At 43.4% G+C, this 119851-nt stretch overlaps 5 protein-coding genes and 1 non-coding gene across 17 annotated transcripts in view; 3 read left to right on the top strand and 3 right to left on the bottom strand.

The window, feature by feature from the left end:
• CSNK1G1 (casein kinase 1 gamma 1) overlaps positions 1 to 16155 on the top strand; it is a 188168-nt gene extending 172013 nt beyond the window's left edge. For 7 of the 9 annotated variants that reach the window (XM_039219050.1, XM_039219025.1, XM_039219067.1 and 4 more), the window contains 2 exons: positions 7899 to 8005; positions 15351 to 16155. In XM_039219050.1, coding sequence (XP_039074981.1) covers positions 7899 to 8005; positions 15351 to 15405 — 162 coding nt within the window. In that variant the 3' untranslated portion in view covers positions 15406 to 16155. Of the gene's footprint in view, positions 1 to 7086; positions 7319 to 7898; positions 8006 to 15350 lie in introns of those variants that run through there. The other 2 variants (XR_005525838.1, XR_005525841.1) reach the window with 1 other exon arrangement.
• Positions 16156 to 24009: 7854 nt separating this feature from the next.
• PPIB (peptidylprolyl isomerase B) lies at positions 24010 to 30162 on the top strand. Its single transcript, XM_039219227.1, has 5 exons — positions 24010 to 24192; positions 25332 to 25445; positions 26359 to 26452; positions 29071 to 29255; positions 29816 to 30162. Exons 1-5 carry the CDS (start codon positions 24058 to 24060, stop codon positions 29936 to 29938), a joined length of 651 nt encoding a protein of 216 aa, XP_039075158.1. The 5' UTR covers positions 24010 to 24057; the 3' UTR covers positions 29939 to 30162.
• A 254-nt stretch (positions 30163 to 30416) lies between these two features.
• SNX22 (sorting nexin 22) lies at positions 30417 to 33855 on the bottom strand. 3 transcript variants are annotated; one of them, XM_039219199.1, is made up of 7 exons: positions 33700 to 33854; positions 33238 to 33321; positions 32749 to 32853; positions 31889 to 31983; positions 31513 to 31573; positions 31191 to 31258; positions 30417 to 30730 (listed from the first exon to the last, which is right to left on the bottom strand). In XM_039219199.1, exons 1-7 carry the CDS (start codon positions 33772 to 33774, stop codon positions 30451 to 30453), a joined length of 768 nt encoding a protein of 255 aa, XP_039075130.1. In that variant the 5' UTR covers positions 33775 to 33854; the 3' UTR covers positions 30417 to 30450. The 3 variants fall into 3 exon arrangements, with proteins under 3 accessions (XP_039075130.1, XP_039075137.1, XP_039075146.1); XM_039219215.1 differs by having other exon boundaries at positions 30523 to 30730; positions 31513 to 31545; XM_039219206.1 differs by lacking the exon at positions 33238 to 33321 and having other exon boundaries at positions 33700 to 33855.
• Positions 33856 to 42022: 8167 nt separating this feature from the next.
• Positions 42023 to 42185, bottom strand: LOC120222564. The gene has a single exon (XR_005526078.1). It is a non-coding gene; the product is annotated as a U1 spliceosomal RNA (small nuclear RNA).
• A 3375-nt stretch (positions 42186 to 45560) lies between these two features.
• SNX1 (sorting nexin 1) lies at positions 45561 to 84476 on the bottom strand. 2 transcript variants are annotated; one of them, XM_039218731.1, is made up of 15 exons: positions 84410 to 84476; positions 70100 to 70208; positions 63922 to 64046; positions 63306 to 63372; positions 58673 to 58716; positions 56807 to 56948; positions 56087 to 56165; positions 55587 to 55662; positions 52376 to 52489; positions 52098 to 52191; positions 50669 to 50874; positions 47753 to 47896; positions 47134 to 47214; positions 46588 to 46659; positions 45561 to 45998 (listed from the first exon to the last, which is right to left on the bottom strand). In XM_039218731.1, exons 1-15 carry the CDS (start codon positions 84422 to 84424, stop codon positions 45948 to 45950), a joined length of 1419 nt encoding a protein of 472 aa, XP_039074662.1. In that variant the 5' UTR covers positions 84425 to 84476; the 3' UTR covers positions 45561 to 45947. The 2 variants fall into 2 exon arrangements, with proteins under 2 accessions (XP_039074662.1, XP_039074654.1); XM_039218723.1 differs by lacking the exon at positions 84410 to 84476 and adding an exon at positions 82688 to 83158.
• A 218-nt stretch (positions 84477 to 84694) lies between these two features.
• On the top strand, positions 84695 to 100891 carry CIAO2A (cytosolic iron-sulfur assembly component 2A). Its single transcript, XM_039218738.1, has 5 exons — positions 84695 to 84953; positions 90938 to 91102; positions 97015 to 97064; positions 98963 to 99008; positions 100207 to 100891. The coding sequence occupies exons 1-5, from the start codon at positions 84830 to 84832 to the stop codon at positions 100302 to 100304; spliced, it is 483 nt and encodes a 160-aa protein (XP_039074669.1). The 5' UTR covers positions 84695 to 84829; the 3' UTR covers positions 100305 to 100891.
• The last annotated feature ends 18960 nt before the right edge of the window (positions 100892 to 119851 follow it).

Genomic DNA, 119851 nt, shown 5'->3' on the forward strand with positions numbered 1-119851 from the left:
CTGAAACAGGCTCCAGGCTCCAAGCTGGCAGTCAGCACAGAGCCCGACGTGGGGCTCGAACCCACGAACCACGAGATCATGACCTAAGCGAAAGTCGGAAGCTTAACCGACTAAGCCACCCAGGCGCCCCATATAAACCACATCTTCTTGATCCATTCGTCCGTTGATGGACACTTAGGCTCTTTCCATGTTTTAGCTATTGTGGAGAGTGCTGCTATGAACATTGGGGTACATGTGCTCCTATGCATCAGCATTTCTGTATCCCTTGGGTAAATTCCTAGCAGTGCTATTGCAGGGTCATAGGGGAGTTCTATTGTTAGTTTCCTGAGGAACCTCTACACTGTTTTCCAGAGGGGCTGTACCAGTTCACATTCCCACCAACAGTGTAGGAGGGTGCCCGTTTCTCCACATCCTTGCCAGCATCTAGAGTTCTCTGATTTGAAGAGCATGCAATTCTTGATCTCAGGGTCATGAGTTCAAGTCCCACATTGGGCATAGAGATTACTTTAAATAAATAAAAATTGTAAAAAACTATAATGGAACTAGAAGGATGGAAAAGGTGAATACATGCCTAAAAATGAAGAATCGAGATGCATATGATTCAGAGATAAGAAGCTTATAAATAAAAGAATCACTTGTAAAGGAGGTGAAATAGTGGATTAGGGGAAAGAGACTGCTCTGTTTCCTAATGATCCTTGTAGACATATGTGCTTCTTTATGCGACATGTTTATAGAAGTCTGATTTAGACAAAACCTAACAATTTAAAATATATATACAGATATCTCTATATATGCATATATATATATACATATCAGTTTTCATCTATCACATTTGTAGAAAATTATAAATTTAAGAGCCTATCCATCTACTATTGTTGAAATGTGAATTACAACAATTTTAGAGAATTCATTGGCACTGTCTTGTTAAATCTTAAATGCCTACACTTTCTGATTCAGTGAATCCAGTTTCAGATAAATATTCCTCAGAAATGCACAGATACTGAAGATACATGTTCTAGAACAATACTGCTGAAGGAAATCCGTCATTTGTGATTTCAGATTTTCTAGTAATCACATTAAAAAGGTAAACATAATCAAGTGAAATTAATTTTAATAATATTTTAACCCAATTTGAAATAATTCAACATATAGACAGTATTAAAAATATTTATGAGGGGATGCCTGGCTGGCTCAGTCGGTAGAACATGCGACTCTTGATCTCAGGGTTCTAAGTTCCAGCCCCAAGTTGGTTGTAGTGATTCCTTAAAAATAAAATCTTAAGAGTCACCTGGATGGTTCAGTCAGTTAAGCATCAGACTTTGGCTGGGTGATGATTTTGGGGTTCGTGAGTTTCAGACCCACATCAGGCTTGTTGCTGTTAACCTGTCAGCATGGAGCCTACTTCAGATCCTCTGTCCCCCTCTCTCTGCCTGTATCCCACTTATCTCCCAAAAATAAATATTTTTAAAAATAATAAAGAAATAAAATCTTACGAAAATTATGAGATATTTTACTTTTTTTATGGAGTGTTAAAAATCTAGAGTGGGGGCATCTGGGTGGCTCGGTCGGTTAAATGTCACGTCTGACTTCAGCTCAGGTCATGATTTCACGGTCCTTGAGTTCAAGCCTCATGTTGGGCTCTGTGCTGACAGCTCAGAGCCTGGACCCTGCTTCAGATTCTGTATCTCCCTCTCTCTTTGCTCCTACCCCACTCATGCTCTGTCTCTCAAAAATAAATAAAGGTTTAAAAATTTTTTAAAAATCTAGTGTGTGTTTTATTCTTACAGAACATCTCAGTTTGGACTAGCTACATTTTTAGTGCTCAGTAGCCACATGTGGCCAGTAGCTACTGTGTTAGATGCTGCTGTTCTAGAATGTTTCCACTTGTTTCTTTTTTTTAAACATTTTTTTAATGCTTGTTTATTTTTGAAAGATTGAGTGTGAGTAGGGGAGGGGCAGAGAGGGAAGGAGACAAAGAATCTCAAGCAAACTCCAGTCTCAAAGCTGTCAGTACAGAGCCGGATGTGGGGCTCAAACCTATAAACTGTGAGATCATGACCTAAGCTGAAGTCTGATGCTTAACCAATTGGGCTACCCAGGCACTCCATGTTGCCACTTGTTTCTAATACCAGAAAATCTGAGGCAACTAAATGTTCATCAATTCAGCATTAACTAACAAACATAATACTTCCATACAGTGGATAGAGATCTCTGGTATTATGAGAAATGTCCAAGATGTGTTGTGGAAAAAGCAGGTTGTAAAATAGTCTATGAAATTTGGCCCCATTTTTACTTATTTTCACATACATATGCAAATGTATATGTATATAAAAGAGGAATTACATACATATATGTTGTTAGTGTATGCAGAAGAGAAAAAATGTAGAATAGGGGAGGGCAAACAACCAGTGGGCCAAATCCCACTCTCTGCCTATTTTTAAAGTTTTAGAACACAGGCACACTCATTTGTTTATATGTTGTATATGACTGCTTTTATGTCCAATGACAGAGTTGAGTAGTTTCCAAACAGACTGTATAGTCCAAAAAACCTAAAATATTTACTGTGTGTCTTTTTATGTAATGCTTTGCATACCCTTGTTCTCAGGGAAGATATACTGAATTTCCTACTAGCCATGTCCATGTGATTTCATCACTGAAAACCACTTTCTTGTGTAGTCTTTTTTTTTTTTAATGTTTTATTTATTTCTAGGAGAGAGAGAGAGAGACAGTATGAGCAGGGGAGGGTCAGAGAGAGAGGGAGTCACAGACTGTGAAACAGGCTCCAGGCTCTGAGCTGGCAGTCAGCACAGAGCCTGAAGCGGGGCTCGAACCCACGAACCACAAGATCATGACCTAAGCGAAAGTCGGACGCTTAACCGACTAAGCCACCCAGGCACCCCTTGTGTAGTCTTTTTTAATATTCTTTTTTCTTTCTTTTTTTTTTTTTTTTTACAATAATCATATGCTTACTTTGTAATTAGGGGGAAATGCAAAGACTGAATAACTTTTTTTTAACGTTTTATCTCTGAGAGAAAGAGAGACAGCATGAGCAGGGGAGGGTCAGAGAGAGAGGGAGACACAGAATCCGAAACAGGCTCCAGGCTCTGAGCTGTCAGCACAGAGCCCGACACGGGGCTCAAACCCACAAACCATGAAATCATGAACTGAGCCGAAGTCGGCCGTCCAACCCACTAAGCCACCCAGGTACCCCTAAATAACTTTTAAAAGGGAAATATCTCATAATCAGGCATATCTGAACAGTTTAGTTAACTAGATTTATGTTCCCAGAACACAGAGGTGCCCATTTGGACAGTGTTTCCTACTGTCCTCTATAAGGAAATAACTTTAGAATTGAGTCACTTAGAGTCTCTGACAGCAGTTTTGGAAAATGCAGCCTGTCTCTGCTCCCTATGAACTAAGTTCTGCCAGCTTCGTGAAACTTTGGATAGGGGACAGGCAAGTGTGCCATTTCCCTAATATTACATTAAGCTCTGCTGCTCCTCACTACATCTGCCTCTTTAATTGTAGCCCCAGTTTTTGTAAACTCATAAAGGCTGTGCTTTTTGCAAACCAAATCAGCCCTACTTTTTTCTAAAACAGCAGATGCCCACATATTTTCAAGTCGTCTCACTTCCCAAAGGCAATGTGTTCAAACCATGCCGAGCCTACCTGGTTGACCTGCAGACACCACAAACCTGGTAGGCAGTACATAGCACCAAGATGAGAAGAGTTTGCTCTGTAAGACACATGGACACTCCTTTTCTAGTCCATTTAATATGCAGACCCCGCCCCCCCACCATGATTCCCATCCTTTCACTGTTTTCACAGTTCTTCCACATGTGGAAGATCTAAATTCAAGAAGGCAGTATATTTTTCTCTTTCAAAAAGACGATTCCAGAGTTGTTTAAATGAAAATGTATATGAAATATCTAGAAATCTCCAGGACCAAGCAAGGGCGTAAGACTTAAGAATGACATTTAACTTTCAACTAATAATTACTTTGCTCAAATCTTTACAATTTTTAATTATTTACGGTTCTTGTTGAGGCCAGTATTATTCCCATCTAATAGATAAGGGAAGCTGAAGTACAGAATTACCAAATATGTTAGTTGTAAGAAGTAGGATTGAAATATTGACTCTCGGCTAATTTGGTATATAGCTCTCACTTTTCTTCACAGTGATGTTTTGAAAGATGGGACTTATTAACTCAAGTTTTTAACTTAAAATATTAAATTACCTATTAAAAGAGATGTTACTGATATTAAGGACTAAAGTTCAAAATAGCACTTCACCTTAGTTTCTTCCATGGGTAGTTCTTTATGATATTAATTACTTTGGTCTTACCTGATATAGCCAGAAAAATATGGGATTCATTTTGATAGTGATTACAACAAAATAACTTTCAGTATTCCAGGTAAACAAATAAGCTTATTTTTTAATGAAGTTACACTAAAAAATTGAGTAGGAAAGGTATAAGAATGCTGCTGCTTAAAATACCAATAATTCATTACATTCTTTTTTTTTTTTTCATTGCATTCTTAAGGGTGTTTTGATTTAGGGTTTTGTGGGAGGTTTTTTTTTTTTTTTTTTTTAGTTTTTTACAATTTTTCAAATTCCTGGGGTGCCTGGGTGGCTCAGTCAGTTGAGCGTCCGGCTTCGGCTCAGGTCATGATCTCACAGTTCGTGGGTTCGAGTCCTGTGTCAGGCTCTGTGTTGACAGCTCAGAGCCTGGAGCCTGTCTTCGGGTCCTGTGTCTCCCTCTCTCTCTGACCCTCCCCTGCTCACGCTCGCGCTCTCTCTCTCTCTCTCAAAAATAAATAAAAAACATTACCAAAAAAAATTTTTTTTAAATTGCTTTCCTCCATATCATTATTTTTAACTGCCATGGTAATCATGAGATAGGTGGGACCAAGGTTGTTGGCCTGGTCTTACAGAATTAGAAATCAGAGGAGGCTGATGGTGGAGTGAGGCCTGGATTCCAGCTCTTTGGTCACCTGCACTAGTGTTTGTTCCATTGAACATCTAGGCAGCAGTTCAGTGGTTTGACAAACTACCTCCGGCCTGAAGTGGATGCTCTAAAGACCTAAGTAAATAGCCACTAATTCCCAAGCATGTTTTATAGTTAAAAGTTAGACACCTGGTGGTTAGGTTCCCATTTGAGACCAGGTACTTGGCGATACAGATACAGATAAGACATCTAGTCTGTAAAATGGAGATCACCTCTTCTTCCTTAGATTGCCCAAGGATATTGCTGATAGGCTAAGTGGCAATCTTAGCAAGAAGTTAGCAGGAGATAGCTGAAATACTGCGGACTGGCACCACCACCCAAAGAAACCAAGTAATCGGCAGTGGTGATGCTTGCTGACTCCTACTTTATTTGTATCCATAGAGGCCAAGACATTTTCTTTAACTTCTTACCTAGTTCTGGAATTGTTCTTTAAGAAACTTATGATGCTTTCTTCTCTAGCCCTTGTGCGTGCAGAATGTATTTACCAGCATGACCTCTAGTGTGCAGCCAGACTGTGCCCCAAGAAATAAATGCAGGCTGAAGAAGTTAACAGGACAGCACTAGCCTGAGGAGCTGTGTTTCTCTAATCTGTAAACCTTCACTCCTCAAATTTTGTTTTTCCTGGTCTTTTTCCTTCTCATGTTGAAATTTTCAAATTTATGGAGAAGTTAGTGGTAGTGGTGGTGGTCCAATGAACCCATATATATCCCTAACCTAAATTAATGATTATTAAGATTTTGCCATATTTTCTTTAATTCTGTGGTAGTAGCATGGGGAGAGTGTGTGCTAAAGTATTTGAAAGTAAATTGTAAATGTCACTGTATTTCATCTCAAAATGCTTTAGTTGGCATGTCCTAAGAACAAAGACATTCTCTCATGTAACCAACACCATTGTCATATCTATAAAATAGAATAATCTTTCTGTAATATCTAATACACAATCCATACTGCATTTCCAGTTGTATACAACTGGAATTTTTATAGGATCTGGGATCTAATCAAGGTTTGCATTTAGTTGTTATGCCCCTTTAGTCTCTGTCAGTCTCTTAGTTGCTTAATCTTTTAATCTGTAACAGTTACCCCTGTGTTAAGAGGGGAAAAAAAAGTTTTTTAAGAGTCCAGGCTTGCTTTCCTATAGAATGTCCTGCATTTTGGGTTTGTCAGTGTTTTTCTATCATACCAAAAGTTCAGATAAAACTTGTTTTTGACAAGAATATTACTTAATGTTATATATGTTATATAGTATTTATTATATCATATCAGGAGATAAATAAGGTTGAGTGGTTCCATTAATCAAAGGTACTAAATTTGATCACTAGCAGATCCATTGGGTAAGTCCAAATTTAATGTTGCAGGTTTCTTATGACTAACCATACAACAGTGTTTCAATTTTTTTAAGCATGTATTAACAATAAGAATAGTACATATTTCTGGTTTAGAAATAATGGTAAGTAGAGACTGTTGTAAGTAGTGTTTACCTTATGTGCTCTTTTTTCTTTGAGTAAATACCCCAAGGATGCCTTATACTAAACATATCCTCCTGCCTTCCTCTTTATGACTGCACAGGAAATTTTTTTTCCAAATTAGCTGCTGGTGAGGACCCCAGATCTAGAGAGGGATAAAAATAAACATTACTGGAGGGAGAATAACAGTAGTAAGAACCCTTGCTGAGCCATTACCATGTACCATGGCACTGGGCTAATAAGCACTTTCTGTGGATTGTCTGCACAGTAACCCTATTAGGTAAGCAGCACTGTTTCCCCATTTTACAGATTAGGAAGCTCAGGCACAGAAAGATTGAGGGTCTTGCCCAAGGACCCACAGCAAGTAAGCGGTAGAGCTAGGGTTCAAACCCAGGGCTGACTAAATCTGGATTCCATTCCTTATTTGCTGTGTATGCTGTGCTACCTCCACTATAGTGTGCCAGGTATTGTACCAGACACTGTCTCCTCCATTTGTTTGTATAATTTTCACATCCACCTGTAAGAAACAGTCTCAAATAGCTGAAGTTACTTATCCAAGGGCATATGCTATCCGAACCATTAAATCCTATTTTGTGGTTCTTTCCCATGTTTCAGCCAAGGTCTTTAACAGCAGAGTGGTTTGTCCAGCGGGGTCCCTTTTCCCACTCCCCAGCACCCACATAAACAGGAATCATGTGCTGGAAATGAAGCCAGGTGCCAGAAGCAGCTGCACAAGCAAGAGAAGCCTGATCGGGTCCACATTAACCAGATGACAGGAGTGAGAGCCTTCAGTTACAGTTCGGGGACCGTCAGTGAAAAGTGGGATGACACTAAACCTGAAATAAAGGTTGTTGAAATAAGACTGGTCTTCCAAGGGAAAGCATTTCCTTACCGTCTGCCGCCTCGCCAGAGAGGGTGTGGCAGTCTTGCTGTTTGAGTAACTTCAAACCAGTGATGAAAGCCATGAAGAAATTTCTGAAGGAAAGTGTGATTGCTTATAGTCTCTGTTGCCCATTCATGATTTTCTTTTTAGAATTTTTTCAGCATCATTACTGAGTGTATTTATAATTATAGCATAAGAAACTGAGAGAAGTAGAATTAAAGAGAGTGACATGACCTATTTCATAGGCTTTTTGTGAAGATTAAATTTACGCACGGTGTAGCAGAGCGCTGACACAGAGTAGACATTCAGTATGGAAGTTCTTATGGGATTACATCATTGCATTTTGTGTTCTCACATGGTGTGGCGCTGGGAACCTTACCTAAATTAGGACATTTGGGTCCTCAGCCCAGGAAAACCAGTATTCCAGACACTGCCTGGTCAATATCTCAGCTAAAGACTAGAACTCGGTTAGAGACCCTCTCTGGTGCTGGCATGGAGGCTTCTGTTGCCATGGTGTCTGTCACATTCCGTCTTTCTGTTCCAGGTGGTTAGCTCAACCAATGGAGAGCTGAATGTTGATGACCCCACAGGAGCCCACTCCAATGCACCAATCACAGCTCACGCCGAGGTGGAGGTAGTCGAGGAAGCTAAGTACGTTCATCTTTCAAGGGGCCTCTTGAGTCCTAAGTTGAAAAGTCTTCTCTGTCTCTTCTTCTCCATGTGCTGCTCATCTTAGACTGGATTCCTCATGCTTGTGTCCTCAGCTTTCTTCCTTTGACCATTTTATTTTTTGCATGATACCTTAAGGCTGCTTCTGCCCTTCTTTAGCTGTGATTTCTGGGAAGACCATCACATTTTTCTAGTCCACATCAGCCAAAAGGCCTAGTGAACTAAAAGAATCATGATATAAGAGCTAGAACAGATAGTAGTCATGAGCCTCTTGGGTCCCTGGAGCTTCTTGCTCCCTCCTGGATACAGAAAAAGTCTGCTTATCTAGACCATGGGCCACACTGAAGAGCATTTGATTTCTGGTTCTTGGCTAACAACTCTATGTGTACAGCCCTAGACTTAGGGCTTCAGGGCCATTTTGTTCTCACTTAAAATGATTCTGGATTCTGAGAGACTCCGATAAGTCAGGCAAGATAGTCTCTACACCTATGAGTAAAAGAGTCTTGGGAGGAGAGGAAATCACACTGTTCCCAAGATGGGGCAGTGACTCCACTCCCTTTTCTGCCTCTCTTGCCTATGAACGTGTTGCCTTGCCCATACCAGCAGCCTCCTGGTGCTTTCTGCATGGCGTGTGGTTAAACTTTTAGCATATGGGGTAGAAGGGGAAATAACTGCCTATGCTGCCACAGAAGTAGCATTTCTATCACTCCTTCCCCTTTTTGCCCCATCCCAAATTCCAATCCGGATTTAAACTCCCAAGAAGGCATGAGATATGAGACAGGGAGAGAGAAGTCCTTTACAAATCAGTGACTGCTGCCAAGCTGATACAGATGACCTTTCTTGTAAACCCTTTGAGAACATTCAGGCTATCCTGGTATCTTGTTCCCAGAAGCAGATGACATATTAAGAGTGATACGTGTGTCCTCAGTGCTCTCTTGAGCCCCCAGATGGCCTCAGTACAAGCTAGAACGCACTTACAACCCAGGGGGTAAGGTGGTGGGAGGCCAGTCAAGACCTGCATTCTTCCCTCCAGTTACACTTTTCATGGTTGTCCCCCACCTCCACCCGCTCCGCTGCTGTCCTGCCCATCTGTGTGATGAGCTCACTTTGCTCCCAAGAGGTCCTTTCCTTGGAAAGGAAAGGAATCCTTTAAGGATTCCTACCCCAGAAGATAAAAAGCAATCAAGGATGACTTGAACAATCTCTTGTCAAATCCCTGCTGACTGTAGGCAGCTTCAGATGCTCCTCTCCTGGTTTATATAGGGCCCTGAGAAGTAAGAAAGGCAGGGAGAGTTTGTAATCCTGGGAGGAAGCCATTTTTAGTAAGGAACCATGCACCCTGTTCTCAGGGACTTTGGAGATTTTAATGGTACTCACAGTGTTTCAGCTTCCCTGACAGAGCTTCATCCTCTCAACTAAACAGTATGGTACTCCTTATCCATTGGGGTCTCAACCTTGGCTGCACTTTGGAATTACCTGAGGTGTGTTAGAAAATAGAAATGCCTGAATCCTGTCCCCAGAGATTCTGATTTATCTGGGATTATGGCTCAAGCATCAGGAAATTTTAAAGGTCAGGTGATTTGAATGTGTGGCCAAAGTTGGGAAACACAGCACTAGGCACATTCTGATTCACACACTGTCTCGGCTTGAAGGATGGCTGTACCCATTCCCACCCTGTCTCACTCCCAATTCATTTTGTGGCTATTACTTTGAAGGCTAGAATTTTAGTTCTGAATTTAATAGTGTATTGTGAATACCTAGATTGAAAGAGCTTTAGTCTTATCGTCTGCCCTATACAGGTTTATCTTTTGAACCCATTTCTCTCATTTCACTTTGGTAAATGTGTACACTGATTGTGTATGTAAGTGTGGTGTTTGTGTCTGTGCGCAAAATAGGGGGCCATTCACATGAAGAGATTTCAGTGTGATGACTTCTATTCTGGTATGATCTAAACTCTAGGTTGTAAAGAGAGTTCAGAGTCTCCCCATTTAGTAAGAAGGACTGTTGTGACTGCTACCAGTTCTAGGTTTGGGCCTTCTGAAATGTATGGACCACAGGGGAGCAATTATATTTGACCAGATGTCCTCCAGAAGCTCAAAGCTTAGGGTATTGTGTGTGCTGATTCCCCTAGTGATTTCATGAGCTACCAATCCATCTTGCCCAGGGAACTGTCTGGCACGGCCATGTGTTTTTCTTCTTGGCCTTCTATGTGTTTTGGAGGGAAGGAGGGGGTAGCCATGAATCCACCTGCTCATGTTCATGGGAAGAAGTCACAGCTAGAGAAGCACGAGACGTCCCAAACAACCCCTCATTGCACGCAGCTGTGATGCCATTTGTCCATGCAGCCTGCTTTCGGGAAAAAGAGAGCTGTTGCCTATATTAAGATTCAACCAGAGACTGGGGAGATAAGTGAAACCTTCACTTACAAGCATTTGATTCACCCAGCTTGTTTTATATAAAGGAGGAAAGAAATAACAGGGTCTTGGTTTTTGTTCTGTATACAAAATGAACATCTAACTGCCCTTTTCTTCTGACTATAAGACACATGTCCTAGTTTCAATATAACTGGTAAGGCTAGGCAGCTTTTTGGCTATCCACTGACTTTAGCTATAGCTTAGAAAATGTGGACCTCGTTTCTCCTGAAAATTAACAAGAATGGGATTTTGGCTCTTCTCTGGCAGTGACGCCTTAGTCCAGAGCAGTGCACCCTCCTTGCTCTGATTTATCTACTAAAATAAAGTGTTGCTGAAGCCTTTTCCCTCCGTTAGAGGAAGAGCTAACTGCCAGCCAGCCGATTTGGTCAGGCATGTTGGACTTCTAGAAAGGCTAGGGACTTCTCTTTCCCTCAGAATAGTTGGAAGGTCAACTTAACATTGCCCAGTAAGACTTTGTGTGGGAACCAAAATGGCTCACTTGGTGCTTGATTGAATTCTTACAGGCAGGATCATGTCCTCTTTCTCCTGCTACCTTCCCGGAAATTGCCCAGGAAAACCCACTGTGGGGCTCCCACCAACTCTTTCTGTTCTACCTTACCCTTCACTGAGATCCAGTTCCCTCCTCAATGCTTCTACCAGGCACCTGCCCCTTCCATCTTAGTGTGGGGGCTGCGGGGCCTGGGCCTACTCCCCCTGCCTCGACAGAGGAAGAAACGAAACACCAACACATACTGCATGTTTGCATGGCTCACAGCGAGTCGCTTCCATCTCACCTCTGTGGACTAATATCTCTCTCTTTCTCTCTCTTCCTTTCTGTGTTTTTCTCTTTACACACTCTGTAGCTGCCTGAAAATGCTCAACCTGTGGTGAGTCCCTCTCTCCAGTCCACATGCTAGGGGAGCGGACCAGACTAGGCTGGGATTGGCAAAGCCAAACAAAATGCCTTAGGAACACTGAATGGCTTCCATACGCCGCCTTGTGCCATAACCACCCAGACTGGGGAACTAGATCCACAAGGTGGGGATGGGGCAGGCCTACACCCAGGAATTAATCCATTCCTTCTTTCCTTTCAAACCCATCTCATTGCTGTCTCCTCCTTTCAAAACAATATCCCACAGTATCCAAAATTATCTTTCTATATTTAGCTGAGTGAATTGTCTCCCAGATTAATAGACCAGATATTATCAGGCAGAGAGGGACAGAGGCAGGAGGACAAAGTTACTCTATCAGTTGTTTAGATTATTCTTCACAATCCCAAGGGCAGTTATCACCAGATAATCTCCATTCTGTGGCTTGGTCTCTAACCTGGCTGCTTTCGAAAAATCTGTGACTTTTCCCTTGATTCCACTGGTTCTTCCTTCTGTAGAATGAGTCTCTCAAAAAGAGCTCCTTCTTGGGGAGAGAAATGGACATTTTGTTGTTGTTTTGGGAGTTTCTGTTTGTTTTTCGTTTATTGTCTTTCTTTTCCCTGTAAGAGTACATTTAGCGGGACAAGGGCTAACCTGGCTAATGAGATACTGGAGCCCCTCTTTTCCACTCCTGAAAAATGTTCCTTGAGTGGAAGAGGAAGCCCTAAAGAATCTACGTTCAGTACATTCTCGCTACAAGAAAGAGCCCTCTCCCTAGCTTTCTTCTTAGACGTTGCCTGTGACCTTCCAGGTTCTCCTAAACGGGTTGGTCTGTTGCAATCTGGAATTATAACTCCCTACAATGTCTGCATGCATGGGGTCATATTCTATGTGGTGATAACAGCCTACTGGACTCTGTGTTTACCTTGTTTCTATTTGTCTTCAGTGATTGGGTTGGGCACCAATTTCTGAGCCACATGGGTCTAAGCCAAGTTGCCTGTGGGGCTTCCTTAGGGTTAGGGATATATGGAAGATAACAGTCAGGTTTTATGGAAATAGAATTTGTAGTCTTTTGTTACTGAGGAGTACCTTTGACCTGTTTATCTAGCAAACATGTCTGTGTAAATCTGACATTGTCATAGTCTATTTTTTCCCTGTGAGATGTCAGTCACATAATCCTGACTGCAAATACAGGGTCTACTATGTGCTCTTCCAGCTGTGCTTGGGACTCTAAGGGGTTCCCCGAGGGCGTAGGTTACCCAAGAGCTTAGGTGCCATCTAGTTTGGGTATTCCATAAAGCTAGGTGCTGTCTAGCTATAGAAATAAGACATATATACTAGAAAGGACAAGTTCTCCAGGAGACTTGTTATTGTCCCTCAAGAGGCCACTGTGGACAGGAAAGGTCAAGAAAGACCTCATGATACTGTGGGGCTTGAGCCAGGTATTAGAGTAAGGGAAGAATGTAAAAGTATACGAAAGAAGAGAAGCCTGGCAAAGGAATAGCAAAAGAAGAGAGCCAGGACTTAGCAAGAGAGCAGTATGGGAGAGGTAGTGGCTCAGAGGGGAAGAGCACTTGGTGGCTTATGGGTAGGGAGACTAGATTGATTCTGACTCCAGCATGCTAAGAACTTCTGGTCATCCAATCAAAGAATCAACTAGAAGAATACCTACAACACAAGAAAGGTTCATCACTGACGTTCCTTCTCTTTGGAGAGTAAGACTTCTATGTGGAATTAGTAGGTGGGCTTGGTCTGGGGTCTGACCCAGCTCAATAGGTCCTGTTGCTGCTAGTCACCACAGAAACCAAAGAGTTGAAAAGCAGATTGTGGGGCTATTTTCTCACAGGTAGAACTATGAAAAGCTTCTGCTACTGCTGAAGCTTTAACTACAGTAACTAGCAAAAATTAATTTGGGGCTCTAAACTGTGGTGCGCATTGCCCTCCAGTCAGGGAAGTTCAGCATGGCACATCAGGTTATGATGTGCTTGTAAGCAGATACTAACTCTTAGGACTTGCCTCAAAGGAGGTAAAAGAGAAATAGTGTAGTTTGAAAGGGACCAAAATAGTATTTCTGACTTCTTTGTGATTGCTGTTACTTACTAAAAACACAAAATCCTCATTTTAGCATCCTCAAAAAAAATAAGAATAGAAATTGACATAAATATTAATGATGTCTCTGAAAATCATGGTTAACAGGGAACAGATAACTCTGGTGTAATACTGCTGCTCCCATGAGGTTTAATTGGCCTTGTTTAATATTAAATATCAGGACTCTCAACTTGGAAAATGCTCATTTTCTAAAGCATATGTAATAGAAAAAGATCATTTTTTTCTTGAAGTTTTCTCGGGGAGAGGACTATCTTAAACAGAAGCATTGGTCATTTTTCTTTGAAAGAATTTATTTCGTCTCCAGATACACATGCCACTTTAGTCACTTTAGTGACTATGTTCATGACCATTTAGTATTTTACAGGACTCCCAGCTGGCTTAGTCAGAAGAGCGTGCAGCTCTTGATCTCGGGGTCCTGAGTACAAGCCCTGTGTTGGGGGTAGAAATTACATAAATAAATAAACTTAAAAAAAATAGTGTTTCACAAATGTCATTGATACCTTCAGAAAGTCTTTTTTAAGACTCTCTTAAGAAGGTCCTATTTTTTTTATGTTTGATTCATTCACATATAGTTAAAGGCTATCATTACATGTATAAATGTCTATTTCTGCATTCTAAGAAATGTCCTACAAAATTTAATGTCCATTTAGTGGGGGAAATACCAAAGAGCCTGACTGAAAAAGGAGAGAATCTTAGCGACACTGAAGAACTTAGGAGAATGGGAAATAAGCACCACTTCTCGATGTTCATATGAACAGCCCTGGCATTAAACCCAGGGGGATTTAGGCAAGAGAACCAGAAAGAGTTTTCTCCGAAAAGCTTACCTTTCAAGGGTCCAACAAGTTTGCAGCTTGACTCCCCCCACCATCTGGCATCTTTGACTCATCCACACCTCCTGGCTCTCACATCCTCATTTCCCATGTGTCAGCTTCCTGGAAAGGACATGTCTTATGCACCAGCTCTGCCACAGCCCTCATCACCCCTTTCTGGACTTAGTCATGCCTCAGCAAGAGCTGCTTCCTATTCCAGAGACAGGAGTAAGGAGGGGATACTTGGGCCTAGGGCTGTGCTGGAGCTGTGGCTGTTGTCCAGGGGCACACTTGGTGGGCAGATGAAGGGGGCAGACCCCAACCTCCACCCTACACGGGGCCAGTCCTCTCACTTTGTCTGGCACAGCAGCAGTGGCCTCAGTAGCTAAGCCAAGGACCCTGCAGCCATATGCTTGCTGATGGTCAGCCCCTGGGCTGTGGCACTGGTCCTCTCTGAATGAAATGTGGGCTGTGCTGATTTCAGTCAGGGGATCTAGGCTCACAGTTCTTATTAGAGTTGGGACTCCTTCTGCCTGCTCTGGGTAGCTGGGTGGGGATGGGGGGGCATGGGATGGAGAGAATCCTTAATCCTTCATTGGCAGCATCATGAGATCCTGCTAAATTGCAATCATATTTTGTGGAGGGTTTGTTTGCCTCAGTTTAGCTCCATACCCGCTGGACATTGAAGCTGCATTAAATTATTGTGCCCTCTGTATCAAGGGGCAGACAATGCAGGCTAGTCTTAGGCAACCCTGAGGACCCCCCAGCCTTGGTTCTAGATAAAGATAAAATATGTGGGTTCAGTAATAGACTGGGAAATAAGCCTTCTTCATCCTTCCAAAAAATGCCTGTTTGGACCCTGCCTAGCCTGCAACATTTTGATGATTAAGTTTGGTAACTGAAGATTGAAATTAAGCAGCTATTTCCTTTGGCTTTCCTGACAGGCACTGCCCACTGCTTCCAGCGTGTGCACTATAGGCGGTGTGTGTGGGTGGCCCTGTGGGTGGGTACCAGGGGGTACCTACCCCCCCTCCCCCTGCCCACCAGGCAGTAAGCAGAAGCAGGCAGAAGTCTGTCTGAAGCTGTAGGCCTCCTGCACTGACTTGGAATGTTCCTTGTACTCCAGGTGCTGCTGTTTCTTTAAGAGGAAAAGGAAGAAGACTGCCCAGCGCCACAAGTGACCAGTGCCTACCAGGAGTCCTCAGGCCCTGGGGACTCTAACTCGATTGCACCCGCAGCTCCTGCCATTTTTCATTGGAAGGGACTCCTGTATGGGGGAGGGTGGAGATCCAAACCAAAAAAAGAAAACAGATGCCCCCAGAAGGAGCCAGTGCGGGCAGCCAGGGCCCAGTGGGTCAGTGGCCATCCCCGCTTGCCTACAGCTCTGAGCAGGTCCCAGAGCTGCTGCTCCTCCACTGCTTGCCCTTCGGGGCTGCCTGGTTGACTCTCCTTCCTATTGTTTACAGTGAAGGTGTCATTCACAAAAACTCAAGGACTACTGTTTTCTTCCCTAGTAGTTTACTCCCGGTTCTTGCCCCACCCTCAACCTTCTCCAGCATAAAAGCTAGTGAGTTAAAGGCTTTGTCTGCTGAAGGATCTCAAGAGGCTGGGGGTTTGGCCAAGAAGGCAGGGGGAAGATGGCAGGCCTGGTGGGAGAAGAACCTTCTCCAGCTACCAGGTGTGCCTGGCAGATGGCTCCCTACTCTGTGCCTGTGCAGCCTCCATCCCCAGCTGGCCACAGGGTGCAGGGTCCTCCCGCCCTCCCTCCTGTCAAGTTACACTGTCGGACACAAGCTGTGAGAAATCTGCAGTCTACTGTCCCTGCGCGTTGGCATTCTTCGCTCTCTTGACAAGCGAACTCTGTTCTCCAGATGGTAGTAGGACAATGCAAATTGTTCTGAGCAACGGAAAAAAAAACTGACTTTATTGCACTTTTAGTTTTGGGGGTTTTTTTGTTGTTGTTTTTTACAAAAAACATGGCAGATGCATATTGTGTCTGGTTATATTGGGAGTTTTACTTTTTTCTGTTTTGAGGGGGATGGGGCCAGCCAAGCCATTCAGAGAGAACATGGGTCCAGAGGACATTCTCAATGGAAAAAGTTGGGTCTGCAGCACCCAGAAGAGAAGAAGCCAAACTCTATGTCATTCTGAGTAAACACTCAGGTTGGCAGAGAAACATACTTGAATTTTCATTCATCTTCTCAGCTGCTGAAGAATGTCCCTACCAGAGCCTCTTGACCTCATCAGCCTACAGTTTGGACAGCCTAGCTCTCCAGCACACGGGATGAGCCAGCCAAGCCAGACTATGACCCGGAGAAGGAGATGCTTGACAAAAAAATCGGAAATGTTGGTTTCCTCCACTGCCAGGGACTTCCCACTAGATAGCCATGTGACTTTCTTAGTGACTTGGGGGACAGCATTAGTGATGAAATGGCCACCGCCGTATTGCCACTAGTGGACAAGAAGAGGAGGACTAAGTGAGCCTGCCTTCCGGCTGCCAGAAGAACCTCAGGATTTGCCATCATAGGGCCAGGAAGTAAAAGCCCGAGTAGCTGAGTGATGCATTTGGGCAGGCCTGCCTTACCAGAATCCAGGCACCTGCAGATCTCCCAGCAGGTCCACGGCAGCAGGCTTAGGACTGAGCACGTGGGACTGTATGAACAGGAAGATAAGATTGGCTGGTGCTGGAAAATTCCAGGGGAAAGGATACTGAAATGAAAGGTCTGAAATTATCTTCTCAAGTGGATATAGACTCCTTCCAAATCAGATGGCCATGTACCTAGAGCATGTTTTCCCCAGTCCACTGTCTGCCTCCCACTGTGGGTTAGTCACCTGATCTGCTACCATGAGGGGTCTTGGTTCTTCATTCACTGCTTGGAAAGTAATGTGTGGAGTTAATCTTACTGTGCTCAATTTTCATTTGAGTTAAGTGGCTCATGCAAACAGTGACCTCTTTCCAGATATGACAGAGGAGAAAGAATCACAGCAGGGAACAAGGCCTTGTATCTGGGAGTAGGGTGAGCTAACCAAGGAGGACAGTGGCTGGTGACTTAGTTTGGTGGTTTTGGAAACTCTGAAATCATTGCCTCTGGCTTGAGGCAGAGGGCCGTCTTTTGGACTGGAGGATGTGGGGATACTTTCTGGTAGTTGGCATTTCCTGCCGAGTCCCTTCATGTATCTTACATGGAGCAGAGATAGCAACAGTGGCATGGATCAGAGTTACTGGGCTTCACCTGTTCCATCGGGCCTTGGCTAGGAAATACCATTTTACCGGCTTCAAACCTGCTCAGCTCATATAAAGATTGTAATCTTTCATTTTCTTCAAAGAAATTTTCCTGTATACAAAACAGAGTGGCTGGGAGACACAGCATCACATCCCTTTTCCACAAGGATTTTGAATATTGAGGTTTGCTTCCTTGATACTACCTAGTGGTTAAGGCGCCGTCACAGAAATGTACAGTTTCTCAATTGGCATTTGGGCAACTCTGACTTCCTGTATAGAAATTTTAACTTCCTTATCCCTGTGTAGAAAAAAACCTTGCCTCTCAAGGGAGGGCAAGGGGAAGTAGTGACAAAGCCTCTAGCATCCTGGCACTCCACACCCTACTAAGTGCCTCCCCACCTCTGCTTCCACAAAAAAGCAAAGGCGCAGTGACCAGCTTGGCTCAGGGCAAGGCCCCCCTGCAGCTGAGTTTGTGACTTTTTTTTTGGTCTTAAATGTTTTTATAGGTTAGCTCTTGAAGGGTTAAACCTAAGCAGTTATGGGGGGTCCTTCCTAATGCACTGTTCTCATTCTCTGCGCCCCCCCCCCCCCCCCCCCCCCCCCCCCCCCCCCCGCCACACACACACACACACGCTCACAAATCTCTTACTAGGTATTTGCTTTTCATAAAAAAGGCAAAGAGCCCCAGGTCCCTCTGGCATGTAGGGTAATGGTGATTCTTCCAAGGCCATTAGCACTCCCAAGGTGGTCCCAGGCCCCTGAGAGATTCTGTTGTGATCTTCCTGAAAATTAAAAAGTAAATAAAAAGACTACCTAAGGAATAATTTGGCCATCAATTTCATCCCCACCAGCACATCAGGGCTCCTTTCTCAACCCTGTTGCTATAGTTGCTGAGTTCTGTGCCTCAGCCTGGTCTCTGAGGCTGGGCACTCCCTCCACCCACCACCCACCCAAATCCACTCTGTAGTTTTCACACTTTCTCCATTTCACAGCATGGTGCCTAGGGATCTTTTTCTCTGGGAGTGATGCAATTGCTTCTGAGTACTAGCAGCATTCACTAAAAATACCCTTAATATGCCATTAGGATTCTCCCAAGCCCCACAGTCCTTCAGGCATTGCATCCTGAGCAGATTGAGGTGAGCAGGCCAGGAATCCATCAAGGTATAAACGGTCCTTCTCTTATGACCAGAGGATGACCTGTGTCTGTTTAATCAAGCAGGTAAAGGTTGATCACTTGCACACACCTTGGCCTTTTGCGGTGATCTCACTCTGGACTCTGCAAGGATGGGCAGTGTGCCAGCAGCCAGTGTACTTTGCTGACTGCCTTAGTGAACATTCTGCTATATTGGGTCTGTCTAGGAGTAAACCAAGTCTAAGAAGGTACAAGTCAAGGGACTAGGCTATCCTCCAGTTACAGCTCCATTTCACTCTGGAACGTAGGAGTGACAGGACCGCAAAATCCTGGACTTTCCAGTAGAAATGTTGATTTGCCTGTTTATCTGCGTGAACTCCAAGTACAAAGAAACAGCCTCTGCCATTAACCAGAAGAGGGTCCATCATGTCTGTATCCCAGCTTAGTTCACTGGAAATGTACACTGACAGTGCATATTCATAGTTGATTCTCCATATTAGTAACCTCCTTTAATGTCAGAAATATGCAGTGATGGTAAATGTATGACGGATTGGTTACTAAAGATCATAGCCTTAACTTTTTTGTATGCAAAAGATAGAATTCATTCCCCCCTTCAGTGAGCAAACATGGCTGATGTTTCTCAAAAATAAGTCCTTCCATGGCCGCATAGAAACCATCTCAAAAGAACTTAATCTTCTGATGCATCTCTCCCAATTTCACATGCCTCCTGTATGTCCCAGTCACCTCTTCCAAATTTCATGCTTAAACCAGTTTTCCACTCCCAGTGAATTGCCCTGACAGTGTCATCTCCAGCATCAACCACGTTAGGGCTAGAGTTACTCAGATTGGGAACTTACAGCGCCATACAGCCAACATTGCCTTTGACAGTGCACTGCCGCCGTCCCCACCATTGCCCAAAGATGGGCAGATGAACTCCAGCAACCCTTAGGGAGCCAGGATAAAGAGGCACCCCATCTGGATTGGCTGTATCTGAGCACAGGCACTTGTCTTTGGGGTTCTTGCTTTTGCCACCTCTGGGCCTTCAGGAAAGCACTGTCTAGATAATAATGGCCAGGGACTCCCAGTCTTCCCTATGAAGGGTTGGCAGGAATCAAAATGGGACTCCTGTGGTTTTGTTGTTTCATTGGGAGGGGGCAGGAGAGGGGTGGCTATGCTTCTGAATAAGGAAGAGAGGAAACTATGGCCCTTCTGAGGGTTTGCAGAGTTTGAGCAGTGTTTTAGCCACAAATAAATCTTGGAAGTCTTTGATCAATTAAGCAGTTTCAAAAACATGTTTCTCATAACTCCTTTTGCAAGTGACTGAGTGCAAGAGAATAGGTTTCTCCATTGTATTAAAAAATAGTAAGTAGGTTCCCTGGATGTAGACTAGTAGTTGACAAATTTCCTCAAAAAGCAACCAGGAAATCCACTCCAGTATTTGTAGATCAGCTTACAAAGGAAAAAGTGAACATGTACTCCATATATTTCTAGTTTTGTTACCAAACTTGATGTTATAAAGAAACCTCAGTTCTGTGGACAGAATTTCTTTCGTTGCTTTTCTTTTACTCCTCGCAATCATATTTCCGGTGCCATCACCACCTTCAGAGTCTCAGAGCAGAGGGTTATCCTTGGTAATAAAAGGCGGTGCAGTGCAGTCATCCCAACAACACATGCAAGACGACAGCTGTCCTGACTGCCTCTGCCCTGCAGACCCCTTCTTTCAGGGCAGGTGAGACATTTCAGTGTTCCTCTTCATGAGCTCCACACCAAATCCCAGGCCAGCCCTCGCACTGAAAGCTTTTGTAGGAGGCTTATCAATCTGTTAGGAATGTCTCAGGAGAGTTGAGCCATTTCTTTGCGGGGAGATCTATTTACAGATAGGTGTGTGGTTGCACTTGTATACCTGTGTGTGTGTACGTGCGTACGTGCGCGTGGTTTCATCTGTGCATTTCACTTCCATAAAGACTCACAGGCCAGGCTGCTGGGACCATGTGTTTATAAATATCCTTGGAAGTAAACAAGTTAACTAGTGAGCTTCTCAAACTAGTTTCACAGCAAGCTGGCTCTGGGAATGAGCCCCATTTTTCAAGCAGAAGAGTAAAGAGCAGAAAAGATAGAGATGAAACCAAAAATATTATAACCCCCCAATGGAAAATAATGTTGATTCATCAATTCCCATTGGATATATTACATGCTCTAATTTATTATATTATTATTTTGTCTGTTTCTTTAATCTTTGCCCATTGTACTTTTAAAAAGATGTTGGGATGTTGATTGCAATTTTTTAAGACTAGATAATGTATAAGTCAGCTGTGGAAATCAGTTTTAAATGCTGTGTGGATGTGTCTGATTTATTGTTAAATGCCTTTTTTTTTTCTTTTTATGTTTTGTTTTATTTTAGATATGTATTGTTGTTTCATAAACCCTGGCACTGGTCGCAAAGCTCAGCTGTGAAAATGAAATTTGTAGTATTTTTGAACATGAATGTCAATTTCAAGTGTATTTGAAATGGTTCCTCTGGGAGAGAGATTTGTACACCATTAGGAAAAACTCCTCTGCAGAGGAAGTAAGCCACCTTTGGAGAAAATGGGAAATGGGTCTTGATATTGTTATCTCAGAGTAGCCCATTTCCTAGGGCACCATGGAAAACACAAATGTGATCTTTAAGTATACCTCTTCCCTAATTTGGGGAGGAAAGGACTCAGTTTGCACCCTTTTTGTATGTAAAATAAAATGTCTTACCTTTCTTGACTAATTTTGTTTGGTTAGTTGGTTGGTTTGTCTGGTTTTAATTTCCCTTGGCTCGTTTGTGACTAAGAATCCAGCTAGGATTAACTTTGATATGATTCAGGGCTCCAGTGAATGAAGATAATGCTTGATACTTTGGCATTCTTGCTTCATTCCTTTGGGTTGAACATTGCTCTCTCTTGCTGGTCACTTTATTTTTAAGTTTATTTGTTCATTTTGAGACTCAGAGCACGAGCAGGGGAAGGACAAAGAGAGAATCAAGCAGGCTCTGCACCATCAGTGTGGAGCCAGATGGGGGGCTCAAACCCAACAAACTTCAAGATCATGACCTGAGCTGAAACGCAAGAGTCTGATGCTTAACCAACTGGGCTACTCAGGTGCCCTCATTTTTTTTTAATTTTAGAGAAAGAGTATGAGCTGGAGAGAGGGGCAGAGGGGGAAAGAGAATCTTGTTTTAATGCTTATTTATTTTTTAGAGAGACAGAGCACGAGCAAGGGAAGGACAGAGAGACAGGGACGCAGAACCTGAAGCAGGCTCCAGGCTCCAATGCCCAGGCTTGAATTCACAAGCCGCAAGATCATGACCTGAGTGGAAGTTAGATGCTCAACCAAATGAGCCACCAAGGCACCCCAGGCAGAGAGAGAGAATCTTAAGCAGGCTCCTCTACCCCATGACCCTGGGATCATGACCTGAGACAAATGAGCCACCAGGTGCTCCCGGTTGGTCACTTTAAATATTCCTGGCAGAACTTGTACATTTATCACTCATATACTGCTTCCTGTGTCCTTGTGGTTTTTAGGTGGTAGAACATCAGGAAGTTAGGATCTACTCTCTGGAACAGCTTTGGAATAGCTTTATAATTGTGCTCTACTAATGAACACTACACAGAGAATAAAACTATGATATGTAATAAAATCACAAGTGTGTGTATATATGGCCACAAAATAACTGTCAATCGGGATGATCGTTTCCAATTACTAGATTTATTTTTTAACTGGGTAGGCAGATAAGCAGAAGACATGGTTAAGATCATCCTGAGAGGAAAAACTTCACATTGAGAGCATTTTATCCATCAATAAACATCCCCAACATCTTTCAAGAGTGGTGGGGGAGGTGTGGAGGAGGCAGGTTTTGTGCATTTTAGCATTAGCTCTTCAGGTGGAGAAGGCTACTTTGCAAACGTAGTTTGGTAAACATGCTTCTCATTGGCTATGGAGGGAAGGAGACCAGTGAGGGGGAGAGAGGCCTGACCAAAAAACTGGTGGGGGATGGGAAGATCAGCTTTGTCAGTGCAACAGTTTTACTTAGGAGAACTTTACTGGATTGAGATGGTCTAGATTGAGGTGTGAGGATTAGAAACAGCAAATGTTACCTGTGTTTATATGAGAGAACTGTGGAAGCTTCTCAGCTTGGCTGCGGTGACCTCATTGTAAGCAAGGACAAGTTAATGCCAGTGGCCATGCATAACCTCCAATTTAGGTCTGCACCTCATGAAGACACCAAATTGCAGGGTTCAACACTTGGAACGGGGCTGTACCTACCTACAGTTTGGGCTGTGAAGACCAAGACTTTATATATTAATATTTAAAAAGTGATTTTAGGAACACCTGGGTGGCTCAGTCCATTAAGTGGCCAGCTTCAGCTCAAGTCATGATCTTGGGGGTTCAGGGTTCGTGAGTTGGCGGGGGCAGGCTTTGCGTCCTGACAGCCTGCTTCGGATCCTGTCTTCTCCTCTCTGCCCCTCCCCCACGCTCTATCAAAAATAAACATTAAAAAAAAAAGTAAATGCACCTCAACCAGGCCGTTTCATAGGTATTATTTCCCACCTCAATACTAATATGACGCTACTGCAACCAATATTTGTTGGAACACTTAGCCCTGCAGCAGTGTTGGCAAAGTTGTATACAAAATAAGTACAACACAATCCGTTGCTCACACACACAAAAAAATGGTTACCTGGAAAAATAGGTAAAAAAAGTTAAGAACCAGAGTATATACAATATTAAAGCGTGCATTGACTCATACATACAACAGTAAGCACGGTAAGGCCAGAGAACAGGTAGTATAGTGACATGGACGAAGTCAAAAAGGAAGGGTTTTGAAGCAAGTTTTACAAGACAAGTAGAAGGAGCAGTATAAGATCACGCTCTGGGTAGGCAAAAACATGCCCTGAGTTTTGGGAAGCTACCACATTTAAGCCCAAATGATGCTTGACTGGCCCAATTCGGAAAGCAACAAGTGCCTTCTCCCCTCGCCATCCACCGACTTTCTAACACAAACCGACCCTCCAAAAGACTTCTACTTCCACAAAGGCAGAGCCGGCCAAGGGATCGCAGCTCTGCATGCTGGGACTTGTAGTCTCCTCAGAGACCCAATCCGCGCGCTCTTCGGGGCGGGGCGGGGCGGCGGTGCCGCCTTCCAGGATTCTCTTCCCGTGGGTGGGCGTTGGCTTGCTGGGGAACCAATGAGGCCACAGTAACGTGGCAGCCACCCACGAGCCCGCGTCTCAGCCAGCAGCGTCGGCGAGTCGGGCTCCGCCCCCCGCGGGGACCTACTACCCGGCGCCAATTTAGAGGGGGAACCTAGGGCTCGCCACAAGCCAGGAGGCCGGCAGGAGCCCAGGTTCCCCCCTATGGCCGCGCTCGGTGGAGGCGCCGGAGCCCACGCTGACGCGTCCCCACCCTCTTCCGGCCCTCGGCTACCCGGGCCGCGCTCGCTTCGCTCGGTGGATGCTGCGCTTCTCCGAGCGGAACATGAAGGTGCTCTTCGCCGCCGCCCTCATCGTGGGCTCCGTCTTCTTCCTGCTGTTGCCAGGTCCCTCCACGGCCGACGAGAAGAAGAAGGGGCCCAAAGTCACCGTCAAGGTCCGTCCTCTCCTCTCCAAACCTGCCTGGCAGGGCCCGCCCTCCGTCCCCGGGGTTCCGGCTTCGGCGCCGCTGGTTAACGGTGTCCGAGGCATTTCGGCCCCCGGAGCTCAGGCCCAGGCGTCCTCAGCTTTGGCTCAGCCTCTCCCTGGGTTCCCGGCTGTGGCCTCGTGGCGTCCGTGCGGTCCTGCTCATTGAGACCGGAGAATGCTCGGCTCCTCTCCAACACCCCAGCCCCTGCTGTGATCCAGGAGCTGACGCCCGGCGTGTCCCGCTGGGGCTGGCACTGTCAGCCTCAGAGCAGTGTTTTTGCAAATACCGTCTAACCCCGGGAAAATGGTGAAAGATCACGTCTGCCAAACAATCCTTTTTTTTTTTTCTTTTTTAACTTGGACCAGATTTTACGCACTTCCAATTATAAAGCAGAGCAATCTAGTATAAACGTGCGTGGTGAGCTTAGGCTCGCCTCTCTGTGGTTTTTTGATGTTCATTTCTAGAAACTGTGCTCATTATTTAGATTAAAGGTGGTTTGTTACGCTGTAGTCTAAAGGGAGTGCAGACAAACATTTTCTAGGAAAAGGGTCTGGAGCCTTCATTAGATTCTCATGGTATAGTTTTTGTCACTACCAAAATCAGGTTCAGAATCACTGTTTTCAAAATACCGCTCTCTTGGGGCGCCTGGGTGGCTTAGTCGGTTAAGCGTCCGACTGTCGCTTAGGTCACGATCTCCCGGTTCGTGGGTTCGAGCCCCGCGCCGGGCTCTGTGCTGACTGCCAGCTCAGAGCCTGGAGCCTGTTTCAGTCTGTGACTCCCTCTCTCTCTGACCCNGGGGCGCCTGGGTGGCTTAGTCGGTTAAGCGTCCGACTTTCGCTTAGGTCATGATCTCGCGGTTCGTGGGTTCGAGCCCTGCGTCAGGCTCTGCCAGCTCAGAGCCTGGAGCCTGTTTCAGTCTGTGACTCCCTCTCTCTCTGACCCTCCCCTGCTCACGCTGTCTCTCTCTCTCTCCTAGAAATAAATAAAACATTAAAAAAAAAAAAATACCGCTCTCTTTCCCACCTTCATGGTATAGCTTCTTGGGCCCTCCCTTCCCTAGCAAGGCCCCTTTAAAAGGCTAACTTTGAAATGGTGTTCTTCCTCAGGTGTATTTCGACCTCCGAATTGGAGATGAAGATATAGGCCGGGTGGTCATAGGTCTCTTTGGAAAGACCGTTCCAAAAACAGTGGACAATTTTGTGGCCTTAGCCACGGGAGAGGTAAGTGGCCAGAGCAGAGGTAGTCCAACTTAAATGAAGTGAAGTTGGCAAGTAGAGCTGACAGAAAACTGAAGTCCAGAGCATGGCCCGTCTGTAGCCGGAGCCCTCACTGAGTACCGCTGCCCTGTAGTACTAGGAACCAGTCACATCTTCTGGGTTTTATAAACTGAATCCGGAAATACAGCCTGGTTTGTTTGTTTGTTGTTTTGAGAAAATTTTTATTTTTAAAACATTTCATTAGTCATGGAAACATATTTGTAGCCTTTGCACCAGAACTTTCTCATAAAGGTAAAGAGCCCAGAGTTTCCCAAGTTTTAAAGAAACAGTGCCCCATTTAAGAAAGTTTATATTCCTCTTAACTCTAGAGAACAAATTGGTGGTTACCAGAGGGGCCAGGGGTCGGGGATGGGTGACATAGGCAAAAGGGACTAAGAGTACACTTAGGATGCGTGCTGAATACTATATAGAATGTTGAATCACTGTATTGTACATCTGAAAATAATATAACATTGTGTGTTTTTATACTGGAATTAAATTATCAAAGGAAAAAGTTCTTATTCTAACTTTCCACCGAGTCAGCAGGTAACTTTTTGATGTGTTTTGGTCAGTTTTCTTGGATCTGTTCTTATGATTAGAAAAACATAACAGGGGAAAGGTGGAAGCTTATGTGAAGTAGAACTGTGTAAAGTGAGAATTATATAAAGGCAGAGGAGGGTGCAGTCTTGGCCTCTCCCGGATCTGTGTGCTGCATGCCTGGCCTGCACGAGCTGCTCACTCAGGGCACATCCAGTGATGAATCTAGTCATCAGTGGTGTCTCTTTTCTGAGGAGTTGTGGGCTGCGCTCTTGGGGGGCCTACCTAATACCTGCCTGGTGCCTCGTGCCACTTCTCACCTTTTCATTCCCTTTTCTAGAAAGGATTTGGCTACAAAGACAGCAAATTCCATCGCGTGATCAAGGACTTCATGATCCAGGGTGGAGACTTTACCCGGGGAGATGGCACTGGAGGTAACCTCACATCGTCTGGGGTCTGTTAGTGCAGCCTCCAGCATGCGGGGGCCGGGCAGTGTTGGGTAGACCTCCTTCTAGCCCAGCTCAAGTCAGGACTGACGCCTGCATTGAGACCAGCTGCATAGCCTTTGTGCAGGGAACCCAGTACAAGAGAAGTGAGGGGGTCATGTGGATATTACCCAGCCAATCAAGGCCTGCAGCCTTGATGACTTTCCTTAAAATATCCCCTGGCGGGGGGGCGGGGGGCAGCAAAGTGTACCACATGGGGAGGTGATTCTGGGTCACGCATGCAAAGCCTGAGTGGGCAACTTTGGAAGCCCCAACGAGGTTGGGAGCAATCTCCCCCCAGAGACCACTTAGCAAGAGCCGACCAAATGTCTTTGCATCACTTGTGCATGTAGGACAGATAGCCTGGACTTCCCTAACCCATGGGTCTCACCATACTTGGGTGCCCAGCATGCTCTTCCCTCAAGACTGCGGCTGCCCCTTACCGCATCAACAGATAGTTATAGTTATTGGGACAGGCTTTGTGGTAGGTGCTGGGTGCAAAAATCAGTGGGACAGCAACTAGCTTTCACTACTAACACCTGGAAATGCACAAGTGGGCTGTAATACTCAGGCTCTGTCCTGCGGTTGTTCACCATCTAGGTGGGAGGTACCAGGTGAAAACAATATGGAAGCTATGTAACAGCACAGACTGAAGTGATAGCCATTGGCAGCAGTGCTGTCAGAGGTCAGAGTAGACATGATGCAAAGCACTGATCGCACGGGGTCAGACACATTTGGGTGACATCAGGCAAGTGAGTCCTCTGAGCTTCAGTTTGTTAATGTAAAGTAAGAGTGGTAAGAGTTGGGGGTGCTACGTGCTAGGTGCCCGGCATATGGTAAATAGGCCATTGTCAAGATGCCACCAATAGAGGAATCTCTTCCGGGCCAAGCTGATCAGAAAGTAGCCTTGTGAATGTGAGGGAAGATTTGAGCTGGGGTCCTGGCTGGAGAGAATTTGGGCAAAGAGGCAGGGCCAAGGTGAACCTAGCTCACTGGGGTCCCAGAGTGGCGGGTCAGGGCCAGACCTAGGAACCTGGGCTTTGTCCTGCATGGAATGCAGTTCCATTGAACGGAGGACCCAGGCGCAGAGTAGCTTTAGGGAGGATGATGTGGCAGTTTTTAATAGGTTTAAGATGCTCGCGAGGGTTCTCTGGCATACGCCAGTACTGCTCTGAGCATTAGCGGTACCTGCAGCGGGGATAGCAGGAGTGCAGAGGAAGGACGCACAACTAATGGGGGTGAGAACCATATGGACAACATGCAAAGGAAAAGTCGCGAGGATAACAAGTCTGGAGGGAAAGATGACAAAGGTTGAACTTTAATTCAAGAGCTCTTCATCTGAGTTTGGGATTCCATGTGTGTTGGGAAAGTGATTAAAGAGTAGATGTGGGAAAATCCTGCAGTCGGTTGAGATTTACAAAGAGGACTCTGAGAGGCCAGGAGTCACTGCAGAGGGCCGGGTCCCCTAGCCTCGGTGTGAGATGTCCCTGTCAGCATCTAGGGACTCTCGAGTTCAGCCTTCCCCACCTGCTAGAGTCAGAAATACCCCCCTGGAGAGCAGCTGTCCAGGACAGCTCCCCAAGCGGGGTCCAATCTGTGGAACCACAGGATGAAAGTAAGGTGTTCTGACGAGGGAAAAGCTTTGTATGCAAGTGAGTTTGCAAGGTATTGGGTAGGGGCACCTGGGCAGCTCAGTTCAGCATTCAACTCCCGATTTTGGTTCAGGTCATGATCTCACGGTTTGTGAGATCCATATTAACAGCACGGAGCCTGCTTGGGATTCTCTTTCCCTCTCTCTCTTCCTCTCCCTCTCTCAAAAATAGAAAAAAAAAAGGTGTTAGGTAAAACAAAATGAAACTTTGTTACTGGGTTTCCTGGGGCCTATAGTCACTAATGCACAGCGTGAGTCTCTGAGACAGGACAGGAAAAAAGAAGGGGACAGGATTTCTCCTGGAAGCAGCTCTGAAAAGTTCAGTGAGGATGTCTGAAATGTTGTAGGGGTCTGCCCCACTCCCTCTGGCGTGTACCTTGGCCTCAGACCCGTTGCAGACAAACACCACACACATCAACAGGCAGCTTTTATTTTGTATTCATTAATAAGAGGTTCTTGATTTTCTGGAACCCAAATGGCAGCCCCTCCCCCCCTCGTCTCAGTGTCTTTTGTGCTTTTAGGAACAAAAGCTGTCCTCTTCCAGAGAGCTCTTAACCTCTCATGTACCCTGCATAGCACCTCTCTCCACCAAAGTCCCTCAGAGTTCCTGTGGCAGACCTCTCAGACCATAGCTAAGGGTAGCTGTTGATCTATGCCTTATTTAAAATCAACAAAACTCTTTTCTCACAGTAATCCATTGATCGGGTGAGCTCTTCACTATATCAGTCTGGCATCGTGCCCCACTTGGTCTGTCGTCATGATTTGGCTCCAAGACCACAGGGTAGGAAGGTGATAGCTTTTATGTCCTTAGAATCCATTTGAGCCTGGTCTGGCACCAAGGTCAGGTCGAGTCCCTGGAATCCTCACCCCAAAGATCTGGGCCTACTCAGCTTCCTGACCTACTCTCTCATCCCAGGTAAAAGCATCTATGGTGAACGCTTCCCTGATGAGAACTTCAAGCTAAAACACTACGGGCCTGGCTGGGTGAGCATGGCCAATGCAGGCAAAGACACCAACGGCTCCCAGTTCTTCATCACAACCGTTAAGACAGCCTGGCTAGATGGCAAGCATGTCGTGTTCGGCAAAGTTCTGGAAGGCATGGTGAGTTTCAGGGGCTAAACCCAGGCAGCTCTCATCAGGAAAGCACTGTATATTTTTATCCTTTTCCCAAAAGGGAACCCAAATTCACAGCAGCATTCAGGTCTACCAGCCTGGGGTGAATCAAGAACTACCCTACGGCTCTGTGTCCGCAAGTTCTCCATTCTTCCAGCCCCAGGCACAGGCTGGCAAGAAGGCCTGTTGAGGCTGCCCGGGTGCCTCCATTTCACCCAGTGATGTGCAGGCACCCCCCTGAATTGTACTGGACACAGCTGAACACGATGTCCCTGAGAAGCCACTTGGTACCACTCCCCAAGGCACCCTTTTCTTTCTTCTCGCCCTTAGCTCAGCCTGGCTCCTGCTTCCAAGGATCAGAACTGTTGCATCCTCTGGGTTCTCCCTGCCCTGGCTTCAATTCTGTTGGGATTTTGGTGCCTGGGGCTTACATGCTGTTTTGTCATATGGGCATCTCCGCCCTCCCCGGCCATATTGTGGGGCCTCTCTGCCTTGCGGGGTGGACCTCTTGACCCACTCTGCTTTACTGCTTCTGCCTTGCTTTCTAGGAGGTAGTGCGGAAGGTGGAGAGCACCAAGACAGACAGTCGGGACAAGCCCCTGAAGGATGTGACCATCGCAGACTGCGGCAAGATCGAGGTGGAGAAGCCTTTTGCAATCGCCAAGGAGTAGGGCCCAGGGACTTCTTCCCTTTGAGCCACCATCTGTGTGGCCCTGTTGCCCTCCGGGCGGTAAAGACAGCCCGCCACAGGGCTCGGTGCCGCACTGGCCCTAGTGCTGGCATCAGATGGAGCGGACCCCTCCTCTCACATTCCACAGGCCTCCAGGCCCGGTTTTGTAACAAACTCCAATCCGTGCTGACCAATAAAACAAAAGGTGGGGTTTTTTTTTTTTTTAAACCGGTGTGTGGGCTGGGTTCTTGGGCCTCCAACACCTACTCAAGTCTGTCCTAGCATGGCTGGGCCTCCTGTGGCAAGGGGGTGCCTGTCCCCTTCTGAGGCTCTGGTCTGAACCCTTTCCCAGATGCTGCCCACAAAATTCCAAGCAGAAGCTTTTACTTCCTGCTTCTAACCTTCGCCACTACCGTGCCTCAACCGTTGCTTGTCCTCTGCCCCTTTCTGGGGTAGGTGAAGAAATACACCTCTCTCTCTTCAAAGCCTACCTCTAAATTCTCCCTTTATTCCTTATCCCCTGTTGTCCCTGCCCTGGCATCTGGGGTTGGTAAGTCCTGGGTCGGGACCACCTGGGTCCAGGCCAAGAGGGACCCAGCCTCCTGAAAAGGGGGCTCCTACGCTGAGGCACATGCCTGTCCTGGCAGGTGGCCCATAGGCCTTTGGGCTGGTCAGGGCACCAGTGGCAAAGGAGCAAGGTGACACGGAGCCTCTGGCTGGCCTGTAGCTGAGCTGGTGCCGAAGCCATAGAGGCCCTGGAGCACGCCATTCACCACCATGTTGGACAGAGGCTCTGGGGGACAAAGAAAAAGGAAGGAAGGGGTGGCGGACTGCAGGGGAATTGAAATGGGGCAGGCCGAGCCTCCGGCCTGCAGCTCCGAGAGCTCCGCTGCCCATCGGCTCAGCCCCCTCCTCAGGAGCAGGAGTCCCCACCGAGGCCAGAGGTAACAAAAGTTGGCGGCCCCAAACGGGGGCATTCCTGGCTCACATCCTGTTCACGTGAACTTGGTAAAGCCAAGCAGGTCGAGAACGGAGCCCAGGAGAGCCAAGTTGGTTTCACCATGTCTGCCTCATCAAGGAGAACACAAAGCAGCCTAGAGCAGCAGCAGGACAGGTGAGGCCCCAAAGGAGGGCATTAGGAGGCAGACGCTGCCTGGGGGTCCGGAGCTGGAAAATGGCAAGTTCACCCCTGACTCCCACCCTGCTCCCAGAGGCCCTAAATACGGATTATAGGTCAGAGCCCCCTGCCTCACCTGGGGATGGAATGCAAACGTAGGGATCCATGTGGAAGCTGATGACAGGCCGGTGGTGCAGTTGGGAGCTGGGGGAGGGAGAGGGTGTCTAACAGTGGAAGGGGAGGGGAGGCTGGGGCAGAGTCTCCTGTCGGGTGGAGGATTAATATCACCAAGCACCCAAAAAGGAACTGGGAAGTGGTCGCGGGGAGGCACGGACGGACAGAGAAACCTTGACCAGTGAGATGGGTCAGACGGCAGCAGGCCTAAGGCCACTAGGGGGCAGCCTGAGTTGGGCGGGGACAGGGGTGAGGGAGTGGGAGGAGCTGGGGCTTCCACTTGCCTGCTGTTCTTTGGCAGGAGCTCCGCCAAGGCGCTGAAAAACGGAGACCCGCTGTGAGCGGCTAACGGTGTAAGAGTTGGGGGGAGGCACGCTCGCGTGAGGAAGGGGTGGAGATACGGCAGCCCAGCACAACACCTCCCAGGGGACCACTGCTTCTATTTGTAACAAGCTCAGTTCCGGAGGTAGCTGGGGTAACCAAGATGGTCTAGAAAAGTCCCTCCGCCCGGGGCAAGAAAGCTAATGAGGGAGGTCATGTCTCAGTCTAAAACCTTTCCTCACCTGCTTGCTGCAAAGATCCCCTGTCCCCCCCACACTGGGGTCCCCCCCAACACTGGGGCCCCTCTCTTGCCCAGCCATGGCCCTTCGAGGTGCTCACCCCCAGCTGCTGGCCTTAGGGTCGGTGGAGAAGTGCCGAAGACTCAGGAATTCCAGTAAATCCTTGGGCACATCCTGGTTCAGGTATAGGACACCCTGGGGAGAACAGAGGAAACCTACAATCAGACCCAGCTATATACATACAGAGCCCAGTGCAAAATGGAAATGCTGAGGAGCCTTCCAAAATGACTAAGCCAGGGGCCCCTGGGTGCCTCAGTCGGTTAAGCAGCCAACTTCAGCTCAGGTCATGATCTCATGGTTCATGGGTTCAAGCCCACGTCGGGCTCTGGGCTGATAACTCAGTACCTGGGGGCTGCATCGGATTCTGTGTCTCCCTCTCTGCCCCTCCCCTGCTTGTTTGTACTCTGTCTCTCTCAAAAATAAACAGTTTTTTAAAAGTTTAAAAAACATCAACAACAACAACAACAAAAAAATGACTAAGCCACAGCAGAGCATTAAACCAAGCTTGGGCCCTTCTCAGCACTGGGCCCTGAGTGACTATATAAGGTGGATGCCCAGGAAGCCAACGTGGCCTATAATCTGGCATCACTGTGAGGAAGAGGCGGGGGAAGGGTTCCCACCCAAATCCTCATGTTGAGGGTAGCACAGGCTCTCACCCTGGAAGGAAGAGAGAACTAGCTTTCACTGAACTCAAACCAACTGCCTTGGGTTACCTCGTTCCATTCTATCAATACTGAGAGGGCTGTTTGGACCCACTACTGTTCAGAAAATTGAGGCTTGGGGTAGGAAATAACACGCTCAAGATGTGGGTCTCCTTCACTCCTTGCCAGCACCTCTCCATCTGGGTCACACCTCTGGCCCAGCAGGCTGGGGGGGCAGCAGAGTGAACCCCATGCATACCTGGATATAGGCCTCCAAGCCCTGCCGCCGCTGCTCCAGTCCTCTGGTCCTCCAGTTGGGCAGGCGTTTTGAGGGGAAGTCGGGCACTTTGTACAATTTCTTGATCTGCCAGGAGGTTACCCCGGTGCCATCAAAGCATTCTGAGTGAGCCCTCAAGCTCACTGGGGCCTAGCCAAGAGTCTCCACAGCCCCGCCCGCCTCCCACCTCCAAGACCCTAATGAGCGATGGTTGGGACAGGATGGAGAGAGGCCCCAGCACCCTCCTCCCCCAAACGCCCGAGGTCTGGCCGGCCACGCATTGGCACCCACGGCTGCACCCTGCCCCTCTGCAGCCCAGTGCAGGGACTGCAGCCCGCAGGGAGGTCTGTGCCCAGGACAGGAGCCCTCCAGGGACTGGGGCGGCAACGGGGGTGGCAGAGGCCGCAGTTCGTCTCCCAGGAGGTGGGCAGGAACCAGGCCGAGGTCGGTCAGTCGGCGGCTGAGCCTCACCCTCTTGTGCAGCGCGTGGAACTCGCTGTAGCGCCTCTGCACGGTGTGCCTGCGCCCGCGGCACAGCACTTCCACTCGGAACACCTGGCGGGCGCGGGCAAGCGGCCAGGTGCGCGTGAGGCCCCGCGGGAGGGCTCAGCGGGACCCGCGCCCGCCACACGCCCACGCACAAAGCAGCCTAGGAGCCCAGCCGCTCTCCGGAGACCCTCCCACGCTCCCCACACGCTTAGGAGTGAGGGAGGACAGAGCCGCCCCCCAAGTCCCTGCAGTCCCTTAGGAACCTGGACCGTCGTCCACGGAGCTGGCAAACCCAAGCAGCCCGAGACCCTAGGCAGGCCGTCTCCCGACGGCCTGACCTGCGGCACTCAGACGCCCCGGCCGGCCGCGGGGTCCCCACTGTGCTCCGCGCGGGGGAATCTAACGGGTCCCCGCGTCCCCTCCCATCCATTGCTCCCCGCTCACCATGTGGCCTTTCTCTGGGCTTTTCCTGGGATCCTCGGCCTCAGGTCCCACAGACGGAATGTGAACTTCCAGCATCAGCCCCAAGGCTCGAACCCCTCCGAGTGCAAGGCTCGGCGCGCACTCTCCCGGCGTAGATCACCTACCCCTGTGGGCCCGGCGTGCCGGGACCCGCCCCTCGGGCTCGCAGGCCCCGCCCCAAGCTGGCCTCGCCCCGGGCGTTCCCTCCCGCCGCGGAGCCCTGCGAGGGGCTGATTAGCTGGCGCGCGGGTAGGCGGGACCGGACAGCGCCCCCTGAGCCCAGTGGGGCGCAGGTGGGGACGCTTCGGCAGAGAGCCATCCGTTTGTCAACATTTTCTGAGTGCCCGCTGACAGGAACGTAGATGAGCCAAAATTTCACCTACTCTTTATTGAGCGCCTAGAAAGGACCAGGGCCTGTGGGCGCTGGGCAGAAAGGGAGGCGGGGCCCAGACCTAGGCGCCTATCTTGGGGGCCAACCAAGGATGTTCTTTGCGTTCCTCACATCCTTTCCCTAGACCAGGCTGCCCTCCCCTCTCCATCTCCTTTCCTCCACCTTTCACCTGGACCCTTAAAGTGCATCCACGCCTGGGTAGGGCTTGGACCAATTTGGCTTTGATGTCCACCTCTCCCAGCATCCACAGTCCCCTTCATTCATTCATTCATTCATTCATTCATTCCATTTATTTATCTTTCAGTCCCAACCTTCTTCAGATCCAGTTTGTCGGAAAGAAGCAGTTTAGGGACCTGAGCTCTGCTTTGAGAATCAGATAGCTTGGATTTCCTGAACTGTGTAGACCTGTTCTCATCTGCAAAATTGGATGATATGCCTAAGGAGGGTGTATGAAAATGGAGAGGATCCCTGTTAAGCCCTCAGCATAGCAGGTGCTGAGAAAATGGCAGCTTGATGGCTTGTCCTGGAGGCAGAGGTGGGTGGTGTGCGTACAGGGCAATAGATGGGAAAGAGGGACAGTGGAAGATGGCACTAGGCTGCTACTGCCCACTCCTCTGGGCAGGGCCTTCCTGGGTATGAGGCAGGATTTAATCCAGAACTCTCACCTCTTGAGCTAGAAAGGGCCTCTGCTCCCCTACTAAGCCCCCCTACACTCTGCTCCCATAAGGGAGCTGTCCCATTCAGCAGAGTCCTCAACACCCCTGACTTCCCCCAACTAAGGCCTGGGCAGGCAGTGGAGGGAAGGAGGACTAGAGGCCTCATGGTGGGAAGGAAGAAACAGAGCACCTGTCTTAGGGTTAGAGGCTGACAGTGGGGGAGTCACGGACTCCCTCCCTCCCCTGCTAGTGCAGAGGTGCTTCTGAGCTGGAGCAGAATCTCTCCCCATCCCCACCCAGTTCTGCCCCTAGAGACAAGCTGAGAGGATGACCCCTAAGGGGGAAAGCAGGTTTCACCAATATTATGCCCCACACTTTCTTCCCTCAAGTTCCATCTCACAAAAGCCCCAGAATCAGGATGGTGAAACTTGTCGGAAGGGAAATGACCCAGCATGAACAGAAGTGCTGGGATTTCATTTCCTCCCTTGCACTTTGGAGCCTCCTCACTCAAAGAGCGTGTTCTCGTTGTCTACTGACCAGGGAGTCCTCTCGCAGGACCCTCGGACCTCTAAGCTTCTCAGTCACCTATCCTAAGGACTGCCTACCACGCAGAAACGGCTACATCTCCTAATGGATCTCCCTGTTTTTCCTCGCCTCCCTCTCTCATACAAGGTCCATTCTCTACCTAGAGGCACAGACCACCATTAAAGCACCTGCTTGAAACCTTACGAAGGCTTCGTGTTGTACTTTGGACAGTCCGCTCCCTACCACAGTCTCCAGAGCTCTAAGTGACCTAGCCCAGCCTCCACCTCACGTCTCATTTCCTGTCCTTCCCTTTGTGTACCAGGCCCCAGCCACAGTGACCTTCCAGTTCTTCAAACCCAACAAGCTCTTTCCTGCCTTAGGGCCTTTGTGCTTGCTGTGACTCCTCACCTAGTGCGCTTAGCCTAAAAATTTCAGTTCTTGGCCTAAAACTCACCTCCTCAAAGAGACCTTCCTTCCTGACCACTTAGACTATCATATCACCCTGTCTCTGCCCTTATTCCAATACATAGTTACTGATTGTTTATTGTGTGTCTCCCTGGATTTCCCGATCTGCCCCCGGCTCTGAGTGCCATCAAGCCAGTGTCTTATCAGTGGTTGCTGCCCTGGTGCCAAGAATCTAGGAGACACTCAAAAACCATTTGTTGGCTGAAAGCCTTTCTGACTGAATGGCGGGAGGGGACGTTGGGAAAAGGCTGGGGAGAGGAGGGAAGGCTTGGGAGGGAGGCAGAAGGGGGAGGAGTTAGAGGGGTAATAACAGGAATCCTCTGCCCACCTTCAGAGCTGGAAATCTCTCTCCCTCTCTCTCTGCAGATTGTTGCTCACACCTTGTTTATGTGCTTAATTTTCAGGTGTTCCCGAGAAACCTCAAATCAGTGGATTTCCATCACCAGTTTTACAGGGAGATTTGATGCACCTGACTTGTAAAACATCGGGTAGTAAATCTGCAGCTCCTGATTCTGCAGTGTTCCGCAGCCATGAGTGAAGATCGAGTTGAAGAAAAGCAAGATCCGTGGCCTGGAGACATTTTAAGATGTCTTTGGGAGATAAAACAAGCTATGGAGAATATTTTCCTGTAAAGAGGAATACGTGACACAGTGTAAACTCCAAAGCACTTATTATAATCAAAGGAAAAGCTTGTTTTCTGTATGCTTTAAGCACTGGCCAGCTCAGTCCCACACACTATGGAACAGGTGTGTAGACCCTCAAAGTGACTTCTATTTTTAGAAGGAGTTTTACCTTGCAAGCATCTGTCTTTTCTCCATCACCCTCTAACACATGACTTTCATTTCCAAGTTCTTAAGTGAAAGGGGCTTAAAAGTACTGGCTGGTCACACAGTCTTGGCCAAAGTATTTCCAGATTAGATTAAAGACCAGTGGTTCTCCAACCTCCGCAGGCATCATCATCACCTACAAGGCCTGTTAAATCTCAAATAGGGCTCTGAGCCCAGTTTCCCTAGCAGCTGGGCCTGGCGTGGAGCCGCACGGTGTGCCGGTTTTCACAACTTCCTGGGTGCCTCTGCTGCTCCGGGTTGGGGACCACATTGTAGAGACCAGTCTCTCAACTCCCATACCAGCTCCTGAAGATGAAGCTCATGGCCAAGCAGAGGGCAGCAAGGGCTGGGGGCAAAGGTGTTCCCCTCCTGGGCTCTTTCTGGTGAGCTGCCCTGGGTGGGGGCGGGGCAGGTGGGATGGACCGCTGCTCCCCCCGGTGGCTGGGCCCTGCACCACACCCCCGCCAAGCCCTCCCGCACTGGCACTGGCACACAAAGCCGCTTTCACTGGGCCAGTTTGACCCAGCTCAGGAGGTGGTTAACTCCTTTAAGAAAACACACAGCTCTAGGGCTTGTGGGTGCAGCTGGGGCACTGAGAGGCTGGATTCTTCCCCACAGGGACACCACTGGGCAGCGGCCGGACGCTTCACCCAGGGAGGGGCAGGGGAAGAGTTCTGTTCACCTGGGCAAGCTCAGACTGTTCCCTGAGCTCAGGGTCCTATCTGCACAGCAGAGTGCTGTGTGTGGATTAAAAGACATCATGCTTCCAAAGTGTTTAGCTTGGGCCTGGCACACAGTAAATAAACATTAGCTATTATTATTTACTGAATTATATGAATTCGCCCTAGGTCAAAACGGTGGGTCCATCGTTACATATGGTCCATCCTAATACACTGTTGCTGATTCAACTTTAAAACAAACTTTACTATTCCTCTTTCAGTTTTTCATATTTTCCTGTAAAGAGGAATACGTGACATAATGTAAACTCCAGAGATTGCAGGGTTAGCTTAAAAAATGAACTATTTTAACTACTAATTCTGGGATCAGAATTTTCCTAATCTTGTCAATATTGTGCAATCAAAAAAAGGAACAATCAATGGGAAGCAGAGTTTGGTGTAAATCAACAACCATCCTGTTCATCCTAACAGCCTCTGACTTCTTACTGATTGCCTTTCTAATGAGTCCATCTTATCAATTTTAAATAGTAAAATAAAACAATACTGGGGCGCCTGGGTGGTTCAGTCAGTTAAGCGTCCCCCTCTTGATTTTGGATCAGGTCATGATCTCATGGTTCATGAGTTCGAGCCCCATGTGGTCGGGCTCTGCACTGGCCTTGCTTGGAATTCTCTCTCCCTCTCCGCCCCTCCCCCACTTGTGCTCACTCTCTGAAAACAAATAAATGTAAAAAACAACAACACAATGCCTTTATGCTGAATACTGGGCTTCGGTGTAGATGTCTGAAAAAATAGTTCTGCTAAAACATCTTAAATTATTGAGAAGTCTAAACTCTTCATTTTATAGATGAGGAAACTGAGGTGTGAGGAAGGAGAAGTGAGCCCCCGGGGGAGGGTTGAGTTAGGAAGGTACCTTTGATAAGCATGTCCTGCCAGAGCCCCAAAAGCAAAGTTTGGCTCAGGGTAGGCTGGTGACCTGCTTCTCAGGGGACACACAGGCTCTAGCCCTGGGGCTCCAGCCAGCGGTGTCCCCCTGTCCAGGTGACAAGGACAGCTCAGTTGCTTCAGACATGACCCAGGGCGGAGCAGAGGGAGCTGGCAGAGGCCACCCCAGCCACCTGCCATCCAAGGCTGCACAGCTTCCCAGGGAGGGTTTTTCTGGTGCTACAGCAACTCCCAACACCCCTAGAGAGACTGTGCCAGGGAACCATCCACTAGGCCCCTAGTGTGCCCAGCACGGAGGTTCAAGGAAGAAAGATGTGCTCAGGAACCCTCAGGTCACAGGCGTTTACTGTGAACAGTTGTGGGATGGAGAACTGAGGCCAAGAGGAAAGCCGGGCCAGTGGCTGGGAGGGGCCACAGCCCCAGGCCCCTGAGGTCTGGAACTGAGATGCCACCACCTCCCACTTTCTGTCTGTGGTTTCTCAGCAAGTGCAGGTTTAAGTCTCTGCCACAAACGTCCTCAGGTACTCACCCAAGCCGCTCCTCCGTCTTCCAAGAACTTTTGCTCTTGCTCCCCAACTGGGCCACACACTGTGCACGTCTGGGGAGAGAGTATCTCGCAGAGGTCAGAGAAGCTCACATGCCTATAAGGCCGGGGGTGACATGTCCTGAACAGGTCTACTGTGTGGATTTGTTCAAGTCTTTAAGAAAACAATTTAGTGGGTTAATATCTAGGTTCCTCTTGTCCATCCCTGTCTCGGATGTGTGGGACGTGGTGTGGCAGATGAGCTGAGTCAAGCAGATTGGGTTCAAGTCTTAACCTCTGAGTGCTGGGGTGTGTGTGACCTTGGGCAAATTGCTTAATGTCTCAAAGCCTCAGTCTTCTAATAAAGATAATGATGCCTACCTGGGAGTTCTCTGGTGCTAGATGTCAAAGCCCAGAGGTACCGAGTAGGTGTTTAACACATGACAGGCCTTATCCTTAGGCCCCTCAGTGGGAAGGGATTACTCTGTTCCCATACTTGTTCCTACCTGCCAGGTGCCTTATCGTTATTTCTTGTGAGGCTGTGTGTCATCACTGCTGTCACTCAAAATGGAAGAGGAAGCTGAGAGCTCTGAAGCTAGGAGGAGGGCACTCATTTGGAAACAATGGTCACACCCCTTTAGGGAAAGGTCCTAACTCAGATTGGACAGTTTTTCTGTGACTTTTCTGGACCCAAAGTGCAGCTGCTCCTGGGAGCAGCCCTGGGGGTGAGTGGTGTGTTCTGCCCCAGAGGTTTGGTCATCACAGCCAGAGGGGTATTTCCATAACTGACAAGGGCAGAGTGGAGGAATCCTGGCTGAGGCAAGCCATGGTGGCTGTCGCGTCTAGGCCTGCAGGCCTCCCCTGGAAGATGGAGACCATTCCTGCCAACCACAGCAAGGCCTACCAGACCCCAGATCAGGCCTGATTTCTGAATCCCATCCAAAAGCACAAGATCTGGGCCCACAGGCTCCTAAAACAACAATCACCAGAGCTGAATGGTGGCCACTGTCCCCTTAGGCTGCCTTTGTGGGTGGAAGAGAGCAAGGAGATGGGTAGGAACAGCACAGTCCATGATCTTAAGGAGTTCAGAGCCCCAGAGGCTAAGGAGATCATCTCAGAGATAACAATGCACACTGGGTGAGAAAGACCAGAGGTTTAAGAGGATGACAAAACATGACAGAGGAGGAGGTGTTCCCATTCCAGTCTGGGGGTAGAATGAAAAGTGTATCAAGAAAACTTCCTAGAGAATATACATACAGAGTAGGCCTCAAAGGACGCACTGGATTGTTTTCTCAAAATGAAAACACTTTATTTAATTTTTATGATTATAAAAATACATAGAAATTCCAAGCAACATAAAATGCTATAAAAATTTCAAATAATGCAAAATTCCGTCCCGCTAGGGAAATCGTCGTTAACAATTCAATCAACATCTTTCCCATATATATAAACTTATATATATATAAACTTACACCATACTGTACATGCAATTCTATAGCCTACTTTTTTCACTTAAAAATGGTTTCCTTATTAATGAATATAGCTATGTATCATCTTCAATGACTGGAAATCCAATTGTATTATGTACCATAATTCACTTAATCCCTTCCTGCTGTACATTTAGATTGATTTCAATTTTTACAACTGTAAACAATGCTAAGATGGGCCCCTCTGCAATCTTCTTCATTGACTTGGTTTCTAGACGTGTCTATGAGAATCCCCAGTGAATGTTCTGACATGTTCACCAGTGCTTTCCACCTGCATCTACTTCCATTCCCATTCAAGACGGGTGTAATTCTGAGACTGAACAGAGGGATGGGTGCTGAGACAAAGCCCACCATTAATAAAAGGCTCCTTAGGCCTGGGCTGCACAGAAGTGAGGAAGGAAAGAGCACATCTGGGGGCAGTTTCTGTGAGGTGTCGGCATTGCTGTGACGCACTAGGACATAAACAGGAAAGGGGAGCGGGAATCCTCCCACAGAACACTGAGCGTGCCAGGTAGCAGAACCTCCAGTTGAAGATGGTTCAATGTTACTCTATTTGGCATCTATTTTGACCCCAATCTTTGCCGAGGACCATCGAGTTACAAAGACGTACCGTACTACTTCAGAGAGCTGACTGTTTGGCAGAAAGCGCCAACATTAACCACACATCTGGTGTCACAAGACATTGGCAGACGACGTACACACCCTCCTCACGGCCAGCAGACAGGGATGAGTGGCTCTCACCCATTTCTAACTCTCAACTCAGGCCCAACTCTCCCCAGGTGCAGAGCAGAAAATCTTAGCCAGTGTTTCTGAAGACAGAGTGTTCGGTTCCGGAGCGTGACAGTTGCAGCAAAGGTCTGTCCTTCTTTGCTCCAGGAGGGATCACTATCGTCTTCCCCTTTCCTCCTGCTCCCCTAGGCTGCCATGGGGAAAATTCCACCACTTTAGGGCCTGATGCCCCTCAAAACCCATGGTTTACACTCCCATTTGAGCCATAACCATGCTCAGCAATGGACACTCCTCCATCACCACGCTCTCTCTTCAAGAATCACTTCCCAGTTCCACCCTTAGCAGATTTCATTATCATCTCTCGGTTTTTAAATTTTGAGCCGCAAAGGCATTCTTTATTTTCTTTAGAGTTCCCAGCTACAGGTGCATTCAGAATGAAAGTCTTCTGGAAGAGGTTCAAAGTTACAAATACCTATGTGTGACACTTTGTCATACCCACTTCTCATTTAATCTGTCACTAAGTACTCATATTGAATGCTGGGGTCTGTCCAGCTCAAAGTCCTCATGCTCAAGACTCTGGGGCCCAGAGATTCTTGAGGGAAATAACACATGGGGAAGTGGGGAAGTACAGACTTGTCTCCACACCTCTTCTCTAAACCACTTGACTCAAAATAGGAAAACCAGATATCCCTATTTGAGAACACTTTAATTATTAAGCAGGAGACCTATATTCTGTGCCCCACCACCCATCTTCCTTCCCCACGCCTCCTCGCTTGGCAGTGAGGCTCCCTGCTCTGTGCATTTGTCCCCAGCCACAGCTCTGATGGCAATTCCCTTTCTCTCCTCTGAATTTTACTGACATGCTAAGTCTGACCCCTACCCTTTAAATAAAACAAAGCCTCCTTTTTCTGGGTTTCTCTCTCACCTCCCAAGATGGGCCTCCCTTCCCATTCAGAGGAGCACTTACACCACATGACAGTCAGCACTTAACTGCTTCTGCTCCCATCTGCTCCAAGCCTACTTTGCTTCCTGTGTTCCCTGTGTCATGAAGGGCTCCCTTCAACTGTCTATCCTTTCTCCCCCTAGGGGAAAGCACAATCGCAGCCCCCACTACCACAAATTATTCAGCCGAGTTTCCCACATTTGGGGAAATTGAGGGGGTCAGCACATCTAGAGTATAATGGACAAGGCTTGTCCTGGGAAAACCACCTTTGTCATCATGGTATCTCTCCTGCCAGGTAAGTGTCGTTCACGGTATTACCCTAAAATCCCAGCCAGAAACCTGCAGGTCAAGCCACCTCATCCCTCAGGCCTCTCATCAGACCAGTGACCAGGTGCCTGTGGTTCCGGGCACCATCCACCTTCTCAGCCTCCCCCAGAGCCCATTCCTTCTGTCCTCCTCAGCAACCTGCCTGGCTCGGATGAACATGCCTGCTCTCCTTGCCTCCAGCCTCACACCTGATGGGTCTAAATCACAAATGTGACCACATTATTCCCTGCTTAAGTCCCTTCAGGAGGTCCCCACCCTTTTGGCTAATGTGCCCAGTGCTTCACAAGTCGTATCAAGCAGAATGATCTGGCTCCTGCTCCTCACTCTCCGCAGGCTACTCACTGACTTGACCCAGGCCACACCAAGCCACCTGCATTTCCCTAGGTGTGCTCACCTCCCACCGTCAGGAGACAGGGAGGCAGAATGCGCACAGCAGAAGGGGCAAACACCTCTTCACCTTTAAGCCACAGTTCAAGCATCCTCTTCTCTACAAAGATCTTCTTCCTGAGTCTCCAGGTAGAATGACTCTTTCTTTTGTACCACTGTGCAGGCCCTGGACTCAGTGTTTGCTTTCTCAGCTTCCACGTCTGCAAGCTCTGTACAGAAATGAACAGGCCTGTCAGCCTCCAGTGCCAGATGCTGAGGACAAAGTTCTGAAACCAGAGAGTCCATCCCAAGGAAATAATAGACTTGCATCACGATGATCACAGGATGGAATATAACAAAGGATAAAGTTTTAGAATTAAGTTTCTTTGGAGAAGAGAGTTGTAAGTATGGAAAAGGGAGAAGACTTAGATAAAGTGGGGCTAGACTCTAAGGATCTGTGTGAATTCATGCTAATATCTAATTCTTTTTATGTCGTCTCTCTCTCTTGCTATTGCTATCTATCTTCATCCTTACTTACTTTCTTGTTCTGCCAAGAGCCTAGAAGCAATGACACTGCAGGAGCAATGAACCCTCCCAGCACCCAGATCTTGGTTTCTAAATATATTTAATTCTCCATTAAAAGAAAATGAGACTCTGCAGAGAAATGGCTGATTCCAGAGCTGGGGCAAGGAAGATACAAGAGAAGCCTGAAATGTTTTATTATGCCAGAAAGTAAGAAAAGTATCTTAAAAAAAAAAAGAATGGGACAGGTTAAAATATCATCTGAGATGATCTGAAAATTAAAGTAAATCAAAGTAAAGGCTTGCAATGCCCTTTGAGTCAGGTTGGAATCCATTCATGCATACTGATAAACAAGTAGATTATTAAGTAGAGAGAAAGGAGCTTTTTCTTTAGTAGAATGCCAACCAGTAAATGCAGATTATGGAGTCAGAAAAGCACACTGGAGGAGGAACAAAGTATTTACATGATTCCAAAGTATCTCCCCACAAATTCCTTGTTAATTACAAAGGGGAAAACAGCAACCGAGCGGTCAGAGTTACCTTCAGCATTAACGGTATCAACTGACACCATGTACCAACTTAAAATGCACTGAGGAAGCATCACTTCTGTGATGTTCCCGCCTAATGGCAGAACTCTAATACAGTCACATGGAACCATGAGGCCAATCCAAATCAAGGGACATTCCACAGAATACCTGGCCTGTATTCTTCAAAAATGCCAAGGTAATGAAAGGCAAAGAAAGGCTGAGAAGCTCTTCTGGATTAAGAGAGACCCCCGTGATCACATGTTACAACTAAGCACCAGGAAAAAGGGAATAGCTACTAGGATAGCTGACAAAATTTAACTATGGACCATGGGTTATGTAACAATATTGTTTCAGTGTCAAACTTCCTGATTTTGATAACTATACTTATGGTTGTGAATCATGAGAGATGTCCTTGCTCTTAAGGAAATGCATACCAAAGATTGGGGGGTAAAGGGGCACAATGTCTGCAACTTACTCTCAAATGCTTCAGAAAATACAAGATGTAAATACAGAAAATAAATCATAAAGCAAATAAGGTAAAATGTAAACATTTGGTAAATCTGGGTAAAGGCTATAAGGGAGTTCTTAGCGATATCCTGTAACTTTTCTAGACGAGTGAAATTATATTAAAATTTACCCAACAACCAAGAATCCAACAACAAGGGATGAGTCAGAATTATGGTACAATCACTCTGTGGAAGCCTTAAAATTACACAGCCTTACAAATAAAATTTGTGAAGATATGTAACAATATTGAAGAAATGCTTATAAAACATACACTGCTGAATGATAAAAGGATACAGAATATTCTGTGCGTGTATTATTACAATTTGCAAAAGCATACACAAGACTGGAAGGAAAAAAATCAAGGGTGATAATACGGATATTTGGGGATAGGGAGAGACTGAGTGACTCTTTCTAAAAAACAAAACAAGACCAAAAAACAACTGTTGAAAAAAAAACTTGCCAGCACCGCACCCCCCCACCCTGTATCCCTGCCCCCACCAGGCTGGTGCACTGGAAATCAGTGTTGTTTACCTCATTCCCTTGCCTCAGGCTGCCCCTCCCCAAACCTTAACCAGCCACCAAAGAGAACTAACAGAGCAGGTCTGGAATGGCCACAGAAAAGGGCATCTCTGGGGTTGGAGGTGGCGGACAGGAGTGGTGAGGTTCCACAGCAGGCAGTCTGCCAACCCTGTCCCACAGAGCAGCTTCACAGTCCTCTCTGACCAGCCAGCTCAAGCAGCTGTGGCCACAGCTGAGGGGAAGCCCGGCAACAGCACATCTGAGACTCAAGCCTCCCATGCCAGGCCAGGACAGAGACCCCTTTGAGCACCCTTGGCCTATGCTGACAACACTCGGGCCCTGTTGCTGGCATGCTACCTCCTGGGCACAGAGAGGAAAGCTTCTTGGAACCTCAAAAAGTTTAGGAACTCTTGGATGACCTTATCTAGAGGCAGAGTGCTGGCTCTGTTGTCAACGGAGATAAAGTGTTAAGTCCTTATCAGCCCTTTACACTTTTAACAGGAATCAGGCTACTGAGGACTTGGCAGAAAGAAATTCAGAACAGAGGTCTGCTATCACAGGGTAAGACTCAGAGAGCCCTTGGCAGCTAAGGGAAACAGGGTGGGAATAAGAATGAGTCTGCCTCCTTTGCAGGAGAATCCATTGTCCCTCTTACTATAAGAGATGTCTTTATAACTCCTCCCTAAAAAAGTAGGAATAAGAATTAAACAGATTAAGAGACCCTCAGAGTAAGTAGCTGAGGTAGATAGAAAAAAAGAAATCCTGATTCCATAAGGAAGCAGTAGCAAAAAGCTTAAACTCCTGTGGAGAGAAACTTACTATACCTGGGCAACTTCTTTGTTCAGAGTATTCTGGACCTATTTCCCAACTGCTCCCCAGCCTAAAGCAAAAAGCACCACCATTCTGAGTCATGTGACCTGATTTTAAAATATTTTATTACATAATCTTTTCATGGCACCATCAGGAGTAACAAAAAACGTTATTCCCAGTTCCTAACCACATCCTGAAAAATATACATTTGTATTTATATATTTATATCAATACTCCACCCCTATCCCCTAACTCCACCACCTAGTGTAGGTCTTTTGCTTAAAGCAAGAAACTACTCTCTCAGGTAAGAAAATATATATGGAAGCTAAATGAAGTAACGGTTAGAATGGGGACAGGTTGGTCGTGGGGGCAGGGAGGAAGGGGTACAGTCCAGGCTAGGCAGGATGCATCACTGGAGTCCAGCAGAGGTGGAGGACAGTGTATAAAAAGGCAGCGTCAGGCAGGTGGGCTCTGGTGTCCTTGGTCCATTAGGAGATGGCCTTTGCCTCAGGAAGGAAGGCTTCCCAGTACTTTGCCAGCTGCAAAGAAGTGGGGACAATAAGCAAGTGCCTCCACCTAGTGGCAGAACCGGAGCCTGGGAGGGGAGCAAGCACAGTGCCACAGCACTTCCTCAGGAGCCTCAGATACCCAAAGGGAGGGCCGGAGCTGAGGCCAAGCTGAGGAAATGGCTAGGCTGAGAGTGGACCCTGGACACAATGGCCAGGCAGCCAATCTTACCTCTCTCTAGACTTAGAAGAAACATCAAGTGCAAAGGAAATCTCTAAACACAGTCCTGCTTCTGCCCTGGAGGAAGTATCCCTGCGGGGGCTACAGCTTTGCCCAGCTCAGTTAGTGCCTCACAATGGGGTCCATTGTTCAATACACTGGGCCTCAGCCTTAAGAGAGTTAGGTGTGGTACCATGGGGGTTACAGAGATAGTTGAGGTTTGTTCTTAAAAACTAACTTATTGTAGGATTAGGCCTAATCACCTACTTAGCTTAGCGAAACACCTACTAGATGCTCCATGTGAGAGCAAAAGGGCCATCCCATCCCATCCCCAAAGCCCCAACTAGGCAGCTGGCCTCTAGAGCAGGCAGAGAGAATGAAAGTCATGTGTAACTTACATACCTGCTGCTGTGAATACAGGAGTGTCTCAAGGTACTTGATCACGTGGTTTTTGAAGTCCTTGGATTTTTCTTTCTATAGGAGACAGGATTCTACACTGATCATCCAGACAGTTGCTCTGATCTCTCTTGATGGGATGGTGTTTATTGCTGACCAAGGCCAAACACAGCCACAGAAACTACAGCTAGCAGCTGGAATAGCTAGAATTTCCAGCCAAATAGCTCCTGCCAAAGCCTCGCAAGGCTATCTTGCATGGTTGGCAGGGGGTGGGAGGTGGAGGGAGAGAGGAGAAAGGAAATGGGACCAGAGGACACAAGACAGTTGCAAGCTTTGTGTTTTAACTTCTCTGGTCCAGCAGCAAGTGTAGGACAGCCACTTTGCCTCAGAACATAAATGTGAACACACACAGATGGCCATGTCTGTTCACAACAACTACCAAGTCACTGCCACTTCAACCGGTCTTCCCACTCAACAGACGTGAACAAAACCAACACTACCACTAAACAAGGTATTGTGCACTTGTGAGAAGTAGGATATTTTCTACCTCACCTCAAACCGTATCACTTCTTTTCGGACCACAGTTGAAATCCTTTCAAAGTCCCTTTCATACTGAGTCACTCGAGACTCCCACTGGGAAGAAAGGGAAAAGAAAGGATCACTTAATATTATGGTATCATTACTGGGTCGTAACCTTTGGAAAGCAATTCTACGTGTGAGACCTCAATTGGTCATTATGCCTGTTTGTCCCTCTGGGTAAGATTAGAAACCATATGGAGATTCAGTGTGTTAAGTCTGAGTCTAGGTAAAGGCCATTTGGCTGGAAAAGGGCCAGGCCTGATCTCGAAGATAGTTCTGGCACTCCAAAGCAAGGCTGGGAGTTCCAGAGAACTGAATTAGGGCTGTCGCCATACTGAATCGCCTTGGAGTTTTTCAGAGACCCACCCCAGTACCCCTCCTGCAGAGATTCTGATTTGTCAAGTCTGGGTGGAATAGGAAGAGAGGAAAAGGGTTAGGCCTCAAAGCAAGCCTGGACTCATTCTCAGAGGCTTCCCCAGCAGCCAGTCCTTTAGACTCAATCAGCTCTCTCACCTACTGTGGGGTTTCAAGCATCTGTCGGGGGATGGGACCCAGGCTCATTCAGGAGCTGGTCTACCCTGGGGGGCCTCACCTCTAAGATCTCATCCTTGGCCTGCTGCAATTTGTCAGGCTTGTTGGCCCAAAGCAGCCGAGCCTCAGCCTCCCGCTTCTTTTGCAGCGTCGCTTGAGCATCCTGCCAGCGCTGCCACGTCTTCATACGCTGGTCGAAGGCAGCCTGTGGGGGTGGGGGGTTGGGGAAGAGCACAACCAGCCCTTCAGGAGCTCCACTGGCTCTGCCTGGGGTAGGGGTGGGGGAGGGCGGGCTCTCTCCCAGCAGCTGTGCTAGAGGACTGAGCAAGGGCAGGTTCTGCAGCCGCGTTAGTGCCCAGCTGGAAGCTTCACATCAAAAAGCACAAGCTTGGGTAAGACTCCTCTCCAAGGCTCCAGTGGGCCGGTGCCATGCTGCTTCATGCTACTCCCAAGGCTGGACAGTTGGGAGCACAGCAGGTGGCCTGATGCCAGCGCCCAGTACTGTGGCTTCTGAACTGCCTCCCTCCAATTAGTCCCTGGGGCTACATACTTTTCCTGAGGTCCTGCCTGCCATGTACCAGGAACTAAGAATACAGTGGAGAATGAAACATGTGGTTCTACTTTTAATGGAGCTTATAATATAATAGGAAAGGCTGACATATATTAATAATTGCAAATATATAATTATAAATATGCAGACTACAAAGTAAAAAAGCAGATCTATTATCAAAATAACAAACCTGGGAGATATACCAGGGAAGCCAACCTAAGGAAGCAATCTTTAAATTAACACCCAAATAGTATACAGGATTAGCTTAACAAGTCTTTAAATAAATACTTGAAGATACCATGGGGGACACGGCTTCCATCCCATCTATACATTCAACTGATACATATATATAAAAGCCCCCAAGAAGCTCCCCAAGGTCCACTTACTGGTTTTCCCAGTTTCCTGTTCTTTTTTTTTTTTTTTTAACATTTTTGTTTTTAATTTTTATTGATTTTACTTTTATTATTCCATTATTATTTTCAAATAAGTTCCACATCCAGCATGGATCCAGTATAGGGCTTGAACTCATGACCCTGAGGATAAAGACCTGAGCTGAGATCAGAAGTTAGATGCTTAACTGACTGAATCACCCAGGTGCCCCTAAATATTTTGAGTAATCTCTACACCCAACGTGGGGGTCAAACCCACAACCCTGAAAACAAGAGCTGCAGACTCTACTGACTGAGCCAGCCAGGCACTCCATCCCCTGTTTCTAGTCCCTTGATCACATTTCCAGAGGACAGCTGTTGGCCTAACCAAACCATCCACCCTCACCACTGGCTTATTAGTAGCTTCAAGAGGCAGCCTGGATGAGAGATCTATACCTGGGGTCAGCCTCCCAGCCCTGTTCCAATTTGCTTTCTGCAGAAGTTTTCTGGATGTTTTCTAGGTCTCCTTACGGCAAGCATTCACCAAAGTTTGAACCTTAAGGAATGAAATACCATCATATTTACCTTCCTCAGTGTTGACTGTCACTGCTGCTCACTTGCAATTTCTTAGCAGCTCTCAATGTCAAAGTATAGGTAAAGGATAACCTCATATCCATGTAAGACCCAAGACTAACCCTCTGGGCTAAGGGCGGTACAGCTCCAGGTTCAGGGGAGAGCAGAAAAGAAGCATCTGCTCATCTCCCCAACCTACCACCCACTCATAATTATGAAGAGGGCTGGTGAAGGGTCTCTAAGAAAAGCCTAGCTTGCAGTTCTGCACTCAGGCATGCTGCCCCAGTCCCTGCCTGGAGCTCTAGGCTGGGCCTCTCTCACGTTGTACACGCTGTACACGTGAGCTCACCCAGCCTCGGGGTCACATCTAAGAGCTACACTCTCCTGAGACTCCAAACAATGCCCTCCTTAAAACCTTCCCAGGGAGGGCCCATCCCTAAAGTAGTGCCCCAGCCTTTGTAGTCTGACCAGTTCTACGAATTCTAAAGCAGGTTATTTTTCCAGCCTCTTATCACTCTGGAGTTAGCAGCAAACCAAACAGCTGAGGAAGACAATGAGCGATCTCACAGGCTATAACGAGCAACTCTACTATGGAGGAAGTGAGAGCCCCGGGAACAGCTTGGTTCTTGACAACACAGGGGCTCCCAGGTCAGGGAGATGCTGGGGATGGGGAGTGAGGGTGGCTCTGTTCCAACTCAAGAGGCTCATCCTGGTCCCAAGCTGGAGCAGGGGCGGACTCAGGCCCTTATAAGGCAGGCGCCAGGCTCCCTCTTGGCTCTTTCCTCTGTCTCAGGGAGGCCATGCGAGAGGTAATATCACTGCCCACTGAAGCTTCTTTGGCTTTCTGAAAGGTCCTGGGAAACCAGACTGCCCCGGTTACCAGGAGAAGAGGTGAGGTGCTTGACCTGAGCGGCAGGCTGCAGTGTTGTTACCAGTGTGGTCAGCACAGCACACAAAGGACTCTGGTGACAAGCTCTCTCAGCCCCCTGGCCACACTCCTCCATGCAATGCCAAGCCGGTTCCGTGTAGTTACCTGACATTAGAGAGACAAGTGGAAGCCAGCAAGAGCTCTTACCAGGGCAAAGCCGCCGTTTACTGTTAAGGAGGCAAAGACCAAAGGACTGAGGAAGTGACTGCTCCAGGGGGCCGAGACAGCAGGTCTATGATAAGCCTCACTTGAAGAAAGGAGCACAGAGGACAGTGTGCAGCTTTAGCAATAAGAAGGGCCTACTTGGAAATTTAAGAGCAGTCATATCTCCAAATACATTTTAAAAACTGGCTATGAGGCCTCAAAAATGACACAGTGATAACTAGCTAACAGTTAAAATGGATTTTTTGGTTCACAAGATACCTTCTCTCTTGAGAGTAGAAAAAAGTTACACCTACTTTCAACTATAATGGATGAAAATTTCTTGGGAAGGGGAAAAGCAAAACAAAGGCAAATTAAATAAAGGGGAGGAGAAAGAAGAAGGGAACAGAAGCTTACGCGGACTATGGCCAGGAGACGAATGTAGTCACTCAGGAGCTCAGCAAGGAGGAAGAAGTCATTATTGGCCTGTTCCTGGTGGAGCTGCTCAATTTTTTCTTCTACCTCAGCCAGCTGGGAGAGCGCCCGTGACAGTGCTGTGTTGTCCTCAGAGCTCCCAAGCATGGCTAGACTCTTTGCAAACTGGGCTGTGTTCAGTGCGAGCTCTGGAAGGAGGAAGACAGCGAGGCTTCTTATCTCAAGAGGAAAAGGGGCAAGTCAGTTGGCACTGCATGGCATGCCTTAGCAATTCTGCCTTCTGCGCATCTAACAACTGTGGGCTCTGAAACCCAGTCACTTACACCAAGGCCAAGTGTACTTAGAAAAGTGAAGGGAGTGCAGTGTGGTCACACGAGCAGGCGAACATCCGCTGTTCACCAGGTTAAGGCCTAGCCTACCTGAAAGCAGCAGCTCCAATATTCCTGGAGAACTAGGGGCCAGTTAATACAAATAGGCCAAAGGAGTAATTCTAGTTTTTATGTTAAAGCTCATTGCTAGTAGTCTGTTGGCAGGAGAGAGAGTGAATGTACATGCACAGTGCCATAGTCTCACGTGTCCTAGAGTAGGACAAACTTTTTCTAGGAAGGGCCAGATGATTTAAGCCTGTGGATCACAGAACAGCCTTACTTTCTCTTTTTTCACTTATCCCTTTTAAAATGTAAAAACAATTCCTAGCTCCCAGAGCCAGGTGTGACCCATGGGCTGGGTCAAATTTTACCAACCCTCACATTGGCTTCATTTAAATGGTTTTCTGCCTGTTTCGATTTCTGTTTATTATTGTATTTGTTTGTTTACTTAAGTAAGATTCACGCCCAGCATGGAGCCCAATGCTGGGCTTGAACTTATGATCCTGAGATCAAGACCTGAGCTGAAATCAAGAGTCGGATGTTTAACTGACTGAGCCACCCGGGTGCTCCTGGTTATTGCCATGTTTAAGGCAGAGAAGGAAAGCATTCAAACTTGGCAAATTTTACTAGCTCTTTAGGCAAATCTCACCAAAGAAAGCTGAACAAAGGTTAGGAGACATGTATGGTTTCTCTGAATTTACATATTGCCCATTTGACCATGTAGCTGAAGTATGTGACATCACTTTGGATATAAGCCACTGATTTAAATCATACCAACTGAAGTCCATGTCCCAGGTGAAGCTGTAGGTGGGGTGGCTCCCCTGCACCCCTCCCGGCTAGAAGGCACAATTGTTCACAGTGGCTGAATCGTGTTTCCTGTCAGGAGGTGCAGGGCATATCTTTTTTATGAGAACATCAAGGACCAGGTGGGCTGAGAATTTCAACTTGAATGGCTGATAGGCTTGGGAACAGCATGCCTCCCACCCACAGCTCACTGGAGAATCAATTTCCCCCAGCTCCAAGTGCATTTCTGAGGTTGTTACCTTTCCTATGGTTGACTAGAGTTTCTACAACAGCATGCAGTTTCCGTAAGCGCTGCTCTTCGCACTCTACTTCCTGGAGCTTCTCCTCAAACCACTGAAACACACAAGTCCAGATCTTTAATGGAGGTGATTCCTACAGGCTACAGCACAGAGTTTCCTTAAGGGCCTGAATTACCTTAAAAGAAAGTCTCTATTCTGAGAAATGTCAGGATTCCTCAGGGCTTCTGAACTGTAAGACTGAGGGGGCAGGGGAAGCTGAGAGGCACAGGGCTACTCACAATGTCTGATTCATTCATCTTGATGGTCATTTTGCTGACTGCGTCCGTGGCTTTGTTGAACATCTTGAGGAGACCAGCACCACTCAATGTCTGGGTACCCACGGCGCGTGGCAGCTACAAGACCAAGAAGGCGGGGATGGCAAGTTATCTGCTGCCCCTATTTTAGGTTCAGAAGAATTAGTATCCATCAGATGGCATGCCCCAAACTTGCCAAACAAATTATTTGAAATGTAGATTGTTTTCAAAGGTAGTTAGAAACATCTGTGACTAGCACATATAGAAAGAAAAAAAAAATCAAAGGACTATGTTAAACATAATAACAAAATTTTCATTTTGATATAGTGTGCAGAAAGAAGATAGAGTAAGATTGTTGTTTAGCCAGGAGACTTGTTGAGATGGTCTGTTATCCCAGGCACAAACTGCTTAAAAACCAAACATGCTTTTGTCAAAAGTTAAAAGATCCTCTGGATTAGCATACTCTGCACACAGCAGAGCCTAAGGTCTTGAGAGGCTCTGAAGCTGTGCTGTGAGTCTATCTGAGCAAAGGTCTAAGGACAGGAGCATTATTTACTCAGACTGGGGTTACTCTGAGGGATGATCTTGTTAAGCCAAGCATGCCAAACATTTAGAAACCATTTGATTGGTTCAGTCTTACGATTACTTTCTTAAGGTATGGAAGGAATGCTAAACAATCTACAGTAAACATACCATGCTGAAAAATTCAATTTAGTATTCAGGGCGATTAGGCAAACAGTTCTCAACTTGGGGCCATGTTGACACTTGGGGACATTTGGCCGTGTCTGGAGATAATTCTGGTTGTTAAGAATGGGGTGGGGATGCTAATGGCATCTAGATAGAGGCCAGAGATGCTGCTAAACCTACTACACACAAGACAGCTGTTTACAACAAAGAATGACGCAACCCAAAGCGTCAATAGTGCTGTTGTCAACAAAGCCTGTTTTAGGGGTATGAAGTGGGGATGAGGGGGTTAAAGGGAAAAATGGATACAGGAATCCCAGAGGAGGAATGAAAAGATTTATGCACTAAGTAAAAAAATTTTAATTAAAAATTTTCATTTTAGGGGAGAAAAAACCCCCACATATAGCTAGTACCATTTTCTTCATTAACATACTATATACCGTATGCAATTTCAGTAAAAATTTACAAGTAAAAACACTGCGTAGCTCAGCAAGTTAAGCATCTGACTCTTGGTTTTGGATCAGGTCATGACCTCACAGTTCCTGAGTTCAAGCCCCGATAGGGCTTAACACTGACGGCCCAGAGCCTTCTTGGAATTCTCTCGCCCCCTCCCCCTGCCCCTCGGTCTCTCAAAATAAATAAATAAAACTTTAAAAAAAAGTTAAGGGGCGCCTGGGTGGCTTAGTCGGTTAAGCGTCCGACTTTCGCTTGGGTCATGATCTCGCGGTTTGTGGGTTCGAGCCCCGCATCGGGCTCTGTGCTGACTACCAGCTCAGAGCCTGGAGCCTGTTTCAGTCTGTGACTCCCTCTCTCTCTGACCCTCCCCTGCTCACGCTGTCTCTCTCTCTCTCTCTCCTAGAAATAAATTAAAAAAAAAAAAATTAAATAAAAAAAATAGTTAAAAAATAAATAAAAGTAAAAGCAAAATGAAAAAATAAATACAAAATGATAGTCCTGCCCTGTCACTTATTTCCTTCTAGTTTTTTTCATATGGGATACAACATTGTTTGATTCCAGTGTTGCTTTTGACCTTTAATGACTAACATGTTCCTATAGCTCTCTCTATATACTTGCTGTTTCAAGTTTCACGTTTTATTTTTTTAAGTTTATTTATTTTCAGAGAGAGAGAGGGAAGGGAAGAGAGACAGGAAGAAAAGAATCCCAAGCAGGCTCCATGATGTCAGTGTGGAGCCCCACGTGAGGCTTGATCCCACCAACCATGAGATAGTGAGCTAAGCCAAAATCAAGACTTGAATGCTTAACCAACTGAGCCACCTAGGGGCCTGAAGTTTCATTTTTTATAATTATTATTTTTTTTTAAGTAAGCTTTACACCTGAGATGGGGCTCAAACTCATGAACCTCAGATCAAGGGATGCATGATCCACCAACTGAGCCAGCCAGGCGACCCTATATACTTCTTATAATAATAAGATTTCTAATGAATATACTGCTATATATAACAATAATATAGATTGCCAATGAATATATATGAACGCTTCTGTATACCTTTTGTTTATGACAAGAATAGTGTATTTGTTGTATTGATAAATCTCACTTAATTCTTCAATTATTAGCAATTAGGCCATCTTCAGTTTTTCACAGTCCTGAACAGGCTACGCATAGCCTGTAAAAAAGACCATCTACTTGAGTCAACACTTTCGCTACATGGCAGTTCTGTGGTCTGTTTTTTTTTTTTTTTTTTTTTAAATTTTTTTTAATTTATTTCTAGGAGAGAGAGAGAGACAGCGTGAGCAGGGGAGGGTCAGAGAGAGAGGGAGTCACAGACTGAAACAGGCTCCAGGCTCTGAGCCGGCAGTCAGCACAGAGCCCGACGCAGGGCTCGAACCCACGAACCGCGAGATCATGACCTAAGCGAAAGTCGGATGCTTAACCGACTAAGCCACCCAGGCGCCCCAGTTCTGTGGTCTGTTTTAACTGGTTTTGATCTAATGCCCCTGAGCTCCTCGCACAAAATAAGCATTCAATTTGAGCCAAGTCGTAACCTATGAAAGACGTTCAAAGGACTTGCCCAACAGATCATTCTGTTGTTCCAGGAAGACAACAGGGTACAGTCTGACTTCTGAAACCAGTTGCTTTTAGGGGGTCTAGGTGGCTCAGTTAGTTAAGCAACCAACTTCGACTCAGGTCATGAACTCACGGTTCGTGAGTTTGAGCCCCACGCAGAGCTCCGTGCTGTCAGCTCAGAGCCTGGAGCTTACTTCAGATTCTGTATTTCCCTCTTTCTGCCCTTCCCCTACTTGCACTCTGTCTCTGTCTCTCTCTCTCAAAAATAAATAAACACTAAAAAAAAAAAATTAAAAATAAAATAAAACCCGTTGCTTTTCACTAGAGGCATAACTTTTATTTCAAAGGCTGAAAAATACCTGTCATTCTTGAGGGCTTACAAATTAAGATACAGTCTTGTACTAGGCTAAATGCATACTGAATGAACTAGTTTCATTTCACTGCAGGCAGATATAAATTATGAAATTCAGTTTATATAATACTAACCTCTTCTTTTTCTAAGAACTCCCTGACATCAGGATCCTGTAACATGGTAGGATGACTCACAATCCTCTGAAGGTACCTACAGGATATAAGCAGTTATTTGGTTAGTCAAACTGGCCTCACAAGGTTTTGGGTGTCAAGGGTATGTCTTTCATTACTTTAAAATGTCCTCAGATAAGGCATTTAAGTATGACTCTGCTTATAAGCACATTCTAATTCATGTTCTTCACATTTCCAAAAAAAGAAGAAAAGTAACTGCTCAGTAGGAGACTTCAGAGCCAATCATATTTGCCTATGAAAGAGAATCTCACTGTCTGCTCACTCAGGATGAGGAAAGAAGATGTTCTGTTACTAAGGTGGGAAGGTCAGAGACAGAGGTATGAATCTTTTATCCAGTCAAGTCTCATCTCCACTAACCCCAGTGAATGTTTCATAATTAAGTCTCAGATTCAGCTTTTCACTTCTTCATATGTTTTTCAGGAAAATGGATGTATGGCATTTACCTTTCTAGAGCAGCCCTTCGTTTTTCAAGAAATTCTGCAGAAGAAGAATCTTCCTTCCCAACTTTTACTTTTGTCATTCCTGGAATGGAATTTGAAAAGTAAAAATAACTATAGATCATCATGAATTAAAAACAAAAACAAACAAACCTGTGAGGAAGGCAATAAGAAGAGTATTACAAAAACCAGCCAAAGGCCACTTGTACACTCTATGTCACAAGGAGACATGAACAAAAGATTCTTTACATGAGAGTCATTTTTTGAACTAGTCTAAAAGTGCTGAAGGTTCTCAACTCTGGGATTGCAGAACACTGTATGTTTTCTAAAAGGGCCAAAGGACTCTGAGTCTAGATGAACAAACATCAACTGATGGCAATGGGAAGGTTCCTCAGCTCCCCCAAACCCCCACCCAATTTAGTACATTTCAATCTGAAGGAAATAATAATCATTTAAGACTGCTGATACCAACCACCCCCCCCCCACACACACACACAGTGAAAGCTCAAAGCATAGCCTCCTACTGCACCCAAGGAAGGAATACATGTCAAAACACGCTATTTCTCTAGGCCTCATGTAACTCACAGGAAACACTGGAAATATTTCTTTCCTAACCATAAGATTTCACACTGTTAAGAGAAGTATTCTCATATACTAAGTAGAAAGTATACTGCAGAAAGAATGCAAAGGAAAAACTCCAAGCAGAACTAAAGACCACATGCTTACCTATTAGGCTTTTCTCTGGTGGAGGAGGGACAATAAAGCCATTCTGAGAATGTTTCTCTGAAAGCTTCTCATAAAGACCCAGAAAGTCACTAAATCTTCTTTTCACTGCAAACTGTTTACTCCTGAACATTGGTAAGCTCGTCTTAGGGACAGAAAAAACACAAGGCGATATCATTTCAAATAGAAGACAAATATCTTAGAAGTCATCTGGCTGATGTGAAAGGAATTTACTTCCTAGATCCCTGTCCTTTAGCCACCTGGCAAATAACTTTATCCAAGGCTGAGATTCTTACACTTTTTGAACTACAGTCCCCTCTGGCTGTCTGGGAGTCTACAGAGTCCTTCTCAGAATAAGAATTTTAAATGCATAAAATAAAATGTATAGCATTACACAAGCAACTAATTAAATTCAAATCCAGTTCTACTTCCAGGTTAAGAACACTTGGTCTAAAAAGAAACAGATGTTGAAGTCTAGTTTAAAGTGGAAATCTATGGTCACCTACAACCTGTTCATCTTGCACTGTCTTATCAAGGATATTTGCCACTGGAATTAAAGCAGCAAAACTGAAGACAGACCAGAGGAGGGAGGATCAGGTGAAATGTCTACACTATAGCTACTTTAACCTCTGAAGTGTCACAGAATCTAGAACTCACAGGTGGCAGGCCAACAAGTAGCAATGAGACAATATAAAGGAGACTATCAGTAAGAAAGATAGGGCCTACATCATAATGACAGATCATTTAATACTCACCAGGTAGGCAAGATCTAAGGAGGCTGTCCTTGCCAATTGTTAGCAAGGAAGTATATCAATGGAAACTTTTACACATGCCAATGGGAGTATATTTGGTACACACTTTTTAAAAAGTTTGTATTAAAAAAAAACAAAAAACAACAGAAACAAAAACAAAACTTTGTATTCCTTTTCCTCAACATCTGCTCTATTTAGTACCCTGAGGGACTCCTCTTGGTTCTATACACACTACAGAAACTCTTCTACATGTGCACTAGGAGACATGAGCAAGAGTGGTCGTGGTTCATAATTACAGAAACTGGAAACATGCCAAATATTCACAACAGGAAAACGGATATATTATGCTATAATCACACAATGGACTAACTACAGCTACACACAACATGGATAGCTCTGAGAAACAATCCTAGTAAAGAAAACACTATTTTCAGCATGATGCCGTTTTTTTGAAACTTAAGGACAAGGCAAAACAGTATACTGTTTAGAGATACATATGTGAAAAATTTTTATAAAGGAAATGAGAGACAACTCAGGGGAGTGGTTGCCCTTAAAGTGTGAGGCAGGGATACGACAGGGAGAAACACGCAGGTGGAATCAATGGTACTCATCTTAAGACTGGTGGTAGGCTCAGGGCTTCATTTTTTATGCTTCATAACCTGCATACAACATTGTGTAAGTTTTGTATGCATTAATGTTACATAAAAATGGAAGACCAGACCTGAGGGGTAAGAGGCAGGGAAAGTATTAAAAGAAGCTCCACATGGGAAACCTCGTAAGACCTAACGATTTTTAAACAGATGACAAGTTTGGGGCAATCCACCAAACTAGTTCTAAGCCACAAAGTTCCTACGAAGGATGGGAAAATATCAGAGATATCACATGTCTTAATAAAACTTACAAAGTTTCACACTGAAGTGTTAGCTCTCTGGAAGAAAAGTGGAAAGGCTCAGATGAGATTACCAAAGGGATGCAGGCTTGCTCCATCTTGAGTAAACTTGAAGGAGGATGTTGGCAAAGAAACTAAAGAAATACCCAGAAACAATCTGAATGATGACCTTCTTGGTATACCCCCAAGTCTATTAAGTTGATCACCAGCTGGGCCATTTGGACTCACCTGTGTTGTAACTTTGTAGGCTACATAGGCATTCATACCATCCCCTGTGGGAAAACAAGAAAGCACAAGAAGATTATTCTGTAAACCAAAGCAGTGCTGATCTTGCTAACATCTAACCAGGAATCATAAGCCATAGGACCCCTGTAGAAGAAGAGATACTTGTTTCATCTCCAAGCTTTATAAACTATCTTACAATCCCCTACTTTGCCTTAGGGTCTCTGTGGCACATATCATGCCCCCACGGATGCTGGCAGGGTCCCAGGTTGAGTTAGACAAGAGAGTCAGCCCCCTGTTCCAAGGCCAGGCTCCATTTATACCCTCCACAAAGCAGCACTGGATACTGACAATCCATCGGTTGTTACCATGCCAATATTTGGGCTGGTTATACACATCTGTCTAAAACCAAACAATTCTCTTGCTGTATAAAGCAGGAGGAGGAGAAGGAAGCAACTGATGTAAAAGGAAACAAGCAGTTCTACCCTAAGCTAGCTCTGGGCTCGGTTTGCTCTTTCAGAAATACTGTCACGGACCCCTCCATTGGTGCTGGGGGACACTGACCTCTCTCATCTAGCAAGTTCACCCAGAGCAAAGGGCCTGGCAGGAAGACGCTTCGGCTCCCTGATGTCACACAAATCTCTTTCCTGAAGGAATTATTTTTGTGAAAAAGCCTTTGACTGTTAAATAATTTGGGATTCAAGCAATTGTTTTTCTCTGTGGTAGTGTTCTGATCTAGACCACTTAGGGACATAAAGGCACCATTGACTCTCTGAGCAGTGAAAAGACATACAGTGGACTCTGACAAAGCTCCAGTGCTAGAATCTGGTGTTTTGGGCTGGTTTTGTTCCCTGCTTCCCCACCCCTCAATTCTTCCTCACACCAAACAGGAAAACCTAGGTCAACAATTACTAAGTGCTTATGATTCCAAACTGGTCCTGGGAGAAGGCCCAGGGGAAGAAGGTGCAGTACTGAATCAGCAGGGTCACATACTGCAACCTAGTTCCAGTGAGATGGCCTGGAATGCCTGTTTTTATCAAGTACACAGAGAAGTTGGAGATTATACAGGAAGGAAGAAGGGCTTGTCTTCTCTACCTTTCTAATCCTACCAAAAGGGTGTGTGTAAAACAGAAATCATAAGCTAACCTTTAGAAATTACTGCATATCAATACCACTGTTGGTTCTCTTCTAAACCACTTATACTACATTGCCTAACACTAAGAATGTTTACCACTGTTAAAAGGGGAAAAAAATCTAAATTTACTTTATAGAAAAAGCATCTCAATTTCATTCATAGGTCATAGTCAAACTTCCAAGTGGTCAATCTCATAATTTAGTGCCTGCAAATAAGGAAGCCTAAGTGCAAACATACTAACACAGAAAAGCAAAGCAATATCGTCAGTTTGCTAGCGTATCAGCTGCTTTTACTGCGGCAGTGAGTGAGGAAAAATATACCTGCAGGTACACACAGAGTTCATAAAATGTGGAAATGGGCTAGTAATACAGCAGTTTTAAATTTACATTAACTTCCTAAATAACTGCAGAGAGTTAGAGATGGCATATACAAATTACCATGGCTCTAAAAAGCACATCCTGGTAGAAGAGGGACCCTATTTATTTATTTGGTTGGTTTTATTTTTTATTTTCATTTTTTTAAACTATTTATTTTGAGAGAAAACATGTGAGCAGGGAAGGAGCAGAGAGAAAGGGAGAGAGAGAATCCCAAATAGGCTGTGGTAAAAGCATGGAACTTGATCTCACGAACTGAACTGTGAAGTCGTGACCAGAGGCAAAATCAAGAGTCAGACGCCCAGCCAACTGAGCCACCCAGGCACCCCAAAGTTTTTTTTTTTTTTTAATTTTTAATGTTTTATTTATTTCTAGGAGAGAGAGAGACAGCATGAGCAGGGGAGGGTCAGAGAGAGAGCGAGTCACAGACTGAAACAGGCTCCAGGCTCTGAGCTGGCAGTCAGCACAGAGCCCGACGCGGGGCTCGAACCCACGAACAGCGAGATCATGACCTAAACGAAAGTCGGACGCTCAACCGACTAAGCCACCCAGGCACCCCAAAGTTTTAAGTAATCTCTGCAATCAATGTGGGCTTTAACTCATGACCCCAAGATCAAGGGTAGCATGCTCTACCAACTAAGCCAGCCAGGCACCCCACTTTCTAATGTATTTAGATGTGTGTGGGAAGGAGAAACACACATTTAATAAACAGCCCACACAAACAGAAGGTGTTGTTGTAAAGATCAGGTCTTTTCTTTCTTTAATGTAATCTCTAGATTCAACATGGAGCTCAAACTCACAACCCTGACATCAAGAGCCACATGCTCCAATTACTGAGCCTGCTATGGTGCCCCAAGATCAGGTCTTGAATATGAACACGCTTTAAGTAGCTGGCTTCCTGGCATCAACGTGACTAAGAATCTAGACTATGTACAGGGAATGAAAGCCTATCACCAAAGTGATCTATGTTTAAATAAATCTGATCCACAAGCTGTTTAAATTACTGTTGTGAACTGAATTCTGTACCCCAAAAAGATAACATTGAAAGTCCTAACTGCCAGCATCTCAGAATGTGACCTTCTTTGGAAACAGGGTCTTTATAGAAGCAATCAAGTAAAAATGAGGTCAGTAGTAGCGGGCCCTAATTCAATTATGACTGCTGCCCTTATAAAGAGAAATGTGGATACAGAGACAGACACATATAGAGAGAAGACCATGTGAAGATGCCCAGGAAGAATGCCATGTGACAATGAAGGCAGAAACTGGGGTGATGGAGCTACAAGCCAAGGAATGCATGAGGTTCCCAGAAACTAGAGGAGAGCCACAGGACAACCTTCTTAGTACCTTCAGAGGGAGGATGGCCTTGCTGACACCATGATTTCAGAATTCAAAATACATCCCTGTTGTTTTAAGCACTCTGTTTGTAGTACTTTGTTACAGAAGTCCTAAGAAAACTAATACAAGCCTTCCCTCTTCTGGTCTATTAAACTTCATTACTTTTATTTTTTTTCCAAAAACATCATGACTTTTTAAAATTTTTGAATATTTGTTTATTTTTGAGAAAAAAAAAGAGAGACAGAGAGAGACAAGAGTATGAGTGGGGGAAACACAGAATCTGAAGCAAGCTTCAGGCTCTGAGCTATCAGCACATAGTCCCGCACAGGACTCAAAGGCATGAACCGTGAGATCATGACCTGAGCTGAAGTTAGACACTTAACTGAGCTACCCAGGTGCCCCTAAAACATGAATTTTAAATATTAAAATTAGTATTCAATTGTTCTTATTCTAAGGATTTAAAGCAGGTAATAACTAGCTTAAAATCAATATGCTTATAAAATACTTATAAATATTAGAGAGGCAAAAAAATAACCCCGCCATTTAATCCAAAGTACTGGCCCAGGCTCTACTACCCTGGACCATACTGTGACCTGACAGGAAAACTGCTGTGCTGACAGCTCAGAGCCTGGAGCCTGCCTCAGATTCTGTCTCTCTTTGCCCTCCCTCATGCTCACACTTGGTCTCTGTCTCTTAAAATTGAATAAACGTTAAAAAAAAAAAAAAAAACTTTTTAAAATTCCTGTTTCTAGTTCAGAACAAAGGGTTGGAAATTACATTTTCCTCTTGATCATATAAACAGTACCAGTATTTAGTAGGAGGAAAGGCTCTGTAAAGCCTCTTCTCTCAAGGACTGTACCTAGAACAAGAAAAATTGAGGCCTGTTGCTCTCTGCTTAATAATAGCTTTCACAAGCTTGCGACATGAGAAGGCCATCTAGAAAAATCCAGGTTCTGGCCAAAATCATGTATTGTGCTTTTTGAAAACCTAACTTCGTCCAAACTTAACCAAAATTCAACTGAGTCCTTTAGTCATTACCTATCAAAGAGAGATGCAGACTTAGGTGTTTCTTTAGGCCATTAAGAATGCCTGATAAATAATATATAAAAAGAATTCCAAACTTTTTAGGGGAAAAACAAATTCAGTATCCTCAAATTTTAGATGTTTTAGGATGCTTAAAAAGAATTTATGATTTCAAAGAAAAGTAAAATGGTCTCATCAACTCTGATGAGAAAAAGCAATTTTTGTTTGTTTGTTTTTAATGTTTATTTTTGAGAGAGAGAGCACAAGTAGGGGAGGGGCAGAAAGAGGGTGACAGAGGATCCAAAGCAGGCTCTGCACTGACAGCAGAGAGCCCAATGGGGGGCTCAAACTCACAAACTGTGAGATCATGACCTGAACCGAAGTCAGATGTTCAATCGACTAAGCCCAGGCACCCTGCAATGTTTGGGTTTTTTAAAAAGGATTCTGGGGCACAGGCTGGCTCAGTCAGTGGAGCACGCAACTCTTGGTCTTGGAGTTGTAGGTTCAAGCCCCGTGTCAGGTGTAGAGACGACTTAAAAATAAAATCTTTAAGAAAGAATTCTAATAGTATTTAATGTCTCTGATTTTTTTTTTCCCAAAAGCAAAGAAAAGCCTAATAAAGTACTAGGTAACTGCTATTTCTAGCCTTAGAAGCATAGCAAGGTTATGTTGTTACTAACTCAGCTCTAGAGGTAACCATGTAGAAACGTTTGGCTAGCCATGCTTTCCTTGGCCACATCCTAACATCAGAAGGATATTCAAATACACTTACCTATCTTCTCAGGATCAGTTATACCGACTGTCAAATCAAATTGGTCTTCCTGTTCTTCTTCCTCTAGCTTTTAAAGAGAAGACAAAACATGAGAGTTAATACACAAAAAAAGGCTATTAATTTTACCCTGCACTTATCTTGTTTCAATATAACAACATTAATTTATATCCTTCTATACATCAGTGTTAAGCTCTGTCCATTTCCAACACTCCCAATGAATCAACCTCCACAATTTTAGGGTGAAGTTTGCTCAAAGATCTTTGTTACATCTATTCACCTAAAACCTTACTTTGATCATAAGGCATAATTATTAGATTTTGGAAGACTTGCCTCTGTTGGGCTAAAGAGGGAATGATGAAAGACTATACTCTCGAATATGGGAGCTTCAGACATTACATATCATTAGTGTTCACTGAAAGCCTCTGTGTTATCCTCTATGTAATACGTATTTTGTCCAAGAAAGAGCTCTTTACTGGTTTTTGGCTGTCTATTAACCACATAAGTCTTCTTCAAGAGTCATAATTATTTTCTCAAGGTTCATACTCAACTGAACTTTAGACTGTCAACACAGCCCTAAAAATCCAAAAGAAACAAGACCAATAGCACAAATTCTCACCTCTTCATAGCTTGGCTGGGACTTAGAATTTGTGGCTTCCTGTGGAGGAAGAGAAATCAGTGCTTTGGCCGGCATTTTCTTCTGATTATTTTGTGTACTGTCCAGGGAGAGCTCCACTGTGGCATCTAAAAATAGTTGATATTTTACAATGAAGATCAATAATGGGTCTTTGATGGCTAAACTTCAGTTCTATAGGCTAAGAGACAAAAAACAGCAGCAACCACTTGCAATACTTACACGTTTTCAAACTAAGCAAGAGTCTTTTCGAGCAAGAGTTGAGAAATTTGACCCAGGTGAACAGAACAAGAGAAAATAAGAGCTTTTTACATGGATAAAAGGGGAAGATGGTAAGGGCAGTGCTCTTTTGGCACAAGCTTGGCAGAACAAGCTCTCTCATTTCTAAATACAACTGCCTGGCTACCCTGTCCTACCTAAAATTTAGGCAAGAGTCAGATATTAAGCAAAAGACTACATAGCCGAAGTCAGTGTACCAATTTACTTTACTCTTAGGAATATTCCCTTAAAACTTTATATAAACTCTATTTATTCCTGTTATAATGGTTTGTAAAGGAAGAGTAAGTACAGCTAGAGTTAGATGTATTGACAGCAAAAAAAGGACATCAAAGGAAATCATGAAACCCATTAAGCTAGAAAAAATATACCCAACATACAAACACAATAACTCTTGGGAAAAGGCACTACTTGTCACACCTGAGAATGGCTATGTTGTTTTAGCAGTTTAAGAATTGGGGCAACTGGGTGGCTCAGTTGGTTGAGTGTATGACTTCAGCTCAGGTCATGATCTCGCGGTTCGTGGGTTCGAGCCGCGTGTCGGGCTTGGTCCTGAGAGCTAGCTCAGAGCCTGGACCCTGTTTCGGATTCTGTGTCTCCTTCTCTCTCTGACCCTCCCCTGCTCACACTGCAGGTGTCTCTCTCTCTCTCTCTCTCTCTCAGAAATAAATAAAACACATTTAAAAAAATTAAGAAGAAAAAGAATTATTTGCAGAGGTGCCTGGGTGGCTCAGTTGGTTAAACATCTGACTTTGGCTCAGGTCATGACCTCAAAGGTTCATGGGTTCAAGCCCTGCATCAGGCTCTGTGTTGACAGCTCAGAACCTGGAGCCTTCTTCAGATTCTGTGCCTTCCTCTCTCTCTGCTCCTCCCCTGTTCACACTCTGTCTCTCTCTCTCAAAAATAAATGTTTAAAAAAATACTTTACAATTATAGTTTTAGATCATCTTGCAAAGATTATGTTTAACACATGCTATCCAAGGGATAAAAAGATGTAATATCCGAAATCTTTCTAATACAAACAGTTAAAAAAAAATAGTGCTTAAAGCTGCTTTTGTCTATCTGGGAAAATCTCAGTTGAGCAGAACTCACTCCTTAGGTGTTCTAGAAAGGGCATTTTAAGAGAGCATTATGTACCATTTTTAGACATTAAATTTTTTTTTTTTGACTAATAAAAAAAGAGTGCACTTTCAACTTGGAGCAATGGAGCTAGAAGTTCAAAACCTAAACAGCTAAGATTTTTTTTTAACTAAAAAAAATTTTTTAAATGTGTTATATTCATTTCTAAGAGAGAGAGAGAGAGACAGCATGAGTAGGGGAGGGCCAGTGAGAGAGGGAGACACAGGATCAGAAGCAGGCTCCAGGCTCTGAGCTAGCTGACAGCACAGAGCCCGACTCAGGGCTTGGACCCATGAACTGTGAGATGATGACCTGGGCCGAAGTCGGAGGCTTAACCTCCTGAGCCACCCAGGTGCCCCAAGATTTTTTTTTAATAAAGAAAAACAAAAATATCTACTTGGCCTGATCAATAGGCATTCAATTTTAACCTCAGAAAATTCAAAGAAAGCTATTTCTTTTTCTTTTATAGACTTTCCTTTGGAGCTAAAATGAAACCAGAGATGTGGGTCTAGAAGATATAACTAAGTCCTAGATCAATGTTCAAATCATTAAACGTGAATCACATCTATAAGTATGGATAACACTGGTAGAACCTAGTACCTACCAAGAAAAGAAGAAAGGTGGTTATGTAATCTGACCCTGGTGTGGGAATATGAAACAAAAAAAAGTACACATGATAAACATCTCAGGATAGTAGGGTTCTTTGGAGTAAGCAACCAACTTAAGTAGGTTGAAGATCCATCATGTAGGCCTCAAGTAAATAATGAATTTAACAAGGTGTTTAAAAATGAAACAAGAGGCACTTTTTTGAAAGACTGTGCACATGCAAGTTGAAGGGGGCAGGGGGAGGGGAGAGGGGAAAGGAGGGGGGAGGGGAGGGGAGGAGAAATCCCAAGCAGGCTCTGCACAGTCAGTGCAGAGCCTGATGCAGGGCTTGAACCCACAATCTGCAAGATCATGACCTGAGCCGGAAGTCAGATGCTTAACTTACTAAGTCACCCATGCACCCTGGAAGTACTTATTTTAAACCTTTCGGGGGAGCCTGGGTGGCTCAGTCAGTTGGGCGTCCAATTCTGGCTCAGGTCGTGATCTCATGGTTTGTGAGTTCGAGCCCTGTGCTGACCGCTCAGAGCCTGGACCCTGCTTCAGATTCGGTGTCCCCCTCTCTCTCTGCCCCTTGCCCGTTCATACTCTGTCTCTAGGTCTCAAAGATAAATAAACATTAAAAAAAATGTTTTTTAATAAAAAAAAAAACCTCACTTACTAAGTGCTACTGAAAGCCTCTGAAGGGTTGTGTATCTTTTACTGATATTCATGTGACAAAGATGCCTACACTTACATTAGAAAATGTTTTTGTTTTGTTTTGTTTTTCTTTCTTCCCAGGGTACCTGGGTGGCTCAGTCGGCTGAGTGTCTGACTCTTGATTTCAGCTCAGGTCATGGTCCCAGTATCATGGGACTGTGCCCTATGTTGGGCTCCTTGCTGAAATGGAGGCTGCTTGAGAGTCTCTGTCTCTCTCTCTCTCCCTCTGCCCTTCCCCCCTGCTTATGTGTCCTCTCTCTAAAATAAAAATTAAAAATTTTAAAGAAAGGTGCTTTTTTCTCTGAACTTCTGACAAGAGTAATGGAAAAACCTTTGTGCTCCATCACAGACACTCAGATTGTCACTGAACTAATCATGCAGAAAACAAAACCAGAACATTTAAATCTCCACAATCAATATCTAAAACACCTGAGAAGGTACTCAAGTCCTAAACTAAATGTCTCATTATAGGTATTCCTTTCTGCAGATGTCTTATGTTCCTTTCTTAGTAATGAGGCAGGTATTGGCTGCTTATGAAAGCAGTAGCAGATCGAAATAAATCACAATCTTCGTTATTCATAAATATGTCTGTGATAAAGATTTCCTACATGTTCAGGTACACAAAATCCAGCCATGGGGTTAAGTCAGTCACACTAAGATTTCAAGTTCTTCTTATAAGCAAAGATAATATGAATGTTAAGGACCCAGAGAGAGAAAAAAACCTTTTAACCTGCCATATAACTAAAGATAATTCATTACATAATTGCATTTCTCCTCCAGTAACTTGATCCAAAACAATTACTACCAGAATGAACAGTGTACACTTTACATTTCAGAGATAAAGGGAATTGGAAAATCTTCTAATAAATCATTAAAGTCCTTATAACTTCTCTTTCAGGTCTTAAAAAATTTTTTTTAATGTTTATTTATTTTGAAAGAGATAGAGTGTAAGTGGGGGAGAGGCAGAGAGAGAGGGAGACACAGAATCTGAAGCAGGCTCCAGACTCTGAGATGTCAGCACAGAGCTCGACATAGGGCTCAAAATCACGAAATGCGAGATCATGACCTGAGCCAAAGTCCGAAGTCGGTCACTTAATCGAGTGAGCCACCCAGGTGCCCCACTTTCATGTCTTTTAAATTTACTGCCAGAGTTCTAATGAGAGGACCTTCCCCAGATGCTACCCTCTGCCCTCGCAGGTCTCCCTTTCCTCACCACTCTTCTCTGAGGAGCTCACTCCAGGAAAACAACTCCTGTGTGTCCAGTTCCTCCCTCTCTCCCCAGGCACAGTACCACAATTCCAATCACCTCCTGGGCATTTCCCTTTGCATTTTCGAATTTAAAATATCTAAAACCCAAACTCACTTTTCCCTCAAAGCCAGTTTCTTCTTTCAGAATGTAGTTCTCAAAATGCTCATTTTCTTCTTAATCTTTGGACTTGAAACCTTTGACTCCATCTTCAATTCCCATTTTTGGATGTCCATTACATCCAGTCACTAACACCAACACCAAATTTTGTTGATTTCTCTTTTGAAAAGTTTTCACCTTTCCCTTCCCACTTATATCCTCTTATTTTCAGTCATTGCCATTTCATTCTTTTTTCTTTTCTTTTTCTTCTTCTTCTTTTTTTTTTTTTTGAGAGAGAGAGGGTGCAAGTGAGCAGAGGGCAGAGAGAGAGAGAGAGAGAGAGAGAGAATGAAGCAGGGCTCACCTGAAATGGGGCTTGAAATCATCTGATGTGGGACTCAAACTCAATAATCATGAGATCATCAACTAAGCCCAAGTCAGATGCTTAACGAGTGAACTACCCAGGCGCCCTGTCATTTCATTCTTAAACAAATTTGTTAAGTGCCTTCTGAAGTATCTAGTTTTTCTTTACTGCAATCCATTTATAAACAGTAATTCCACTAGACCAGTCTTCTTAAAACATTACTTTATGCAAATCACTTCATTTTTTTGGTAAGTTTATTTATTTTGAGAGAAAGTGCATGTGCAAGTAGGGCAGGAGCAGAGAGAGAAAATCCCAATCAGGTTCTGCACGGTCAGCAGGGAGCCCAACATGGGGCTTGAACCCATGACCTGGGAGATGAGGACCAGAGCCAAAATCAGGAGTCAAACACTTAACTGAGCCACCCAGGTGTCCCTGATATCACTTTCTTTATTCAAAATGGCCAGTGGCTCTTAACTGACAGTAGGATGAAAATTCAAACTGTAATTATTATTGATGTCTAAAAGCCTCCTAAACTACATTTCAAGCATTATCTTCCATGGCTTCTCTAAGAACCCTCTGCTCTGGTCCAAGTTTATTGACTGGCTCTTGAACATACCTGGCCAACCATTTGTAATAGTTCTCCTTTTCCTCCTACATAAATCCTGCTTCTTCCAGGAAGTCTTCCAAGGTCACTCTAGACCAGAGTGTCCCAGTGTGGGCACTATTGACATTTTGAGCTGGACAATTTTTTGTAAGGGGCTGTCTCGTGTATTACAAGGTTTTTAGCAGCATTTACAGCCTCGATCCACCAGACACCAATAGTATTCCCAAGTGTGACAACCAAAACTAGCTCTCATTATTACCAAGTGTCTTCTGGGGGACAAAATTACCCCTTGCTGAAAACAGGGAGGCCCTCTCAAAAAACAGTTATTGGGCCCAAAGAGTTAACAGTGCCAAGGTTAAGAAACCCCACACCAGGGGCGCCTGGGTGGCTCAGTCAGTTAGGTGTCCGACTTCAGCTCAGGTCATGTTCTCACGGTTCTTGAGCTCAAGCCCCTCATCCGGCTCTTTGCTGACAGAAGCTCAGAGCCTGCAGTCTGCTTCAGATTCTATGTATCCCTCTTTCTCTCTCTGCCCCTCCCCAACTCACACTCTGTTTCTCTCCATCTCTCAAAAATGAATAAACGTTTAAAAAGAAAAAACTTAAAAAAAAAAAAAAAGAAGAAGAAGAAGAAGAAAGAAACCCCACACCATACTAATGTTTTTCAAACCGCAGGCTGTGGCTCATTGGTGAACTATGAAATCCATTCAATGGGTTGCAAATAGCATTTAAAAAAAAAAAAAAGGAGAAACAATAGAAAATTTCAGATTGTATTATAAAGGCAAGTCATTTAATAAAACTTTGTTTCAATTTTATATAAGCATGTATATATTTTGGATTATGACACAAAATGTAATTCTTACTGAGTCTTGGTCATAAAAGTCTAAAGTCTGATCTCAAAGATTTGAGACTTGGTATTTCTAGCATTCTTCTTGCCTCATTTATATTGTTTAGTAGCTTTTCTAACTCTATCTGTATGTTTATGTCTTACTCCTTAAACCTGTCAGAATCTTGATTGCAGGGACTATATTCTACATGATTTCGAATTCTCCATAATCATATCCTTATGTGGAGTTATGTTTCCAGTATACATCTTGCTTGTTTATAACTCGGTAACTTAGAAGACTTCTAGTATAAGTTATGAGACCATACTTGCCTGCAAAGAGATCCTGTGGTTCTTGGTCTTGTTCCTCATGGATCCCATTTTCTTTGGAGCCATTGTTGATGGGAAGGGAAGCAACTCTCTTTGGAGACTGGGGCTTACTCTGAAAACAAAGCAATACTGTGAATAAAACAGTACCATTAAAAACAAACCTAGAAAATGACTTTTAATGCATCCCTCAATCACACCCACAGGTTTTTAGGGGAAGACTGGCTCACAACTCAGTTCAATATGCAGCAAATCATCATTAGTGATCTAAGTGCTGCCCAAGTAATCAGAGCTAACATAAACTCACACATTTCAGGGTTAATTTCTAACACCATAACCTTGCTGAAATGCCCTACCCCAAAGCACATGATACTGACATGGGTATGTGTACACAAGATAATTTTCAAAAGAACCTATCCAAATGCATTTCTCCTTCTCCCTTGACGACCTTTATTCTTTCAAATGCTGATTGAGCACATTCTAGTGACCAGTACACCACATGGAGTGCAGAATTAAAGCTCTGATCCTGGCTTACAGTATGGCCATGGCTGAACTGTTCACAAAAACCCAGTTATGTAGATATTACTGACTCCCTGTCAGGCAAAGGAGGGTATGACACTTTATATCTAATCCTGTTCATAAATACAACTTATCTATCCCTAAATTACACAATTTTCAACCACGCCCATGCCAGGCTAGCAGAATAAAGACCAGTCACGATTAGCCTCCTGGACACATGGTAAAAATACAGTCAGTTAATGGCCTTTATCAAAAGCTCAGTGATTACCCTCAAACAAGGATTGGGTGTGGCCCCAGATCGGTACCAGAGGGAACAAAGCTGGATTGTGCAGAACATGAAGAGAATGCTGGGAATCTGGCTTCAAAAGCCACAGTGTGGTATTACACCATTTTGAAGTCAGACCCCAAGGCCAAATCAGTTAAAAGACCTGACTTAAGGAATCTTTTATGAAACATTTCCTTAACAAATCTGAGGGAGTTTGTTCCTCAGAAACAGGCCTTTTCTGATCCAACAGAACAAAGTAAAATGACAGATCTAATGGGTACTCTGAATTTGCCACACAAACAGCTCAATCTCAATATTGGGGCCACCCGCAGGCAAAGAAACTGCTACCAATATGTAGATTTATTTTAACAAACAGTGCTCCCAGTGAAACTTTTCTATATTAATAAAAGTTTAATGAATACTCAGTTGCATATGCTTAAATGTTATACCAACTCAGAGACAGTGATCCTGTTTTCTAGGTGGTTAAAACAACAAAAAAATTACTGCTGAGACAAAGACAACAAATAATAGGGCAAAACCAAATCTACAGTTCCCTTTTGTCTCATAGGCCAGCTACTTTCCTACATACACACATTTCCTTTCTATACATACTCCTGTGCTCTTGTACAGTATAGGGATCTCACAAAAAGCCATCTGATTTCTTTTAATTCAAACCCCATGGATTCAGGGATATCATGGATACCAGTCACTTTCAAACAGAGATCTAGGAGAGATTAGAGCTTAAGGCACATTAAGGAGATATATATATACACACACACATACATACATATACACACATCCAAATGTAATTTACTAGTTCATCAGGGAGACTAAAGCAACAGGAAAGGCACAGGTTATAATTTACCATTTTTAACACAGACTACCAGAGACTTACCAAAGAGTAAGAACAGTTTGTGGAGTAATGCTAGAACAGCAGCCTGCCTTTCCTTATAATAATCAGACAAGACAGATCCAGATGAATAGGACACGCCAAAGATAAGTGGAGCATGGCTACCTGTCTCTCTTCCCCCGCCAGACTCCATTTTAAGCATAAACAATAAGTCACTTGACTAGCACAAAGACATGTGCTCTAAGTATACCAGGTATGCTAGGTAACAACTACCTGTGAGAACAGAAAACTCCTCAGATATATTCTGGGATTCCATCCTCCAAATCAAACTACTCCCAGATGAGTTCAAAGAAAGCTGAAGATAGAGTGATTACTGTATTTGCTACCCATTTCTTTCCTCTGCAATTCTTTTACAAAATTAATCTTCTATGTGTGTAAACCTTTGTATTCTCTCCCCGCCCCCCCCCACTATCTGAGTATTTTTTCATGTCATCAAAAGTTGAAGAAAATTTGCACTTTTAGTGATTTCACTCTCTATTGTAGGGGTATCCACAACATAGTCATCTCCCTAAAAAGGGACACTTAGAGTTTACAGGTTTTTATCATCACAAATAAAGCTATGACACTCATCCCTATATGTACGTCCACATCTGATTATTTCATTGGGATATAATGTTTTTTTCTGCGAGAGAGTAGGTGTGGGCAGGGGAGGTGGAGAGAGAGGGAGATAGAGAATCTGAAGCAGTATCCAGGCTCTGAGCTATTAGCAGAGTGCTCAACGCAGAGCACGAAACCTGAGAACTGAGAGACCTCATGACCTGAGCTGAAGTTGTACGCTCAACCGAGGCATCCAGGCACCCCAAAAGTCTAATCTTCAATCAGTATTATGAAGGTATAGTTTATATTAAAAAGCTAATGGGGGGGGGGGTCTGGGTGGCTCAGTCAGTTAAGGGTCAGACTCTTGATTTCAGCTCAGATTATGATTTCACAGTTTGTGGGTTTAAGCCATGCAGCTAATAGTGCAGAGCCTACTTGGGATTCTCTCTCTCTTTCTCTTACTCTCTCTCAGTAAATAAATGAATAAACTTTAAAAAATAAAAAACCTAATTCTGAATCAACAGTTAAAATTTCAGGAAGGACTCATTTGGGATGGGGGGAGGCACTTGATTACGCTGAATTGCAAACTGAATACTAAAAATAAGCTTTGCTTTATAATTTATATTTTAAAAGCTTCTTGTCAGTAAATCACAAAACTAACTTTTTAAAAAAATTTTTTATTTATTTTTGAGAGAGAGAGAGAGAGACAGAGTGAGAGTTGGGGAGGAAAAGAGAGAGGGAGACACAATCCAAAGCAGGCTCCAGGATCTGAGAGGTCAGCACAGACTCTAACATGGAGTTTGAAGCACAAGTTCACGATCTGAGTCAAAGTTGGACGCTTAACCGACTGAGCCACCTAGGCGTCCCTCCATCTGTTTGAAGGGGGCTAAATTTCTAGGCAATAGATAAAACTATTTTCTGTGAGGAAAACAGTATGGCTGTGATATAGTTAGTAAAGTAAGACAACAGCCCTTGCCTACTTCCCTGTCCCCCCACCTTCTCCTTTGCTGAAATAAAGGAGGCATTCTTTCTTTGGTGACAGAAGCCTAGGCTAGCATATCCAATGCTTGCTGCATCCTTTTGGCTATTAATTTTAGCAGGTCGTTCCACTGATAACCTGTTTAAAAGCTCAAGTACTTCTGTTTATAATTACAAGGCACACAGACAGCCTACTTCAACCCTCAGAGAGGCACTAGAAAGATCTGCAGTGACAGCAATTGTGCTAAGAGCAAATAGGTATTCCTCACCAATTACCATCCTCAAACCATGAGGCCAGGCCACCAACACAATATTCTTATCTCAGGGAAGGACACACCCGGGTTTGCTATCCTTCACAGTGACAAAGCCATTCAGTCCTGAAAACTACTACTGTGATTTTGGGTAACTTTCCTTTAGGGTAACCAGTTGTTGATTCTTTCTTATATTGCTCAACTGCTCTTTGCTCCATGCAGAAGCCTTGCACTATTCAAGGGACCTCAAAAGTAGTACTTTTAAAACCCTCAAAGGCATTCAGAGGTTGAATCTATTTTAATTTTTTAAAAATAGTTTATTGTCAAGTTGGTTTCCATATAACACCCAGTGCTCATCCCCACAAGTGCCCTCCTCCATGCCCATCACCCCCCTCCCCCCACCCCCACCCCCATCAGCTCTCAGTTTGTTCTCGGCATTCAAGGGACTCTCATGGTTTGCCTCCCTCCCTCTCTCCCACTATTTTTCCCCTTCTTCTCCCCCACGGTCCTCCGTTAAGTTCCTCCTAATCCTCCTATACATGCAAACATATGGTATCTGTCCTTCTCTGATTGATTTATTTCACTCAGTATAACATACTCAAGTTCCATCCATGTTGCTACCCATGGCCAGATTTCATTCTTTCTCACCATGTAGTATTCCATTGTATAGATAAACCACATCTTCTTGATCCATGGTTGAATCTATTTTAAAAACTAAGGTAACTGTGATTCTGGGGAACTAGAGTACTAATTTTCCGGCAGAAAAAAAAATTTAGTAACGCAAGACAGAGCTACAGAATCGTGTGATCATACTAATGTAACAAGGCAAGGATAATTAGAAAAAAGCCATGCCCAGAAGTTATACCCACATAACAGGGCAATCACAAAGTCTTTAAAAATCACCCTCGGGGGGCGCCTGGGTGGCTTAGTCGGTTGAGCGTCCGACTTTCGCTTAGGTCATGATCTCGCGGTTCGTGGGTTCGAGCCCCGCGTCGGGCTCTGTGCTGACTGCCAGCTCAGAGCCTGGAGCCTGTTTCAGTCTGTGACTCCCTCTCTCTCTGACCCTCCCCTGCTCACGCTGTCTCTCCCTCTCTCTCTCCTAGAAATAAATAAAACATTAAAAAAAAAAAAAAAAAAAGAATAAAAATCACCCTCAAAGACCTGGGCATGAAATACTGATCCATTTGCCACCTCTACTTCCATAGAAAAACAAGTTAAGTGGCACAATGTATTCATTTTCTATCACTAGTGTAACACAAATTTAACAGCTTAAACAATGCAAATTTACTATCTTACAGTTGTGTAGAATATAGGTCTCACTGGGCTAAAATCAAGGTGTTACCATGGCTATGATCCTTTGTGGAGGTTCTAGGGGTGAATCTGTTGCCTTGATCTTTCTAGATTCTAAAAGCTACCCACATTTCTTTGCTGATGGCCTACTTCCCCATCTTCAAAGCTAACAATGGTTGCATCTCTCTGTACTTCTCTTCTGTAGATACTTTTTCCATAGTTACTTTCTGACACTTTCATTTTTAAAGGATCCTTGCCATTAAACTGGGTTCATTCAGACAACCTAGGCTAATTTCTCTACCTAACGATCAGCTGATTAGAAGCCGTAATTCCATCTCCAACCTTAATCATTCTTTGCTGTCTGTAACTTAATACATTCACAGCAAGGGAATTCAGAAGGTATCTGTGAACTACAGTGGAGATAAAATTACAATTTCATTTTCACTAATAACCTCTAATTGAAATTCAGCATTTTCTTCAATTACAAAGACAGCCAACATTATAGTAATAACAATACTTGAGACTGTAACTAATAGAAATCAGATAATTTTATTTGACATTACGGTTGTTATAGTTCTCAAAGAATCATTTATGCTCATCTCTATTTACAAAGTAATTATGGTGGGGGTGCCTGGGCAGCTCAGTTGGTTGAGCATCCACCTTCGGCTCAGGTCATGATTTCACGGTTGAAGAATTTGAGCCCCGCGCTGGGTTCTCTGCTGTCAGCACAGAGCCTTCTTGGGATCCTCTGTCCACCCTTTCCTTCTCTCTGCCCCTTCTCTGCTCTCTCTCAAAAATAAACATCAAAAAAATTATGGTAGTTTTTACACCTATCCTTAGATCTTACTCTGTAAAGCATTAAAAATCACATTACTAATATAAAATTGTTTTAAGCTTTTGCTAACTGCATTTCTGTGTAACTGGTTTCCTTTGTAATCTTATGTATTTTATACACTTAAAATTCTGAGAATGGATCCACAGACTTCACTGGACTGCTAATGGGTCTATGACACAGAAAAGGTAAAGAACCTCTGAACTAGTCTCTCTAAGACTATGAAAATAGAAAAGGGGAAGTTGGAAGGGTGGGGAAAATGAGAGACCTCAAAGTGAAAGGGCATACCATCATCTACCAAAATTTAGCTACAGAAAATCTACTGAATTTTCTGGTGTAATTTCCCTACTAAACTTATTGGTTTTCAAACTAATATAACTCAGGCTCAGAAAACGGCAGTAGGGTCAGAGTTCTAATGAGTGCATTAACTTCTATTTTGAAAAAGCAAACCCAGTTCAAATCTGCTCTGAAAGCAGAATGAAGTTCCAGCTGTCCATCTGACTAAGCAAGAGAATACGCCAGAAAAAGTTGAGCAACAGGCTTTTCCTGGAGATGAGATTCTTATGGCTACTTGCTCTAGTAACTGTCAACTACTCATGATTTATTTATGCTAACAGTTACTCAAGAGTGTGGAGAGCTATGAGGACCAAGACAGGGAAACTGGAGTGTTCTTTTTCCTCTTTCCCCCCCCAACCAAAAAATTCACAAACGGCGAGATCATCAGAACTACCCTAACACCTGAATAAGCAAAGGAGCAGCAACTCTCTAAAGAAACCAGAAGTCTGACTGCCACCTTTATTGCCTCTCTCATAAGCCCCAAACTCGAATTTTAAATAAATTTTAAGTTATTAATCATCTTTAAAAGTTCTCTATCTCCAGGGGCGCCTGGGTGGCTTAGTAGGTTGAGCGTCCGACTTTCGCTTAGGTCATGATCTCGCGGTTCGTGGGTTCGAGCCCCACGTCGGGCTCTGTGCTGACTGCCAGCTCAGAGCCTGGAGCCTGTTTCGGTCTGTGACTCCCTCTCTCTCTGACCTTCCCCTGCTCACGCTGTCTCTCTCCTAGAAATAAATTAAAAAAACATTAAAAAAAAAAAGTTCTCTATCTCCAAAAGTGCTTTGTAAATACTTTTGTTAGCTTTTCCTGCATAACCTTGGAAGCTAGCTTAACTGCTAGCACAATTCTACGATCAAGAAATTAATGACTCTGTGTACTACAAGAAAATCTAAACTTCTAGAAGTAAACTTGCTTACAATTTGAGCTGAGCATTAAAATGAATCTTTGGATTTAACACCAGTTGCTGACTTTTTCAAGAACATATGTAATAGACCTGTGTGAAAAATGTTTCAATTACTGATCTTTTAATACCAAATATGATAACCTAACATGATGTTATCTCCAAAAACAAGTGTTCGAGACAATATGCCTATAGAAAATACTACACATTAGAGGAACACTTAATTATGACTCTGTTATAACTACACCATTAGCTAAAGAAACTAGGCAATAAACCATTGTTTAAAAATAATGTTACATAGATTAACTTTCATTAAGTCTGATTAAGAATAGACAAATAGTATTATCAAGAAATTTACTGAGGACATGTTAGATCCTTGGGAACAGCCATCATGCATTTTGCAGAAGAGAATTAAAATATTAGCCAGATAAAAGACCAATCTCTTTAGGGCTTTTAATAAAACTACCAAATTCTGTCCAGATCTAAAGAAGTTATCCTATAAGCACACAAAAGGAAATAAAATGGTTTGGGGATTGTAAAACAGTGATGTTATGGAAAATAGTAGGGAGGTTCCTCAAAAAATTAAAAATAGGGGTGCCTGGGTGGCTCGGTCAGTTCAGAGTCCCACGTCAGGCTCCATGCTGAACAGGAGCCTGCTTGGGATTCTTTCTCTCCCTCTGCCCTTCTTACCCACTTGCTCTCTAAAGTTTAAAAAAAAATTAAAGATATAAGTATGATATGATCCAGCAATCCCACTTCTAGGTATATATAAAAGAATTGAAAGCAGGGTCTTGAAAAGATATTTACATATGCATGTTCTGGCAGCACTATTCACAAGAGCCAAGAGGTGGAAGCGACCCAAATGACCACTGAGGAATGAATGGATGAACAAAATGTGGTATAAACATATATACAATAGAATATTATTCAGCTTTAAAAAGGAATTTCTCTGGAGCGCCTGGGTGGCTCAGTCAGTTAAGCATTTGATTTCGGCTCAGGTCATGATCTTATGGTTCATGGGGTTGAGCTCCGCGTCGGGTTCTGTGCTGACAGCTCAGAGCCTGCAGCCTGCTTCAGATTCTGTCTCTCTCTCTCTCTGACCCTCCCCTGCTCACACTCTTTGTCTCTCTCTCTCAGAAATAAATAAATAAAACATTAAAAAAAAATTTTTTAAAGGAAATTCTGATGTATGCTATAACATAGATGAACCTTGAGGACATTATGCTAAGTGAAATAACCCAGATATAAAAGAACAAATACTGCATCAATTCTACTTATATGAGATTATCCAAAGTAGTCAAATTCATAGGAAAAGAATATAGAATGGTGGTTGCCAGGGGTTTGGGGGAGGGGAAAAAGGAGAGTTTCCATTTAATGGGTATTGAGTTTCAGAATTACAAAATGAAAAACGTCTGGAGATCCACTGCATATAAATGTGAGTATAGTTAACACTATTTAACAGTACAATTAAAAAGGTTATGAGGGTAAATTTTGTTGTATGTTTTACACACAATAAAAAAAACCCTGATTTATTCTCCCTCAGGATACATGTTATATTGATCACAGATGCAGGGCTGGGTTCTAAAAATAACATGTCCTTTCCTACCTAAATATTAATACACAAGTTATATAATTCACTGTAGTCTATACAACATGGTCAATCAGAAACCACTTGCTATCTATGACTTTGAACACAGATAAGAGTCATAATGTTCTTTAGTCTTTTTTCTAAATTTTTAAAAAATATTTATTTTTGAGAGACAGAACATGAGCAGGGGAGGGCAGAGAGAGAGGGAAACACAGAATCTGAAGCAAGCTCCATGCTCTGAGCTGTCAGCCCAGAGCCCAATGTGGGGCTTGAACCCACAAACCAAGAGATCATGACCTGAGCCGTAGTCAGCTGCTTAACCGACTGAGCCACCCAGGTGCCCCTGTTCTTTAGTCTTATATACCAAAGAGAATGCGTAAATAAGTCTTGATTAATCAAAGACTAATTATTCAATATATGACTTTTCAAGCCTCTTCCTATTTCTTCTTTATTCTATTTTATTCTTCCTATTTCTGTAATTTCTAGGGTTTCAATGCAAGAATAAGAGTATTGGGAAAATACTAATTCTACTTTGTCTGATGGACCTCTGGAAGAAGTAGTTACCAGATTTGGCCACAATCTGAAGTGAGGTTATCATTTATCTGTTTTCCTTCTTCCTCTTAGCATGAGAAAAGCCTCCACAGCTCTCTTCATTTACAGGGCAGATCTAATTGCAGTCCTGGCACACTGCTAAAAAGAGATGGGCATATAAGAACTCCTGGGAGGGTAAATAAAACACTTGCTTCAATTCTATCATTCAGTTTTAGAAGTATACAAGTAAGACCACTGAGGTCAAATGAGGCATAAAAATACATACGCCATTTAATCTTTTAACATAATATTCAAATTTAGGAGGGCCAAAAAACTTGCTCTCTCATTTGAGTAAGGGGAAAAATTAATCTTATCCCAGAAAGTTTTTAACTAAAAAGATACATATCTAGACTCAGTCCAATCAAACATTCAGATAATAAGGGCACCTGGGTGGCTCAGTCAGGTTGAGCCTCCAACTTTGGCTCAGGTCCATGACCTCACAGTTTGTGGGTTCGAGCCCTGCATCAGGCTCTGTGCTGACAGCCCAGAGCCTGGAGCCTGCTTCAGATTCTGTGTCTCCCTCTCTGCTTCTTCCCTGCTCATGCTCTGTCTCTCAAAAATAAACAAACATTAAAAATTTTTTTAAAAAATTTCAGATAATGTATTTAGAATTTTAGATCTTTTTATTTATAGGCCCAAAAAGTAAGAAGCAGAAAGACGATAAGATCTTAGGTATTCTTTTTAAATTTATTTTATTAAAAAACTTTTTAACTTTTATTTATTTTTGAGAGGGGAGGGGCAGAGAGAGGGTGAGAGGGGCAGAGAAAGAGGGAAAGGAAGAATCCCAAGCAGCTGTCAGAGCAGAGCCTGACATGGGACTCAAACTCACAAACCATCACAACTGAGCTGAAACCAGGAGTCAGACACTTAACTGACTTGAGCCACCCAGGAGCCTCAGGTCTTAGGTATCCTTGAGAATCATTTTAAGATACTTCCCAGGTGGTTTTCAATCTTAGACAGTGATTTCAGATTTGTTTTAATAATCCTTTTAATTCCAGTCTATTCCATTAGTAATTGGTTTGTAGATTCTGAAATGCATGTCATGGGCTGCTCTTTTGATTATAATTCATACGTTTATTACCATATTAACAAAACCTCTTGGGCTCTAAAAAAAAGAGCAGATGGGATGATTAACAACAGCAGCTGTTACATCACTGTCCAGGAAATTACATGCATATCATAAATTATTTTAAATTTTATATGCCTCACCTTCCCAATTTTTAATATCCCTCCTTTGCCTCCAACACCCAACAAAACACACTATGAAGGTAAACTTAATAAGGTGCTACTGAAGTCATTAAGTGCCTTCTTTGATGACGTTTACCTAACCAAACCAATCTTATTAGTGGTTTGATTTTGATAAACTATACACGTAACTTTTCTAATCCATTATTAGATTCTGTGGGTTTTTTGAATCTTAGAGTAATAACAGTTTGCAATATTCAACTGTTTCACAAGCGTTTCACAAGTATTCTAATTTAATCCTCACATTAACGGTGCCATAAATACTACTATTACTCACACTTTATGGGTGAGGAAACCATACAAAGTAATTAAGTACTCTGACCAAGTAACAATCTGGATGGATTTTTTAAATGTTTATTTTATTTTTGAGAGAGTGACAGAGAGAAAGAGAACTTGAGCAGGGGAGGGGCAGAGAGAAAGGGAGACAGAGGATCTGAAGCGGATCCTCTCTTCTGCACTGACAGCAGAGAGCCTGATGAGGGGCTAGAATTCCCTAATGGTGATATCGTGACCTGAGCTGAAGTTGGACACTTAACTACTTAAGCCGCTCAGGTGCCCCTGGATGGATTTAATCAGCCTTCAAAGCCCTTGTTCTTATTCAATTCTTCAGTGTTATTCCTTAAGACACAGGCAATTCCCTATCTTCTTACACTAGCTCACAACGAAAACATTTATTGGAATATAATTTGTATTTAATGGTTATTTAACAAAAAAGTCAGTTTAAATAGTGAGGAGTCTTGGTTTCCTGAAGATTAACACCAGAACAGGCAGCTCAAGAAATGGCTTACAAGTAGCATTTTAGTTACCTCAGCAACTCAATTTTCCAGGATCAAAATCTAACTAAAAATAATTATGCTCTCTGTGGTAGAACAAATTAATTCTGACTCCCTCCTCCTCTCTTTAGCTGGAAATTAGGCAAAGTACTATCACAGTCTTACAAGAGAGAACTATTGATGCCTCTATAAACTGAGATCAATCACATCCTAGCCTCTTCAACTTTTTAGAAAACTCTAGAAAATAACTCATCACCCTTCCAGGGTCCTTTCTGAAAAATAAATCATCATTTGCCTATGGGACCAGTCACTTTTACTGTCAGAGTTTCTATTTTCAGATATTCTGGTTGGAATGTCTACCACCCCAGCAGTTATTAACAGTAGTTGTTCTCCATAGCTTATGGAAGAGTGATTAAAGGAAAAGACCAAAAGTTTGTTTTAAATGAGATACAGAAAGACTAAAATAGTAGAAAGAACTATCTCTTAGAAAACAGAGACTTCATTAGACAGTTTAAATGGTTATATTAGCATCAACAATTATGGAATTATGAATTCAATTCCTGAATACAGTAAAAGGAAAATTCTAAAGATGTCACCAAAGATATTCCCTAGAAACTTAGCCCCTTTCTGACATATATGAAACAAGCTTCAAACTTTTTCAGACACATGCTGCATAAAGAACTTAAAGCTGATTTAGTCACTCATATACTGAATAGCTACTATGAAGAGAAGTATTATCCAAGATAAAATAGATGAATTCACAGACCTAGTACTGAAGTTTTCAACTAGAACGAAATGTACCAAGTGGTATGAGACAGTATTCTTATAAAACAGTCCAAAACATCTCCACTGGTTCCAGAACACATTACTGATTTCCACATTCCACATATAAAGATCAGTTTTTCCCAACACCTCTTATTATATTACTAAGGTAAATACCATTTCCTCCTCACATTTACAGATCTGATCCCACAAAGGTACTTAGACACTTTAGTACATCCCTTTAAAAAGAACAAAGCTTGTGGTTTATGTAGTTCTGGTAAGATTTTCCTTAGAGATCAGGAGTCCACCTAACTCCTATAAACTAAATCCAGAATGGGCCTTTGGTAATTAACGGTATGTTTTGAGCTAATGAAAGGATTTGTGGGCGGGTCGCCATTCTGAACCACTCCAGATAACACTATTCATCCTAGGAGCAGCAAGGTTAGGGTAAAGAAGATCTGCACTCCATCCCCTTATCCTGACCTATTAAAAATCAAGCCGACAGGAAACCACCACAAAACAGCCCCGTGGGTCCCTGGGGTCACCACAAGGCAGGGCCAAATGCCGGCCTGGGCAGCTCTTCGCTGTCAGGGACGTCGGCGAAGCCACCACACCCCTCGTTCTTCACTGTCGGCCCCATGGGCCTGTTAAGTCAGACCCCTACGTCTTAGCACTCGTTAACGGCCCCCAGGCCAACACCATCGTCACCAACGCAAGGTCTCGCCGGGCCCACTCAGCCCAGCCTCTTCGACCCTCGCTTAGCCTCTCTTCCCTTTTGGGGAGCCCGCCCGCCGGTCACCCCGAAGGGTGCGAACTCACGGCTGCCGCGGCGCCGGTGAAAATGTCCTCCCCCTCGGTGTCGCTGTCCCCAGCCTCGGGTTCTGACCCCCCGGCCGCCCCCTCGGACTCTGGCTCCAAGCCAGGGAAAGGTGGAGGGAGTCTCTCCGAAGCGCTACAACCACCACCACCCGACGCCATCTTACTCCACCCGTGGCGGAAGCCGCAACAACAACTTTATAGAGAGAGAGCGCCGCGAGCAAAACGTTCCAGAGGAACGAGGAGTGGGATCGTCGCGACCAACCCCGCGGGACGCACAGGGCTGGGGCTCAGGGCGGAGCCTAGCCGTTGGGGGCGGGGTAGGCCGGCTCACCGCTTGTGACCATCAAATCCGAGCCCTGCGTCGCAACGCTGAAATCCTAACTGGGGCGGGGAGAGTGGGCCAGAAAAGGAGGAGCTAGGTAGGGGCTGCTCTGATTCCTAGGGCTCTTTGTGTTCTGGATGGCTTTATCTAACAGGCTTCTTAAGATGTCGCTCGAATAAAAGAATTTGAAAACTCTGCATGCCGCGAACCTATGCCAACCACAGTGCTCTCACTGAGATTCAATAAATATTTTTCATTGATGTCTTTCAACAGGCTGCAGTAAAGTTTCGCCATTTATTCTTTGGACGTTTAGTTAATTCATTCAAGAAATACATGTTGAATATCTACTGTGTGCCTGGCACTTTACTATGCATTTGAGATACAGAAATAAACGGCCTCACTAAACACCTGAGACAGGCATGCAAAAGAACAATTCAAAGTGTTCAGTGCTATCTATGTTCTGGGAGCATAGTGAAAGAGGATATCAGTTATGCTTGGAGATGCTGGGAGGCCTTACAGGAGGTGAGGCCTTAGTGCCCTAAATTTGGTTACAAGGCAGTTAGGGTTATCCTCTTAATTGCTGTGGAGTGAAGTGGAATAGATGGCAGAGACATTCTTAAACTCTGAACAAAATTTTCCTGGGGCCTAAACTATTCACTTGTCTGGTGAGACTAAAGTCTAAATCAGCCAGACAATAAACAAAAGTTTAAAGATAAATGGAATATGTTAGCATAGGGCAATTCTGCAAAGTAATCTTTTCTTCTCAATAGAGATGAAATTTGCCATCAAGTTTGACAAAAGGTTTGTTTCTAATTGCAAATTCCTCAACTTGAGGGATTAGCTCCTCCCAGGTCTATGTATGAACTGTTTGAATGCAGGGGCCGCCTCCTAATCTCTGTATTCTAGGCGTCTGTAGACCAAATTTGGCAAAGTAAGCGCCCAACAAATGTTTGAGACTTGATTGGAAGGATGGACGGATAAAAGTAATATCATCAACCTTGATACTGGCATTCATCACAGCCACGACCACCAGAGGACTTAAACCATTCTTTTTAGGATAACGATTTCCAGTATGTCACTACGGGTTACCTTGGGCACAGAGAAAGCGCTTTCCTTCTAAGTTATCTTCGAAGGCGAATGACAGAAATAGCTCTTAGTGGGGAGTTGTGCGGGCTTGAGTCCCTCTGAGACGAGAAAATCAAAAAGCCCTCTCCGCCCCCGCGACGTCTCAACAACTTCAATGGGCTCCCAAATTATTGTCTCACGGCAACGGAAACTCACTTCCGGCGTGACTAGGAAGTAAGAAAACTGGCTGGAAGCAGCTCCCTCAGAAAAATAACAGTAGAGTCTCCTTGCACACCCTCCTCCAGCAGTAGAAATCAATATCTCCTTTCCCCTACCTCTTCAGGATTCATCTTTAGCTTATCGAAGGCGCTGAGTGAGGCAAACAGTGGCAGTTAACAGACTGTTACTTACACCCCCTTTCCCCATCTGAGACTACAAATCCCAGAAGATAGCTCTCTGTCTTCCGAAGAAAACGTCCCATACGTCCCAGCACGCAATGCGCATCGCGTGCTGGGAGGAATTTTTTTCTCCTGTCCCGCCGAAGCAAGCAAAGCATGCTGGGGCTTGTAGTCTTTGCGGGGCCCTTCCCTAGGTCCTCCGCGCTACTCCGTCGGGTCCCGCCTATTTTCTGCTCCGCTGGAGCTTTAAGCTTGTCTCGACCTGTTTGAAGACCAGGAAGTTGATAAATCGCGAGGACCTCTGCTGAGAGACGGTGGCTCGGGTGGGACAATCGCCAGGGATGGCGGAGCGTGAGCATGGAGCGGGTGTCCGGGCTGCTCTCCTGGACGCTGAGCAGAGTCCTGTGGCTCTCCCGCCTCTTTGAGCGGGGAGCTGCCCGGCAGCCCCGGATCATGGAAGAAAAAGCGCTAGAGGTTTATGGTAATTAATTTTACCCAGGGCAGCGTGTGCCGTTGTACGTGGAGACCGGGGTAATCGGGGCTTCACCTGAGGGCTGGGGGTGGAGACTCCGGTTTTTTCCGGCCTTTTCTCTGGAGTCCTGAGTCACGGAGGAATGTGGGTCTTTCTAGGACCGGGGCTCTTCCTGAACCTGGGGCTAAGCCGAGCCTGGAGGTCTTAAACGCTTCATTTCCCTCTCATGCCCCGGTGGCCTTCTCAATACTTCTAGGCAGAGCAGGAGTCTAGGGTGTTTGGTTAGAAGAAACGCTGGCTTGACTGCCCTACTTGTCTCCTTCCTTGCGTTCCCTAACCTCTGGGTACGCATTCCTCCTCCTGCCACCACCGAGAGCACTGCTGGGTGACTAACGGGTTGGGGACTGGCCCAAGGTCACGGCCTCTCTCCTTTGCAAACGAAAATGCAGAGATCCTCTGAGAGAAGAGAACAAGACTGGTTCCCCGTACACCTGGGCCTCGAACTTAAGAGTTTCTTATCACAGCCCAGGCTGGAGTGCAAAATACGAATACACAGAAACACACATATAGTCACGTGTATTTTTTAAACCCTTCCCCCCCCCCCCCCCGGACCATATTCTTTATACAGATGAGAAAACAAAGGCTTAGAATGGTTAAACAACTACCCGAAGGTCACACTGCCAGTAAAGCAACGGCAAAAAACTAAAGCCCATATCTTCTGATTTCAGACTGCACACATTACACCATTTCACAATTGCTTTATGACCACTTGTTTTTGGACTTGTGTACTATTGTTTTTGAAAACTAAAAAGACTGGCACTAACTAACGTTTAGAGATTCCGGCTGACAGGGTTAAAGATTTAACCATGAGAATACAAATAAAATGTGGGCAAGGATTATGGGCCAGTAGAAGGAGGTCAGAATTGGAAAAGATCTTTGGAGCCAATCTAATTTACCCCTCTCTTACTAGAGGCAGGATTTAACCCCAGCTGAATGATTATTCTAAGAGGAATGATCCCCACAAAATGGACACATTCCTGTCCTATTAGACTTCTGTCTACAGCATCTCAGGACAGAATGTTACTTGGGGATATACAGCTTTGGAAGAGAGATGATTCTTGTCCTCGTTTATATTGAGGAAGGAGACCTATATATGCAAAAATAGACTTAATTATATGCAATACAAACCAATAGACCACAGACATTCAGAGGAGGGAGAGATCCTAATCTCTGATTGGGGAATCTGGAAAGAGTTTAAGGAGGAGTCACTTGAGTTAGGCATTGAAGTAGAAGTAGGTTCTGGATATATGGCAGGTAGAAGGCATACTAAGAGAAAAAGGAGCAAAAGTATGGAGGTGAGAAAATAACATGTTAGGGAATGGCAGATAGGCAGGGCTGCAGGTTAGATACGAGTTTGTGGTTAAAGGTGGAAGCGCTATCAAAAATTGTTTTAGAGGCTCCTGGGTGACTCAGTCCGTTAAGCGTCTGACTCTTGATTTCATCTCAGGTCATGACCTCACGGTTCGTGGCATGGAGCCTCCTATCCGGTTGATAGCTTGTAGCCTGCTTGAGATTCTCTCTCTCCCTCTGAGGCTACCCCTACCCTGCTTGTGCCATCTCTCTTTTTCTGTCTCAAAATAAATACACAGTTAAAAAATTGTTTTAGATCCCAGGTTGGAATTGGATACTGAAGGTTTAAATGTAAATAAAGCATATCAGTGCAGAACCATAGAAGAATTTTTATCAGGGGAGTAATGTATCAGGGGAGAAGAGCAACATTACTTTCTTTCTAAAGAAATAAATCCAGAGCTCTCAAATCAGTAGAAAACCAGAGAAGTTTAATGCAGGGTTTGATTTCATTTCAGGCTTAAGTAGCATATAAAGAATATAATGTGGCTTATATCAATGAGCCTTACAGGGAATATGCCTAGGATGAGGAGAAGCAAATTTTTTTCTAAAAAGTGGTGTTTGCCTGATCCCCACGATGACAGAGCCTCCTGCCTCCATATTGAAATTCTGTGGATAATCAAATGATAAGCCCAGGAGTTGCTGGGGAGGAGAAGGTGCAATTTGATTGATTTGGTTTTCCCAGTAGCATTTCTGATTACAAGGGTGCTATAAATAATACAACAAAAGCTCAGGCTTGAGAATATTATCCCATCCTATGTGAACTCCTCTGCTCTCCTTTCTACCTATTTCTCTCATTATCCTTTTCCATCTTTTTCTACAACCTCAGAGTAGGAAGGAAATCTTGTCCTCTCCAAGGCCAACCCAGGCTCCACATTCATGGTCTCATTCCCTTCTGCTTGTTTTGCCAGTCGTCCCCCCCACTTCCTTTTTCAGTCTCTTTTCCTCTATTTGATCCTTCCCCTTGGGCTATAAACCACTCAAGTTTCCCTTACGTTTGTGATTGTTCCTTGATTCTTTTCCTTTCCCTTCCCTTCCCTGCTGAAGCCTTTGGGCTACATTTTCAGTTCCCACTCAGTTCCCCTTTTGCAAGCTGGCTTCTGCCTTCATCCCTCTACTGAAACTGCTTTCTTACAGGTGATCTCCTGAGTGATAGATCCAAAGACCTGTTTCAACTCTCATCCATCTGAATTTTTCTGCAGCATTTAATGTTGTTAACCACCCTGCTTTCCATCTCTGCTTCTTGGTTTTATTTCTCCTTCTGATCCCTAAACTGGGTGCTTCCCACAGATCTATTCGTGGGTCTCTCCCTTCACATTAGTGGTTCTCAAATTGACCCTTCCATTTGAGAATGGAAGAAGAATCTGAGGAAATTTTTAAAAGCCTCCATGCCCAGGCCATGCTGCAAATCAGTTAAATCAGGATCTTGAGGTGAAGGGCTTCGACATCAGTTTTTGTTTTGTTTTTAAAGCAATCCTGATGATTCCATTGTTCAGCCAAGCTTGAAAATTACTGTTAAACTCCGTCTTTGTGAGTCCATGGGTTCAACAACCACTGTAGCTTTGGTGCTCTCTCCTTTTTTTAAAATTAGGTTTTTTATTTTAATTCCAGTATAGTTGACATAGTGTTACATTAGTTTCAGGTGAACAATATAGTGACTCAACATTTCTATACATTACTCAGTGCTCCTCATAAGTGTAATCCCCTTTACCTGTTTCACCCACCACCTACCTACTTCCCCTCTGGTAACCATCAGTTCTCTGTAATTAAAAGTCTGTTCCTTGGTTTGTCTTTTTTCCCCCTTTGTTTGGTTGTTTTGTTTCTTAAGTTCTACATAAAAGTGAAATCATAGATATTTGTCTTTCTCTGACTGACTTATTTAGCTTAGCATTATACTCTCTACCTCCATCCATGTCCTTGCAAATGGCAAGATTTCATTATTTTTTATGGCTGAATAATTTTCCATTATATGTATAATGCAGTCTCTCAGTCTGTCTCACATCTTCTTTATTCACCTATCAGAGGATGCGCTTAGGCTGCTTCCATAGTTTGTTGTAAATAATGCTGCAGTAAATATCAGGATGCATGTATCCCTTTGAATTAGTGTTTTTGTATGTTTTGGGTACATACCCAGTAGTATGATTACTGGATTGTAAGGTAGTTCTATTTTTAATTTTTTGGGGAACCTCCATACTGTTTTCCAGAGTGGCTGCGCCAGTTTGCGTTCCCACCGGCAGTGCCCAGGGTTTCCTTTTTCTCCACATCCTTGTCAACACTTGTTTCTTGTGTTGTTGATTTTAGCCATTCTGACAGGTATGAGGTAATATCTAAAATCTATAAATCATTGTAGCTTTGATTTGCATTTCCCTAATAAGTGCTGTTGAGCTGTTTTTTTTTTTTTAACTTATTTATTTAGAGAGGGGGATGGGCAGGGTCAGAGAGAGATGGAGAGAGGGAGAATCCCAACAAGGCTCTGCACTATCCGCGTGAAGCCTGATTGGGGCTCAAACACATGAACTGTGAGATCATTGACCTGAGCCAAAACTGAGTCCGCCACTTAACTGACTGAGCCACGCAGCACCCTCAGCATCTTTTTATGTGTCTGTTTAGCTCGCTTAAGCGTTACGTCGCCATTCAGTGATTGCCGGAATGTTCCAGTGCCCGCTAAGCACTTCAAAATCATTATATGTAAAATTGAACCCAGTTGCCCCTGCCCCCACCCAACTTTCTTCCTGTGTTCTCCAGTTTGTTTTTTTTTTCATTCTATCAGTATTCTCCCAGACAGACTTAAAACCTGACTCATCTTCCTTTTTCCCTTTCCTTGTCTTCTACATCCAAACAATTGTCAAATTCTGTTGATTCTGCCTCTGAAATGACTTCTCCATCTGTCCTCTCCTTTTCATTACTATTGTCATGTGCCTGTTTTGGGCCCAGAATTTTCAGCTGGTATACCTGGGCCCTACTCTTAATTCTGAGTCTGCCAGCTAGTAGGTGAATTACCAGCTGACAATGTAGTACTGTCCATGTTAACTCCTTGTTCAGAACCTCTTGATTCCCTATTGCCTGTGTCTGACTAAAAGATCCTTGATGGTCTGGCTTAACCTCGTATATCCTCACTTCTGCTGGGTTCTGGGCAGACTAACCTTTTTTTTTTTTTAATTAAAAAAATATATATTTTTTTATTTTTTTTTATTTTATTTTTTTTTTTAAATGTTTTATTTATTTCTAGGAGAGAGAGAGACAGCGTGAACAGGGGAGGGTCAGAGAGAGAGGGAGTCACAGACTGAAACAGGCTCCAGGCTCTGAGCTGGCAGTCAGCACAGAGCCCGACGCGGGGCTCAAACCCAAGAACAGAGAGATCATGACCTAAGCGAAAGTCAGACGCTTAACCGACTAAGCCACCCAGGCGCCCCAAAAAATATATTTTTTTTTATATTTTTATTTATTTCTAGGAGAGAGAGAGAGACAGCGTGAGCAGGGGAGGGTCAGAGAGAGAGGGAGTCACAGACTGAAACAGGCTCCAGGCTCTGAGCTGGCAGTCAGCACAGAGCCCGACGCGGGGCTCAAACCCATGAACTGTGAGATCATGACCTAAGCGAAAGTCAGACGCTTAACCGACTAAGCCACCCAGGCGCCCCTAAAAATATATTTTAAAGTAATCTACACTCAACATGGGGAGCAAACTCACAACCCCAAGATCAAGAGTCTCATGCATTAGCAACTGAGCCAACCAGGCACCCCTAAACTTCTGATCCTTTAGTTCCTTCACCTTAAATGTCAGATATTGAAATGTCACCCATATTTAAAGGCTTGATTCAGATTCTGCTTTCATAAATCCCAATACCACATTCTCCCAAGGTAAAAGTTATTTCTTCCCCTTGAGCTTCTATGACACTTTCCTCATACTTATATTCTCTCAGCAATGTTAGATCCAAGAAATGGGGTATGATCTGATAATCCAAGAAAACCGTTTTCTCAAAAGGAAATTGGTGGTGAAAATTTTTGTCAGAAATCTGGGGAGTTACTGTGATATTTGGTTAAAAGAAGAAAGCAGTGAAAAAAAAAAAAGCAGTGTTTGGATTAGGACTGGCAAAGTCACCCTTATTTAGAATATTCATGGGCCTTTCTGGTTTTTGTTTTTTTAATTATTTTTTTTTTTTTGTTAAAAATTTTTTAATGTTTCACTTATTTCTGAGAGAGAGAGACAGTGTGAGAAGGGGAAGGTCAGAGAGAGAGGGAGACACAGAATCCGGAGCAGGCTCCAGGCTCTGAGCTGCCAGCACAGAGCCTGCTGCGACGCTCAAACCCGCAAACTGCGAGATCATGACCTGAGCTGAAGTCAGATGCTTAACCAGCTGAGCCACCCAGGCACCCCAAATGTTTATTTATTTTTGAGAGAGAGAGCACAGGCAGGGGAGGACCAGAGGGAGACAGAGGATCCAAAGCAGGCTCTGTGCTGACGCAGTTCTCAGGAACTGTGAGATCATGACCTGAGCCAAAGTCAGATGCTCAACTGACTGAGCCACCCAGGTGCCCCTAGAATAATCATATTTGAACAAGATACCTTGTCTCTGATGATTCTACAGATTTGATTCGGACCATCCGGGATCCAGAGAAGCCCAATACCTTAGAAGAACTGGAAGTGGTAACGGAAAGTAGTGTGGAGGTTGAGGAGATAAACGAAGAAGACTATTTGGTTATTATCAGGTTCACGCCAACAGTACCTCACTGCTCTTTGGCAACCCTTATCGGTAAGGCTTTATATGTAAATATATTTTTAATTCTAAGTTATTTTACTGATAGTGGCCCAAAATAACAATTAGCATCATGTATCACACTTTATAGTTCCCAGAGTATTTTCAGATGTATATCTTCTGTAGCCTTCACAATTAGGCTATGAGAGAATTTCTCAGTTGAGGAACCTAAGACTCCAAGAGTCTAAGTGACTTGCTCAGAATCATGTAGCCAGGATTATGAGACTGAGGCTCAAACCCAGGTCTCCTGACTCCTAATGTGATACCTTCTTTAGTTACACCATGCTGCTTGTCTTTAGTATATATACCGGCAATGACTAGAGAGTGGATGTGAGCTAGTCCTCTCCTCAGTTCCGGAGATCGAAGTGGGTGCTGTCAGACTAGCACTGCTGCCATCACCCTCTTCTCTAGCTGCTCTGTTGGCTTCTGAAGTATGGACAGAAGTCCTATTGGGAGAGGTGTTTTTTTATTGTTGTTGTTGTTTGTTTGTTTTTACTTTTTTTATTTGGGGGGTTATTTTGAAGGCTGTTTTCTATTTGAGAGTCTGTCTGCATTCCCAGTATTTTGGAATAGTTAACAGTAAGATATATAAGAGGTATCTTTGAATATATACTTTGCTATAAAGAAGATAAAGGAGGGGTGCCTGGGTGGCTCAGTTGGGTGTCTGACTTTGGCTCAGATTATGATCTCATGGCTTGTGGGTTCAAGCCCCACATCGGGCTCTGTGCTGATAGCTCAGAGCCTGGAGCCTGCTTCAGATTCTGTGTTTCTATCTCTCTGCCTCTTCCCCAGCTCACATTCTCTCTCTCTCTCTCTCAGAAATAAATAAACATTAAAAAAATTTAATTAAAAAAAAGAAGATAAATGAAATATATTTCAAACCAAATGTTCATAAGTAGGGGATTGTTTAATCAATGCTAGTATATATTTAAACAATGGAATACCACGTAGCTATTAAAAAGAATGAAGAAGCTCTCCATGTACTGATATGGAAAGATCTTTATTACATAGTGTTAAGAAATAAAAGCAAGTGTAATATTGCTACATTGTGTAAAAAAAGGCAAAAATCGACATTTGTATTTGATGGCCTCTGCATGAAGAATACATAAGAAATGAAGCTGTGATGGGGGGTGGGTAGTCGTGTTGGTAGGAACTGAGCAGGTTGGAGACAGGATGGGAGGGACACTTTACTATATATACCTTTTTATATTTTTAAGTTTGTGAGCTATGGGAATATATTATCTATTTTAAAATAGATAAGTTTATAAAAAAGATTGAAAAGTAAGCATTTTATTATTGCTTCCATTCTTGTGATTTCTGTTTTTTCTTTTCTCACTTGTTAATCTGGGGTCCCTATTAGCGATTTCTATCTAGCATATGGGCTACATCTTGAGGGACTGGAGGGTTTGTGAATCCATAGATAATATTACGGCTATTAATATTCGATTAGAAAAAGTGGTTTTAGTGTTTGTTTGTAAAGATTTTATTTTTAAGTAATCTCTGAACCTAATGTGGGGCTGGAGCTCACATCTCGAGATCAAGAGTCCCATGCTCTGCTGACTGAGCCAGCCAGGCACCCTGGAAAAAGCGTTTTTGAATACATACTTTTTTTTTGTCATTAGACAGTTTCTGAATCACCAGATACCAGAAGTGCTGCTGCTTTCTTGATGTGAAGGGAGTGTCTTAAAATATTTTGGTATAAGAGTTCTTTTTTAAATTTTAATTAATTAATTTTTTAATTTACATCCAAGTTAGTTAGCATGTGGTGGAACAATGATTTCAGGAGTAGATTCCTTAATGCCCCTTACCCATTTAGTCCATTCCCCCCCCACAACCCCTCCAGCAACCCTCTGTTTGTTCTCTGTATTGAAGAGTCTCTTATGTTTTGTCTCCCTTCCTGTTTTTATAATATTTTTGCTTCCCTTCTCTTATGTTCATCTGTTTTGTATCCTAAATTCCTCATATGAGAAGCCATATGATACTTGTCTTTCTCTGACTGACTAATTTCGCTTAGCATAATACCATCTGGTTCTATCCAGGTAGTTGCAACTGGCAACATTTCATTCTTTTAATTGCCAAGTAATACTCCATTGTGTATATATATATATACACCACATTTTCTTTATCCATTCATCCATCCATGGACATTTGGGTTCTTTCCATACTTTGGCTATTGTCGGTAGTGCTGCTATAAACATATATGCCCCTTTGAAACAGCACACCTGTATCCCTTGGATAGATACCTAGTAGTGCAGTTACTGGGTCATAGGATGGTTCTGTTTTTAATTTTTTGAGGAAACTCCATACTGTTTTCCTGAGTGGCTGTACCAGTTTGCATTCCCACCAGCAGTGGAAAAGAGATTCTCTTTCTCAGCATCTGCGCCAACATCTGTTGTTGCCTGAGTTGTTAATGTTAGCTATTCTGACAGGTGTGAGGTAGTATCTCATTGTGGTTTTAATTTGTATTTCCCTGATGATGAATGATGTTGAACATCTTTTCATTTGTCACTTGGCCATCTGGATGTCCTCTCTGGAGAAGTGTCTATTCACGTCCTGTGCCCATTTCTTCACTGGATTATTTGTTATTTGGGTGTTGAGTTTGATAAGTTCTCTATAGATTTTGGGTACTAACCCTTTATCTCATAAGTTGATTGCAAATATCTTCTCCCATTCCATCGGTTGCCTTTTAGTTTTGCTGATTGTTTCCTTCGCTGTGCAGATGCTTTTTATTTTGATGAGGTCCCAATAATTCATTTTTGCTTTTGTTTCCCTTGCCTCTGGAGATGTGTTGAGTAAGAAGGTGCTGTGGCTGAGGTTCCAAAGAGGTTTTTGCCTGCTTTCTCCTGTAGGATTTTTGTGGCTTCCTTTCTTACATTTAGGTCTTCCATCTACTTTGAGTTTATTTTTGTGTATGGTGTAAGAAAGTGGTCCAGGTTCATTTTAATGCATGTCGGTGTCCAGTTTTCCCAGCACCATTTGCTGAAGAGAGTGTCTTTATTCCATTGCATATTCTTTCCTGCTTTGTCAAAAATTAGTTGGCCATACATTTGTGTATCCATTTCTGGGTTCTCTTTCTGTTCCATTGATCTGAGTATCTGTTTTTGTGCCAGTACCAAACTGTCTTGATGATTACAGCTTTCTAATACATCTTGAAGTCTGGGAGTGTGATGCCTACAGCTTTAGTTTTCTTTTTCAAGGTTGCTGTGGCTATTCGGGGTCTTTTCTGGTTCCATACAAATTTTAGGATTGTTTGTTTTAGCTCTGTGAAGAATGCTGGTGTTCTTTTGATAGAGATTGCAGTTCAGTCTTGAACAAAGTTCTTGAACAGAGGATCTGTTACTTTAAGAGCCTTTAGCAAATTGATTTTTCAAAAAGTAATGTTTACTTTGTGTTTTTTAAATTATAAAAGTAATGTTTCTTGGCAATAATTTGGAAATCCTGCAAAAGCATAAAGAAGAAAATAAAAACCAGCTGTCATAAAAGAATGTGTGCTCGGGGTGAAAATTCCAGCTCTGTCAGGTCTGCCATTTTGTGACCTTAGGCAAGTTACTTATTAACCTTTCTGAGCTTCAGTTTCCTTATCTGTAAAGTAGAGATAATAAGAATAGCAGATAATAACAGAATTACAAGGGTTAGGTAATAGAAAGCATGAAATAGATAAGCATAGGCAGTTTTTTATTCATCATTAAATATTAGTTTTTAATTATATAGCCCTGTAGGTTTGTGCTAATCACATCAGTATATCATAAGTTTTATGCCATTTAGACCACTTTTTGGCTTTTACAATTATAAATAATATTATGATGAACAACTTAATATGTAAATATTTTTATATATCTCTAGTTATTGCCTCAGGATAAATTCCTTTAATTGGAATTATTGGGTCATAAAAGTATTTCTAAGCCTCTCGGTTCATATTAAGAAATCTTTATTAAAAAGTTTTTACTCTTGGGGCACCTTGATGGCTCAGTCAGTTAAACATCCAACTTTGGTTCAGGTCATGATCTCACGGTTTGTGGGTTGGAGCCCCAGAGTTGGCTCCTGGCTGTAAAATGAAAATGGTACAATAGTAATAGCTAATATTTATTAGATACTTTTTATGTACCAAGTACTATTTTAGGCACATTGCATAACTGTTTACTACTTACAACAATCCTATATAGCAGGGTACTATTCTTTTTTTTTTTTTTTTAATATTTTTATTTATTTCTAGGAGAGAGAGAGAGCGTGAGCAGGGGAGTGTCAGAGAGAGAGGGAGTCACAGACTGAAACAGGCTCCAGGCTCCGAGCTGGCAGTCAGCACAGAGCCTGACGCAGGGCTCGAACCCACGAACCGCGAGATCATGACCTGAGTGAAAGTCAGACGCTTAACCGACTAAGCCACCCAGGCGCCCCAGCAGGGTACTATTCTAATACATATTTTACAGATAAGGAAACTGAAGTTCAGAAGAATTAAGTAACTTGCCCAGGGTCACATAGCTAGTATGTGGTGGAGCCACTTTTGAACCCAAAGTATCTATCTCAGTAATGCTGTTCTGCTTCTCTTGAGGATACTGACGCTCAGGAAAGTGCTTTGTGAATTGGGGGAACAGTTATTTACTGTATGGGTAAAACACCTACCAACGGTGAGTAGAACACATGAGGATGTTCAGATGGTATACAGGTAACAGATTAAGAGACAGTGTGGGGGGCAGAGGGAGGGGAAGAGCTCTCCAGATAGGCTTTAAGGAGATTGTCTGAAGGAAGAACCCCTTAAATAATTGGTATATTGTGTTTAAAGTTCTTGGATATGTCTTATGGAATTACTGTGTTCTAGACTCGAAGCACTCAGAAACACTTTCTTGCATAAGAAGGATTCAATTTATCATCTGTGTCTAGGGATGTTGATTTAGTTAAAAATTCATTCCTTATTTTGAGGTAGGAGAGAAATAGAGCATGGGCACCGAGAATCTGTTCCAAGCCCAGTTTTAATTTCTCTTAAAAGTCTCAACTGGGAAAAAAAAAATCATTAAACTGACTTGGCATTGGGGTGGCTAGCTGAACTTCAGAGGAACTTGTTTAAGGGCAACATTTCTCTTTGTATGTTGTGGCATAGAGGATTCAAAGTTGTGAAGTTTCTTATGTCCTTTTTTTTTTATGTCCTTTTTTTAAGTGGCTCTATCTTGGTTTTATTATTTTTTTTTAAATGTTTTTTTTTATTATTTATATTTGAGAGAGAGCCGGAGAGACATATTTTTATATTTGAATATAATTTCTATTTGAATTAATATCTTATATTTGAATATAATATCTTATATAATATATTTGAAAAGAGACACAGTGCTTGAGTGGGGGAGGCGCAGAGAGGTGGAGACACGGAATCCAAAGCAGGCTCCAGGCTCGATCTGTTAGTACAGAACCCAACATGGGGCTCGGACTCATGAACCGCGAGATCAAAGTTAGACGCTCAACCAACTGAGCCACCCAGGTGCCCCTAAGTGGCTCTTACTTGGTTTTAAAAATTTGGGTGATCTGGTCTGAGTGTTCAGTAAAGTGTAGAGTGAATTGACCTTTGCTTGAAGGTAAATTGATGTGGTAGAAAGGACCTAGGCTTTGCAATCATCTTGAATTTTAGTCCAAACTGCCACTTTACTAGCTCAGTGACATTGGGCAAGTTACATTGTGATCTTAGTTTCATAATTTATAGAATGGGGTTGGTAATATTTGGCTTACTGGATTATTATGAGGAGTATGTAAGACTATATAAAAGTTGCTAGCATGGTGCATGGCTCTAAGGTAGCATCTACTGCATTGAGCCAAAACTGTTTCTAGCTACTGTTCTGTATGGAGATATCTACCCACAGCTGTTTGCTTTTTCAAGAACTAATAAGAAGAGATAATTTGGGACCTTTTTTTCCTCCCCTCTACAGGGCTGTGCTTAAGAGTAAAACTTCAGCGGTGTTTACCATTTAAACATAAGGTAAGGAAGATTTTGTTGTTTTATAACCGCTTTATTGAGATTAATTCACGTTTCATACAGTTCACCTGTTTAAAGTCTACAATTTAATGGTTTTTAGTATGTTCACTGAGTTTTGCCACCATCACTACTGTCAGTTATAAAACATTTTTATCACCTCAGTAAGAAACCCCACACCTATTTCCTTCCTTCCTAAACCTTCCTCCATCCCCAGGCAATCACTGATCCTCTTTTGGTCTCTATATATTTATTTACTCTGGATGTTTAATTCAAATGGAATCATACAGCATATGGTCTTTTTTCACTTAAAATATTATTTTCAGAATTCATCTATGTTGTAGCATGTGTCAGTATTTCAATCCTTTTTATTGCCTTATGTTATTCCATTATATGAATATACCATAGTTTATCTGTTGATTAGTTGATGGACATTTGGGTTGTTTCCACTTTTTGTCTGTTATATATTTGTTTGAGCATATGTTTTCATTTTTCCTCCGCCTAGGCGGCGAATTGCTGGATCTTTTGCTAACTATATTTAACCTTTTGAGGAACTGCTAGACTGTTTTCCAGTGCTACTTGACCATTTTACATTCCCACCAGCAGTACAAGGGTTCTGATTTCTCCACATCTTCACTTACTAATCTCTCTTTTCCATTATAGCCATCCTGGTGGGTTAGAAGTGATAACTCATGGTTTAGATTTTCATTTCTCTGGTGGCTAATAATGTTGAGCATCTTTTCATGTGCAAAATTTAAGACCAAGTAAGAGCCACTTAGAAAGGGCCATAACCTCCCAAATTTAGAATCTTCTATGCCTGCAAGGTACCAAACCAATTATAATGGTTTCCCTGAGGTGTAGTTCATTTAGGAATAGCAGGGTAAATGCTAAACTTTTCCCCTTTATTTTCCATTTTTCAGAGTAGTAAGTTATGCATAATTTTAAACCAAAGTAAATGAGTATAGGGTGATTTTATACCTGTTGCTTTGTTGTCTGGAATAAGAGTTAGTGTTATCCACTAGGAGAATTTATATGGTGTTTTGTTTTTTAAAAAGACCATTCTAGATGATCTGTAGGGTCTCTTTTAACCATAATATGATATTTTTTACTCTTAAAAAACATTTATCTCACTAGTGAAATAACTATATAAAGAATTAGTTGATACACTCCAGTGTTCTCTGGAGAGTAGACATGGGTTTATCATATAGCATGCTTTATATACCATGGGATTTGCAGTAATTTTGCGGGTTTATCTCAGAAGCTCTGGTTCTTGGAGGTTAGCTAATCTGAGGGAGTGCAGCAGGCCAGAAGGGATAGCTTAACCAATATTATACTTGAGAGTACATTTAGCAAGATAAGAGTGGATGAGAAAAAGGAGGATACTGAAAACTGTTTTTTATCACATTTCTGTAAAATGAGCAAAGAAGAAACTTCCAACCTTGGTGTGTGTGTGTGTGTGTGTGTGTGTGTGTGTGTATAAAATCTATACTCCATTATAAGGTATGAAGAAAAATGTGGAAGAAACTACACTAGATTATTAGTATAGTTTTCTTGGGGTAGGGAGGAAGTTTAGATACTTTAGGTACTAATTTGAGAGGAAGAGGTAGAGTGTAGGTTAGAGAGATCCATGAGTGAACTATGAATGTGATCTCATTTGTGTAAATTTTTATTTGTGTGTATGCATTTTAAAAAGTAATTAATAGGAATAATCCTGCAAGCCTTCCGCCAGGTAACCAAAATTTAAAATCCTACTAATTTCAGTCCTTGTTTTAGAGGGATCTGTCATTGATGTTAGAAAGAAGATTTGGGCTTTCATCCTTAGGCTCTTGAGTCCATTGTGCATTGCACTTCACTTATTATCGTAGAGTGCTCTAAATGTTTTGCTTTTAATATTTTCTTCCTAGTTGGAAATCTATATTTCTGAAGGAACCCACTCAACAGAGGAAGACAGTAAGTCAATCTTGACTCATTATTAAAAAAAAAAAAAACCAACAACTTCAGATAGTGCTTCATCTTGGATACCAAATTATTCTGCCATCTAACTATCTAGGGATCATTTGCAAAAAAGTGCAGAATTAGTTATTCTTCCTTGAGGTGGAGAAACCTAGACTTTTCAAGGAAGTAGTTTTTCAGTAGGATTCTAGATGAACTAGACATAGGCCCTGTGGACGTTAGCTGTTTTAGGCGAGTAGCTGCACATCTCTGAAGAATATCAAACTTTAGGGACCTTGACTTATAAACTCTAAGGAGGGATTGATACTTTTCTTTAATGCAGAATAGGAAGCTATGTACTTGAAATTGAAAGTCTAGAAAAAAATATGGACATTTCTTTTGAACTCTTACATCGAGAGTGCTTTTAGCAAATTATAGACAACAGATATGGACCAATACCTTTATTATATGAAGATCCATGCATACTCATTAAAAAAAAAAAAGACCTAGTAGATGAACAGAAAATTCACAGAAGAACTAAGAGATAAACATGGGGTAATATTCTCTCTCATTATTAATCAAGAAATTACAAACTACAACAAAAACGTGGAGACATTTTTTTACTTCCTGCTTTATGCGTGTGTTTATTTGTTTTTATTTATAGTACCAGATATTTTTCACAAACTGATACCTCATGTATTGTTGACAATATAATTGGTAAAAAAATGTTGTGAAGTAATTCGGTAATAATAATCAAACCATGAAAATATTCAGATCCCTTGATCTAATAATGCCACTTCTAAGAATCTTTCCAGAAAGAAGGCTGTATGTATAAAGATGCTCAATGTAGCATAGCTTTTATAATTAATTTAGAAGACTTATAATTTTTGATGTATTAAATAACCCTGTAGTTAAAAAAATAGGCTAAAGGGGAAAAAACAGCAAATTTCAAATTGTATTTACTCTTTACTCTACATGGAAATATGTATATGGACAAAGACTAGAAAGAAAGAAATGAAAATAGTTGTGGAAGAGTAGTAGGATTATAGGGCGTATTTTTCTCTGTAAGTCTCCCTTCTAGAACTTAAGAATAATTCGCCAGAATCAGCTTTAATTTATCAAGGAGTTAAATTCTGTTTTAACAGGCTAAATAAATTTTTGTCTGTTACTATATATTGACAAGGTTCCTATGCTAACTTTTGTCTGTATTTTTCAGTCAACAAGCAGATAAATGACAAAGAGCGAGTGGCAGCTGCAATGGAAAACCCCAATTTACGGGAAATCGTGGAACAGTGTGTCCTTGAACCTGACTGACAGCTGTTTTAAGAGCCACTTAACTTTAATTGTTTGATATATTTGTTTAAATTCTTTGTAAAATGTATAAGACTCATGTTTAATACATAGGTGATTTGTACCTCAAAGCATTTTTTTAATGGATGATTTGTAAGGAAGATTTAATTATATGTAATACCTAGTTTGTTCAGTGTATAATATACTCAGGATTTGTAACACTTAAATGATCAGACAGAAGAATATTTTCTAATTATTATGTGTCAGACGAGTTGCTATTTTTCTGATGCCTCTTCTGGTACAACTACTTTTCATGTCAAATATTTACTGTGTCCAAATGGATTCCATTTAAATCATTACTCTGTAGAATAAATAAAACAGCGATGATTCTTGTAATGACATACTTTAGAAAGTTTTTATTGAATTATAAATTTTAGTATTAATGTCAACTCTAAAAGAAATTTGCAAAGCTTTGTTTTGTTATTATTATGTAGAATCAGCAATCTGAGAACTAGAGAAACCCTTAAAATCAAGCCTAGGCCCTGCCTTCCTTCAAGGAGAGTATGGGACCCATTTGTAGATGAGGAAGAAACGTGGAGAGGGCCAGATATCATACATAATTTTGGAGATTAAGAAGTCCTCAAAGAAGTTTTGATTTAACCAGTCTGAAATTACAGTCTCTTCTTTACTTGAACTTTCTTCAGTTTGTTTTAGGGACTAATAATCATTTGAAGTGCAACAGGGTGTAGAAGGCACAGATGTTCCCCAATGATCCTCCATTTCTGATGTTCATGCCCCTGTAGAGTTGCCTTCCATATTGAATCAGAGCTAGTAGGTGTAGCTAATCAAGAATCAGGGGTGATGGTGTGTGTCTTCCAAGGCTAGATCATAATAGGGGTTGTTGCATTCATCTTGATTTCTTGAATTGCTCACTCCTCGGGAATCCAGCCACCCTGTTATGAGAACAGTCCAGCCTGTGGAGAATTCCAGAAAGAGAGGAACTGAGGCCTTCCACCAACAACCAGCACCAAATTGCAAGCCATAGGAGTGAGCCATGTTAGAAGTGGTCCTCCAGCCTCAGTCAAGCTCATATCTTGATTGGATCCTCAAGAGACCTGAGCCAGAACTGTCTAGCTAAGGCACCCAAATTCCTGACCCAGAGAAGCTGTGAGCAATAATAAATGTTTATCGTTTATACCACTAAGTTTTGGGGTAATTTGTTGTACAGCAATAAGTAACTAATGCACAAGTTACTAGAATGGAACTCTTCTGCCTTAAATTTAATTGAGGATACAAAGGGGAAAACTAGAGAACTTATTCCATGGCTCTTGGATACCCCTTATCCACTTTGAGAATACAGAGTTTTAAAGACCGAGAGGATTTGGTACGATTAATGAAGAGATTTTTTGGATAAAGCTGTTGCTGTGTTGAGTTCCAACCCCCGTTTTGACAGAAGGGTAGGGAAGTGACATCTACCACTATCTGCGGGGGGGTAGTTCCAAGGAGACAACTCAGAGAGTTTGGAAATGTGTTCCCTGCAGTGGGAGATCCAGCAAACTGGTGCCTGAGTCAGGCCTGAGAAAGAAGGCGGAAGTGGGCTGAAGTTTGGGTCACAGAAGCAGGCTGACTCCTGCCTAGGAAATCTAGAGGGCAAAATAAAGACAAGGCCAATGACTTTAATGACAGAGCCTGCCTGGCAAGGAACATGAATATCTCTCATGGACTGTGCTGTGGATTCATATTTGACAGTGTCCAATAGGACATCAGCAGAGCTAAGGAGACCTCTACAGAAAGGGTCTGGACATGTCCTTCCTGGTGCCCAGGGACTGAGGAGAGAGGACAGCAAGTGAGCAGCAAGGGGGAAGATGCATGTGCCAGGGTCAAAGAGTGCAGCAGGATGCTCTGGTAGGCTCATGAAAGTACCAACCCAAGAGACAGAGCCAGTTGTAATCACCAGGCAGGCCGAGAGCACAGAGCCAACCAGCTAAGTCAGAACCATCCTGTCTGTAGTGCTCCTCCCCCCTCAACCTCCAAAGCAGTGGTAAAATAATTAGAAAGCAGGGGAGTTGAAGAGGAGGAAAGAAGAGAGAGCAGAGGACTGCATCCCATTGCTCTGCTGTAAAGCCTGAAGCAGACTCAACATAGCAAAAGAATTAATGCCAAGTTTGTAGTTTTGGCTGTTAGATGTGACTAGATTATCTTTTTTTTTTTTTTAATTTATTTATTATGAGAGAAAGAGCGGGGGAGAGGAAGAGAGGGAGAGAGAGAACCTCTTGACAGGCTCTGCACTGTCAGCACAGAGCCCAATGTGGGACTGAATCCCCCGAACCATGAGATTATGACCTGAGCCGAAACTGAGAGCCAGATGCTCAACCGCCTGAACCACCTAGACACTCCTAGATGTGACTTGATTCTTTAATGCAGTGATAGTTGGTGATTAAAACTGATAGGAAGACAATCTGACAGAAAAATCATGTGTCTGCCCATATCTTCACTGTTGGTCAGAGGAAGATCATGTTTTCTCAACCAAGTGTCAAAAGATAGTGGAAGACAAAAATAAAACTTCTATAACATACTGGTTATAGACATGCCTTTGAAACTATCTTGGTTTCTGCTAAGGCTCTGCACTGCCTCAGCTTCATCCCCATGTTCTCTCTCTCTCCCTCTCTTGATTACAAACAGTGCGACTGTCAGAAAAAACAGACATTGTGGCATTGCAGCACTAGCTTTGTGGAAATGTCACTGTGGATTCCTGATCTGCTATGAAAGGTCTCATTGGCTTCTCTCTTTTTTCCAGGTCATTAAAAATCTGTCACCCAGCATATATACACAGATCCATAAGTCATGAAATGTTGCTGATTTTTAGTCATCACTGTAATCACTTTGTTCTAAATTACAAATCCACCCGAGAAGGTCTTTAGCACCAACACTGAGTTCTTGTGTGTGCAAGAACACAGCTCTTGCATATGGCAATCGGCAGTCTAGGGCCAGTGCAAGAGCTGTGTTCCTAGTGTATATACCCTGTTTCATGTTCTCCCAGCCAGTGCACATGTGTGCATACAAGTGCTTTTTGATTGGCTATTTGCCTTTATTTTTTTTTAATTTTTAATGTTTTATTTATTTTTGACAGAGAGATAGAGACAGTGTGGTCAGGGAAGGGTCAGAGAGAGAGAGAGAGAGAGGGAGATATGGAATCTTAAAACAGCCTCCAGGCTCTGAGCTACCTGTCAGCACAGAGCCCGATGCGGGGCTCGAACCCACAAACCATGAGATCATGACCTGAGCTGAAGTCGGATGCTTAACCGACTGAGTCACCCAGGCACCCTGGCTATCTGCCTTTTAAAAAATGTTTTTATTTTATTTATTTTTGAGAGACAGAGAATATCAATCATGCTCCATGATATCAGCACAGAACCTGACATGGGGCTCAAACCCACGAACTATGAGATCACAACCTGAGCTGAAGTCAGATGCTTAACTGACAGAGCCACCCAGGCGCTCCTGGCTATCTGCTGCTAAAAGATATGGCAGGTGTCATCAGAGGGGCTCTGAGACTAACAGGCTAGGATCAAATTCACATAGGTCCCTAAATTCTGACCATTTCTTATCACTGTACCCTCAATGGTCTGGGAAACCCAGGAAGTCATAGATAGGGGTTAAGGAATAGGGCTGTTTTTATATTCCTTTCTTATGAGACCCTGATGTATGAAATGTTCTTTGTCAGTTTCAGGTGGCTGGAGTCTAATGAAGTCAGAGATCCCTAGTGTGTACTCTCACCAACTCACAGACTTACTCACTGCTGTTCTCATCAACAGATAGTTTAGTGAGCACTCTTGAGTACCAGGCACTATCAGGTGTCAAGGATACAAGGACAGATTGGCCACTCTCTGTCCCCTTGGAGTTCATACTTAACCATACTTCAACCCCTCTGCTGCAGGCAATGAATGATACAGCCCATCTCTTAAGTGCCTGAGTTTGCCTCGGCTGGATAGACAAAGAGGCTAGACAGTTAGAAGCAAAGACAAAACAAATCATACCTTAGGGACTGTTGAGTGAGGAGACCACTGACGCACAACCAGAACTGGGTCACTGCTGCAGCACTCCCGTCCTGCTGGCCCCGCTACTCTTAGAAGTTAGATGTGACTGTTGTGTCTCCACTACTGCCAGAATGATCTCCCCTCTCTCTGCCGTCTTGTGTGATTCACTGCAGCTTCAGAGCCCTAGGTGGCGTCTTTGATCCCAAGTCCCACGTCCTTGCCCTGGCTGCACGGAGGCGGGAGAAAGGAGAATCTGGCCTTCTGTACGGGACACCAACTCTGTCTCTGCAAGACTCACATTGTAGGAACTCTCTAAATGTGGTAAGACGGTTCCAGTGACTCATGTCCACTACGTTAATAATATACTTAGGTAAATTTGTACATACTTACAACAGTATCTACACACAAGTGAAAAGTAGAGGCACCCATATTTACAAGGTGTATTATCTAGTCCCATCTGTGGCAGTCCCACAAAATCTTTTGGAAAGTGACCAGATAGTAAATTTTTAGGCTTTGTATCTCTGTTGTAGCTATTCGGCTAAGCAGCCATGGCAACATGTAAACAAATGAGTGTGGCTGTGTTCCGAGAAAACATTTTTTATGGACACCACTTTGAATGTCATTTAATTTTATGTGTCATGAAATATTATTCTTTTGATTTTTTTCAGCCATTTAAAAATATAAAAACCAGGGGCACCTGGGTGGCTCGGTGGGTTAAGCGTCCGACTCGGCTCAGGTCATGATCTCACAGTTCATGAGTTCGAGCCCCACATCAGGCTTTGTGCTGACAGCTTGGAGCCTGGAGCCTCCTTCAGATTCTGGGTCTCCCTCTCTCTCTGCCCCTCCCTGGCTTGTGTTCTGTCTCTCTCTCTCTCAAAAATAAATAATAAATATTAAAAAATATATTAAAAATATAAAAACCATTCTCAAAAAAAACAAAAAGAAAAATAAACATTCTCAGCTTGAAGGTTGTAGGAAAGCCAGTATTAGTCAGGATCTGGCCTAAGGGCCATTTGCCGACACCTGGCCTGCAAGAATGATTCATGACCTCTTTGGAAGTTCTCAGGCCTTTTTGAGAATCTGATAAAAGATAAGGAATGGATCTTTTACTTTTTTTTTTTTTTTTTTTTAAGGAATGGATCTTTTACTTTTTTTTTTTTTTGAAAAAAGCACTCACATGACACTTTGCATGTGACTCCAAGATTTTCATGGATTTGCTGAGGACTCAGTGGAAGCAAGGTTTATCACTCTGATCTGCAAATCATGCTGCCTGAGCATTTGGGCTTCCTATCTTTCCATACATCCTCAGAGCCTTGGACTTCACAGCTTTGGTTAGGAAGCCACTACCTTCTTATAATAAATAATCAAGAAGCTTTCTCACTTCTACTGTGAAACAACGGCTTTGTTACCCAAACTGCAGATGTCTTGGGTAGGATACAATTAACTGTAATTGGGGGATGACTTTTTTAGGAAGGAAAGAGATTGTTATAAAAGCCACTTTGCATTCATAGCCCAGTTGCTACTCCTAGTGCATTAATACAATGGCAGAAAACAAGCCAGTGAACTAATAAACTCCTCACTGACACATCATTACTGGAAACGCTATTTTTAAAGCTGCTGGTGGGTACTGAGTATTTGTTATGTTATTCCTTATGTATTTTTTGTATATATGGAATATTTTACAAATAATTAAAAACTTTTTAAATGTTTATTTATTTTTGAGAGAGAAAAAGAGAGAGTGTGAGCAGGGGAGGGGAAGAGAGAGAGGGAGACACAGAATCCGAAACAGGTTACAGGCTCTGAGCTGTCAGCACAGAGCCTGATGTGGGGCTTGAGCCCATGAACCGTGAGATCATGACCTGAGTCAAAGTCAGACGCTCAACTGACTGAGCAACCCAGGTGCCCCATACAAATAATTTTTTATTTTAACATACTGGATTTAGCCTGGACCAGAAGTTGTCTCTTAATCAAGTTAGGCTACCTGTATGGTAGAGGCAAACTCAGTCTCTGTGTGAACTTATTTAGGGCAGATGTGCTTGGGGAAGGGGTAGCAGTTTGCTATATGGGCTATAAGGTTCTCTCTGTGTACTATTATTATCACACATATCTTTGCCCCTCACAAAGGAGGTGGGTGGTTCAGAGCATAGACCCTGGCAGGCCAACATGCCACCATGTTCTAATTCTGGACTTAGCCACTTGGATAGCTGTGGACCTTGGGCAAGTTTCCTAACCTCTCTGTACCTTAATTTCCTCATCTGTAAAGTGAGGTATTTGATAGGGCTGTTAAGAGGATTAAGAGAGAATGCTTTTAAGTGCTGAGCACAATGCCTGGAACTTAGTAATGCTTTATTTTAGTTTATGTTAAGTAAAAATAGAGGAGAGGGCCCCTTGGTACTAAGTCGCTTGATGGAGAGGATCATCTTCTTCCTCAGCTGGTGCAATTACCTGGGGAGCAGTAGATGGCAGCAAAGCATGGTTCCTTAGCACTGGCTTTCATGTTCCCAGCCAGCCGGCCAGGAACAGAGCACTGATTGCTTAGCATCAGCTGCCCAGGGACCAGAAGAAGGACTCTCCAAGGCACCCTTGCCACCACTCTGATCCAGCTGTACTAAATGCCAGACCACACTGGGTGCATTGCCTTTGTTCTGACTGAGGTGATTATCACGGAAGACATTCTTAGATGTGGAATTACTTTGCCAAAGGTTATGAATAATTTTGAGGCTTTTGATATATACTGCTGAATTGCCCTTGGAAAAAATTGTGCTGATTGACATCCTACCAAGAATAGGGGATTGTGTTTCTGCCCCACACTACTACAGGGTATTGTTATTTTATTTTTGGGAGGGGTATTGTTATTTTTAAAAAATTCCTGCCCTACATGGAAGATTTTTAAATGCTCTTTTTTTTTGTTCACATTTATTTGATAAGATTAAACATTGGAAAATAATTCTATTGGGATTTTAAAACATCACCTGTTGATATCCTTTGCCCACTTTTCTATTGAGATATTCACTTTAAAAAATACTATCCGGTATGGGTTTTAGCATTTTCTGTAATATATACTGCAAATATGTTTCCCAGTGTTTTGGTTGCATAGGCATGTTTAATTAATGTCTACTAACTAACGTAAACTAAATTAACATGTTAATAAATAACATGAATCATTTTTTCAGTTTTTTAAATTTATTTTATTTTTAATGTTTATCTTTGAGAGAGAGAGAGAGCGTGCTCACGTGTGCACATGAGGGGAGAGGGGCAGAGAGCAAGACAGAGACAGAATCCAAAGCAGGCTCCAGGCTCTGAGCCCAACGCAGTGCTTGAACTCATGAACCGCAAGATCATGACCCAAGCCAAAGTCAGCTGCTTAACTGACTGAGCCACCAAGACACTCCTGTGTTGTCTTTTTAAAAATATTTATTTATTTATATTTTGAGACAGAGAGAAAGAAAGAGAGAGGGTGGGGCAAAGAGAGAGAGAGGGAGACAGAATCCCAAGCAGGATCCGAGATATCAGCATGGAGCCTGACTTGGGGCTTGATCCCACAAATGTGAGATCATGACCTGAGCCTAAATCAAGTCAGACACTTAACCAAGCTAAGCTACCCAGTTACCCCTATATTTTCTTAATGTGAACCGCTCATATCATTTGTCCATTTTTCTGGTTAGTCTTGTTCTTAGTAAAAGATCTTTACACATTAGAGAGTTAGTGATATGTGTTGCAATTTTTTTCCAGTTTTTCACTTTTTTTTTTAATCTTTCTCATTTTTTATTTCCATGGGAGGGGCAGAGAGAGAGAGGGAGAGAGAGCATCCTAAGCAGGCTCTGCCCTCCTGAACCATAAGATCATGACCCAAGCTGAAATCAAGAGTCAGTCACTTACCTGACTGAGCCATCCAGGTGTCTCACATGATTATTTTTGAACCCTACTTTATGAACCATATGGTCACATTATTTTTTATAAAGAAAAATGTAAAACTTAGTGTCTAGCAATAGGTGAAGTGCTAAATAATACTACATTCATTTAATTGACTCAATGTTTTCAAAGACTTGTTAATTCCATGGTAGAATTCCCAAGATAAATTAAGCAAGAAAAGCAAAATATAAAACAGCTTATGTCACATGATCTCAATTAAAATGAAAGAGTGCATTTACATATAAAAATAGCTAGAAGGAGGGTGCCTATGTGGCACAGTCGGTTAAGCATCTGCCTTCGGCTCTGGTCGTGATCTCACGGTTTGTGAGTTCCAGCCCCACATTGGGCTCTCTGCTGTGCATGTGGAGCTCACTTCAGATCCTCTGTCCCCTTCTCTGTCCTTCTCATGCTTGCACGCTCTCTCTTTCTCTCAAAAAAAAAAATTAAAAAAAATTTTTTTAAATGGCTATAAGGAAATATATTAAGAATTTAAGAATAGTTATCTCTGCCTTAAAAAAATGTTCATTTGCAATGAATATGTTTTCTTTTAATAATATGATAACCCCTAACAAATGTTACTAAACACACACACACACCCCCTTATGGTGTATGCCTCCTTCGTAAGTCCATTTTAAAACATATATTCTTAAGGTGGGAGATAAATAAGTAAAATGTTAGTTTACCCCTTGGGGAAGTTTCCTTTGATCCTATCAAAGTATTACTATCACACCGCTCATATTCTTGGTTATCTTGAGTGTATTTTATTTCCTATTTTCTTAGATGCCCCCTCTATCTCCCACAGCTCAAGGTACATTGTTTTCTTGTTGAATTACTTCAGGTTCACCTGGTCATAATGAAGAGATTCAGCTTTACACAGGGCTTGAGCCTTTGGCATTTCATATAAGAAATGTCCACTGCATGATGGGTCAGACTTGACCTTTAATCCTGGCTCTGCCCAGACAGGTATGAACTTGGGTATAAGTCACTTCCCTTTCTTTGGGCTTTCTTTTTCCTTCTGTAAGGTAAAGGTGTTAGATAATCTCTCAGGTTACTTTCCCATTTAAAATTTCTACCTGTTAGAAGCCACAGTGGATTCTGGCTTTCTGGGGCTTCCAAGGATTCATTAACAACCACAGGAGTAATTAATATTGAGCTTGGCCCACAGTTGTTAATCTGTTGATTTATGGAGAATTTAAAATGATTTCTGTTCCGTTAGCAGCGCTTATCAGGTTTTGTTTTGTTTTCTTTTCTTTTAAGGAATATATGCTTCTTAGGTGGTGGTGGTGGTTGATGATGTCACTGTTGTTTTGATTAAGCTATGTAAACAGTAAACTGGGTCACATCAACTGAGTTTCCTTGTTACTGGGTTCCTGAGGCTGTTATATCAGGGTTCCGTGCCTACATTAAGGTGAGGTCTGTTCAGATGAGTCAGAATATAAAATGAATACATATGTGAAGCTCAAGGTTGCCTTGCAGGGTGAAACTTATCAAGTTGCAGAATCTTGCTGGACCTTTATTTCCCCAAGTGAAATATATGGCTACCATCAGGAGCCATGGGGGCTGATCTTATGTTAATTTAATCCTACTACTTGATTTTATAGGTGAGAAAGAAAAGGGTGGGCAGGAGATGTTGAGTGACCTGTCCACATTCACTCAGCATGGAGAAATCAGAGCCAAGACTATGGGATTAGGACATATGGATAAAGGTCTGAATTCCAAGTGAGCATTTGCCAATACTCAAGCAGCATGATTTGGGCAGGTCATTTCTCTGCACTGATTAAAGTGAATCAAAAGAATAAAATGTGAAACTTTCTTTATTAATTATTTTGTAGACTAAAATAGGGGTTTAAGTAGATTGACAAATCCTCTGGTAAAGAAAATAGGACACAATAGGACATAAAAAACAAGATATGATTCTACACATTTTGTCATTTTCATTAATTTATGAAGGATATTTACATCTTAATATGTCTTCACATTAGTGATATTTAATGTTCTTTAGCAATATTTTTTTCTCTTAGCAAGACTTAATAAAAAAATGCAAGCCTTTTAATAGGTGCTGTTTTTGAGCAGCAACAGGGGTGAGGAAGCCAGACTGAGCTCTAAGAACCTCAATATGCATAGAGAGATCCATAAGCTTAATGAGCATTAAGGGGCACAACACATGATATTTATTAATTCTTTTCTGGAATGAGGAGCCCTCCACGGATACAAAGCCTACATCCTCAGAGCAACCTTTGTTGTATGTATTTTGTCTTATTAACTAATTAGTAGTTTTCTTTTTTTTTTTTTTTTTTAAGTTTCTTTACGTTTATTTAGAGAGAGAGAGAGAGAGCAAGGGAGGGGCAGACAGAGAGGAGAGTGAGAAACCCAAGCAGGCTCTGCACTGTCAACACAACCCACTCGGGGCTCGATCTCATGAACTATGAGATTGTGACCTGAGCCAAAACCAACGGTGGGATGCTTAGCTGACTGAGCCACCCAGGTGCCACAATTACTAGTTTTCTTTAATCACAAGAGTAATATAAAAGCATAGCAAAACCAAAAATTTCAAAAATATAAAATGAAAACTGGAAGTGTCCCCTCCTGCCCACCTGTGTCACTCCCCAAAGACCATCAGTTTCAACAATTTTTAGCAGTTTTTCTGCCAATTACCATAATAAATGTTATGTTTTACTTTCCTCAACTTTTGATTTTGTAGAACTTCAAACTTACAGAGAAGCTGCAAGAAGAATTCACCTAGATCTATCAACCATTAATAGTTTGCCATGGTGAGCTCTCTTTTACTGGACATATATACATATTCTCCTTTTTGCTAAACCATTTGAGGAATAGCTGTAGACATAATGCCACTTCTCCTCAAAATACTTCAACATGCATACCCCCAAGAATAAGGACATTCTCCTCCAGAACCACAATATAATTCTCCCACTCAGAAAATGTGGCATTGGTATGATTACCTAGTAAAATTTTCCATATTCAAATTTCCATAATCGTCTAGTAATGTTTCTTTTAACTTCTTTTTACAATCCAGGATCCATCACACATTGCACACAGTTGTTATCTTTTCGGTCTCTAATGTAGATCAGTTATGTTTTCTTTTGTGACACTGACATTTTTATTTATTTTTTAAGTTTTTTCTTTTTTTGCTTATTTTTTAATAATGTCTACACCCAGCATAGAGCTGGGACTCATGACCTTGAGATTCAGAGTCACATGCTCTACTAACTAAGCCAGCCAGGCACCCACCTGGCACTGATATTTTTTAAAAATTTTTCAATATTTTATTTATTTATTTATTTATCTATTGTTTTATTTATTTTTGAGAGAGAGTGAGAGAGACAGCATGAGCAGGGGAGGGTCAGAGAGAGAGAGACACACAGAACCCGAAGACAGGCTCCAGGCTCTGAGCTAGCTGTCAGCACAGAGCCCGACACGGGGCTTGAACCCACGAACCATGAAATCATGATCTGAGCTGAAGTCAGATGCTTAACTGACTGAGCCACCCAGGTGCCCCCCTCCCCCTTTTTTTTAATGGGCACTGATATTTTTAAAGAGTATAGGTCAGTTGTTTGGCAGAATGTCTTTTAATCTGGGTATGTCTGACTGTTTCCTTATGACCAGTTTTAGCATCCATATTTTTGGCAGGACTACTACACGAATGATATTATCTTTCCCAGTGCAAATAATGTCCATTTGTCCCATTATTACTAATGCTCAGTTTGGACATTTTATTAAGGTGGGACCTACCAGATTTCTCCACTGTAAAAGTACCTTTTGCTCTTTGTCATTAACGAATAGTCTGTGGCACAGTAGTTGGAAACCAAATGAGTATCTTGTTCTCCAACCATCTATCACTCAGTGGTTTTAATATCCAGTGATGAGACTTGCCTGAACACCCCTTGCTATATGGTGGTAAAGTAGTGATTTTCCAAATTCCATCCTGTCCACTTAAGAGTTGACATTTTTCTTTAAAAAATTGCTTTCCTTTCTTTTCCTCTCTGTTTTAATTTTAATGTTAATTTTATTTTAAAATGTTAATGTTAATTTAATTATTTTAAAAATAATTTTTATAAATCTGTGAAGTAAACAGGGGTAGCTTTTTTAAAGCTTTTATTTATTTATTTATTTTTAAGTAAACTCTTCCTCCAGTGTGGGGCTTGAATCTGTGACCCTGAGATCAAGAGTCACATGCTCTATCAACTGAGCCAGCTAGGCACTCCTTAATTTTTATTTTTAAATATCAGATTAGAACACATGGATTCTTTATAAATTTTTCAACATATTATATAATCTATTCTTATCATTATTTATTTCAGTACCCAAATTATTCCAAATCTAGTCAGTGGGAGCCCCTTCAAGCTGGCTCCCTTGTTTCCAACACATTCATTACCTAGAATGAACATCCGCTCTCTTGGATTCTTTAAACATTTTCTGCATTTTACAGAGTAATTCTTTTTTCATCTTGGATGTGTGTGGTAAAATTTTTGAGCCATTTTGAAAAATAAAAGGCTTCAGTCTGCTCTTACATTTAGTGGACAGTTTGGTTTGATAAAAGAGAAGTCTGTTGTTAGTCCAATTTGTATTATTGAGGCAAGATACTTTTCTTCTCTGAATTCTTTTAGGATTTTTTCTTTATTCTTAAGGTTCTTAAATTTCATCATGATGTGCATTGGTATAGATATGTTTTTAATCAACCCTTCTTGGCCCTTAGTTGGTTCCTTTAATCTGAAGATTTTTATCTTTTTTTTTTTTTGCCAAAGATAATTTTTCTTCTAGTATATCTTCTATTAGTTTTTCCTTTCCCCTGAATACTCATTTTAGACTAATGTTGGACTCCCTAGATATATTCTCTATGCTTCTGAACTTTTCTTCCTATTATCCATTTTTTGAGTTTGTTCTGGGAAACTTCTTTATTTTCCAGTTTACAAACTGTGTGAGTGGGTTGGGTGTGTTGTTAGTCTAGCTTTCCTGTTGGGGACTGGGTAGGGACCACAAGGTTGGAGACAAACTACCAGGAAAAGTAGACTTTTACTCTGACTATGACACACTGTGGTGTATTTCACTGCTAGAGGAAGCTATTCTTTTCTGCCCTCTGCCCCTCATGGAGGGCCAGACTTACCTGTGCTCTGCTTTTGCCAAGGGTCCCCATCGCCCTGGCAGGAGGCTTCCCTGGGCATGTTGTTCTCTTTTTTGCACAGAGTTATTCTCACTCAGGCTTTATCTCAAATCCAAAGCTGTATCCTCTGGCCAGTGGATAGGTGGAAGAGTAAGGAGGAGCCTACTGCCCCCGCTGTGGTTGGTGTGGTTCTTGTGATTGATCCTGTCACATCATACACTGTTCCCCAACTCCTGCTCTCCCTAATGTTCAATGCAGAACTTGGAGATTTGGGGTATGGCATAACTGGGGCTCTGAAGTCAGATTGCCTGAGTGTAAACCCCCTCTCTGTTTCATGTTAACTATGTCAGTCTCACTAAGCCTCATTTATAAAATGAGATTATGACTATACAGTGGTTGGTGCATAGTAAGTGCTTAGTTATCATTAGTGACTATGAAGATTATGAACTCTGATACTGTGAGCTGTCTATTAAAAAATATTTTAAAATACTTTTTTATTGTTTAGAGAGAGACACAAAGAGAATATTAAACAAGCTCCATGTTCAGTGCAGAGCCCAACACAGGGCTCCATCCCACCTTTTGTTATTCAGCACTGTATAACCACAAAAGCATATTTATAATCCTTTTTCATAACTTTTCAATTTTTTCATAACTTTTCAACTTAATTATCTATTGACTTCCTACTATGAAAGATGAGGGTTTAATACTCATAGCTTTTCCAATCCTCCATCCTTCTCTCTATTGAGAGAAGATAAAAATTTATTGTTCAGATTATTATGACATATAAATATTTATTCAGAGCTCAGAGCTGAGCTGTAGTGTATTGTGATGAACGCTTCCTTACTTGTACACTTTTTTGTTATTTTCTGGAATTAATAACCGCTTTGACATTTTTATTCATTTAATTTTTTTTGTGTACCTATAATAGATGCATCCCCAAACTTTCCTCTCAAAGAGCACCACTCAGCAGGTTAAAACACATTGCCCTATGTATCAGTTTTACTTCTTTCTTGGAGCCATCACTTTTGGAGCCCTCTGTTCCCTACAGTTCTTCTGCTCCAGTCTCAAATAGTTGCTTTTGACATCTGCTGCACATTGTCAACCTTGGGGTCCCCTTCACAGTCATCCTGGGAGCTCCATCCACTTCTCTCTTGTGTTGGAAGCTCTGTGACAAGGTAGAAAACTCCTGGCATGGAGGAAGATGTCTTCATTTGGTTCCTGGCCCTTCCACCTTTGAGCACATTTCTGTCTCTCCCAGTATCAGCAGATTTTTGCCAACTCATCACAAAGGGATTCCCTGGAAGGTTAGAGGGACTCAGAATCAGTGAGAGGCTGGAATAGGAGGAACCAGAGGCTCTAGAGGCTGGAACCATCTCTTTAGCATATCTCCACTGCTGCTGCCACCCACTGAACATCTTGGCAGTACTCACTTGAGATTCAAAGTGAATCTTCTGCTGGGACAAAGTATATGATTGTCCAAGCCTAGTCTCAGGAAGACTGGGGTTGGAGGAAGGAGGATATTCTCCCTATAGTTTGGGTGAGAGATGGTCCAACGTCTTTGCTTACACCCTAGTAACAACACCACTGGACACTGGACAGCCAAAACAGATGCAAATGCCTACTACATTCTTTGAGTTTCAGTTTATATAATAAAATAAAATAAAATATAATAAAGATAATAAATATATATATAATAAAAATAATATCAGTCTATATAAGTATTCAACTTGGGGATTAAATGAAATAATAGGAAAAGTCTTAGTACAGTGCCTGGCTCATGACAGATTCTCTGTAAATGTTGGTTTGATTTGAGTAGAAGGATGAGCATATTCTATGTGGATGGAGTGACAGAATCCAAGGGTGAGAGGCTAGAAAACCTAAGAGGAAAGAGCTGAGGCAACCTGGGGTCCCTTATGCTGGAGAAGAGATCTGGTGAGGAAGGAGGTCCAGTTCTGTTTGGAGCAGAGGCCACTATAGACAGCTGGATTTGGCCTCTTGTGCCTTTGTTTTCCCGGATGCAGCTGCTTATAACTGGGTCAGGACCTGGGCTCAGCTGGGATGGAGTCAGCATACAGACCAGGGCAGGAGCTCTGAGCTGGAGGGCCAGCCCACACAGTGGTCAGGGATCAGCCATGGGTGTGGCAGGAGCCATCCCAGAATGACCAGGTCTGGCCCAGAAGTTTCTTTTCAGAAGGGAATGGGGAGGAAATGCTGCTGTCCCCATCCTTCCCTCATGGATCCATGAAGGGCCTCTGATGGGTCTAAGCACACCACCAGCAAAGTGTGGGAAGGATGGCAGGAGAGACTCAGAGGACCTATTAACAAACACGGGAAGGTGAAATCTTATCTTCAGCTCAGTAGATACGATTGTGACATTGAGGAAGAGCTCTCTCCTCAGAGGAGCCTTCCTGCCCCTGACCCCGGCACTCAGAGATCATCCCTCCCACCCCTAGGTTCCTCTGGGTCCCTGCCCAGCCTCTGGCCTGTCCCCAGAGCATGGGGTTCTAGAACTTTGTTTTTCCAGGATAACTTCTCTTCTTGGCTTTGAGTTCCTGAAGAGCAGGGCCTATGTCTCATCTCTCTCAGGGCCCAGCCCAGAGCCTGGCCCACGATGAGCACCAGCAAATTTTGAAAAATGAATGAGGCTGGAATTGAGCTGAGTCTTGGATAAAAGGAGGTCAAAGGAAGAAAGTATTTCATAGAGTTGCAGGAACAACATGGCCAGAGAGATATGGCACAAGTGAGAGACTGTCTTAAGAGATGGACATGTCCGTTTTGGGAGGGAAGGTGACATTTGTACCAGTGCTTTCTCAAATATTTTGTCTGATCCTCACATCAACCCCTAGGGAAAAGGTGTAATTATTCTTATTTTACAGATGAGGCAACTAAAGCCCAGAGAAAGAGAGTGATTTCCCTAGAAAGTGGCTGGACAGGAATATAAATAGTGTTACCTGATCCCTGAGCCTAGAGTAGTAGGTAGGTGAAATTTGTAGCCCTAAAGGTAGGCATAGTTTGGGGGCCCTCTTCAAGAACTCAGTGCACATGCCACCAACCTCTGCCACAAACTGAAGGTGATGGCAAATGCCTGGGTCATGATCCTGCAGTGTGACCTTTATGCTGGCTCAGGTAGGAGCTGGGGCAGTAAATAGCAGGTGGTTTCATACCCCTAGCCCTTTGTCCACACAGCTTCTCCCACCTAATGTGCTCCCCTTCCCTTCATCTCCTACTCACCTGGTCCTTTTCTTTCAAGTTTGAATCAAGCCTCTCTTTCCCCTCAATCCCCTCATGATACCTGCTGGAGTAGACCTGATACTTCTGAGCATTGAGTCTATACTTGCTCCTAAAAGCACCCAGCCCCAGGAGATGCCTTTGAATGTTTGCCCAATGAAGGAGCATGTACACATGCCCATAAAATCTCCATCCTCTGGGTTTTCAGGAAAAGGCAAGGCTTCCCACATCCTATCCCCTTCCTTGGTGGGGTCAAGGTTTTGCTGAGTCCAGTAAGGCTAGAGGTTAAAGCAGCCACCTCTGGCTTCAGGGTCCTGTGGGCCTCCTGTGGGAGGAAACAGGAAGTGCTTCCAGGCTTACTCCACACCCTCGACCCTGCCTGGCTGGGTGTGGGAGAGCAGAGGGCACAGGGCAGGGTGGGCAGGGCTGGGAAGGGCTGAGAAGCCAGGCCACTAGGCCACCTTTGGGAGGAGGAGGCTTCCTGCCTGCCTTCCACCCAAGAGGCGAGCCAGCCAGGGAGGAACCACCTGAGCCCTCCCCTGGCCTGCTGCAATAGCCTAAGAAAGGAGTCAGTGCTGGGCCTATGGTCAAGAAGACTGCATTCCAGACTTCATGTGACACTTGCTAAGAACCTTCTCTGGGCCAGGCTGGTGCTGAGTGGGATGCAAAGATGGCTAAGATCCACTTCCTCCTCTAGGAAGCTCATAGCAGACATTTAAGGAAAAATTAAAATAGCTAATATTCACTGAGCACTTTGCCAAATGCTAGACACGGATCTATGTCCTTCACATGTATCTCTAATGAACTGAACATCCACAACACTAGTTTTAGCTCCACTTGAACAATGGGGACAATGAGACACAGAGGGATCAAGAAGCTTGCCTTAGATCACACAGTAAGTGAATTACATGCTGGGATCCACAATGGGGCTTGTGGCATCATTTAGTCCTCAAACTCTGCACCATCTGTGCTGACTCCACTGCTGGCTACCCCAGCTGACTCATGCAGCATCTTAATCCCCGTCTTGTCTCCTTGCCAGCAGGTTGTTAAGGTCTGTAAACTATTCAGACACCAAAGTGTGCTTTAAGATATCACCACATTCATTGCCCTCTGCTGCTTGCCATTGTTACCTCTTTCCCCATGGGCTTATTTCCTGTGGAAGCTTCAAGCTCCTGTGATTCACCCATCTCACAGTCTCTTGAGTGTCTTGTACAAAGCAGGTGCTCAGATGTATTTGCATTTTGGTGGGCTGGTGGAGGGTGCTTTCATTTCCCCAGATCTCTGTGACATGAACAAAGTGGTTCTCAACCTGTACACTAGAATCACTTGGGGAGTTTTAACCACTACTGATGCCTGGACTTCACTCTTAGAGGTTCTGATGTAACTGGTGAGGGGTGTAGTCTGAGCATGAGCATTATTAAACACTCTCAGGCAATTCTGATGTGCTGCCTGAGCTGAGAACCCCTGTATTAACACCATTTTAGAATACTTGGAAGTTTCCATGGGGAGCAGAGTGTGTGAAGGGGCAGGGGAGCAGGAAGAGCCTGGATTTTGGAGATGGACAGACCAGATTCACAGCACAACTCAGCCTCTAACATGTTGGGTGAGCTTGGAGGGTAAGTCAACTGCCCCAAACCTCAGTTACTGCATCTGTAAAAAGGGATAACTGTATCTACCTTGAAGTAAAGTTCCTGGCCCTGAGATGGCACATATTGGAAGAAATGCAATGCATGGAAGCTATTACAATGAACTGTACTTCTCTCCATCCAACATATGATCACTAAGTGCCAGGTACTTTGGTATCCTTGGGGGACAACAGAAACAAGACAGTTGTGGTCTTGCTGCATTTACATTCTAGCAATCCAGTTTAACAAACTTTATTGAGTTGGGGATATCAGGCACTGCCTGGATACAGAGGTAAACAAGCCATTGTCCTTGCCCTAAGGGCAAAGAGAAGAGGGCACTAATGATAACTAAAACGGGGGAGGGGAAATGTCAATCAGGTGCAAACCAAGAGTGGTGGGGTTCAGGGGAGAAAGCCACCTGGAGGGTGGATCAGGAAGGTTTCGATGGAAGATATAATACCTGAGAGGGCCCTTAAAAGATGGCTATGATTTTGTAGGATGGGAGGAGGTGGGTGGGTGGAGTGGCTTAAACAAAAGCATGGACATAGGAACTCCAGTAATCCAACCTGGCCAAACATCTAGATGCACATCCACAAGATGGAAGAGGATGTATGTGTAGGCAGGTTGGAGCTTTAATTGCCAGAGTGAGGCATTTGTACTTTTCTCAGCCATGGGAGCCATGGGAGCCATGGGAGCCATGCAGGAGCTGGAGTGGAATTGCTTGATTCTTAGCTCTTAATACCTGGCCCTTCCCCTGGTTTCATTCTGGAATACGTGCACTTCTTGCTACCACCCTTGGGGTCTTTCCTTCTCTGCCCACTGCCACCTTGGTCCTATGTTAAGTGCTCAATGTCTTGTTGCTGTTGTCAGGTAAGGGTCTGATAAGCTCACTCAACCTTAAGCAAAATATGGTACTGCCTTAGGCAATAGCATTTGGTAAATACAGTGGAAAGAGGACCAAACAAATCTGGCAGAGGCCTAGTTCTAATCCTGGCTTTGCCTCTTACCAGCTGTGTGACCTTGGGCAAGTCACTTTTTCTTTTCTGAGCCTCAGTATCCTCATCTGAAAAATGACAGGCTGGATGGGATGATTGACAATAACTCTTCCAGCTGCAATGTTCTTTGACTAATTTGCCAAGTATCAAATCTAAGAATGTCTGTTTTATTTCATGCAAGGGGATGCTGTTGCTGCAAATTAGGTGTTAAGCATGAAGCTCATAGGGGAAGGGATGGAAAGGCTACAGGTAGGTGTTCTGGCAGTGTCGGCCGAATCCAGCTTTGATTCATCATAGACTAGGCCATGATGTAAATGAAGAAGCCTCCAGAATATTCCATCTCTCAGCCATTCAAGTCATTCCCAACTACTCAAGCCTTCCCAGTTGAAGCCCCAGACATTGTGGAGCAGAGATAAGCCATATTGTACAGTGTCTGAATTCCTGATCATCAGAATTTGTGAGCCTCACAAGATTGCTGTTTCAAGCCACCAAGGCTGAGGTGGCTTGTTACATAGCAGTAGATGACAGGAAATGGGGGGGGGGTTTGAGGGTACTGTGAGGATGAAGGGTCTCCCTATGCTGATGAAAACTCAGTGGGTGTCCTCTTCTGTCACTGACTTTGGAAGCTACTTCTGGTCTTGGGTATTACTCCAGG

The sequence above is a fragment of the Hyaena hyaena genome, unplaced genomic scaffold (genome assembly GCF_003009895.1).
Source record: "Hyaena hyaena isolate Hyena2069 unplaced genomic scaffold, ASM300989v1 scaffold_15, whole genome shotgun sequence".
Classification (NCBI taxonomy): domain Eukaryota; kingdom Metazoa; phylum Chordata; class Mammalia; order Carnivora; family Hyaenidae; genus Hyaena; species Hyaena hyaena.

Excerpts from the sequence above, each read along its gene's own strand:
- PPIB (XM_039219227.1), top strand. The coding sequence starts at position 24,058 with ATGCTGCGCTTCTCCGAGCGGAACATGAAGGTGCTCTTCGCCGCCGCC. Across the intron at positions 26,453-29,070 it reads CCGGGGAGATGGCACTGGAG|GTAAAAGCATCTATGGTGAA; the intron begins GTAACCTCACAT and ends CTCTCATCCCAG. Across the intron at positions 29,256-29,815 it reads GCAAAGTTCTGGAAGGCATG|GAGGTAGTGCGGAAGGTGGA; the intron begins GTGAGTTTCAGG and ends CTTGCTTTCTAG.
- CIAO2A (XM_039218738.1), top strand. The coding sequence starts at position 84,830 with ATGGAGCGGGTGTCCGGGCTGCTCTCCTGGACGCTGAGCAGAGTCCTG. Across the intron at positions 97,065-98,962 it reads GTTTACCATTTAAACATAAG|TTGGAAATCTATATTTCTGA; the intron begins GTAAGGAAGATT and ends TTTTCTTCCTAG. Across the intron at positions 99,009-100,206 it reads CCACTCAACAGAGGAAGACA|TCAACAAGCAGATAAATGAC; the intron begins GTAAGTCAATCT and ends TGTATTTTTCAG.
- SNX22 (XM_039219199.1), bottom strand. The coding sequence starts at position 33,774 with ATGCTGGAAGTTCACATTCCGTCTGTGGGACCTGAGGCCGAGGATCCC. Across the intron at positions 33,322-33,699 it reads GCCCAGAGAAAGGCCACATG|GTGTTCCGAGTGGAAGTGCT; the intron begins GTGAGCGGGGAG and ends CGCGCCCGCCAG. Across the intron at positions 30,731-31,190 it reads CGTTTGCATTCCATCCCCAG|AGCCTCTGTCCAACATGGTG; the intron begins GTGAGGCAGGGG and ends TTTGTCCCCCAG.
- SNX1 (XM_039218723.1), bottom strand. The coding sequence starts at position 82,846 with ATGGCGTCGGGTGGTGGTGGTTGTAGCGCTTCGGAGAGACTCCCTCCA. Across the intron at positions 47,897-50,668 it reads GTCTCCTGGCCATAGTCCGC|GCTGCCTTCGACCAGCGTAT; the intron begins GTAAGCTTCTGT and ends CCACCCCCACAG. Across the intron at positions 47,215-47,752 it reads CCAAGGATGAGATCTTAGAG|TGGGAGTCTCGAGTGACTCA; the intron begins GTGAGGCCCCCC and ends CTTTCTTCCCAG.